This window comes from Ambystoma mexicanum, chromosome 2p, assembly GCF_040938575.1.
Source record: "Ambystoma mexicanum isolate Mex_15411 chromosome 2p, UKY_AmexF1_1, whole genome shotgun sequence".
In the NCBI taxonomy this organism is placed as follows: Eukaryota; Metazoa; Chordata; class Amphibia; order Caudata; family Ambystomatidae; genus Ambystoma; species Ambystoma mexicanum.
Window position 1 is genome coordinate 43195057 of NC_090923.1, and position 144179 is coordinate 43339235.

Genomic DNA, 144179 nt, shown 5'->3' on the forward strand with positions numbered 1-144179 from the left:
ATACACGCCTCTCTGCTCTCAATTACAGTGGAGTCCAGAATAGTCAAAACCAGAGGTCCTCCCATGCACGCCTCTCTGCTTTCAATTACAGTGGAGTCCAGAACAGTCAAGAACGGAGGTTCTCCCATGCAAGCATCTCTGCTCTCAATTACAGTGGAGTCCAGAACAGTCAAGACCGCAGGTCCTCCCATGCACGCCTCTCTGCTCTCAATTACAGTGGAGTCCAGAATAGTCAAAACCAGAGGTCCTCCCATGCACGCCTCTCTGCTTTCAATTACAGTGGAGTCCAGAACAGTCAAGAACGGAGGTTCTCCCATGCAAGCATCTCTGCTCTCAATTACAGTGGAGTCCAGAACAGTCAAGACCGCAGGTCCTCCCATGCACGCCTCTCTGCCGTCAAATACAGCACAGTTTTGTGTTTTGCTACTTCTTTTAGTTTCAGCGACCCTTTCATGTGATAAGTTTATGATCATGTTTGTGTCGTTGATACTCTGATGGCCATCTAAATTTTAAAACGAAGTCTCCGTTATAGTCCCAAGAGTATTGATACATTTGTGAAAGCTAAACTAGTCAAAGCATTTGTATAAAATTGGCGAATTGCAAGCATGCAAATCATATTATGAACAGAAAATATGTGGTTGGGCTACTTTTGGGCTACTTCCCAACTCCATTTGGGCTATATAAGTTTCCTTTTCTGGCAAGCAACCCTGTTCACTGTACAGACACTGCTTCACTGCACAGGCGCATTGTGTGATGTCTGCCTTCTGACCAGTCTCCCTGGACAGACACCACTTGCAGAAAAGGAGGCCCCTCCTGGGTGCAGTGCAGGCCCAGGGGGCTGAGCATAGCTGCTCCAAATGAACCGGAAGTGCTACATCAGGCGGCTGCACGGACACAGGGCCTGTCTGCACCTGCTCCCCGGAGACCCGGAAGAGCTTCCCCCTTACACTTCCGGTCTCTAGGATTCAGAGCTTGCTATCCCTGCAGGATCAGGAGTGGCTGGACAGGGGGCACGCACGCCATTGCATGAGTGGATCGGAAGGGTCTTGTGAAGAGACCACACGGCACCAGGTAGGGAGTTTTATATTTTTAAGCCCCCATTTATACCCCCCTCTAAACCTGTGCATTGTTCACTGTTGCAGGCCAGAGCACCCACGCTGCATCCGCCTCCAGCACAGCCATCTGGGGGTTAATACAGGAGCTTCCGGGGAGCGAGGCTTTATGATCGGATTACTTACTGGTAATCATCATTACTCCAGGGCGTACTCTTCCTCGTCCCAGTACTAACCTTTGAGGGCCAGCCTCCTCTTCGTATTGGCCCTGCTCCTTGTGGGAGGTATAGCCTCCCTTCTTCCTATCAGTCTACAGTTTTACATTGTTTAGCTAGGTCATGGGACCCTTCTGCCACATTGGAGGGAGCAGAGGGAGTATGACTAGGAGGAATTAATGTTACTGTAAGTAATCCAATCATTGCCTCAGCATCCCTCTTCCTAATCACAATACCTACCTTTGAGAACTACCTAAGCCAAGCAGATGCTCCATTACTGCTTGGGGGTTGGCCCTCCCTGACCCACAAGGCACCTGCGTTTGCAGACACAACATACAATACCCACCATGCACTCTACTCACCATGCCATAAATGCCAACATTCTGAGGCTCCTAGGAGGGAGATTTCACAATAGAATTAGAGAGAAATGTATTTTCCCATAGGCATGCATTGGGGCTAGAATTATTTTAGGTGGGAGTACGTGAAAAATAGCAATATTTTGCTATACTATTCATTTCAAAATCGGGAGTCTCCCTCCTAAATTGGGAGGGTTGGCATGTCTGCCATGCATCCTGCTCTCGAGAGTGCCCTGGAAATGTCTAAGAGAAATACGTTATGTCCCTGGGCCAATTGGTGCACCCCATCATGTGCGCAATTGGCCAGGTCCTCCTCCCCAATCATCCTGTGTCTGATGAAACCCACCCCTTTTCCACTGCTTTGCCCAACCCGGCACCTTGGTATTCCTTCCTGGGGATTATCTCAGACCATTCTTTTTCTGATCCTACCAACATTTCATCGCGGGATGTTTTTTTGCTGGGTCTTTCACTGCAAATTTTTTGCCGAAAAAACTCATTGAATTTTTTCGGGTGGGGTTAGAAAAATATATGAATTGGGTGTGGGTGTGCGGGAATATAAAAAAAATTAAAGGGATGGGGGTTTGGAGGGGTAACCCCCCAAAAATAATAAAATAAAAATTCAATTCGTTTTTTCGTTAAAAAATCTGTGGAAAACCCCCCCACGAAAAAACATCCCACAACGAAATGACATGGAACTGTATGTGACGCAGGAGTAAACGCCTTCCCAGCAACGTTCGACCATTACCCCCCCCAGGTGAATTACTAAGACACCTGCAGCCGCACCCAACCTCAGCTGTTTCTTAACTGTGGGCAGCAGGGTGGCCAATCGCATCCCTGAGACACTGGGCTAAACCAGATGTTTTCTGTAAACCAACTTTGCCCCCTGTCCCTGGAGCCACTGTAGTGCCCTTCTCTCTGCATGCGCCACAAACGAATGCCGAATGACCTACACCTTTGCATCTGCTGGAGATAATCACAGGGAATTGGCATATGCACTCATAAATCACTGCAAACGTCATCTTCGTTTATGCTTCCTTGCAAAGAAAAGAACAAACAACATTCTATTCTAAAGAATTTGTATATTTATTTATTTTTGCCATTTGTATATCGCAACCTCCCTACATCCAGGTTTCCATCCCTAATTACCGTCCAGCCAGAACCCTTCGGTCCTCTGGCTCCATTTCTCTGAAGGACAGACGTTTTTCCAAGCAGTGAGTGGGCGGTAGAACCCTCTCTTCGGCTCACGCCTCCCTCTGGTACAGCGTCTCTCTCCCCATCAGACTTGAGCCTGATCTATTAAAGATCTGGAAACTTCTCAAGACATTCCTCTTCTCTTCTGCCTTCCATCTCCCGCTCCCTTGCTACGTTCTCCACCTGCCACTGTGACTAGGGCCTGCTCCCTTCTGAGTAATACAGGGACCAGCCCACACCCCACCAGTCTCTATCCTTCGCCAGCACTTGCCCTTGGGCTCCCTTCCCTAGACTATCCCCCAGTGCTCCAGATAAGATTTTGAAGTGGGAGTATTTTACTCCCTTTTTTTTCTTTACTCCCTAAAAATGATTTTTAGGGAGTAAACATTTAAGTCCAATTCCCAATGGGAGTATTTTATAAGCGAGTAAAAATGTTTTAACTGGAAACATTTTTTTAGTTTTTGTAATAATTATTTCTTTGCACCTAGTTATTCATACACTTTAAAAGATACATGTTTACGTCTTCCCATCAGGCTGTAATAGCAATTTCTTCCTGTGGTACTAGGTTGCATTGCTGGTCCAATCATATCCATTGTCCTAGTTGTCTGTTTCCCATTTTTTGTTGGGAGTATTTTTACTCCCTAGTTTTATTTTTTGGGAGTATTCACCTATTTTTAGGGAGTAAAAGTGGCCGAAACACTTCTGTATAGGTGCCATACAAATGTCTAATAAAATATAAATCAATAAACTTTAGATAGGATATATCGGAGTTGGAAGCCGAGTTGCAGTCTGCTGCACTCCACCCTCTTTGCTGCTGGTAGTCTGTTTGGCTACCTCTACTGTTTTACTGGGAGGAGATTATCATAAAAACCCTTTCCAACCGCAGAGCAGCCGCATAGTTGGAAGCTGAGTTGCCATCTGCTACAGTCCGCGGCATCCTGGCCTGCTGGTCGGCTGAAGATTTTACTTCTAAAACAATGGAGGATGAAGGAAGACACCTCTGGAGCCAGAGGCCCAGACGTGAGGATCTGGGCATGGAGATGAGGAGCCCTTTGAAAAACCCCTCTCGCTCGAAGAGACTGTCGTCTACACCGATACATACCAAAACAACACTCAGAGCAAATGTGGAACCAGGTATGCAAATGTACGAACCTGCTAAGTTTAGTGACTGACAAAACCTCTGCATACAACCCATTCGCCTCCTGAGGAAAAGAGCTCAGAAAATCCTGAAAACCCTTCTACAAGCACCCATACTCTCCCCCAACCTTACCACGCCAGACTTACCGGGCAGGAGCCTGATCAGCGGGTTGGGGGGGTGGAGTATGGACGCAGAGATGTTTGGTTGGGTGGAAGTGGAGCGCTGGACGGGCGGCTGTAGATACTTCTGGCATGGACCTGTTGTGATCGGAGGCGAGCGGTGGAGCTTTCCCGGAGCCTTTGCATGACCCGGAAGAGGGCGGGCTCTCGGGCAGGCTCTTGGCTTGGCGGGTGCTCAACGGACTGGGGAGCTCCCCGGTGGGGCTGGCAGTGCCCATCCCTGAGCCCTCGAGTGCGGTGGGGGCTGCTCCCCCCCAGTAAGTTAAAAAAACGGACTATGTTACAGATACCAGTTCCCACGGCATCCCTGCTACATTATTGTGTTTGGATGAGCACGAACAAACACTTGGTGCGAAAAGGAATTTTACCATAGAAGTCCACCCTATAATAGAAAAGGAAGATCTGAGGAGCCCGGTGGAAACTGCACCACCCTTGAAGTTAAACAAACAGCAAGACATGGATACCCTAGGAATAGAACATAGCTTCCAGGAAAACCCGACGTTGCCATACAAAGTTGCACTTTACACGATCTCAAATTGCAAAGACAGCACGCAAACAGCACCAGGAAAACACATGGAAGATGACGAGGACTCACCCCTGCCCAACCACTTACCTAAAACACAGAGGAGAGAATTAGAGAACCAAGTCAGACTAAATGAATATGCACCATCTCAGAAAAGACCACCAAATCCTGGCCACAAACCAAGGGCTACTGTGCATCTAAAAAGAAAAAGATTTAACGACAGTAAGACTGTGCGCAAATTTGTAATGAATCGGAAAGCACTGAAAACACTGGGCCCTCCCAGTAAATCCATTAACAGAGATCTCTTGGATAAATTCTTTATGAAAAAAGACACCGGCACAGAGATATCAGCAAATGAAATCTTGGATGCTGACATACTGGAGAGTATCAATAGCCATGTGGATAGTAACAGCACGGATAAAAAAGGGATTGAGAGAAGTCTGACTCTCTCTCTCCCTCTCTGACAACAAATGGTGTGTCTATTGGGCACACAACGTCAACACCACTTAGATGGCATTTTGGCCAAAAACCAACAAAACAGAAATTCACCAGCACTGACCAATCACGTCATGTTACTACTGTGGATACCGTGATGCCGTCACAAACCCAAAGAGGGACTTCTCTAAATAACGCTTCACAGAAAGATTTGGATGTTACCACGCGAATACCGACTAGTGAAGTACTAACACTAGGCCCTGGGACCATCAAAATAATTAACTTGACAGCTCCAAAACTAAATATTCAAGTGATGGAGCAGCCTAAGATTACAAATAACTACCAGGAAGAAGAACAAAAGGCCCCAACTGCTACAACGCCTCGACGAAGATCATCAAGGAGAACTGAACAGATGCATTTGTCTAAAAACCTTGCCCCAAGTACGCAGCAAAACTCGCGATGCTCAAAGTGACATCTCGCAAATAAAAGAGACACCAGCGAAAAAACACCACCTCTTGAACATCGTGGCTACGGTTACAATAGCCCTAGCGCCGTTCAGTAAGCTTTACGAAGCCCTAAATGATACGCTTAAAGATCAAACATCATTAATTGCACCTATGCACACATGGTTGAACTACTTGGAGGGCTTCATAATGGCAAACACGTGGGGCGAGGTCCATTATACATTGACAGACCGGACTTTGCTGGAACTGCTTTAGGTTAATATAAGAACTAACCAGTCGTAGAAAAAAACATGCAACGCCTCTGAGATTGCCATACAAACTGAGGCTCAAAAGATCCAAGACCTAACCTACCATGCCCTAGATATGCAAGCTGGAAGACATAAGCTTACAGACTCAGCCGATGGAAAAATCGACAACATGTCAAAGATTTCCTTTTTTCTCGCCTGTTTTTGCTGCCTTGCCGGATCCTTCGCCGGGGTTTTCTTCCGTGCTGTTCGGGTCTTGTATAAGCCCGCTCGGCCGTCGTCGGATTCAAGGATTCGTTCAGCTTCTTCATCCGGGATCAAGGAAAATCCAGGAAGACCAGGAAGGAAGGCCGCACAAGGGGCGGTCTGCGCGGAACGCGGATGGATACAGGTACAAGGGAAAGGGAAGGAGAAGGAGTGGGTCCGGGAATCCGAGCAGCAACTCAGTTCCAGGAGTACAACTGCGACGCACGTCTAGCCTCAGCTAACGATAGCGTTGAGACACGTGGAGCCGCAGGGGCGTGGTTAATTTATGGAACGTGCTGCATGGACGTAAAGGTCGATAGACCGTGTTCTGTGAATACGGTCATGTTGGGTGTACTACAGCGAGTAACCCCCGACGTGCCAGGGACTAGGAGGACCAAAAGGGGCGTGATCGATGGATCATGACTGCATGCCCCCTTCTAAAACTCATTCCACCGGGTTTGCCTGGATGTATTAGATGGAACTTTCTGAGCAATCTGGGGGAGTTTAGGTTTGAGACTGGTTCCCAGGTGCGTTCACTGGGTGGATAGCTCTTCCATTCCACCAGGTATTGAAGTTGTCCTCGTCTATATCTGGAGTCACATATTCGAGACACTTCATATTCTAGCTGGTCATTGACAATCACAGGACTGGGTCTAAGATTAGTCCGGGTGGTTTGGATGTAAGGCTTCAATAGAGATTTGTGAAAAACTGGATGGATTTTCTTCCAGGAGTCTGGTAGTTTAAGTCGAAAGGCCACAGGGTTAATGACTTCTTTTATAGGAAAAGGCCCATAATATTGAGGAGCCAACTTATTCGGTCTGAGATGTCGGGGCAGTAGCTTCGAGGATAGCCATACTTTATCCCCAATGGTGTAAGAAGGCCCTGGTCTTCTTCTCGAATCTGCATAGTGCTTAGTTTGGATCTGTGCCCTTTCTAGATGTTCCTTGGCTTCTCTCTGTACATTGATGAGTGTTTCAATCCAGGAATCGACTGTTGGAACTGGTGTAGGGTGCGGAAGGACTGAAGGTAATACCGCAGGGTGGAATCCATGGCTGCAAAAAAAAGGGGCTGGTTTTAACAGTCGAATGGTCCGAATTGTTGTAGGCGAATTCTGCCACTGGTATTAGAAGCGACCAATCATCCTGGACCTTAGTAGTGAAACAACAAAGGTATTGTTAAAGGGTTTGATTCACTCGTTCTGTGACTCTATTGGTTTGGGGATGATAGCCTGAGGAGAGGGCTCGTTGGATTCCTAGTATCCTGCAGAGGTGTTTCCAAAATTGAGCGATATACTGTGGTCCACTGTCCGATATAATCTTGGAAGGAAGTCCATGCAGTCGGAAGATGTGTTCCAGGAAGATTCCAGCAAGTTCTGACGAGGATGGTAACTTATACAGAGGTGTAAAATGAGCTATATGAGTGAACGAGTCAATGGTGACCATGATAGTGGTGTACCCTCTGGATGGCTGTAATTCTACAATAAAGTCTGTAGCGATGACTTCCCAAGGTCTTGTTGGTGGTGTAGGCTGTAATAAGAGTCCTGCTGGTTTCTGGTTGTCATGTTTGTTTTGATTACAGACGGAACAAGATTGAACGTACAGTTGAACGTCAGCCTTCATTCTGGGCCACCAAAATTGTCTTTGTATTAGACGGAGGGTGTTGGAAATGCCACGATGACCGGAGTGAAGGGTATCATGGCAGAGGTTTATTATCTTTTGTTGTAGTTTCTGTGTGGGAATGACCAGGTTGTTATTTTTAAACAGGTATCCGTCCTGGGTTCTCAGATCCCATTGAGTCCTTTTCGAAAGATCCTTCCAGAGGTCCGAAGTCTGAGTTTGCATGCAAATGTCTTCCAGGAGATTGTTTGCTTGAGCTACAAATATTGTATGGGGAAACCTCTTGGGATATGCCCGATCTCCCGGAGGTTCGTAGTCTGGACGTCGAGAGAGGGCGTCAGCTATTAGATTTTGTGTTCCGGGAACGTGGTGAATCTGGAACTGGTATTGGGCAAAGAAGAAGGCCCACCGAGCTTGACGGCTGTTCCTACATTCCAAGGCCTGCAGTACTTGTAGGTTTCGATGGTCCATGCGGACATGGACAGGATGTTTCCCTCCGAGGAGTAGATGACGCCACTCGGTGAAGGCTTGACGGATGGCTAGCAGTTCCTTTTCCAAGACTGAGTAATGGGCTTCACTGGGAGTTAATGTCCGTGAAAGGTAAGCAATGGGGTGCTCCATCCTGTCCCCGAATAGCTGTTTGAGGACGGCTCCAATAGCGTAGCTGGAGGCATCTGTCTCCACTATGAATGGTCGGTTGACATCAGGTTGAGCCAGGATGGGAGCTTGTGTAAACTCAGACTTCAACCGTTGAAAGGCTTCCTCTTGAGCTGTGGTCCAAAGGAAGGGAATGTCTTTCTTTAACAAGGCAATGATTGGTTGGACTATCTCGGAAAAGGAAGGTATGAATTTCCTGTAGAAATGAGCTAAGCCCAGGAAAGACTGGATTTGTTTCACAGAGGTGGGTCTTGGCCAGGATAATATAGCCTTAACCTTGGATTGATCCATTCCGATGCCTTCTGGACTAAGGACAAATCCTAGGTAGTGTATAGTAGAAGCATGGAAGATGCATTTCTCGGGCTTTGCCAGGAGCTTGTTTTCGCGTAGTCGTTTTAACACTGCCTTTACATGTTCTTCGTGCTTGGAAATGTCCTTCGAGATTATTAGGATATCGTCCAGATAGACAATCACGTAAAGGAATGGCATGTCTGAGAACATCCTATCCATGAAGCGTTGGAAGACCGCCGGGGCATTAGCAAGTCCAAAGGGCATGACCAAGTATTCATAATGACCAAAGGGTGTTCTAAAGGCCGTTTTCCACTCGTCTCCTGCCCTAATGCGAATCAGATGGTAGGCACTCCTGAGATCCAACTTGGTGAAAACCACTGCGCCCCTTACTGCCTCCAGAATGTCCGAGATCAAGGGTAACGGATAGCGATCCTTAAGGGTGCATTGATTTAGACCTCGATAGTCCAGACACGGTCTGAGTTCCTTGGTGTCTTTCTTGGGAACAAAAAACAGTGAGGCCCCTGCTGGGGATTTAGAGGGTCGTATGGTGCCATTTGCAAGATTAGTATCCAGGTATTCTCGAAGGGCTTTCTTTTCAGGTTCGGATAAGATGAACATCCTTCCAAAGGGAATTACAGCGGAAGGTTCCGTTTCTATAGCACAGTCTTCTCGTCTATGGGGAGGTAACGCCTGGACAATGGCAGAGGAGAAGACATCAGAATATTCCTGGTATTTCTCTGGAACCCGGATAATGTTTGAGACAGAGATTGTACCTTGGTGATTCGTAGGAGGTCCTTCTGATGGTGTCGCAGCAAGGTCTGACATTATGCAGTGGGACATACAAAATTCTGAGCCCAGGAACAAGGAACCCACTGCCCAATTGATGTACGGATTGTGTTTTTGAAGCCAGGGCATTCCCAAAACCATTGGGTAATGGGCCGACTTGATGTCAAATTTTATCCTTTCTCGATGGTGGTTTTTGGCAAGTTCGATGTGCTTGGTCTGAAGGGTTATGGGTCCTGAAGAAAGGGGTCTTCCATCAATTGCTTCTACAGGTTGCATGATAGTCCGGGATTCGCAAGGAATATGGTGTTTAAGAACCCATTCTTGGTCTATGAAAATCCCCATAGCTCCACAGTCCACCAGTGCCAGGATGGGATGCGTTTCCTTCTTGGATGGTGATAAGAAGGCCTGTAAAATCACCAAAGAATTTTGTCCAGGAGAGTTCAAGGATGGAATTGATGTGGAGCAGGCATCTCTCTCCCGAACCTGTGCTCCATTTAGGATCGGGAGCTGGCGTTTCCCGAGCACCGTGGGGGTGCTATTGGGCACTCTCTCACTAAATGTTTGTCTGATGCACAATACATACACAACCCGGTATGGATCCTACGCATTCTTTCTTGGGAGGATATGGGTCCACGGAATGCAGCTAGCTGCATAGGTTCAGGCTTGTTACTCGAAGTGGAAATACCTTCGGGGTTCTTCTGGAGTGGTGACTTGCTTTTCTTTTTCTCTGCCTTTCCCTCCTGAATGCGAAAGTCAATCTGCAGGGCAAGATCCATCAGGGCCTGATAAGAACTTGGGTGCGCCACTCTGGCTAGTTCAACCTTGATGTCTTCCTTTAGCCCTCTTCGAAATAGGGTAAAACAAGCTTCAGAGGACCAATCCACTTCTTTAGCCAGCTGTTTGAAGCGTGTGACATACGTAAGCATATCCTGGGTACCTTGTTGAAAGTCGAGTAGAAGTTCCTGGGCACTGTAGACCTGCTCTGGGCGGTCAAACATCGTCTTAAGGGCCTGTATGAAGCCATCGTAATCATCCAGGAGAGAATCCCCAGGGTTAACCAGTGGGGTGGCCCAGGTCAAGGCATTGCCGGAAAGATGCGAAATAATAAAGCCCACCTTAGCCCTGGGTGTAGAAAAATGATAAGGCTTGAAAGTAAAGTGGACCAAACATGAGTCAAGGAATCCACGAAGGCTCTTTATTTTATTTTATATATTTATATAGCGCCGACTGCCCACGGGCATCGGGGCGCTTACAAAAAGACATGTACAAGCTCAAGATAGAGCCAGAAGAGGCGACGGGGCGGCAGACAGACTTATACCGGTTAGCTGATTCAGAGAGGCCTAGACGAGGGATTACTTGAAGAGCTCTGTTTTGAGTTGTTTGCGAAAGACCAGAAGGTTGGACTCCAATCTAAGGTGCTTAGGTAATTTGTTCCAGTCTTTGCGGAACCATCATATTTATCAACAACGCCGCCCAGTATTACACTCTCTTTTTTAGCGAATTCACGGGACAACACCAATTGCTTTAAGGCGGCGTTCTCTTCCTTTAAATTTTGCACTTCGGTCGTCAGCTCTTGCATGCCACGCATAAGTTCCTGGATGGCCGCTTCCATGTCTGTGTCGAATTCAATCAGGTGGCGTCTCAATCTGTCACAGGTTTCCTTTTTTCTCACCTGTTTTTGCTGCCTTGTGGGATCCTTCGCCGGGGTTTTCTTCCGTGCTGTTCGGGTCTTGTATAAGCCCGCTCAGCCGTCGTCCGATTCCAGGATTCGTTCAGCTTCTTCGTCTGGGATCAAGGAAACTCCAGGAAGACCAGGAAGGAAGGCCACACGCGGGGGCGGTCTGCACGGAAAGCAGATGGATACAGGTACAAGGGAAAGGGAAGGAGAAGGAGTGGGTCCGGGAATTCGAGCAGCAACTCAGTTCCAGGAGAACGACTGCGACGCACGTCTAGCCTCAGCTAACGATAGCGTTGAGACGCGCGTAGCCGCAGGGGCGTGGTTAATTTATGGAACGTGCTGCATGGGCGTAAAGGTCGATAGACCGCGTTCTGTGAATACGGCCTTGTTGGGTGTACTACAGCGAGTAACCCCCGACGTGCCAGGGACCAGGAGGACCAAAAGGGGCGTGATCGATGGATCATGACACAACATCTACATATCAAATATTGATACAGAGATATCAAATCCTTCAACGACAAATCAGGGAAAGAAAACGAGAAAACAAAGAGAAAACGGCTGCATTGTTACTGAGCCCGAGATCATCTTAAGTGCCACAAACCCTATATTAGATACGGTGAAAAAGGCGATGGGCACAAAAGGAAAAAAGCTATTCAGCTTTGGGATATTCAGCCAATCAATCTTGACGAAGGAGAGTGCCTTTCGACCTAAAACAATTCCACAAACACAATTGTCGGAGAACCGACAAGAGTTATCAGCAAAGGCCCAAGAAATTGCTTTGACTGATAAAAGTCAAGATAAAGGACCTTCATTTGAATTGGAAAGAAAGAAGGCGACCTGGAAATGCCTCGAAATGGAAAGACACCAGTAGTAATGTACCAAATGCCCTCTCGGAGGGTGGCGAAGACTACCCAGTCGATCTGATGAACATGAGTACGTATACGATTGAGGACTCAGAGTCTGAAATCAACAATCCTATAAGAAAAAAAAAGGAAAGCAGACTCCGGGGACAATAACAACTCTAAAAATGAACCAAAGAAAAAGGTCTTTATAATTGAACCAGCCCCCTCAAACCCCCTCGTAATTGTTGAGTCCAGGAGTGAAAAGCAACAGACTAATCAGACAGGGTCTGGGCGAGTCAAGGCAAGAAAGAGAAAAAAATTCTGTTTATATACGAACATCAAGCGGGAACCAGAGAAAAGACCTGCTAAACTGGATGTCACTTACTTAACAGATCATTGGGACACAGTGATAAGGAAAGTATTTCAAGCCCAGTATTGAACAGAAAGCAGGCCCGGAGCCATAGTAAAGAAAGAACTTACTCAACCGAAGGAATACGTTTGCCCCTGGATACAAAAGGGAGAAAACCAAAGTTACTGACGAGAAAAATTTGCAGCCCATGCATTTTCAGACTAGAGCGTACACAAGAGCACAGAGATAATCTGACTTTGAATAGAACCACTATACTGAGACTACTCAAACCAATCCCGAGCTTACGCCAACTACAAAACGAGATTTGGATAGAGGAACCTTGCCCAACTGGACGGAGAGACCGCTCCTTCCTTCATATCCATTCGAAACTAATAAAATAACTACTTCTAAAGGAAGAAGACAGTTTTACGATTTTTGGGATATGATCTGAAAGAACTCAACCAGACCATGAAAACTATGAGGAGGAAAGCAGAGACAGACCAAATCCAAGAGAAAGCAGATCGAGGGGTGCCAACATCCAGAGAAGGGATGTGGGCCGGAACAACGAGTCTTTGTACCATCAACCTAGCACCAGAGCCCAAGAAAGAAGATCGAGGTGCTACAGTGATGAAAACAGTTATACTCACAACTCTAAGGAGCAAACTACACAAAATTCCAAATTCACTTACTATAAAAGATCAGTACCCAATCCATGAGATAATGCTCAAGCTGAAGAGAAGAGAGACTGACAGGAGGCCATCAGGTCCACCAAAAAAACTAAAACCTACCTTCGACCACAACCTCGCGAATGGGAAGCATTCAAAAACGGCAACTAGCAAAGTCAAAACTAACAGCGCTATAGACCCGAAACAGTGGGTCTGGTCCGCACCAACCTCAACAACGCTTAACAGAAATTAGCCATTAGAAACAGGAGTGGGGGAGTTACAACTTGGCATCATAACTACAACATCCAAGGGACAAAATAACTATATTAAAATGGCCTCTTGGAACACGCGAGGCTTTGGCCATTTAACATTTTTTACAGGCAACATTAATCACCTGGAAACGTCTGCCATGTTCAAATAAAGCTGGTGCAGTGGAAACTATCTTAATAATAAATACATACTGGAACCCGGATGCCCTTACAAATGACTCGTATATGAGTTCTATGGCAAAGATTTTGGAAGAGGCATCCACGAGTAACTACTGCAACCATGTGATGATCAACAATGACTTTAACGCAATATGTACAGTTATTGGAAATCAAAAAACACATCTACCAAGATCAGCGCCAATTCTTGAAAGAGGCAGACTACTGGAGAGTTTAATGTCCGAAAGAGACCTTCATAACCTACATTGGATGAGGCATAGCTCTAACTCAAACATACCAACATTGGAACGCGCCACTCAACAAGGCACAATAGACCACACGTATGTCTCAAAGGAGATGCTGGTCTTAATAGACACCTTTTCCGTTGTCTGAACCGCAAATAGCGATCGCGACATCTTAAAAACTACCTCAGCCGCCCCAAAAACACTTGCAAAAGTGGATACCCTTTGAACTATAACCAGACCAGAGGGGAAACCAACTTAAATTATCAGAAAAAGCTATTAGATACATTACCAAGCGGCTAAGCCCGACGGCAACTTTACTTAGAGACAACAACCGTACAAAGTAGACTACACACCTTTGCTACTAACGTATATAAAGAAAAGATTTAAAACTGCCAATGGGGGCACTCAACATCTACATACATACAACACCCAAGTGGTAGCAAGAAGGAAAACACTACGACAACGAGTGCGCATAGCAAAAAAATCTAACATACTGGAAAACCTAGAACGCTTGAAGCGTGAGAAAACAAATTACAGGCATTGGTTGGCACAACATCAACATAATCTATACCAAGCTGATGCCGAAGTAATGTTACGTTCAGTATGTGGTAAGAACACAAAATAATTATGGCCACTGATAAAGGGTACCAATGGGAGTAACAACGATCTCCTGCAAAACAATGTGGGAGAAGCCCAGTGGGTGAACCCTTTCACTAGGTTGTATGAACCTCTGATGACTGAAACCTATTCAGCACCAATCGACAAGCCAACAAGTTGGGATATCCCGGACGACTAAGAGTCAATTCTGAGAAAAATCAAAAAATTAACCAACTCAAGGGCCCCTGGCCCGGACGGGATATCGAACCCAGACTTGAAAAAATACGCAGAGCCATCGTCGTCCCAATCTTTAAGAGGGGACCAAGAGACGACCCCATCAATATCACCCTATAGCTCTCCATGACGTCATTGGAAAGGTGTTTGGTTCCCTCGCTTTAGAAGCCTTTCAGTCCTGGCTAAAAACCACTGATCACCTAGACCCATTTCAATCTGGCTTCATAAAAAACACAGGGACAACGACAAATATACTCTTGCTGAGTACCATCAAAGCAAAGATCTTGCAAGGAGGACTGCTGGTTTATATGGCCTTCGTTGACCTGGTCCAAGCATTCGACCAGGTCAACGGGGACCACCTGTGGAAGAAATTATACAGCAAGAATTGTCCAGAGTCAGTATTGGGTCCCATTCGATCCCTCTATCAAGAGACATCTATGAGAGTCAGACTTAATAAATTAGGACAACTGTCAAAGGAAATTACCACAAATGGGGGCGTTAAGCAGGGGTGTCCATTGGCCCCTGCCTTATACAACACCTACATAGCAGACTATTCCAACACCGAAAATGCAATACAAATTTTTCCACCGACAATAGGGGGCACGAAGGTCTCAAGGATATCATACGCAGACGACATCATTCTCCTAGACCTAACCCCAGTCGGCCTACAAAGACAGATTAATAACCTGATTTCTTATTTAAAAACTAACAACCTTGAATTGAACAAAGCCAAAACCAAGGTTATGGTCATGGAAAAAAGAGAAAAAACTGGATAAGGCAAAATGGTATGCTGAAGGATTACAATTGGAGAAAGTAAAGTCCTTCAAATATCTGGGAGTGATGATCAGTAGCATCCTAGTGGAGTCTTTGCAAAACTAAAAGCCTTGACATGTCAAGCCATGGCAATAGATAGGAAATACGGCAGATTTTCGCTAATCCCTATCATAAATTTCTTCTAAGCTAAAGTGACACTGAGTCTAACATATGGCACTGATGCCATGCCCCTAGTTCCAGCAAAACTTTGGTCAAAACTTGAGGGCTACTTCTGGAGAAGAGTTTTAGGATTAGCACAAACTACGCCAATGTCCCTAATTAGACAAGAAACATGCTTGTCATCAATGTCTGCAATAGCCGCTAGAAATACACTGATGTTTTACCGAAAGGTCATCTCGGAGCCTAGATCAACAATACTCAATATTGTTAAAACAGAAATGGAAAGTGGTAAGAACCAGATAATGACAAGCTGGGAATTGACTAACTTGACTAACAATAAACTGTTGGTTGATCTAGACTTTACTAAGGACGATCTTCTAACAAACCCAAACAAAGTTGCAGAGCAGCTGATAGAAAGGGACTGGATTAAAACCCTTGAGAGTGCCTACATTTACAAATTGACTAAATCCATCCCTGCAACCCCAATGAAAGTAAACACAGTACTAAGTTATTTAGAGAAATTCCCGGATAAAACCTTGGATTATTTTTAAGATTCAGGCTCAATCTGATAAACACCAACGAAGTAAGGGCCGTAAGGAAGCAATCCAACTCTAATAATTGTCGATATTGTGAGGAAAAGGACACTGTAGAAACAATTCGCCATCTTTTACTAACTTGTGCTGGAACCCAACTTGAACATTTGATGAGGAGACTTGGTGGAACGATCTGGCCAGCAGGTCAAACACACGTTGGGTGATTGGAGTAGCCTCTTTCTTTAAACACATTAATGTAGATCACCGTAAGGAATGATGGGAAGTGACAGAGGAATAGTGGACTTTGCGACGCAAGTCGTTTGGATACCTTCTTTTTGTAAAAAGTGTTGTAAAATAAATAAAACATATATATATATATATCTATCATTGTTCCTCAGCATCACATAAATGGGGTAGGATGCGAGTGTCGGCTTCTTCGAGTGAACATGTAGCTAGTCCCAAGATCTATTGATTTACAGAAAGAACATTTATACTGTTTGTAGTAATTACCTGCTTGTTATTGTCAATAGCTGTTAAGCTTTTTGACAAAAAAGAGAATAATCTAGTCTTATTTTCATCAAATCGGAGAAACTCCTGCCAATTTTTAGGAAGGGCATTTCTTGGTTCTACACGTTTCCGAAAACCATTTTCCCCTTTTACTGCATGTGTCACGGTTCAAGCTGTCGGGCCTGTACACATCCCCAATGAAATCTATTCTTGTTAGATATTGAGGCTGAGATTTGATTTAGGTTATGAACACAGTAATGGCAGAATCTTCTATTTTTGCAAATCCTGGTCAATGCATGTTGGCAATTGCAGCACTGTCAAGGATGATCCTTTGGACCGCCGGGGAAAGGGCGCTGCAGTCTGCACTGTGAGCTGCAAGCCAGGTACCGTTGAACGCGGTTGAAGTTGTCCACACCCCCCAGGGGAGGAAGGAGGAAGCAACCCCTTCACCTTCAAAACCTGAGCGGGCTCGCCCTTGCGGCGTAAGCCTGCTGGGGAAAGGGCGCTGCTGTCTGAAAGTTAGCGGCAGCAGTGCTGTTCCGTAGAAGAACAACATCGGCCATGATGCGGCAAGACAGGAACAGACCAGTGACGGACTTGCTTCTGACTCGGTAAGCATTATAACCAACTCTAATCGAAGGAGCCCATACTGAACTGAAAGGACTAGCGTATGGCCCTGTCTGCATAGAAACTGCTTTTCGCTTCCCACCCTTGTCATTCCCAGCGAACCTTGAGTTATGCTTTACATCAGTTTTTAGGAAGCGATTTTAAAGCAACTATCTGCGCCGCCCACTTATTCATCATAGACAGGTGTGCGGCACAGCTTTCTTTTTTTATATCCTGCTTCTTTTGCCTGTGAAAAAGACTACACCGTCCTCGTTAAATTTTGCATAGCTTTGTACAGGCTTAGGTATTTGTATTGCTAGATCTGCCTTTTTGCACAAACACTACTTTATTTTTACAGACTTGCAGTGTATTGCATTTTTCAGACTTGTCGAACTTAGCACAAATATTACTGGATTTGCACAGACCTGCAGCATTTTGCATAAATATTGCTGGACTCGTATAGATCTGTGTAGGACATCCCTGAACAGTTTTGTATTGACATTGCTGACTGCACAGCCTTGTATTAATCCTGCCAGACTTGCCCAGACAATTTGTATAGATTTTGTTTGATTTGCATAGTCAGTACTAATTTGTGTATATATGTGATTGTGTTTATACTGTTGGCTAGTTTTATATTGATATCACTCTGCATCACCCGCACTAGATATGGGAAAAAGGTAAGCAGCCAATCCATTATCCCCGGTAAATGTCCTGATAACCGAGATAAAGGATCTTCTGGGTGATATAGAACTAATCGATACCAATGATGCTGTTAATACAGCGGGGCCAATTACAAGCTGCCCTTTGACCACTAATTGCAGTGAGAATGCCACCTCATTCCCCCTCCCAGTTAACATCTACAACCGCCCCCGAGAAGGGTTACGAGTCAACAGCGGCATTGCCCCTTTGCAAAAAGATCAGGAGTGGGAGGTGTTGGGGGTGCAAGGGATTCACAAAGCAGGAGACGGCACAGATATTTTACAGTGAATGGCCTCTGATCACGTGGAGCGTCCACATTGTCCTATCCTAACTGTTTGCAATCAACCTGCCTGTGTACCTCCTTCTGAGGAGCGACACGCTAAATGTCTAGCCAATCATATTGCTTGTGACCATGCTGCTGCATTGCCTGTGCCTATTGACCCATGTATCCCTAATCATGCTGCTGCACTGCCTGTGCCTATTGACCCATGTATGCCTAATCATGCTGCTGCACTGCTTGTGCCCATTGGCCCATGTATGCCTAATCATGCTGCTGCACTGCCTGTGCCCATTGACCCATGTATGCCTAATCATCTTGATTGCACTTACCCTGCCCCTACAGAAACTATTACTGAGCCACATAATATATCTGTGCCCTCACCTACCACTCCCCAGCCTTTACCACACACCCCCACACAGCATTCTGACCTTACTTTAAGATGCACACTGGTTAATGCACGTTCCATACCTGCACATCACGACCTTATCATCAAAGACAACCTCGACATCCTTGTAGTCACCGTGACTTGGCTAAATGAAAGCTCAGGCCCTGCCCTCTCTCTAGCCATCCCCGCAGACTACACTATCTTTAGGAAAGACCGTACCAACCAGAGAGGTGGGGGTGTCGCCCTCATAGCCAGGGAATCCCTCAGCATCAGGGAAGCACCTGTACAGCTTGGCCACAACTGTGACTACCTCCCACTCAAAATCAACCTATCCCACAACTGCACCATCAGCATGCACATTGTATATCGACCCCCTGGCCCATGTACCGACTTCCAAGACTCTCTCATCCACTCATCCACTCCCTGTCAGATAATATCAAAAAGACCTCCCAAATCATTCTCCTGGGCGATCTTAACCTAGGCTTGAACGACCCCAAGGATCACCATGCCAAAGCCCTCAAGAAAGCTCTTACCACCCTAGGTTTCGCACCGACCATCTCTGAGCCTACTCACATTAAATAACGCACTCTGGATTGGATCAACCAGCACAGCTGCTCCATCTTAATCACCGGCAACACCCCTATTCCCTGGTCCGACCACCACTATATCCAATTCAATCTCACCGCTAAGAAAAAGCAATCGATCCCCATCACCCCATGCCCAGCAGCACTCGCCAGGAGCTCGCACAAACTTAGAGTGGAAAATCTGGCACCATTTCTAATGGTGCCCGCACTTATGGCGCCCTCCTCCAATAACCCAGATACTCTAGCCAGCACCTTCAAACACATCATCACCAAAGCAGTTGACGCCATCGCCCCTCTGGCCCCTAAGAAAGCCAAGAAAATCAAACAATCCAATACCTGGTTTTCCAATGAGCTGCTTAAACTACGCTCAGAAAAACGATCCGCCCTCTCTACCTGCAAAGCCAACCCCTCAGAATCAAATAGGGAGGCCTTCAAGGCCATCTCCAAGTCATACAAAAATAATGTCATCAAAGCCAAAGCCTTGTCATTTAACTCCAGGATAAATGACTCCAAATCAAATTATATCTATCTTCAGAGAGCTGGAAAAACCTTCCACCTCTCCACCCACCCTCCTCAAGAATGATAGCTGGTGTAACAGCATTCAGTCTGCAATATTAGACAAGCTCAACACCCTGCAGACCAAAATCATTGGCCACCAAAAAGCTCTTGAAACACTAATAGCCAGCCAGCACAGCCGAGTGCCCACCTCACCTGAACCTAACCCCTCTCCCACTTTCGACTTCAAAGATATTACAGAATCGGAGGTCATCACCCTGCTCAATTCAACTAAACCCTCTAATTGCAAAGGTGATGCCTGCCCAGCCCAACTCATTAAAGACTCTGCTCCCACCCTTGCACCTTTCCTCACAGCCTTCATTAATGCATCCTTCAGGTCAGGTCTTGTTCCCAAAGATCTCAAAGAACCCTGGGTACGCCCACTCTTAAAAAAGCCATCACTTGACCCTACCATCCCTGGGAACTGTAGGCCCATCACAACGGTCCCATTCCGTCCACAACATGGCACTGAATCGGCCCTCCTTGACTTAAAGAACCAAATGGACGACCTTAGAGACATAGGCAAACCGGCACTCCTCCTGCTCCTTGACTTATCAGCCGCGTTCGACTTGGTCGATCACAACACCCTTTGTCGCCATATCGCCTCTGCTGCTAACTTCTCCCCCAAAGCCTGTGACTGGATTACCTCCTTTCTCCAAGATAGGGCTATGAAAGTCTTCTCTGACTCAGCCTCCGCCATCCCCAACCTCATCAAATGTGGAGTCCCACAAGGGTCCTGCATAGCGCCAACGCTATATAACCTCTTCACTAGGCCTCTGTTTAGCATCCTGGACTCCCTGGGCATCTCATACACCAACTATGCGGATGACACACAGGTGCTAATCCCACTCACAGGGGACTATAAAACAGACATGTCTAATCTCACTGCCATCTACTCGACCATCCAATCCTGGATGGCGGACAACTGGCTGTGCCTTTTAATAGCGAAAAAACGGAAATCCTACTTATCGGTTCACCCACTACCCTGGGTAACCTCAGTCAGGAATACTCCTCTTTTACTATTGACAACACACCTATCAAGGTTTCCAACAATGTTAAAACACTGGGCGTCTACCTAGACTCAAACCTCACCATGGACAGACAAGTGAATTCTATTGCCACCTCATCAGCCTACTTCGCTAAAATTATTAACGCAGCCAGACCATTCCTATCACCACAGAACTGTCTCACCATTGCCAGAGCCATTATTGGCTCCAGACTCGACTATTGCAACGCCCTTCTATCTGGGACCTCTTGCAAAAACCTTGCTAAACTACAATTGGCTCAAAACCATGCCCTCAGGGCAGCCACTCGGACCTCAAGGAAAGACCACATCTTTGAAATCAGGAGCCAGGTCCACTGGCTCCCTGTCAAACAGAGCATTATCTTCAAAACACTCTCCTTGGCACACAAATGCCTCCATGATCCTGCTCCTCCATACCTTGTCCAGAGAATTGTCAAACACACCGCAACAAGACCTCTCAGAGAGGGGTACTCCAACCTTATTCTTGTGCAGAAAACCAAAAAGGCCCGTGCAGGCGGATCCAGCTTTCCCACGATAGCCGCTACACATTGGAATGCCCTTCCACCCAAGCTAAGAATGATTGAGTCTCACCAAGCCTTCCGCAAAGCAATCAAAACAAAACTCTTCATCTAATACAACCCGATTGCTTTATTATGTCTGACTAAACTCCGTGTATGTATATTGTTGATTTATGTGCCTGCAACTAAGAGACCTCACAGTCACATGTAACCTTCCTACTGCAAAATGTTTTATAGACCTCATGTAACAGCGCCACGATGCCTCTGGGCTGCAGGTGCGCTATACAAATGCAAATAAATAAATAAAAATAAAGATGTCGACGTTACCTACAACTTCTGATGATGTACCTCTGGTAACTGATATTCCTTTATCAAACCGTTTTCATAGTTTGAGAAAGGTGGTTGGATCACAGGATGACTCCATCAACTGAACAAAGGGGGGGGAGATCAAGGGCAAGAAGATGGGGGTGGGGGAAAGCCATTCAACAATTGAAGGCACAGTCAACTAGCCTAATTACTAGAGGAGTTGTAGCAATGACCAAGCAGAAGCCTTTGGGCAGATCACTTGGCAGTAAGACTACATCAACTGACTGTACGTGCCATCAAGAAATACTGGCCTCGCTAGCCAACATTATTAAAGAAGTAAACCTACTGAAGAGCGTTGTAAACCGACTGTCCACAACTATTGAGATTGGGGTGATGCAGGTGGCAGCGCCAGCCTCGGCAAGCAGTAAACAGGATCTGCCTGCCACTGCAACCAGTGAGCCGGAGAAAAATAAGCCTCCTCATAATCAGCAACTTAACAAAAGTATGCCTAGAGCTCCTTTGGCCAAAGGAAGAGGCAACCTGGGGTGCCTCCTAGGGGCATTTGTTTTGCTAGCTGTAAGCAAGCGGGTCCTGTAGGCTGTGATAGAGTAAGTGGTACCCTGTTACAGCTGTTGGCTATCCCCCCCGACCTAATATATAGGATCAAAGGCATGGTTGACCAACCTAACATTTTTAATGGCCCTCTTAACTGCAATCGACTGGTCCTGGGTTTTGTTGGGAATTTTGCTATAAACGGGGGGAACCCACTAAGAAGGAGGAAAGGTTGGATGTTTACCTGTTTGGGATTCCAAGATTGAGGGGACCTATTTACGAAGCGCAATCTTCACTGGCGAATAAGTGCATCCACTGGATACGACATGTGAGGGGATGTAAATCTGTAATCCGTGAAGGCATTTTGTACTGTACACGGGGCAGGATGCCGAAGGGTGATACAGATTTTATTCAAATCACACTGAAGGATCAAGACCTGCTTGAGGGCCTCTTATCAATAGAGTTTCGATCTATTTTATCTACCTTTATGTACTTCAGTTTCTATACACCTCAGTGCACCCCTGTCAAACTGCACTGTAACAAGTCCAATAAATACTACCATCTGCGCCTGCTGCACTGAGCAAAGAAGCGGTAGATTGACTCGATGGTGTTGATAGCAAGCCTTCTTCTCCCCTGGACAATGAAAACCACCAAGCAGATGCGGACTCTGTAAAGGTAGATTTAAAAGTGCTTTCCCGGAATGTGACTGGGGCTAATAGCTTGTTGGACGTGGCATATGGCTCCTGGACAGCCATCTGGGGGTGAATGCAGGAGCGAGGCTTCATGATCGGATTACTTATCGGTAATCCTCATTACGCCCACGCCTACTCGTCCTTGTCCCAGTACTAACCTTTGCAGGCCAGCTTCCTCTTCTTATTGGCCTTACTCCTTCTGGGAGGTATAACCTCCCTGTTTCCCATGAGCCTACAGTTTTAGATTATTTTTAGCTCAGTCATGGGATCTTTCCAGCACAAGGGAGGGAACAGACGCAGTATGACTGGGAGGAAGGAATGTTCCTGTAACTAATCCAATCATTGCCTCACCATCCCTGTTCCTTATCCGAATACTTACTTTTGAGAACTACCTAAGCCAAGCGGATACTCCACTACTCCATGGGGGGTGCCCCCCATGACCCACAAGGCCCCTGAATCTACATTTGCAGACACCATGCGCTCCCCTCACCATGCATCCCGGTCTCGAGAGTTCCCCAAAAATATCTCAAGAGGAATACGACATGTTCCTCAACCAATTGGTGTACCCCATCAGGTGCATTATTGGTCAGGTCCTTCTCCCCAAGAATTATTTCCATTGTCCTGGTTATCATTTGCCAAGAGCTTTCCACTGCTTTGCCCGACCCGGCACCTCACCATTCCTGCCTGGGGATTATCTCCGACCATACTATTTCCATTCCTACCACCAACCGAGTCAAGGCCCTTATGGTGTCCTGCTTTTGATGCATGAGTAAATGCCTTCCCAGAAATGCTCTATCATTACCCCCTCAGAGGGAACACTAGGACACGTAGAGCTGCGCCAATCCTCAGGTGTTTCTCAACTGTGGGGGCAGCATCCATCATTACCCGCAGGTGGATCACTAGGGCACCTGGAGCCGCGCCCAACCTCAGTGTTTCTCAATTGAGGGGGCAGCATCTATCATTACCCGCAGGCGGATCACTAGGACACCTGTAGCCGCACACAACGTCAGGTGTTTCTCAACTGAGGGGGCAGCATCCATCATTACCCGCAGGTGGATCACTAGGACACCTGGAGCCACACACAACCTCAGGTGTTTCTCAACTGAGGGGGCAGCATCTATCATTACCCGCAGGTAGATCACTAGGACACCTGGAGCCGCGCCCAACCTCAGGTGTTTCTCAACTGAGGGGGCAGCATCTATCATTACCCGCAGGCGGATCACTAGGACACCTGGAGCCGCACACAACGTCAGGTGTTTCTCAACTGAGGGGGCAGCATCTATCATTACCCGCAGGCGGATCACTAAGCTACATGGAGCCGCACCCAACCTCAGGTGTTTCTCAACTGAAGGGGCAGCATCTATCATTACCCGCAGGTGGATCACTAAGCTACATGGAGCCGCACCCACCCTCAGGTGTTTCTCAACTGAAGGGGCAGCATCTATCATTACCCGCAGGTGGATCACTAAGCTACATGGAGCCGCACCCACCCTCAGGTGTTTCTCAACTGTGGGCAGCAGGGTGGCCTATAGCATACCTGAGACAACAAGGCACACCAATTTTGCTTTCTGTAAACCAACTTCTCCCCTCACCCCCAGTGCCCTCCTCTCTGCATGCACCACGAACGAATGCCTGGTGACCCACATTTTTGCATCTGTTGGTGATAATCAAAAAGAATTGGCATATACACTGATAATCGCTGCAAACGCCCTGTATCAACTACCAGCCCAAAACCCTTTGACTGCGCCACTTTGGGCTGTAGAGCTTGGCTGTAGTCCTTTTCTTCCCCAGTGCTCTCCCCACCATGTACTACCACGAAGGGCTTTCTAGCCCACAGCACCTTGAAGCTGTAACAATGGCAGTAGGCACTATACAAATATCAAATAACAGAACATTATTGCTGGAAAATATGCCAGAAATCATCCTTCAACGCCCATATGTTGCTTTGGGCATTCCGAGCTCAGAAAACAAAACCCCAACCATTGCACTATTGTAATGGCTGAGGAATCTAAGCATAGCCTTCTTCTCCTTAAAGCTGGCTCCCTACGGGTGATGTCACCGGCAGAGCGAGTCCATGTATCCGGGATTAGATCACTTACCGCCCACTTCAAAGGTATCACCCCTAGACCTTAAGTTACTCCGCTTTCTGGGGCTAAACGGGGAATTCATTGTTAGATCTATCCAGGCATTTGCCGGGTGCATCGAGGTGAACCCCAGCTACCAAGCACACATATGTTGCTGCCCCCTTTGACTAAGATGTGCCATGGCCGGGGTACTAACAAAACCAGGCGGCAGGGCATTAAAGAGCCGACTACAGCATCACACACATGCCACATGGCAGGCTCGGCCGTGGAGGTACAACCGGGCAACGCAGGTCCCGGCGAGGTTCTGCATCTAATGTGTCCACCCTCATCTTATCCTCCGAATCCTTGACAAATCATCCTGGCCACCAAACAACAAAGATGAGTACCTCGGTGCGGATGGGTTATACAAGACCCTGTGGGCCGGAAAGGGTTTCTTCCAGCTGTCCGTCCCTAACAGGCTCTGCCCCCGTTTCCAGCCTCCCCTACAGGGGAGTGGAGGCAACCTGAGGGCCAAAGGGACAGCCCACTATGCCAACTCCCCCTCTATTGCCCCCCACTCCCTTAGGGACTGTGTTAGCTGCCAAGTAATCCAAATATTGACAAAATGATTAAATATTGTAGTTACAGATGGAAAGGGAGCAGGTGAGCTTTAAGAGTAGAGCAGAATATGAAAAGAGTTGGGGAAGACCTAATGGCAAGAAGCAAAGTGTTCCAACACAGACAGTCGAAATTGAGGGTAGCTGGGAGCTATTTAGCTCCTGCTTGTCTCCTAGAAGAGCCTGCTTAACTTGTCGGCAATAGCTACTGGGAGCTACTTTTGGCTCCAACTGATGCTGAACATACGCACCTATGTGCATTTAGGACACAGCTATACAAAACTTAAACCATAAAGAGTCATAAGTAATAGACAAAATAATAACTGGGCATCTTATGTGCGGAATGCTATGTACTAGCTCCTTGTTCCTCAGTGGTAGCTCCTGGTCACTGAGGTATCCAGGAGATGCCTTTAGCTCCTGCTTATCCAATCCTAAATTCGACCCCTGCAATGCTTGTGTTTAATTCATGAAAAAGAGTGGAAACCAGGAAGGCATAGGAACTAACAGGAGAATACGTGTTTCACAATGTGAAGTGTGAGCTGGGACATAGATTGAGACAAAAGTAGAAACATCGGATGGAGTCAAGCAATCAAGTCCTTTAAAGACAATGCAGAGAAAATGAAAAATAAGATGCAATTTAAAGGGAAACCAGGAAATGGACTGGAGAGAAGAGGAGACAGAAGTGTGAGAGGAATGACGGAATAGGACAGAATAGGATCGCCCCCCTCGCTCCTGCTGATCTGGTGCACCTACCCACCCTCTGTCCTCCGAGCCCATGTATCTGCTCACCCTGCCACCCTCCCGCACTGCCTCTGGTCCACCCCTTGCACTGGGTTCTGTATCTGTACACATACAGTCCCCCCCCATGCGCCCTTTTATTTTCTTCCTACACTTATCAGACCTACCCTGTCTGCTGCCTTAAACCCAGCACTTGCTGGCTGCGCTACCATTATTTGTTGCCTTTATTATTAATTAATGCATTATTTATCTGTTTCTCCTTTGCTCTGCACGCTCCATCTCTCCCGCTTCCATGCACCCCCCCATGCACTTGCGTGTTTTCAATGTCACTAGGCCTAGTAAGAACGTTGTGTTGTTCTCCCCTGCTCCCCTCCCTTCCCTTCTCGTGCTCTGAAACACTTGTATATGAGCGTGATAGAAATAAAATATCAATTCAATTCAAATAAGCAAAGAACAGTCTTGTGATGTGAAAGAAGCGAAATGTGCAGCATTTGTGAATATTCTAAAGTTAAGTTGGAGAAATCTAGGAGCTGAAAAAGGAAGTTTAGAATAAAAAATGACTCTTAAAATTGCAGGCAGACTTCAAAAAAGGAATATAGTGGGAGATAGGTAGGAATAGTAGAGAGGGAAAACAAGATGGCAGAGGGAGGGTGAGAGGTAGGAATACTAGAGAGGGAAAAGGAGATGGCAGCGGGAGGGAGAGAGGTAGGAATAGTAGATGGGGAAAGGAGATGGCAGAGGAAGGGGGAGAGCTAGGAATAGTAGAGAAGGGGAAGGAGATGACAGGGAGGGAGAGGGGAATAGTGGAGAGGGGAAAGACGATGGCAGAGGGAGAGAGGAATAGTGAAGAGGGGAAAAGGTGGCAGAGGGAGAGAGGAATAGTATAGAGGGGAAAGGAGATGGCAGAGAGAGAGGAATAGTGGAGAGGGGAAGGGAGATGGCAGAGGGAGGGAGGGAGAGAGGTAGGAATAGTAGAGGGGAAAGGAGATAACAGGAAGGGAGAGAGATAGGAATACTAGAGAGGGGAAAGGAGATGGCTGAGGGAGGGAGGGAGGTAGAAATAGTAGAGAGGGAATGCAGATTGCAGAGTGAGGGAGTGAGGTAGGATTATGAGAGGGTAAAAGAGATGAGGGAGGGAGAGAAGTAGGAATACTAGAGCGGGGAAAAGAGATGGCAGAGGGAGGGTGAAGAGCAGCAATAGTGGAGATGGGAAAGGAGATTGCAAAGGGAGGGAGCGATGTAGGAATACTAGAGAGGGGAAAGGAGATGGCAGGGGGTGGGAGGGAGAGAGGTAGGGATAGTAGAGCGGGGAAAGGAGATGGCAGAGGGAGGGAGGTAGGAATACTAGAGAGGGAAAAGGAGATGGCAGCGGGAGGGAGAGAGGTAGGAATAGTAGAGAAGGGGAAGGAGATGACAGGGAGGGAGAGGGGAATAGTGGAGAGGGGAAAAGAGATGGCAGAGGGAGAGAGGAATAGCGGAGAGGGGAAAGGAGATGGCAGCAGGAGGTTGAGGGGTTGCAATAGTGGAGAGGGGAAAGGAGATTGCAGAGGGAGAGAGAAATAGTAGCGAGGGGAAAGGAGAAGGCAGAGGGAGAGAGGTAGGAATAGTAGATAGGGGAAAGGAGATGGGAGAGGGGAATAGTGGAGAGGGGAAATGAGATGGCAGAGGGAGAGAGGAATAGTGGAGAGTGGAAAGGCGATGGCAAGGATGGAGTGAGCGAGGTAGGAATACTAGAGAGGGGAAAGGAGATGGCAGAGGGAGAGGGGTAGGAATACTAGAGAGGGGAAGGAGATGGCAGAGAGAGGGAGGTAGGAATAGTAGAGGGGGAAAGGAGATGACAGGGAGGGAGAGAGGTAGGAATAGTAGAGAGGCGAAAGGAGATGGCAGAGGGAGGGTGTGGAGTAGCATTAGTGGAGATGGGAAATGAGATTGCAGAGGGAGGGAGCGATGTAGGAATACTAGAGAGGGGAAAGGAGATGGCAGAGGGTGGGAGGGAGAGAGGTAGGGATAGTAGAGCGGGTAAAGGAGATGGCACAGAGAGGGAGAGAGGTAGGAATACTAGAAAGGGGAAAGGAGATGGCAGAGGGAGGGAAAGGTAGGAATAGTAGTGAAGGGAAAGGAGATGGCAGAGGGGAGGGTGAGAGGTAAGAATACTAGAAGGGAAAGGAGATGGGAGGGAGAGAGGTAGGAATAGAGAGGGGAAAGTAGATGAGAGAGGGTGAGAAGTAGCAGTAGTGAAGATGGGAAAGGAGATTGCAGAGGGAGGGAGAGGTAGGAATGGTAGAGAGGGGACAGAAGATGGAAGTGGGAGGGAGAGAGGTAAGAATACTAGAGGGGAAAGGACATTGCAGAGGGAGAGAGGAATAGTGGAGTGGGGTAAGGAGATGGCAGATGGAGCGTGAGGGGTAGCAATAGTGGAGAGGGGAAAGGAGATTGCAGAGGGAGAGAGGAATAGTGGAGAGGGGAAAGACAATGGCAAAGGGAGAGAGGAATAGTGGAGAGGGGAAAAAAGATGGCAGAGAGAGAGAGAGAGAGGAATAGTGGAGAGGGGAAGGGAGATGGCAGAGGGAGGGAGAGGTAGGAGTACTAGAAAGGGGAAAGGACATGGCAGAGGGAGGGAGAGAGGTAGGAATAGTAAAGGGGAAAGGTGATAACAGGGAGAGAGATAGGAATACTAGAGAGGGGAAAGGAGATGGCTGAGGGAGGGAGAGAGGTAGGTTTACGAGAGGGTAAACGAGATGAGGGAGGGAGAGAAGTAGGAATACTAGAGAGGGGAAAGGAGATGGCAAAGGGAGGGATAGGTAGGAATAGTAGAGAGGGGAAAGAAGATGGCAGAGGAAGGGAGAGGTAGGAATAGTAGAGAGTGGAAAGGAGTTGGCAGAGGGAGTGTGAGGAGTAGCAATAGTGGAGATGGGAAAGGAGATGGCAGAGGGAGGGAGCGGTAGGAATAGCAGAGAGGGGAAAGGAGATGGCAGAGGGAGCGGTAGGGATAGTAGAGAGGGGAAAGGAGATGGCAGAGGGGGGGAGAGAGGTAGGAATAGTTGGGAAGGGAAAGGAGATGGCAGAGGGAGAGAGTAATATTAGAAAGGGGAAATGAGGTGGCAGAGGGAGAGAGGTAGAAATACTAGAGAGGGGTAAGGAGATGGCAGAGTGAGAGGAATCGTGGAGAGGGCAAAGGAGATGGCAGAGGGAGAGAGGTAGGCATACTAGAGAGGGGAAAGGAGATGGCGGAGGGAGAGAGGGATAGTAGACTGGGGGAAAGGAGATGGCAGAGGGAGGGAGAGAGGTAGGAATAGTAGAGAAGGGAAAGGAGATGACTGGGAGGGAGAGAGGAATAGTGGAGAGGGGAAAGGAGATGCAGTGGGAGAGAGGAATAGTGGAGAGGGGAAGGAGATGGCAGAGGGAGGGTGAGGGGTAGCAATAGTGGAGAGGGGAAAGGAGATTGCAGAGGGAGAGATGAATAGTAGAGAGGGAAAAGGAGATGGTGGGAGGGAGAGAGGTAGGGATAGTAGAGCGGGGAAAGGAGATGGCACAGAGAGGGAGAGAGGTAGGAATACTAGAAAGGGGAAAGGAGATGGCAGAGGGAGGGAAAGGTAGGAATAGTAGTGAAGGGAAAGGAGATGGCAGAGGGGAGGGTGAGAGGTAAGAATACTAGAAGGGAAAGGAGATGGGAGGGAGAGAGGTAGGAATAGAGAGGGGAAAGTAGATGAGAGAGGGTGAGAAGTAGCAGTAGTGAAGATGGGAAAGGAGATTGCAGAGGGAGGGAGAGGTAGGAATGGTAGAGAGGGGACAGAAGATGGAAGTGGGAGGGAGAGAGGTAAGAATACTAGAGGGGAAAGGACATTGCAGAGGGAGAGAGGAATAGTGGAGAGGGGTAAGGAGATGGCAGATGGAGCGTGAGGGGTAGCAATAGTGGAGAGGGGAAAGGAGATTGCAGAGGGAGAGAGGAATAGTGGAGAGGGGAAAGACAATGGCAAAGGGAGAGAGGAATAGTGGAGAGGGGAAAAAAGATGGCAGAGAGAGAGAGAGAGAGGAATAGTGGAGAGGGGAAGGGAGATGGCAGAGGGAGGGAGAGGTAGGAGTACTAGAAAGGGGAAAGGACATGGCAGAGGGAGGGAGAGAGGTAGGAATAGTAAAGGGGAAAGGTGATAACAGGGAGTGAGATAGGAATACTAGAGAGGGGAAAGGAGATGGCTGAGGGAGGGAGAGAGGTAGGATTACGAGAGGGTAAACGAGATGAGGGAGGGAGAGAAGTAGGAATACTAGAGAGGGGAAAGGAGATGGCAAAGGGAGGGATAGGTAGGAATAGTAGAGAGGGGAAAGAAGATGGCAGAGGAAGGGAGAGGTAGGAATAGTAGAGAGTGGAAAGGAGTTGGCAGAGGGAGTGTGAGGAGTAGCAATAGTGGAGATGGGAAAGGAGATGGCAGAGGGAGGGAGCGGTAGGAATAGCAGAGAGGGGAAAGGAGATGGCAGAGGGAGCGGTAGGGATAGTAGAGAGGGGAAAGGAGATGGCAGAGGGGGGAGAGAGGTAGGAATAGTTGGGAAGGGAAAGGAGATGGCAGAGGGAGAGAGTAATATTAGAAAGGGGAAATGAGATGGCGGAGGGAGAGAGGTAGAAATACTAGAGAGGGGTAAGGAGATGGCAGAGTGAGAGGAATCGTGGAGAGGGCAAAGGAGATGGCAGAGGGAGAGAGGTAGGCATACTAGAGAGGGGAAAGGAGATGGCAGAGGGAGAGAGGAATAGTAGACTGGGGGAAAGGAGATGGCAGAGGGAGGGAGAGAGGTAGGAATAGTAGAGAAGGGAAAGGAGATGACTGGGAGGGAGAGAGGAATAGTGGAGAGGGGAAGGAGATGGCAGAGGGAGGGTGAGGGGTAGCAATAGTGGAGAGGGGAAAGGAGATTGCAGAGGGAGAGATGAATAGTAGAGAGGGAAAAGGAGATGGTGGAAGGAGAGAGAGAGGTAGGAATAGTAGAGAAGGGAAAGGAGATGATAGGGAGGGAGAGAGGAATAGTGGAGAGGGTTACCAAGATGCAGAGGGAGAGAGGAATAGTGGAGAGGGGAAAAGATGGCAGAGGGAGAGAGGAATAGCGGAGAGGGGAAAGGAGATGGCAGAGGGAGGTTGAGGGGTAGCAATAGTGGAGAGGGGAAATGAGATTGCAGAGGGAGAGAGGAATAGTAGAGAGGGGAAAGGAGAAGGCAGAGGGAGTGAGGTAGGAATAGTAGATAGGGGAAAGGAGATGGGAGAGGGAGAGGGGAATAGTGGAGAGGGGAAATGAGATGGCAGAGGGGGAGAGGAGGGAGAGAGGAATAGTGGAGAGTGAAAAGGCGATGGCAAGGATGAAGTGAGAAAGGTAGGAATACTAGAGAAGGGATAGGAGATGGCGGAGGGAGGGAGGTAGGAATAGTAGAGGGGGGGAGATGGCAGAGGGAGGGTGTGGAGTAGCATTAGTGGACAGGGGAAATGAGATTGCAGAGGGAGGGAGCGATGTAGGAATACTAGAGAGGGGAACGTGGATGGCAGAGGGTAGGAGGGAGAGAGGTAGGAATAGTATAGCGGGGAAAGGAGATGGCAGAGGGAGGGAGGTAGGAATACTAGAGAGGGGAAAGGGGATGGCAGCGGGAGAGAGGAATAGTCGAGAGGGCAAAGGAGATGGCAGAGGGAGAGAGGAATAGTAGACAGGGGAAAGGAGATGGCAGAGGGAGGGAAAGAGGTTTGAATATGAGAGGGGAAAGGAAATGGCATAGGGAGAGAGGAATAGCAGAGAGGCGAAAGGAGATGGCAGAGGGAGAGAGGAATAGTAGAAAGGGGAAAGGAGATGGCAGAGGGAGGGAGAGAGGTAGGAATAGTAGATAAGGGAAAGGAGATGACGGGGAGGGAGATGGGAATAGTGGAGAGGGGAAAGGAGATGCAGTGGGAGAGAGGAATAGTGGAGAGAGGAAGGAGATGGCAGAGGGAGGGTGAGGGGTAGAAATAGTGGAGCAGGGAAAGGAGATTGCAGAGGGAGAGAGGAATAGTAGAGAGGGGAAAGGAGATGGTGGAGGGAGGGAGAGAGGTAGGAATAGTAGAGAAGGGAAAGGAGCTGATGGGGAGGGAGAGAGGAATAGTGGAGAGGGGTACCAAGATGCAGAGAGAGAGAGGAATAGTGGAGAGGGGAAAAGAGATGGCAGAGGGAGAGAGGAATAGCGGAGAGGGGAAAGGAGATGGCAGCGGGAGGTTGAGGGGTTGCAATAGTGGAGAGGGGAAAGGAGATTGCAGAGGGAGAGAGAAATAGAGAGGGGAAATGAGATGGCAGAGGGAGAGAGGAATAGCGGAGAGGGGAAAGGAGATGGCAGCGGGAGGTTGAGGGGTTGCAATAGTGGAGAGGGGAAAGGAGATTGCAGAGGGAGAGAGAAATAGAGAGGGGAAATGAGATGGCAGAGGGAGAGAGGAATAGTGGAGTGTGGAAAAGCGATGGCAAGGATGGAGTGAGCGAGGTAGGAATACTAGAGAGGGGAAAGGAAATGGCAGAGGGAGGGTATGGAGTAGCATTAGTGGAGAGGGGAAATGAGATTGCAGAGGGAGGGAGCGATGTAGGAATACTAGAGAGGGGAAAGGAGATGGCAGGGGGTGGGAGGGAGAGAGGTAGGGATAGTAGAGCGGGGAAAGGAGATGGCAGAGGGAGGGAGGTAGGAATACTAGAGAGGGGAAAGGAGATGGCACAGGGAGGGAGAGAGGTAGGAATACTAGAAAGGGGAAAGGAGATGGCAGAGGGAAGGAAAGGTAGGAATAGTAGTGAAGGGAAAGGAGATGGCAGAGGGGGAGGGTGAGAGGTAGGAATACTAGAAGGGAAAGGAGATGGGAGGGAGAGAGGTAGGAATAGTAGAGAGGGGAAAGTAGATGAGAGAGGGTGAGAAGTAGCAGTAGTGAAGACGGGAAAGGAGATTGCAGAGGGAGGGAGAGGTAGGAATGGTTGAGAGGGGACAGAAGATGGAAGTGGGAGGGAGAGAGGTAAGAATACTAGAGGGGAAAGGAGATTGCAGAGGGAGAGAGGAATAGTGGAGAGGGGTAAGGAGATTGCAGATGGAGCGTGAGGGGTAGCAATAGTGGAGAGGGGAAAGGAGATTGCAGAGGGAGAGAGGAATAGTGGAGAGGGGAAAGACAATGGCAAAGGGAGAGAGGAATAGTGGAGAGGGGAAAAAAGATGGCAGAGAGAGAGAGGAATAGTGGAGAGGGGAAGGGAGATGGCAGAGGGAGGGAGAGGTAGGAGTACTAGAAAGGGGAAAGGACATGGCAGAGGGAGGGAGAGAGGTAGGAATAGTAGAGGGGAAAGGTGATAACAGGGAGGGAGAGAGAAAGGAATACTAGAGAGGGGAAAGGAGATGGCAGAGGGAGGGAGAGAGGTAGGATTACGAGAGGGTAAAAGAGATGAGGGAGGGAGAGAAGTAGGAATACTAGAGAGGGGAAAGGAGATGGCAAAGGGAGGGATAGGTAGGAATACTAGAGAGGGGAAAGAAGATGGCAGAGGAAGGGAGAGGTAGGAATAGTAGAGAGTGGAAAGTAGTTGGCAGAGGGAGTGTGAGGAGTAGCAATAGTGGAGATGGGAAAGGAGATGGCAGAGGGAGGGAGCGGTAGGAATAGCAGAGAGGGGAAAGGAGTTGGCAGAGGGAGCGGTAGGGATAGTAGAGAGGGGAAAGGAGATGGCAGTGGGAAGTAGGAATAGTAGAGAGGGGAAAGGAGATGGCAGAGGGGGGAGAGACGTAGGAATAGTAGGGAAGGGAAAGGAGTTGGCAGAGAGAGAGAGTAATAGTAGAAAGGGGAAATGAGGTGGCGGAGGGAGAGAGGTAGGAATACTAGAGAGGGGAAAGGAGATGGCAGAGGGAGAGAGGACTAGTAGACGGGGAATGGAGATGGCAGAGGGAGGGAGAGAGGTAGGAATAGTAGAGAAGGGAAAGGAGATGACTGGGAGGGAGAGAGGAATAGTGGAGAGGGGAAAGGAGATGGCAGAGGGAGAGAGGAATAGTAGACAGGGAAAGGAGATGGCAGAGGGAGGGAGAGAGGTAGGAATAGTAGAGAAGGGAAAGGAGATGACTGGGAGGGAGAGAGGAATAGTGGAGAGGGGAAAGGAGATGCAGTGGGAGAGAGGAATAGGGAGAGGGGAAGGAGGTGGCAGAGGGAGGGTGAGGGGTAGCAATAGTGGAGAGGGGAAAGGAGATTGCAGAGGGAGAGAGGAATAGTAGAGAGGGAAAAGGAGATGGTGGAGGGAGAGAGAGAGGTAGGAATAGTAGAGAAGGGAAAGGAGATGATGGGGAGGGAGAGAGGAATAGTGGAGAGGGGTACCAAGATGCAGAGGGAGAGGAATAGTGGAGAGGGGAAAAGATGGCAGAGGGAGAGAGGAATAGCGGAGAGGGGAAAGGAGATGGCAGAGGGAGGTTGAGGGGTAGCAATAGTGGAGAGGGGAAAGGAGATTGCAGAGGGAGAGAGGAATAGTAGAGAGGGGAAAGGAGAAGGCAGAGGGAGTGAGGTAGGAATAGTAGATATGGGGAAAGGAGATGGGAGAGGGAGAGGGGAATAGTGGAGAGGGGAAATGAGATGGCAGAGGGGGAGACGAGGGAGAGAGGAATAGTGGAGAGTGGAAAGGCGATGGCAAGGATGAAGTGAGCGAGGTAGGAATACTATAGAGGGGATAGGAGATGGCAGAGGGAGGGAGGGAGGTAGGAATAGTAGAGGGGGGAGATGGTAGAGGGAGGGTGTGGAGTAGCATTAGTGGAGAGGGGAAATGAGATTGCAGAGGGAGGGAGCGATGTAGGAATACTAGAGAGGGGAAAGTGGATGGCAGAGGGTAGGAGGGAGAGAGGTAGGAATAGTATAGCGGGGAAAGGAGATGGCAGAGGGAGGGAGGTAGGAATACTAGAGAGGGGAAAGGAGATGGCGCAGGGAGGGAAAGAGGTAGGAATACTAGAAAGGGGAAAGGAGATGGCAGAGGGAGGGAAAGGTAGGAATAGTAGTGTGGGGAAAGGAGATGGCAGAGGGGGAGGGGGAGAGGTAGGAATACTAGAAGGGAAAGGAGATGGGAGGGAGAGAGGTAGGAATAGAGAGGGGAAAGTAGATGAGAGAGGGTGAGGAGTAGCAGTAGTGGAGATGGGAAAGGAGATTGCAGAGGGAGGGAGAGGTAGGAATGGTAGAGAGGGGACAGAAGATGGAAGTGGGTGGGAAAGAGGTAGGAATACTAGAGAGGGGAAAGGAGATTGCAGAGGGAGAGAGGATAGTGGAGAGGGGAAAGGAGATGGCAGAGGGAGAAAGGAATAATGGAGAGAGGAAATGAGATTGCAGAGGGAGAGAGGAATACTAGAGGGGGAAAAGGATGGCAGAGGTAGGGAGAGAGGTAGGAATACTAGAGAGAGGAAAGAAGATGGCAGAGGGAGGGAGAGAGGTAGGAATAGTGCAATCAGGGAAAAGCGAACCTCTGTTTTGGAGGTGTAAAAGTGGAAACAATGAGAATGCGTCCATGACTGAACAGCCAGCAGACATGCAGTGAGAGTACTGCGAAGAGAGTCAGAGAAAGAGACACAAACTCGGAGGTCAAGAAGAATTAATTTTACGAGTGTTGTGAAGGGTGAGAAATGAGAGGCGGACACACAGTGGTAGTGTTTTCAACATCAGACATCTTTATTGAAGGTAAGGTGTTGGATCAAGGCCTTTCTGCTCCTATCCTAAAGAGAGTTTCAGTACCTAGGAATCTAAAACTAAAGATCAGTCTATGTCTCGGCATCAAAATTATATAAACTATCCTTGTGTGCAAAACCTATCTGACCCTCACACTAGAGATAAACAACTAAAAAGTGTAATGAAAGGTGTCTTTGATTTAGGTTCAGCCCAAAAAGGGTTCAAATGGAGAAAAGTCTAACAAAAAGAGTTTCTTCCAAGGAAACATCCTTGGATCCAGAGGGCAGTTCCCTTCCCCTGGATTATTTCAAGAAAGACGATGAAAAATGGTGTTTTCCAAACAATGATTCCTTAAGAAGGGCAAGAATGTTTCTCCTGCCTGCAAAAGTGGCTATTTCACAAAACTGTATCACAGATGGCAAAGTGGCTCTTTTAGACACTGCTTCACGGATGGAAAAGTGTCTCTTTTACACTGTTTCAAGGATGGCAAAGTGTCTCTTTTACACAACGGCTTCAAAGATGGCAGAGTGTCTCTTTTTACACAACTGCTTCACGGATAGCAAAGTCTCTCTTTTACACAACTGCTTCACAGATGGAAAGGTGTCTCTTTTATACACTGCTTCACAGATGGAAAAGTGTCTCTTTTACACACTGTTTCAAGGATGGCAAAGTGGCTCTTTTGCACAACTGCTTCACGGATGGCAGTATCTCTTTTACACACTGCTTCACGCGTGGCAAAGTGTCTTTTACACAACTGCTTCACAGATGGAAAAGTGTCTCTTTTACACAACTGCTTCACAGATCGAAAAGGGTCTCTTTTACACATTGTTTCAAGGATGGCAAAGTGTCTCTTTTACACAACGGCTTCAAAGATGGCAAAGTGTCTCTTTTACACAACTGCTTCACAGATGGAAAAGTGTCTCTTTTACACAACTGCTTCACAGATGGAAAAGTGTCTCTTTTACACAACTGCTTCAAGGATAGCAAAGTGTCTCTTTTACACAACTGCTTCACGGTTGAAAAGGAGCTCGTTTACACAACTGCTTCACAGATGGCAAAGTGTCTCTTTTACACAACTGCTTCACAGATGGAAAGGTGTCTCTTTTATACACTGCTTCACAGATGGAAAAGTGTCTCTTTTACACACTGTTTCAAGGATGGCAAAGTGGCTCTTTTACACAACTGCTTCACGGATGGAAAAGTGTCTCTTTTACACAACTGCTTCAAGGATAGCAAAGTGTCTCTTTTACACACTGCTTCACGGATATGATATGGCATTTATAACGTGCCTATACACAAGTGTTTCAGGGCGCAATGAGGCAAGGGAGGGGGAACAGAGGGAGGACAGGGACAACGATCTTAATAGGCCAAGTGACATTGAGATCGTGCAAGTGCATGGGAGAGGGGAGGGGAAAAGTGCCGGGGAGGGAGGGCAGTGCTGTACATGGGATCAAACGATAACAAGAAGTGCGGCCAGCAGGTGGCAAGTGCAAGGGTAAGTTCAGACAGCGGGTGTCCAATAAGTGCAGGTAATGGGACTGTAGGGTTACAGATACAGACCCAAGTGCAAGGGATGCCAGGAGGCAGTGCAGGTGTGCAACTGGACGGGCAGGGACCTGGGCCCGAAATCAGAGGGTAGCCAGGTGACCAGTGCAGTATCAGACAGGAGATGAGCAGGGGAGAGGAAGAGATAAGGTAGAAGCAAAGAGGAAGGTCTTGAGGTGCTTCCGGAACCGGAGATGGTTCTCAAGTTTCAGTGAGGCAGGGAGGTTGTTCCAGAGGGAGGCCCCAGCCGAAAAAAAGAGATCTACCACCAACTCGTTGCTTGGAGAAGCGACTGACACTGGGGGAGTTGAATGTGGAGGAGCAAAGAGCTAGAGTAGGAAGGTATTTACGAAGAGAGAGCTGGAGGTATTGATCCAGGCTCCAGAAGACCTTGTGGACAAGGCAGAAGGTCTTGAACTTAATCCTTGCAGGCACAGGGAGCCAATGAAGAGATTTCAGTGCTGGAGAGATACAATCCCTGTGCTTAAGGCCAAGGACAAGTCACCCAGTCCTGTTCTGGATGAGTTGCAGAAGGCAGAGAGTAGAAGCAGGCAGATTTAGAAAGAGGCTGTTGCCGTATTCCAGCCTAGAGAGAACCAGAGACCTAGAGACAATGAGCATCTGGCGGAAGGAAAGGAAGAATACATCCTGAGGAGCTGCAGTTGGTAGTTTGACTTCTTAGAGATGGCAGAGCTGTGAGGAGAAAAGGAGAGTGGCATCAAAGATGACCCTGAGGTTCTTAGCCTCACAGGTGGGAGCAGGAAGAGGGCCAAGGCAGGCTGGCCAGAGAGTGACAGGAAAGGAGGGTGCAGGTGTGCCGAAGGGTAGAATCTCAATCTTACTAGCATTAAGGCAGAGATCATTGGCGGCATACCACTCCTGGATAGCAGACACAGTCGGAGATGAGAGAAGGAGAAAAGGTGGTAGAGGGGAGCCTGAAATCGTGCTGAGTGTCATCCGGATAGCACTGAAAGTTGGAGCAGAGAGCGGCAATCCAGTGGGCGAGAGGTGCCAGGTATTGGTTGAAAGCCAGGGAGAGAGGTTAGACCACTAGGGAACACCACAGGTAGAGAGTGAGATAGAGGAATGGAGGGACCCAAGTTGGACCTGGGAGGGTCCGTCAGAGAGGAACGTGGTCTGCCAGGCCAGGGCCTGATTAGTGATACCCAGGTTATCAGAGAGACAGTTTAGCAGGATGGCATGGTTGGCCGTGTCAAAGGCAGACGAGAGATCTAGTTAGATAAGGACAGAGGGGAGATTGGAATCAAGTTTGGAGAGCAGGTCTTCACAGATTTTCAGGAGAGCAGTTTCCATGCTTCTGGCTGCTTTGAAGCCAGACTGATGGTCATGGAGACAGCTAACAGATTCAGTGTGAAGATTAAGCTGGGAGATGGCCAGCTTTTCCAGGAGTTTGCACAGGAAAGGAATGATGGAGATCGTGCGATGGTTAGCCGGGCAGGAGGGGTCGGCTGAGGGTTTCGTGAGAAGAGGGTGCACAAGAGTGCTTCAGGGGGGAAGGGAAGGTTCCAGTGGCAAAGTGGCTCTTGTACACAACTGCTTCAAGGATGATAGTGAATTCATGGAGCACAGGACTGTATGGAATGGGGCAGAGGATTGTGAATGCCTGGGGCAGAGGACTGTATGAGAACAAATAGGGTGAGATGATGGTGAATGCATGGGGCAGAGGACTATGAGAATAAAGAGGGCAAAATGATGGTGGATGCATGGGGAAGAGGACTGTATGAGAATAAAGAGGGGAAGGTGATAGTGAATGCTTGGAGCGGAGGACTATGAGAATAAGAGGGCAAGATGATGGTGGATGCATGGGGCAGAGGACTGTATGAGAACAAATAGGGTGAGATGATGGTGAATGCATGGGCAGAGAACTATAGGAGAATAAAGAGGGCAGATAGTGAATGCATGGGGCATAGGAGTGTATGAGAACAAAGAGGGCAAGATGATAGTGAATGAATTGGGCAGAGAACTGTATGAGATGAAGAGGGCAAGATGATGGTGAATGCATGGAGCAGAGGGACTGTATTAGAATAAAGAGGGGAAGATGATAATGAATGCATGAGGCAGATGACTGTATGAGAACCAAGAGGGCGAGATGATGGTGAATGCATGGGGAAGAGTCAGAGGAACTCTCCTTAGGTTAGGGATAGAGAGGTGTTCATCCAGCCCATTTCTGTTTAATAAACACTTCTGATAATGAGAGAATGACAACTTTGCGTCCGCCTCTCATTCCTGACCCCTCACAATAGCGAATAATTATTTGGCATTTGAGCTTGCGTTGGAGATTCTGGTGTCGTAGGAGGAAGCTCTATGAATGATTACATCTTTTGTGTATGACTTAGTGGTGTTACAAGATTGGGTTGCTTCCTGCAGAGATGCTCTAGCACTCTTGTGCCTCTGTGGCGTGTGACAAGCTCTTCTGTGAACCAAATGTTACAGGGTTTAAGAGTTCTAGGTTTTAAGGCGGGCATGCTGGTCCATGGTATGGAAGAGGCTCTGGTGGTCGAGGTTTGTTAAATCATCAGGTCTGTTATTGACTGGTGGCATGTGGGGGAGTAGGCTCTGGAGCGTGTGCTTGAGGATCTGATGTGTGAGTTTGTGGGTGTTACGTACCAGAATGGAGTTGGGTTGAGTAGAGGGGTACGGCACATGTGTGTCATGAGAGAGATCAAATTCTATTAGGCGATGATCCATACCAGGGGACTGGACTGATGGAGGAGATGTCGATAGTGGTATTGGTTGTAGGAATCCAATCTAGTATCCACCCTTTAGCATGAGTAGGGGATGAGACTAATTGTGTGAAGTTCATGTAGCGAATGGATAAATGAGGCTGCTTAAGCGTCAGTGGGGTCATTGAAGCCCAAGTTGAAGTCGCGTAGAACAATGGATTTAGTGACTGGCTTGATGAGAGGAGTACTCGGGAGTGCCGAGGGAATTAGGTTGCTAGTAGAGGAGCAGGAGATTGTACGTGGGCTGCTGGTTGATCGTTATGAGCAGAGTTTTGTAACCTGGCAAGGGTGGTAGCAGTGGTTTTAATGAGGAGGGATGATTTAGCAATAAGGGTGATAAGTGAGGGGCGGGAGAGGCTTGCAGTGTCATCGTGACGTGAGTGGTTCCTATTATGAGTAGTGCAAGCTGCAGAGGGGATGGGAGGGTACAAGGAGCTGGGTGGTGTGGTAGTGGTACTAGTAGTCATTACTCTGAGGGTGCATAACTTAGATGTGTCATTACGTTTGGGAAGGAAGGGAGTGGATTTGGGTAGGCCCAATGAGTAAGTAAAGGGAGGTGGAGACCAGCCTGCTGAGTAGAATGGAATACATTTTGCTGGGGTGGGTAGTGGCTGACGTGAAATTAATGCATTAGCCAAAGGTTGCATAGGTCACGCTGGGGGTAGAAATGGGGTAGGGAATGGTAAAGGATAGTGGCTATTGTGAGAAACCTCAGGGTGTTCTCCCCAAGAATCCAGCCTTAGCCTTAACCTAACAGATCACTGCGAGACCCTCAGAGGACACAGCACGCAACCGGGAACGGATGCTATACAGCCGACCATCTACCAACATTTATATCCAGAGACCTGCACGCAAATTCCAAATACAAACTACTGCCTTGAGAAAAACCATTGGTTGAAACACGTGTCAGCACTTCAAAATCCTAAGCATTAAGCTTCATGACTTGCATTGAGAACAATGTACGCATCAGGATGTATGTCACACAAGTGACAACCAATATAACCAACGAACGTGTATGAAACAACTGACCCAATAAAACTCAATGGCCCTCATTACAACCCCGGCGCTAAACCATGGTGCTATTAGCACCATGGTTGGTGCCGGTGTTGTAACGAGTCCGCCATGGTGGAATGGGGAAATACCGCCCCATTCCAAGGTTGGCGGGGCGGTATTTCCCCATTTCACCATGGCCCTTCCCCATTCCTATTTTTGACCCATATGGCTCAATGGGACTGGGGAAGGCGCTAAGTACGGTACCGCAAATTGCGGTACCGTAATTAGCACCGAGGTCCCTTTGCGGCACCCTACTTTAACGCTGGTAAAACCAGCCGTTAACGTCGGGTCCAGCAAAAGGGACCTCATAATCAGGCGTTAAGGGTTTAACGGCGCCGACACCTTTTACGGCGCCGTTAAACCCTTAATGCCAGGGTCGTAATGACCCCCAATACCTTCTCGAAAACCTAAAACAATTTTATTTGAAGTAGAAACTAACATACTGTCAATAAGAGAAGGATCAGAGCCCGGCTGAAGGGGATCCAAAGGTGAATCATAATCGCCAGATGTGAAGATAAACAGAAGAAACTTTTGTTTTGTTATATTTTTGGCATATCAGGCCCTCTGAAGCAAGACTTTGCATGAGAAGAGACTTGGGCACAAAAGGCCCTGGTATGATATAGAGAAAAGGAACTGTTAACTCGTACCAGAGAATCCCAGGACTGTGCTGTGCTCCAGAATTCCACCTTGTTCGATGCTAAAAACGTGGGGAAAGGAGAGCCCGGCCATAACATCCTGACTTATTTTGTGAAACCACGATACCGGAGGAGACAATTCAAATAACTAACGAACATATTGATTTTACCAATATGCAATCTAGCTCAAGTAGAACTCCCACCAGCTCAGCCTTCCGTCCTCTCGAAAGGACTCTCATTTGTGCCAATGACGAAAACCGACTGGTATAACACTGAGTTGGAAATCCGTTGGTTTCTGCACACAGTCAGGCTACGTACGTTCTTCAAAGAACAGGAGGAAAGAGAAATAGAACTAGACACCGGGCTGCACCCTAAGTCCTCCTTCTCTCCCCTTGACAACCAAATTCCTAGCGATCTACTGACTTTTGAGAAATTATCTTAAATGATTTATAAACTAAAGACCAGGACTAAACTTAAGACCAGGAGAGTCCATCTACATCACAATATCGCCATGGAGGAAAGAGAAGCTTTGAAGCAACTCTACCAATCAATACAAGGACATTGGCTGCCCGATTCATGGAATAAATTGCGCGTAAAAAGGGGGACTTATGTGCGAAAACGCGTGTAAGCGCCCGTTTGCCGATTCATGGAACACAATATGCGGGGCTTAACGGAGACTTGCGAGGAATCCGTGCGGGGTCCAACATGTCACTGCGACATTACGAACGCCTTGCGCGAGACTCCCAGCAAAGGGGTGTACCGTCTTGCGCAGTCACCTAAAAAGGGGGCGGAACTCGTGGAATGGGGAACAAGCGTAAATGTGGGTGTTACGTGGCCCATATGCGCGGTAACAACACATATTCATGGAATCAAACAGGGTTCACCGGCGCACAGGAAAAGACACGCTAATCCGGAAAAACGTCCGACAAGCGAAAGCTGGCATAAGCACCACAGCGCACAGGTACAATGCATAAATAGACACGCAAAACACAAACACGCATATACAGCTATGATGAATGTGCCATTTATTGCAGCAGTGATCGTGGGACACCGCAGGAGGAGGAGGATTGCCAGGATGTGTATTTTTGTTTTACCCAGGACCAGCCTTTTTGGGATGCCTGATGACCAGGTCTATGGCCAGGTATAGGTTCCCACCTCATATCATCCTAGATCTGGTCAGGGAGTGGGAAGATGACCTCACATCACCTACCCTGTGCTCTCAAGCACTGAGCCCCTTGGAAAAGGTGCTCAATGTACTCCGTTTTTTGGCCAGTGGGTCATTGCAGCGGACAACTGCCATAGTTGGGGGTGTTTCACAGGCCACTCGGTCACGCTGCCTTCACAAGGTGTTGGCAATCATGACTGCACACCCCTCAGTCTGCAAGCACATATAAATGCCCAGAACACCCGCAGAAAGGCAGGCTGTGGTCCAGGACTTTTACGGGGTGGCGCACTTTCCTAAAGTGATTGGTGCCATTGATTGCACATATGTGGCCCTACGTCCACTTAGGGCCACTGAGCACATCTATCGGAATCGCAAGCACTGGCATTCCATCAATGTGCAGGTTATATGTGATGCCAAGGGAATCGTTACCTCTGTATATGCAAACTATCCAGTGTCCACCCATGATAGTTTCATATTCAGAATGTCACCCCTACACCGGGCCCTGGAAGCTGGGAGGCATGGCAACACATGGCCCGTTGGTGAGTACAAATGACCCTGAAAATGCATGCATGCCTCACACAGACTAAACCACACCACTGACAAATCATCTCACCTCCACAGGGGACAGTGCCTACCCACTGAGCCCCTACATGATGACGCCAATACGGAACCCCACCACACCACCCCAGGTAAGATACAACACAGCACATATTGCAACTAGGGGCATAGTGGAGCGTACATTTGGAGTGCTAAAGTCACGATTTCGCTCCCTTGACCACTCTGGTGGAGTGCTCCTATATGCACCGCCAGTAGTGTGCAGGTTCATTGTGGCAGCATGTGTCCTGCACAACGTTGCAACACTGTGGGGCGTACTGGTGGACAAGGTGGTGCCCCCACATCCCCAACCACATGCACACCCGCTGCGCATGGGAGTGTAAACGGCATGTGGTGAGGCTGCCCGTACCCAGCTTGTGGCACAATTTTTCACCTAAAATCCAACCCCTGTGGAGTGCACACAGGTCTGGCACATTCCAGGTGACAATCGATGATGCCAAAGGGGCAATCGTCTGCCCCAACCTTACCACCCTGAGAAACTGTCCTTGGAAGTGCTACATTGTGTGCATTCCTTAGAACTTAAACTAACTCAATCTGGTGTGCACAAAAGGCACACATGGAAGATGCAGTATGCCACCAACCCCATGAAAAAATACATATCCAAATGCCGGTATGTCACCCAAACCCTCCCAAAATCCATGTCACCCGGTTGCCACAACATGCCATGCTAAGCAACGTCAGAAGTGACACATAAATGGCCAACACACAACAGTGCTATCAGAAAGCGCTCAACGAAAAACGGAACTAGTACTGAAATAACTCGCTCTCACACATCAAAACAATTATGTACACAGGAACATCCATTGGCCAGTATAACATAACAGAAACACCAGACCCAACAGTGAATATGTCTGAGAGTCACCAATCGGAACACCAGAAGTGCCTCAATGTGCCCTAACAACCCCATTGCACCCTTCTATTGGTAGTGTACTAAAGGGGGCAGGGAAGCGCATACAGCAGGAAGGCCAACAACAACAATGGAGACTGGCAAGCGAATACATTAATATGTAACATGAAAACATGATGGATCCCAATGTCAAAACAAAAAGGGATGGGAACCATGCACTAGACAATCATGAATCCCAGTAGGGGTGTATACACAGATTGGACTTGAGACTGCCCACAGGTTAAAACAGTACCTCAATGCCTCTGTGTAAGTTACTTTCACATGCTGCACTCCTTGCAAGCCCATGGAAAGCAGGAGTCGCATATGTGTCTGGACCCTGAGGCACAAACAAGGAGTGAACCAACATGAGACAAGCCTGTATGGGCCCAGCTGGAACCTACAGCGGATGCCCTCAGATGCCACACAAACCAACACACTCACATAAATGCACAATAAAAAGATGATTTTTTTAAAATGAAAAATGGCCATAGTAGACCAGGGGGGAGGGTGCACCCAGAAGGGTGGAGGGACAGGGTGCACCTCAACACCAACATGTGTTGATGTTGAGAATAAAAAAGAAAAAAAACCCTCCATGGGTTCGTTTCCGCATGGCTACAATGTATCATGGAGAGCTGTTGCTGCTGTCGCCACCATCTGGTATAGCAATAGAAGGCGTCAGTGGTAATGGAGGTAGACCACATATAGCCCTGGTCTGGTCCTCCATGGCAGCGGCCATGCGGGACTGAGATGTTCGCATCTGCAACATGATGGCACGGATGTCTGCATGCAACACCTCACTGGATGCACGCAGTTCCGTTTGCTCCACGTCACGGGATGCACGCGGTTCTGCTTGCAACACCTCACAGTTGGCTCGCTGTTCCACAGATCTGGTGTGTGTCAACTGTTGCATCTGCTCTTCTGAGCGTCTACTGCGTGCTGCCTCGAGTGCAGCCAGTGCAACTCGCAATGAACTAGACTCTTCCTTCAGGGCAGCCCTGCCTGCCCGACCCTCTGCAGCCATGGCTTTGCGCAGAGACCACAGTTCTGCCCGTCGGCACCTGTTGCTGGCCTGCATGTGGAGCATGTGTGAGTAGCATGTGGACCACACTGCTTGCTGCTGGAGCTCAATCTGTCTTTCTGGATGGGAGAATGGAATTGGCCACCCTATCCATGCCCTGAGCCAACATCTCATATGAAGCCCCCTGTTGTTGTGCAACAGAATACATGGATTGCTCCCACACATTATAACTGTTGGCACACGGCCACCGGGTTGGCGGGCCCCACGCCTGCTGGGCCCAAGGAAACCTGGCTATTGATGTGCTGGCGCTGTCAGTGGCTGCAGGACTGTATCCCTCCCTTGAACAGCTGTCCCAGGAACAGGAGCCAATACTGTGGAGCATGGCCTTGCACCCGTAACCACCACAGACTGATGTTCCAACACTGACTGGCCTTGTGAGGGGTCTTCCCACCCATCTCGCCCCCCCCCCCCCTTACAGATGTTTGGGATATGCCAGCACCCACAGTTGATTCACTCACCTGTGAAAGTTCCAAGGAATCCATGTCCGATTCACCACCAGAGCCATAGGTTTCCTCAGAGGCGGAGTCACAGTGAGTAATGGCCAGGATGGACTGTAGCACCAGTGGATCGTCATGGGCTACCACACCAAGTCCTCCACTGGTGCCTGGTTGCGGCCCACTCTCCTGCATCTCCTCCACCTCATCCTCTGCATCCAGTGCCTTATCACCTGCACATGGACAGAAAAATACATGAAGACACTTGTAAATAACATAGCCCACACACATAGGTATCACAATGTAGTCATGCAACACATCAACCCGCTATGTCAGTGAGGTCACAAACTCTGCCATGTACGCATTGTGAATGGGAGTCAAGGGTATCATGAAAGCAGACATGGATGTGTGTCAAAGGGCATGACACCACATGTAGTGCATGGCGCATAGCACCTGCTTCACACACAAGCACCAGACAGGCATAGTTGAGTTAACAGCATCAGTGATGCAAATACACAGAAGCCAGTTGCATGGCCATGCCTGAACTGTCAAACAGCATGAAATGTAAGTTGGTGCCTACTTTCCCTGATCCATGTACAAAGCTTGTGACATGACATGATATGGAAATAACAATTACCAAAAACACAACTGTCACACGGTGCTACAATGCTAGGGTGGTGGAACAGAGTGAAGGCAGGCACACCGATTCCATGAGTCCAGGTCACATTGACATAACGCAAGTGAATAGGCATGTAGAAGTGGAGACCTGGGTTTGGAAGTCGGAGGGGGCCATTGCAGTACATGGGAATGTGCTCAATGTACACTCGAACAACATAACCTGGAAATGCAAAGTTGCGGGCTGACGGCAGTGTAAGGGCAAGTGCATGAATCAGGTGTAAAGTGTTGTCAGTGGGTTGGAGGGATATAGTAAATACCCCCCATGTGCGGGTGGTACCTGGGAGCCAGTGCTAGGGAGATACCTGGCCCCAAAACAAAATGACCATTCACACAGTCCCGTCCTGGGTGAGTTGCAGAGGTAAAAGAGTAGAAGCACAGACCTTTCTGTATAGTCTGTCGATATAGCCCAGCATAGGAATGACCAGTCCCCTGGAGACAGTGGGCCTCATTACACGGTAGGCGGTAACCATGGCGCTGTTAGCGCCATGGTTGCCACCTGTATTTTACCCTGTCCGCCTTGGTGGATGGCGGAATTACCGCTCTACTCCAAGGTGAGCGGGGGCGGTAATTCCCCATTCACCAAGGCACTTCCCCATTCCCATTTTTGCCCCCATAGGGCTCAATGGGAATGGGGAAGGCGCTAATTACGGTACCGCAAATTGCGGTACCGTAATTAGCACCAGGGTCCCTTTGCGGGCCCGTTCCTTAACGGCTGGTAAAACCAGCCGTTAAGGTCGGGTCCCGCAAAGGGACCTCGTAGTAAGGCGGTAAGGGTTTACCGGTACCGGTGCCCTTACCGGTACCGGTAAACCCTTACCGCCTACCGTGTAATGAGGCCCAGTGAGCTGCTAGGGGAAGGAGCTTAGGGAGAATACCTCCTGAAGAGGTACATCTGGCAGGGTAACCTATCAGAGACGTCAAAAGATGTGAGGAGAGAATGCGAGTGGGCATAGGAAGATCATCACAGACAATATGCCATAACCGGTTGTAGCTGGAAGAGGGCCAAGAGAGGCTGGACAGAGTGTGACATGGAATGAGTGAGCAGGAGTGGTAATGAGTATTGGCTCGGTGTGCAGCACATCGTCTGTATGCAGCCTGCATGACAACAAGGACATAACAGTCCACCATGACACGGTCAACCAATGGCAGACATGTAAATGTAGGCATAACTGCAAAACAATCATGACACTTCATCCAAGCATCATACACATGTCCTGAACACACACGCATCACCACTCACTGGACATTTTATCCTAAATTGGAAGGTCTCCCACGCCTTGGATCTGCTCCATATCAATGAGATCACTGACAATCTCTTCATATGGAGGGAGTTCCTCCTCCTCCTCTGGCTGTGTCCCACCTCCAGTCACCAGAGTAGCAGCGTAGGCGGCACCCAATTTATCCTTGGCTCTGCATCGGAGGTCATTCCAACGCTTGAATACCTCCTGAGGAGTGCGCCTCTCATGGCCCATGGCGTTTATACGATCCGTGACGGGCTGCCAGTGGCCCCACGCTGAGCAGGCATGTGTGTGCTCCCTGCCTGCACAAGCATGCCACGTTCATGCTCCAACACGTAGTCCACAAGGATGTCGAGTTCCTCATTACAGAAGCTCTTCTTCCTCGACGTGTGGGGCTCCTGTGCCGTGCCTTGTTAGGGAGAATTCTCATTCTATGGCTAATTTCGCTCACCTAGTGAGTCCCCCAGCAGCTTTGCTGGATTTCTGGAGTTTATTTTTTCACTTGTTAAGAGTGTGAACCTTTTTCCCACTCTTACATTTGTTTTGCCATGTGTATTTCTACTGCTTGTTTGATCTTGGGCTCTGGAGCACACCACTCCATGAGCCTCAATTGTTGTGTGTGTTACACAGCACCCTCAGTGCAGTAACACAGGGTTGTCTCTAAGACATTCCAATGACTCCATTTTTCTGGGGCTGACTACTGACCCCCAGAAACAGGTAAAGTTGCCATTAACTTTATGTAGCCACTTTAAATTACAGACCCAGTACACCCCATCTTACATGGAGTACTGGAAAGGGTTAATTCCTACCCCTTTCTGTCTGTTCCTCTTTGAGCTTTGTTTTGCTCTCTTAACATTTAGACTTGGCTGGTGGCAGTGGTATCTACCCTAACTTTTCTACCGCGATTATACTATATAAACGTGGTACTGTTTTAGGCTATTATATTAGCCCCAACATAAACCCACTTGACCAAATACTTTTTATTTAGGCTCCTGTCGGGTTTAGTCGCCATTTCTTTTTGTTAATGTCCTTCTTGTGTTTTACTTTGCACGGCAAACCAAGTTTGCCTTCTTTGTTCGCCGAACTTTGGCGGGCTTCTGTCCAGAAGCCCTCCTTTGGCGTCTGGGTGTCTAGGGGGCCTGAATGTGAGGGAGGGGTCGCACTTTGTGTCCATTGGCTAGAGGAGGTGTCTGGGCTGGACAACCCCCCTGCTGTGTGATTGACAGCCAGGCTGTGTGAATGGGGGATTTTCGCATAAAAGGCAGGACTCTTGGGCTGGAAGTCAGAGTCACCACTGGAACTACAAGAACTGAAGAAGAAGCGGAGAAGACGACGGCTGCTGCAACTCCCAAGTCCTGGTGAAGCCCTGCTGCAGTCCTGAGCTATCTACCCTTCAACAACAGAGAAGATCCAGTCCGGAGTCTTCTTCCCTTGAGCCTGATGGGACCAATCAGCTCACCTCCAACAGCCAGAGGATCCTCTTCTTGGTCGAAATCGCTGCACATAGCTGTAGTTGTCCGGATAGCCATCTGAAGAGCCCCTTCTGTTTTAAAGGAGCGCACCTTATATTCACTGTCGCTTTGCTGCTGCTGGCTTCATCCCTGGGTAGTGCAGATCGCTCCAGACGTCGTCCTTCTTGTCCCCACGACTGAAGCTCCACGAACTGTGAGTCTGTAGGAACTACCAGGAACAACTGCCGTAGCACCAGCTTTTCTTCATACGAATAAGGTACTGTTTCCAGCTTCGAGGAAATAGGGGTGAACCCTTTTCTCCTCACCTAAGGCTTGCCCTCATCTTCCTTCCCTCTTATTTTTTTTTTTTTCAAAGTATTTTATTGGTTTTATGATAAAAGTGAGATAATACAAACTTATGGATTAAAGTAAACAAAAGGAAAAACAACTTAAACAACAGTAGTCTTCATGTGATGTAGCATGTGGGGTTCGAGATGGTGGTTCAGTCCAGGGTATGACTTCTCAGAGAGTGGAGGGGAACAGTTTCAGGGGACATCTGCATAGTGTTGATAGGAACCTGTTACTACAAGACACTGCAAGTGTTCAGGGGGGCTTATGGTCCGCGTCGAAGTGCATGTCCATCAGAAGAGCCTTCCAGGCGACCAGGGTGCCGCTTGTGGCGTCCCCATTGGATGTAGTTCCTTCCTGCCAGGCTCTGGTTTCTGCAGCTGTCCATCTCGCCATTTCGTTTAACCAACGTTCGTGCCTGGGGCCTGCGGGTGTCTTCCAGGCCATCGCTATGGTCCTTTTAACGAGTATACATGAAATGTCCATTAGCTTCACAAGGTGTTTGAATTTGCTTGGTCTGGGGTATGTACCCAGTAGGCATTCTCTGGGTGACCATTCATATCTCTCCATTCCGGCGTCTCTACAGGACTGCTTGGCTTTTGACCAGAGTGTCATCGCTTTAGTGCAGGTCCAGAACATGTGAATCATGTCTGCCCTGTCGTTCCCGCACCATGGGCACACCGGTGGGACCTTCGCGTTGAACAAGGCAACTCTGTGGGGAGTCATGTAGGTTCGGTAAAGGACATTCAGCTGTATTTGGCCAAATCTGGAGTTTCTTGACACTTTCTTGGGGAATATCAATGCTCTTTCCCATTCTTTATCAGTGAGTGGGGCTACGAGGTCCGCTTCCCATTTTGCCCTCAGCGCCGCTCCCTTAGGGTTAGGTTTATCGATGAGCTTGTTGTACAACCTGGAGACCGGTCTCCAGCCATCTGAGAGGTCATACATTTCCTGTAGTAGAGGGTCAGAGGTAGGTTCCTCTGGCCAGGAGTGCCACTGCTTCTTGGCAGTTTGTTTGAGCCTATGGTACCAGAGGAACTGGCCTTTGGGTAGTCCTTCGATATCTTGTATCGATTCAAAGTCCCTGAACACTCCATCTTCAAACACGTCTCCCCATGTATATATTGCAGCTTCCTCCCACCTCCTTGCTATGGTAAGGTCTGCCTCCGTCTTGCACACATCTGCCATCATGGGATGGTCTGGAGAGTACGGGTGTTGCACCTTCCTAATGTAGCAAGTCCTGGCCCATATCTGTCTGCCAAGCTCCACAACTAAAGGGGTTTCCGGGGAGCGGCAAAGGGGGCTCCATAGGGTTTCCTTGGGAATTAAGTTGATGTGAGATTGCTTCAGTAGCCCCAGTTCAGCTGAAGGTTCGTCCGACAGCCACCTGGTGATGTGACTGAGCTGGGCAGCCAGGTAATAGAGCTGGAGATCTGGAAGTTTGTAGCTAGTGACAGTTTGTGCCTGTGGGGTCCCCACAAAAAGTCCTTGATGATGGCCTCCAATTTCTTGAAGAAGGGAGGCCGTACGTAGTGGCAAATGTTCACAAAGAAATACAAGAAGCGGGGGAGGATTATCATCTTGACAATCGCTGCTCTCCCCACCATTGCCAGTGGGAGTTTGGACCAGAATTTTATAGATCGCCGGAGGTTGGTGACAGCGACTTCTGTGTTGTGCTCATGTGTGAGCTGTGGGGTGTGGCTGACTTCAATCCCCAAGTACCTGAACTTCTCGGGTTGCCATTTTATCCCTATACTTGGGAGGTCTTCTGCTAAAACGTCTCTCAATCTGGCCAGGGGGAATGCCGAGGATTTGTGTCTGCTAAATTGGATTCCAGAGTATCTCGCGTAGTTGTCGAGTACCTCCAGTGTTGTCGGTGCATTGATCTCGGGGTCTTTTAAATACAGGAGAACGTCATCTGCGTACAATGATATTATGTTATAAACGTTGCCCACCTTGATGCCGGCGTCGAAAAGCTGTTGACGGAAGTATATGGCAATCGGTTCCAGTCCCAATATGTACAGCATGGGCGAAAGTGGGCATCCTTGTCTCGTGCCCCTCTGTATTTCCCAAGGTTCTGAGACTATTCCGCCTGTCTTGACCCTGGCCACTGGGGAGTTGTAGAGAACCTGGACCCATCTGATGAAGCCATTTCCGAAGCCAAAAGCCCGCAAGGCCTCCACCAGCCACTCCCAGTAGATGGAGTCGAAGGCCTTAATGGCGTCAAGCGACAATATCGCTAGGTCTTCCTCAGAATCGTGAGTTTCGGCCATGATGTGTTGAAGCCTCCTCAAATTAGCTGTGGTGTTGCGCCCTGGAACAAATCCGTTCTGATCTTCGTGAATTATAGACCCCACCACTCTAGCAAGTCTGCTGGCCAGTATTGAGGTGAGGATCTTGCTATCGTAGTTGAGCATGGCCAGGGGTCGATATGAGTCGCAATCAGTGGGCGGTTTGTGGGGCTTGAGCATGGGGATGATTATAGTTTCTCTCATGGTGTTGGGGAGGATCCCGTTTGCGTAAGCTTCTTGGTAGACTTCGTGTAGGATGGGAGTGAGGATGGGCTCGTATGCTTTATAAAATTCCGGTGTGAGTCCGTCGCTGCCAGGGGTTTTGCAGGTAGCGAGCGACCTGATGGCCCATCTTACATCGTCGAGAGTGATTTCCATGTCCAGTTCAGTCCTCCGTTCGCTGGATATTTGGGGTAGGCCAATCCCTTCCAGGGTATCTAATATTTCTGTGGTGGGGATCTGGGCTTCATGAGCGTATAGTTTTGAGTAGAACTCAGCAAATGCTTTGTTGATCCCCATCTGTGTCCTGTGGGATGCACCTTCCGTGTCTATTATTTCCGTTGGTAGGTGTTTAGGGTGCTCTCTTCTGCACAGCCAGGCCAACAGCCTACCAGGTTTGTCTGATTCCCTGTGGGATCGAGCGATGTACGTGGCAAAGTCGAATTTTTCCAGCCTGTCCCAGGAGAGCTGACATTTTTCTCGGGCTGCTTTCAGTTTCGTTTCGACCTCTGGGGAGGCGTCAGGAGTGGACTCTAGACGAGTGATCTCTGATTCCTGGGCCTCAAGTGACGTCTTTAGTTGCCTGCGGGTGCCACCAGCTCTTGATATGATTTCTCCTCTGGTAACCACCTTCATGGCTTCCCACAGTGTGCTCCAGGTGGACACGGATCCTTTGGTGATCTCGACGTACTCCTCTAGTCTCTCGGCAAGGTCCTCTCTGAACTGTGAGTCCTCTAATGTCGCGGAAGGCATTCTCCACATGGGGATCGGGGGTCTGGGTCCCCTCTGCCGCCATTGCATGGTTAACGGAGAGTGATCGGAGATAGATCTCCCCAGGTACTCTGTGGCTATCGCCAGCGGGACCTGGTCCCGATCAATTAACAAATAATCTATTCTTGTGTAGACGCTGTGTGGGGCTGAGTAATGCAAGTAGATCCTGTCAGCTGGGTGTTGTATCCTCCAGATGTCCACTAGATTGAGTTGGTCCAGTGTCTCCGCCATGGTACGGGTTGCGGGATTGCTTGATTGGGGGGGAGGGAGTGATCTGTCCATAGTTGTATCCATGACACAATTAAAATCTCCTCCCCATATGAAGGTTCTGTCTCGGTGATGTGCCAGCTTGGGACTCAGTGTACTGAGGTAAGACGGGATTCCATGTTGTGGGAAGTATGTGTTAGCCAAGCAGATCGGGGTCTGTTCTATAGTTCCCCACATTATTACGTATCTTCCGTCCTTATCAGATTCACATCCGTGTAACTGGAAAGGCACATTCGGGTTTATCCATATTAGCACACCCCTTGCGTATTTGGAGTATGGGGATCCCCTCACTGTCCCTTCCCATCGGTCTGCCAATTTGGACAGAGCGTCCTCGGTGAGGTGCGTCTCCTGTAACATCGCAATCGAGACTTTCTTCCTCCTCAGATAAGACTGTATGCGGTTCCTCCTGAGGTACGAGCCCATTCCCCTTACGTTCCATGTCATCACATTGAGTTGTGATGCCATTGGTTCAGTGTTCTGGGTTTGTCGTGCGGGACAACTACGGTGGCCTGGCGCGGCATCAAAGCGTGGTTGGTAGGCTGTAGGCGATGGACCTCTGATTCGTCAATTCCTGGAGCATATCTTGTGACCATCTCGATATTTTCAAGCATCAATGGGACGAAGACTACGAAACTAACTAAACTAATAACATAACTCAAACTGGTGCGCCCAGCGACTACAACTCTGTCGCGGTGCTCAGGCGCTCCCGCGCCGTCTAAACCCATCCGGGAATCGAGCGCGAGTTGGGTCGGGCAAAAAAGATCGAACTAGCCCGGTTGGATCTTCCGCTGGGGGTGGGGCTGCTGTAGGCGGCGAGGCCGAACGAGGGTCGTTTCCATACGATATACTGTTAATTGGATTACCTTCTTGGGTCCGGCTGTTTATGCTTCATGTGTGGGTGGTGCGGAGGGTCCCTGGGGTCCAGTTTTCCTCCCCCGGGGTTCAGTCTTCCTCTCCTGGGTTATCCCCACCGTCGGCAAGGTCGTTGTCCTCTAGCCACATATTGGCTGCTTCCGGGTTTTCGAGAAATATTGCTCGCCCTTTGTGGATGACTTTCAGGCGGGACGGGTACAGCAACCTGTATTTAAGGTTCAGTTGGCGAAGCCTTGCTTTAATCGGAACAAACGAGTTCCTCGCCCTCTGCACTTTCTGGGTATAGTCAGGGTATATGGAAATCTTAGAGTCGCCCTGTACGATAGGGCCTGTTTCCCTGGAGTATCTTAATATAGTTTCTCTGTCTTGGAAATTTAGTATCTTGGCTATTATTGGCCGTGGATGTGAGCCGGGGGGAGGTCGTTTCTGGAGGGACCTATGCGCCCTCTCCACCGCAAATCCCTGGGTCAACTTGCCGGCCCCAATCTCCTGTAGCAGCAGGGTTTCAACATAGGACGTAGTATTCAGGCCTTCATTCCCCTCTGGGATACCCAGGATCCTGATGTTCCCCCGTCTAGCCCGACCTTCGGCTTCCTCTGCCCTTTCTTCTAGGAATGCGACCTTCCTTTTCAGGTTCGAGACTTCGGATTGTAGGGCCGCTGTGGCCCCGGACTTTTCCTCTGTAGATTTCTCCATGGCCGTCACCCTCTCCGTTAAGTTGCGGGCATCCTGGCGAATGAGTTGTATGTCTATTTTGAACTCATCTATCTTGGAGTCTATATGAGTCTTTAATGAGGCAATAGCGTCCATTATCTGGGAGTGATTATCATTGGGCTCCGTCTCGTGCGAGCAAATGATTTCGGTGGAGCTGCCCTGGCTTGGGTGGGAGTCTTTGCCCGGGCTGAGACAAAGGAGTCCATGGTGGCAGCTCTGGTTTTGTTTTTAGCGGCCATGTTAAAGGAGCAATAGCGGTTGCCCTGGAGCCCTGAAACTGGTGGGGTAGGAGTCAGGGCCACTCGCTTATGTGGCCTGGAATGGAGTTCTAGAGTGGGCTGTGCCCTGAAAGATTATTATTGTCAGTGGTTAGGAGCTGTCCGGGGCGCAGCGCTCTGGAGTAATGTATTCCACTGTGCGTTCAGATGCTTTATCCGCTACCTTGGCGCCTATGTCGCTGCCCCTGGACTCGGGGGTGATAGTGTTGGAGCGCTTAGGGCAGGAGTTGTCACCTCTTGGTGTGTGAGTCCAATTGGGTGGCCCAGCCGCGGAGATAATGCAGGCTGTGGTTGGGGAGAGCAACAGGGGCCGAACTCACAGTTGTTCCGTGGCTTGACTCACCTCGTTTCCCAGGGCTCGTCCCCGGTTTCTGAGCGGAATCCGATCCTCTGGGTAAGGTGGCGTATCACAGCGACCCAGCAGCCGCTGCTCCTCCGGGTCCGCCTCGTTGTAGATGGATGTGGGCCCGGGGGGCAGAGGCCGGTGATGCCCCCGCGTGATCCCGTCCTCGTGTGCTTATTTTGGTAGGTCGCCGGCGGGGAGGAGGAAGTTGCGTGGAGACCCTCACCGCCGTCTCCGGGATGTGGATTGTGCCGCGGTGGAGCTCCGGGGATACAGCGGCTCTCGCTGTGCTAGACTCCGGCACGTAGTGTCGACCGGAGCCTTCCGGCGTGGTGAGGGGGGAGAAGGGCGAGGGTCTGGTGCCGACCACAGTCGGATATTGCAAGGAGGCCAGCTCCGCTGCGGTACTCCTCCTCAGTGTTCCCAGCCGAATGTGCTGGCGGGGTACTCCGCGCGGAGGCCCCGCTAAGCCGTGTGGGGCGCCATCTTGGATCCAGGCGCGGCAGGGGGAGGGAGCGCGTTCCAAGACCTGCGCTGCCGTCCAGGGGGCCGGAGATTCCGACCTCTCGAGCAGGTTTTGTGCGGGATCGCTTCACGCACCGCTGCGTACTTCTCAGCGGGCTGCTGTCCCACTTAAGCCGGAGAAAAAAGATTCGGAAACGGCATCTCGGCCGGAGCTCGGCGAATCAGCCTCCGCTCGCCATCGGCTCAGGCCACGCCCCCCTTCCTTCCCTCTTATAACATTCGCTTCCCTTTTGACAATATCGAAGTACTCCTGGCAATCTCTAATCGTGAACTGTTCTAACCTTGTGATCCTCGACAACAGAACCCCTGTCCCATTGACACTGGCGCAGGCCTATTGACTTTTATATACGTTTTAGAAAGTGTTTTTGATTCTATCTGCCTTGACAAAAGTATTGCCTATGATTTTTATCCCCAATTTTCTTGTGTTAATTCATGTGCTAAGTGTGTTTGACTACGGTAAGATTTCTTCTCGCGAGTACGCTTTTCTTTCGTAAGACCGAACTGTCATTACTGTCAAAAAGTGATTGCGTAACAACCCCCGGTAACGTCTTTGTTTCACAACACCGGTCTGTCAAATCCAAAGGTACTTACCTTGAATTGTTCTGCACAAGGGGAATTGGTTGTGTGTAGTATATTTGAAGTGTGGTTTTATTCTAATAGAAGTGAAGTGTTTTGTGAACAGATGGTTTAAAAATAAATGTACTTGTATTTTTTAACCATAAACCTTAGTCAGTGTTTGCTTGAGTCACAGTAATTGTAGTCCTTTGTGTAATCTCTACTACTGCTCATTTGCTCTTGAGATAAGACTGGCAGCTCTGCTACTGCTACCACTTTAACACAGTGTACAGGCTTGTACCAAAATTGAACTTGTATTACCACTTGTAGTCTTAATTGTGTGTAGTGGTCTCTAAGGGCACTGCAGAGGATTCTGCCTAACACTGGTGTACAGCGGTGGGATTTTTAAGTATAGTGATTACACTTGAGTGCTGCTATTACCTTGGCTCAACTAACCACAAGGCTAAACACCACTATATCTGTTAACTGAAAAATCATGTCAAGTATGGAAAACTACAGTGAAGAGAGTCTCTTAAACTACACTGCTGAGGTTTTGGAAACCATATGTAGGGGAAAAAAGTCTCTCTGGTAAAGGAAAGAAATCTGAACTGGTTGCTAGGTTATTGGGAAAACAAAGTCTGGAAAGTGGGTCAGATGGGGCCACCCCTCCAGCAAATGTGGATAATGATGTGTCTGATTCTGAGAGTGTTGGACTAGAAGAAGTAGATGAGTCCTTGTTAGGAAACCCTACAACTCCCTTGCCTGCTCAGAAACCACAACCACTGTACACAGGAACCCCCACAGGTCATACACTTACTCCTGAATTTATTACCCTTGAGAAAATGAGACTTGAATTGGAAGTGAAACGTATTGATGCACAAACTGCCATGAAACATCAAGAATTAAGGCTCAGAAAAATGGAGATGGCTCATGCTTTAGAGATGAAGAAATTGTCTGTAGAATATGCTTCTCTCACAGGATCTTCTAGGTCTTCCAGCCCTAAGAGACCCTGTATGCCAAAGGAAATGGTTGGTATGTATGAGACTAAACTTGATGTTTTGGATTGGTTAGCAATGTTTGAATACAATCATGGGATTCAGGGTATCACAGGGAATCAGTTGATTCCTTGGCTTTTCTCTAGACTTTCTTCTGTTGCAAGTGATGCTGTAATGGAGTTGGGGGAGGAGGATAAGCAGGATTATGAGTGTGTGAAGCTAGCTTTTGATAGCTAGATTTGGGAAGACCCCTTCCCAGTACCCTAAGAGGTTTAGGACCCTCAAAAAGCATAATGGTACCCCTTGGGCTACCTGGGTGTGTGAATGTTTGAAGAACTTAGATTGGGTTAAGGATTACAAAGTGAACACTTATGAAGGTTTGAGGAATCTTGCTATGTTGGAGTCAATTTATGATGCCTGCTCTCCTGAGCTTAGACAGCACTTGGCTGATTCAAGTTAGCTAAGGGTGCTGACTTGTGGGTTGCCAACAGGGCCACTCACAAGGATTCTGGGGCCACTCAGAAGAAGGATGAGGGAAAGCAGCCAAAGAAAGATAACAAGGAGAATTTCAATAATTCCAATCCAAAAGAGGGCCACAAACATAACCAGGGTAAGCCACAAGGGAAACTGAATCAGGCTAGTGTACCATCTGGGACCAAACCAGATGGAGGTCAGAACAAACCCCCATTCATTAAAGCATTTGGGAAATGTTTTGCTTGTGGGTCAACTGACCATGTGAAAGGGGATCCCAGATGTAAGGGTAAACCTTCAGGGGTCCACACTGTCTCCTTAGCCTTCTCCCAGGTGGAAGAAGTACCTATAGCCAGTTGAAACTTTCAGTTACTAGCTGATGAGCCCATGAGAGTCTCAGCTAGTGTTTCTTTAGTGTCCTTGGATCTTTGGGAACAACAGAACTTAGATGTCTATAACTCAATCCCAGATAATACTAAAGAGTATTATAAAGATAGTGTTCTTGTGAATGGTCAGGAGACCTCTGCCAGCAGAGACACTGGAGCCAGCATAACTGTGGTTGATGAATGTTTTTTCAAGGTAGAGGATGTTGCTAAGAGTGCGCACAGCCAATTCCCCCACCAAAACAAGAAGTACGCACTGTCACTGTCACAGTGGTGAACAATTTGCGTGGAAACCCTTACCGCCTACCGTGTAATGAGGCCCAGTGAGCTGCTAGGGGAAGGAGCTTAGGGAGAATACCTCCTGAAGAGGTACATCTGGCAGGGTAACCTATCAGAGACGTCAAAAGATGTGATGAGAGAATGCGAGTGGGCATAGGAAGATCATCACAGACAATATGCCATAACCGGTTGTAGCTGGAAGAGGGCCAAGAGAGGCTGGACAGAGTGTGACATGGAATGAGTGAGCAGGAGTGGTAATGAGTATTGGCTCGGTGTGCAGCACATCGTCTGTATGCAGCCTGCATGACAACAAGGACATAACAGTCCACCATGACACGGTCAACCAATGGCAGACATGTAAATGTAGGCATAACTGCAAAACAATCATGACACTTCATCCAAGCATCATACACATGTCCTGAACACACACGCATCACCACTCACTGGACATTTTATCATAAATTGGAAGGTCTCCCACGCCTTGGATCTGCTCCATATCAATGAGATCACTGACAATCTCTTCATATGGAGGGAGTTCCTCCTCCTCCTCTGGCTGTGTCCCACCTCCAGTCACCAGAGTAGCAGCGTAGGCGGCACCCAATTTATCCTTGGCTCTGCATCGGAGGTCATTCCAACGCTTGAATACCTCCTGAGGAGTGCGCCTCTCATGGCCCATGGCGTTTATACGATCCGTGAAGGGCTGCCAGTGGGCCATACGCTGAGCAGGCATGTGTGTGCTCCCTGCCCGCACAAGCATGCCACGTTCATGCTCCAACACGTAGTCCACAAGGATGTCGAGTTCCTCATTACAGAAGCTCTTCTTCCTCGACGTGTGGGGCTCCTGTGCCGTGCCTTGTTAGGGAGAATTCTCATTCTATGGCTAATTTCGCTCACCTAGTGAGTCCCCCAGCAGCTTTGCTGGATTTCTGGAGTTTATTTTTTCACTTGTTAAAGAGTGTGAACCTTTTTCCCACTCTTACATTTGTTTTGCCATGTGTATTTCTACTGCTTGTTTGATCTTGGGCTCTGGAGCACACCACTCCATGAGCCTCAATTGTTGTGTGTGTTACACAGCACCCTCAGTGCAGTAACACAGGGTTGTCTCTAAGACATTCCAATGACTCCATTTTTCTGGGGCTGACTACTGACCCCCAGAAACAGGTAAAGTTGCCATTAACTTTATGTAGCCACTTTAAATTACAGACCCAGTACACCCCATCTTACATGGAGTACTGGAAAGGGTTAATTCCTACCCCTTTCTGTCTGTTCCTCTTTGAGCTTTGTTTTGCTCTCTTAACATTTAGACTTGGCTGGTGGCAGTGGTATCTACCCTAACTTTTCTACCGCGATTATACTATATAAACGTGGTACTGTTTTAGGCTATTATATTAGCCCCAACATAAACCCACTTGACCAAATACTTTTTATTTAGGCTCCTGTCGGGTTTAGTCGCCATTTCTTTTTGTTAATGTCCTTCTTGTGTTTTACTTTGCACGGCAAACCAAGTTTGCCTTCTTTGTTCGCCGACCTTTGGCGGGCTTCTGTCCAGAAGCCCTCCTTTGGCGTCTGGGTGTCTAGGGGGCCTGAATGTGAGGGAGGGGTCGCACTTTGTGTCCATTGGCTAGAGGAGGTGTCTGGGCTGGACAACCCCCCTGCTGTGTGATTGACAGCCAGGCTGTGTGAATGGGGGATTTTCGCATAAAAGGCAGGACTCTTGGGCTGGAAGTCAGAGTCACCACTGGAACTACAAGAACTGAAGAAGAAGCGGAGAAGACGACGGCTGCTGCAACTCCCAAGTCCTGGTGAAGCCCTGCTGCAGTCCTGAGCTATCTACCCTTCAACAACAGAGAAGATCCAGTCCGGAGTCTTCTTCCCTTGAGCCTGATGGGACCAATCAGCTCACCTCCAACAGCCAGAGGATCCTCTTCTTGGTCGAAATCGCTGCACATAGCTGTAGTTGTCCGGATAGCCATCTGAAGAGCCCCTTCTGTTTTAAAGGAGCGCACCTTATATTCACTGTCGCTTTGCTGCTGCTGGCTTCATCCCTGGGTAGTGCAGATCGCTCCAGACGTCGTCCTTCTTGTCCCCACGACTGAAGCTCCACGAACTGTGAGTCTGTAGGAACTACCAGGAACAACTGCCGTAGCACCAGCTTTTCTTCATACAAATAAGGTACTGTTTCCAGCTTCGAGGAAATAGGGGTGAACCCTTTTCTCCTCACCTAAGGCTTGCCCTCATCTTCCTTCCCTCTTATTTTTTTTTTTTTTCAAAGTATTTTATTGGTTTTATGATAAAAGTGAGATAATACAAACTTATGGATTAAAGTAAACAAAAGGAAAAACAACTTAAACAACAGTAGTCTTCGTGTGATGTAGCATGTGGGGTTCGAGATGGTGGTTCAGTCCAGGGTATGACTTCTCAGAGAGTGGAGGGGAACAGTTTCAGGGGACATCTGCATAGTGTTGATAGGAACCTGTTACTACAAGACACTGCAAGTGTTCAGGGGGGCTTATGGTCCGCGTCGAAGTGCATGTCCATCAGAAGAGCCTTCCAGGCGACCAGGGTGCCGCTTGTGGCGTCCCCATTGGATGTAGTTCCTTCCTGCCAGGCTCTGGTTTCTGCAGCTGTCCATCTCGCCATTTCGTTTAACCAACGTTCGTGCCTGGGGCCTGCGGGTGTCTTCCAGGCCATCGCTATGGTCCTTTTAACGAGTATACATGAAATGTCCATTAGCTTCACAAGGTGTTTGAATTTGCTTGGTCTGGGGTATGTACCCAGTAGGCATTCTCTGGGTGACCATTCATATCTCTCCATTCCGGCGTCTCTACAGGACTGCTTGGCTTTTGACCAGAGTGTCATCGCTTTAGTGCAGGTCCAGAACATGTGAATCATGTCTGCCCTGTCGTTCCCGCACCATGGGCACACCGGTGGGACCTTCGCGTTGAACAAGGCAACTCTGTGGGGAGTCATGTAGGTTCGGTAAAGGACATTCAGCTGTATTTGGCCAAATCTGGAGTTTCTTGACACTTTCTTGGGGAATATCAATGCTCTTTCCCATTCTTTATCAGTGAGTGGGGCTACGAGGTCCGCTTCCCATTTTGCCCTCAGCGCCGCTCCCTTAGGGTTAGGTTTATCGATGAGCTTGTTGTACAACCTGGAGACCGGTCTCCAGCCATCTGAGAGGTCATACATTTCCTGTAGTAGAGGGTCAGAGGTAGGTTCCTCTGGCCAGGAGTGCCACTGCTTCTTGGCGGTTTGTTTGAGCCTATGGTACCAGAGGAACTGGCCTTTGGGTAGTCCTTCGATATCTTGTATCGATTCAAAGTCCCTGAACACTCCATCTTCAAACACGTCTCCCCATGTATATATTGCAGCTTCCTCCCACCTCCTTGCTATGGTAAGGTCTGCCTCCGTCTTGCACACATCTGCCATCATGGGATGGTCTGGAGAGTACGGGTGTTGCACCTTCCTAATGTAGCAAGTCCTGGCCCATATCTGTCTGCCAAGCTCCACAACTAAAGGGGTTTCCGGGGAGCGGCAAAGGGGGCTCCATAGGGTTTCCTTGGGAATTAAGTTGATGTGAGATTGCTTCAGTAGCCCCAGTTCAGCTGAAGGTTCGTCCGACAGCCACCTGGTGATGTGACTGAGCTGGGCAGCCAGGTAATAGAGCTGGAGATCTGGAAGTTTGTAGCTAGTGACAGTTTGTGCCTGTGGGGTCCCCACAAAAAGTCCTTGATGATGGCCTCCAATTTCTTGAAGAAGGGAGGCCGTACGTAGTGGCAAATGTTCACAAAGAAATACAAGAAGCGGGGGAGGATTATCATCTTGACAATCGCTGCTCTCCCCACCATTGCCAGTGGGAGTTTGGACCAGAATTTTATAGATCGCCGGAGGTTGGTGACAGCGACTTCTGTGTTGTGCTCATGTGTGAGCTGTGGGGTGTGGCTGACTTCAATCCCCAAGTACCTGAACTTCTCGGGTTGCCATTTTATCCCTATACTTGGAAGGTCTTCTGCTAAAACGTCTCTCAATCTGGCCAGGGGGAATGCCGAGGATTTGTGTCTGCTAAATTGGATTCCAGAGTATCTCGCGTAGTTGTCGAGTACCTCCAGTGTTGTCGGTGCATTGATCTCGGGGTCTTTTAAATACAGGAGAACGTCATCTGCTTACAATGATATTATGTTATAAACGTTGCCCACCTTGATGCCGGCGTCGAAAAGCTGTTGACGGAAGTATATGGCAATCGGTTCCAGTCCCAATATGTACAGCATGGGCGAAAGTGGGCATCCTTGTCTCGTGCCCCTCTGTATTTCCCAAGGTTCTGAGACTATTCCGCCTGTCTTGACCCTGGCCACTGGGGAGTTGTAGAGAACCTGGACCCATCTGATGAAGCCATTTCCGAAGCCAAAAGCCCGCAAGGCCTCCACCAGCCACTCCCAGTAGATGGAGTCGAAGGCCTTAATGGCGTCAAGCGACAATATCGCTAGGTCTTCCTCAGAATCGTGAATTTCGGCCATGATGTGTTGAAGCCTCCTCAAATTAGCTGTGGTGTTGCGCCCTGGAACAAATCCGTTCTGATCTTCGTGAATTATAGACCCCACCACTCTAGCAAGTCTGCTGGCCAGTATTGAGGTGAGGATCTTGCTATCGTAGTTGAGCATGGCCAGGGGTCGATATGAGTCGCAATCAGTGGGCGGTTTGTGGGGCTTGAGCATGGGGATGATTATAATTTCTCTCATGGTGTTGGGGAGGATCCCGTTTGCGTAAGCTTCTTGGTAGACTTCGTGTAGGATGGGAGTGAGGATGGGCTCGTATGCTTTATAAAATTCCGGTGTGAGTCCGTCGCTGCCAGGGGTTTTGCAGGTAGCGAGCGACCTGATGGCCCATCTTACATCGTCGAGAGTGATTTCCATGTCCAGTTCAGTCCTCCGTTCGCTGGATATTTGGGGTAGGCCAATCCCTTCCAGGGTATCTAATATTTCTGTGGTGGGGATCTGGGCTTCATGAGCGTATAGTTTTGAGTAGAACTCAGCAAATGCTTTGTTGATCCCCATCTGTGTCCTGTGGGATGCACCTTCCGTGTCTATTATTTCCGTTGGTAGGTGTTTAGGGTGCTCTCTTCTGCACAGCCAGGCCAACAGCCTACCAGGTTTGTCTGATTCCCTGTGGGATCGAGCGATGTACGTGGCAAAGTCGAATTTTTCCAGCCTGTCCCAGGAGAGCTGACATTTTTCTCAGGCTGCTTTCAGTTTCGTTTCGACCTCTGGGGAGGCGTCAGGAGTGGACTCTAGACGAGTGATCTCTGATTCTTGGGCCTCAAGTGACGTCTTTAGTTGCCTGCGGGTGCCACCAGCTCTTGATATGATTTCTCCTCTGGTAACCACCTTCATGGCTTCCCACAGTGTGCTCCAGGTGGACACGGATCCTTTGGTGATCTCGACGTACTCCTCTAGTCTCTCGGCAAGGTCCTCTCTGAACTGTGAGTCCTCTAATGTCGCGGAAGGCATTCTCCACATGGGGATCGGGGGTCTGGGTCCCCTCTGCCGCCATTGCATGGTTAACGGAGAGTGATCGGAGATAGATCTCCCCAGGTACTCTGTGGCTATCGCCAGCGGGACCTGGTCCCGATCAATTAACAAATAATCTATTCATGTGTAGACGCTGTGTGGGGCTGAGTAATGCAAGTAGATCCTGTCAGCTGGGTGTTGTATCCTCCAGATGTCCACTAGATTGAGTTGGTCCAGTGTCTCCGCCATGGTACGGGTTGCGGGATTGCTTGATTGGGGGGGAGGGAGTGATCTGTCCATAGTTGTATCCATGACACAATTAAAATCTCCTCCCCATATGAAGGTTCTGTCTCGGTGATGTGCCAGCTTGGGACTCAGTGTACTGAGGTAAGACGGGATTCCATGTTGTGGGAAGTATGTGTTAGCCAAGCAGATCGGGGTCTGTTCTATAGTTCCCCACATTATTACGTATCTTCCGTCCTTATCAGATTCACATCCGTGTAACTGGAAAGGCACATTCGGGTTTATCCATATTAGCACACCCCTTGCGTATTTGGAGTATGGGGATCCCCTCACTGTCCCTTCCCATCGGTCTGCCAATTTGGACAGAGCGTCCTCGGTGAGGTGCGTCTCCTGTAACATCGCAATCGAGACTTTCTTCCTCCTCAGATAAGACTGTATGCGGTTCCTCCTGAGGTACGAGCCCATTCCCCTTACGTTCCATGTCATCACATTGAGTTGTGATGCCATTGGTTCAGTGTTCTGGGTTTGTCGTGCGGGACAACTACGGTGGCCTGGCGCGGCATCAAAGCGTGGTTGGTAGGCTGTAGGCGATGGACCTCTGATTCGTCAATTCCTGGAGCATATCTTGTGACCATCTCGATATTTTCAAGCATCAATGGGACGAAGACTACGAAACTAACTAAACTAATAACATAACTCAAACTGGTGCGCCCAGCGACTACAACTCTGTTGCGGTGCTCAGGCGCTCCCGCGCCGTCTAAACCCATCCGGGAATCGAGCGCGAGTTGGGTCGGGCAAAAAAGATCGAACTAGCCCGGTTGGATCTTCCGCTGGGGGTGGGGCTGCTGTAGGCGGCGAGGCCGAACGAGGGTCGTTTCCATACGATATACTGTTAATTGGATTACCTTCTTGGGTCCGGCTGTTTATGCTTCATGTGTGGGTGGTGCGGAGGGTCCCTGGGGTCCAGTTTTCCTCCCCCGGGGTTCAGTCTTCCTCTCCTGGGTTATCCCCACCGTCGGCAAGGTCGTTGTCCTCTAGCCACATATTGGCTGCTTCCGGGTTTTCGAGAAATATTGCTCGCCCTTTGTGGATGACTTTCAGGCGGGACGGGTACAGCAACCTGTATTTAAGGTTCAGTTGGCGAAGCCTTGCTTTAATCGGAACAAACGAGTTCCTCTCCCTCTGCACTTTCTGGGTATAGTCAGGGTATATGGAAATCTTAGAGTCGCCCTGTACGATAGGGCCTGTTTCCCTGGAGTATCTTAATATAGTTTCTCTGTCTTGGAAATTTAGTATCTTGGCTATTATTGGCCGTGGATGTGAGCCGGGGGGAGGTCGTTTCTGGAGGGACCTATGGGCCCTCTCCACCGCAAATCCCTGGGTCAACTTGCCGGCCCCAATCTCCTGTAGCAGCAGGGTTTCAACATAGGACGTAGTATTCAGGCCTTCATTCCCCTCCGGGATACCCAGGATCCTGATGTTCCCCCGTCTAGCCCGACCTTCGGCTTCCTCTGCCCTTTCTTCTAGGAATGCGACCTTCCTTTTCAGGTTCGAGACTTCGGATTGTAGGGCCGCTGTGGCCCCGGACTTTTCCTCTGTAGATTTCTCCATGGCCGTCACCCTCTCCGTTAAGTTGCGGGCATCCTGGCGAATGAGTTGTATGTCTATTTTGAACTCATCTATCTTGGAGTCTATATGAGTCTTTAATGAGGCAATAGCGTCCATTATCTGGGAGTGATTATCATTGGGCTCCGTCTCGTGCGAGCGAATGATTTCGGTGGAGCTGCCCTGGCTTGGGTGGGAGTCTTTGCCCGGGCTGAGACAAAGGAGTCCATGGTGGCAGCTCTGGTTTTGTTTTTAGCGGCCATGTTAAAGGAGCAATAGCGGTTGCCCTGGAGCCCTGAAACTGGTGGGGTAGGAGTCAGGGCCACTCGCTTATGTGGCCTGGAATGGAGTTCTAGAGTGGGCTGTGCCCTGAAAGATTATTATTGTCAGTGGTTAGGAGCTGTCCGGGGCGCAGCGCTCTGGAGTAATGTATTCCACTGTGCGTTCAGATGCTTTATCCGCTACCTTGGCGCCTATGTCGCTGCCCCTGGACTCGGGGGTGATAGTGTTGGAGCGCTTAGGGCAGGAGTTGTCACCTCTTGGTGTGTGAGTCCAATTGGGTGGCCCAGCCGCGGAGATAATGCAGGCTGTGGTTGGGGAGAGCAACAGGGGCCGAACTCACAGTTGTTCCGTGGCTTGACTCACCTCGTTTCCCAGGGCTCGTCCCCGGTTTCTGAGCGGAATCCGATCCTCTGGGTAAGGTGGCGTATCACAGCGACCCAGCAGCCGCTGCTCCTCCGGGTCCGCCTCGTTGTAGATGGATGTGGGCCCGGGGGGCAGAGGCCGGTGATGCCCCCGCGTGATCCCGTCCTCGTGTGCTTATTTTGGTAGGTCGCCGGCGGGGAGGAGGAAGTTGCGTGGAGACCCTCACCGCCGTCTCCGGGATGTGGATTGTGCCGCGGTGGAGCTCCGGGGATACAGCGGCTCTCGCTGTGCTAGACTCCGGCACGTAGTGTCGACCGGAGCCTTCCGGCGTGGTGAGGGGGGAGAAGGGCGAGGGTCTGGTGCCGACCACAGTCGGATATTGCAAGGAGGCCAGCTCCGCTGCGGTACTCCTCCTCAGTGTTCCCAGCCGAATGTGCTGGCGGGGTACTCCGCGCGGAGGCCCCGCTAAGCCGTGTGGGGCGCCATCTTGGATCCAGGCGCGGCAGGGGGAGGGAGCGCGTTCCAAGACCTGCGCTGCCGTCCAGGGGGCCGGAGATTCCGACCTCTCGAGCAGGTTTTGTGCGGGATCGCCTCACGCACCGCTGCGTACTTCTCAGCGGGCTGCTGTCCCACTTAAGCCGGAGAAAAAAGATTCGGAAACGGCATCTCGGCCGGAGCTCGGCGAATCAGCCTCCGCTCGCCATCGGCTCAGGCCACGCCCCCCTTCCTTCCCTCTTATAACATTCGCTTCCCTTTTGACAATATCGAAGTACTCCTGGCAATCTCTAATCGTGAACTGTTCTAACCTTGTGATCCTCGACAACAGAACCCCTGTCCCATTGACACTGGCGCAGGCCTATTGACTTTTATATACGTTTTAGAAAGTGTTTTTGATTCTATCTGCCTTGACAAAAGTATTGCCTATGATTTTTATCCCCAATTTTCTTGTGTTAATTCATGTGCTAAGTGTGTTTGACTACGGTAAGATTTCTTCTCGCGAGTACGCTTTTCTTTCGTAAGACCGAACTGTCATTACTGTCAAAAAGTGATTGCGTAACAACCCCCGGTAACGTCTTTGTTTCACAACACCGGTCTGTCAAATCCAAAGGTACTTACCTTGAATTGTTCTGCACAAGGGGAATTGGTTGTGTGTAGTATATTTGAAGTGTGGTTTTATTCTAATAGAAGTGAAGTGTTTTGTGAACAGATGGTTTAAAAATAAATGTACTTGTATTTTTTAACCATAAACCTTGAGTCAGTGTTTGCTTGAGTCACAGTAATTGTAGTCCTTTGTGTAATCTCTACTACTGCTCATTTGCTCTTGAGATAAGACTGGCAGCTCTGCTACTGCTACCACTTTAACACAGTAGTACAGGCTTGTACCAAAATTGAACTTGTATTACCACTTGTAGTCTTAATTGTGTGTAGTGGTCTCTAAGGGCACTGCAGAGGATTCTGCCTAACACTGGTGTACAGCGGTGGGATTTTTAAGTATAGTGATTACACTTGAGTGCTGCTATTACCTTGGCTCAACTAACCACAAGGCTAAACACCACTATATCTGTTAACTGAAAAATCATGTCAAGTATGGAAAACTACAGTGAAGAGAGTCTCTTAAACTACACTGCTGAGGTTTTGAGAACCATATGTAGGGGAAAAAAGTCTCTCTGGTAAAGGAAAGAAATCTGAACTGGTTGCTAGGTTATTGGGAAAACAAAGTCTGGAAAGTGGGTCAGATGGGGCCACCCCTCCAGCAAATGTGGATAATGATGTGTCTGATTCTGAGAGTGTTGGACTAGAAGAAGTAGATGAGTCCTTGTTAGGAAACCCTACAACTCCCTTGCCTGCTCAGAAACCACAACCACTGTACACAGGAACCCCCACAGGTCATACACTTACTCCTGAATTTATTACCCTTGAGAAAATGAGACTTGAATTGGAAGTGAAACGTATTGATGCACAAACTGCCATGAAACATCAAGAATTAAGGCTCAGAAAAATGGAGATGGCTCATGCTTTAGAGATGAAGAAATTGTCTGTAGAATATGCTTCTCTCACAGGATCTTCTAGGTCTTCCAGCCCTAAGAGACCCTGTATGCCAAAGGAAATGGTTGGTATGTATGAGACTAAACTTGATGTTTTGGATTGGTTAGCAATGTTTGAATACAATCATGGGATTCAGGGTATCACAGGGAATCAGTTGATTCCTTGGCTTTTCTCTAGACTTTCTTCTGTTGCAAGTGATGCTGTAATGGAGTTGGGGGAGGAGGATAAGCAGGATTATGAGTGTGTGAAGCTAGCTTTTGATAGCTAGATTTGGGAAGACCCCTTCCCAGTACCCTAAGAGGTTTAGGACCCTCAAAAAGCATAATGGTACCCCTTGGGCTACCTGGGTGTGTGAATGTTTGAAGAACTTAGATTGGGTTAAGGGTTACAAAGTGAACACTTATGAAGGTTTGAGGAATCTTGCTATGTTGGAGTCAATTTATGATGCCTGCTCTCCTGAGCTTAGACAGCACTTGGCTGATTCAAGTTAGCTAAGGGTGCTGACTTGTGGGTTGCCAACAGGGCCACTCACAAGGATTCTGGGGCCACTCAGAAGAAGGATGAGGGAAAGCAGCCAAAGAAAGATAACAAGGAGAATTACAATAATTCCAATCCAAAAGAGGGCCACAAACATAACCAGGGTAAGCCACAAGGGAAACTGAATCAGGCTAGTGTACCATCTGGGACCAAACCAGATGGAGGTCAGAACAAACCCCCATTCATTAAAGCATTTGGGAAATGTTTTGCTTGTGGGTCAACTGACCATGTGAAAGGGGATCCCAGATGTAAGGGTAAACCTTCAGGGGTCCACACTGTCTCCTTAGCCTTCTCCCAGGTGGAAGAAGTACCTATAGCCAGTTGAAACTTTCAGTTACTAGCTGATGAGCCCATGAGAGTCTCAGCTAGTGTTTCTTTAGTGTCCTTGGGTCTTTGGGAACAACAGAACTTAGATGTCTATAACTCAATCCCAGATAATACTAAAGAGTATTATAAAGATAGTGTTCTTGTGAATGGTCAGGAGACCTCTGCCAGCAGAGACACTGGAGCCAGCATAACTGTGGTTGATGAATGTTTTTTCAAGGTAGAGGATGTTGCTAAGAGTGCGCACAGGCAATTCCCCCACCAAAACAAGAAGTACGCACTGTCACTGTCACAGTGGTGAACAATTTGCGTGGAACCTGCGTCCGTTCGCCGCGAAATGCACGTACATTGTAATGTTGTGCTATGCACACCTTTTAACCCGATGCTGAACTCCAACGCCCAACGTTCGGCGCGTGTCACGTAACTTATGTGCTTAGGGCCTTTCCTCTGATTACACGATAACGTGCTGTTTCCGCACGTACAGAGTCACTGTTTCCGGCTGGCCACGCGAGCAACACGGAAGACCCACGCTCCTGCCTACCAGCCAATTTACCTGCCTCCAACTGCCCCGAGCTGCCTCCTACGAGCCATCTGCTGCTGCCGGCCCACTCTATGTGCCTGCTGCCCATGTGCCCTTCATTTTTGTGCCTGTAAATCAGCTATTGCCAGTGATCCTGTCGTCGTGACCACCTCTGCTGATCCAGAAGACTCCCGACTGCCATACCACCGCTCCACAGCCCAGCCCCAGGACCACCTTGTCCACCCACACCTGCCTCGGGGGTTGCCATGTCTGACACACCATCTGAGGCAAGTGGCAACCCCATGGCAGTGAGGCAGAGGGCTGTCAGCTTCTCATCCAGGGAAGTTGGCATCCTGGTGGAGCAAGTCTTGGGGCATTATGATGCCCTCTTCCCCGGACTATCGCAAGTAAGCAATAAAGGACAGAAGAAGATCTGGGCGGACATCGTGGGTGCCTTCAACACGGAGTGGGTGGCACCCCGCGACTACCAACATGTCCATAAGCGCTGGGAAGACTTCAAGTCCGGGGCTCACAACAAGGCCCAGTGCCTCTTCACGGCTGATGATGACCGAAGGGGGCGCCGGGGCCGGTTGACCACCGACAAAATGCAGGACCTGGAGCACCTCTACCCAGCGCTGCACACCCAGGTCATGGAGTTGGTGCTCTGGAGTCGACTGTCCATGTGATCTTGTCTACCATAGTGCATGTGTATGTTGACATGAGATTGGAGTGTGCACCCTGGCCTTATGTCTGGCATGCCTCCTGTACAGATGTCTGTGTGTATATCCCAGACAGTGCTGCATGTGAGTCCATTCAAGCGCATGCAACATCAATGGTGTCTGTGTTGCAATGCGTGATGCGCGCCAGGATGTAACGACGTGCACATGTTTGCATCCCTCTGTCTGGACTGGGGCATGCGAGAGGTGTGACACATGGGTGCTTTAGGCAACATCATGGACATGCATGGTGTGCATGTGCATGTGTCTGAGTAGTGAGTGTGTGACTGGCCAACACTCCTGGATGTATGTTACTTCAGCTTTTGATTGTGTGATTGCTCCACACTGCCAATTTGACCTCAAAAGCACTGTGACGTGATGACTCCAAGGCCTGCTTTAGGACTGTCAGGTGATGTGTGCGATTGAGATGTGTATGTCCCATGATGTGTGTGAGCTGGATGCACAATTTTGAGGTGCTGCCAGTGCCTTGTCCAGGGATGCGAATGTCTGTTGTGAATGACAGACATAATTGTGCTTGTGTGTGAATAGCACTTCCCTGTGTGTTGTGGACAGTGATGATGGTTGTGACCTCTACAGTGCCACTGATGTACATTTGCATTGTGCCAAACACACATGTTCGGTAGCCTGATGTTTGTGTTCACGGGTTCCCTATCCTATGTTTCCCTATCCACAGCGACAATGGAAGAAGAGGGCGGAGAAGGTGCTGTGGAGTACGGCAGCAGGGATGCCTCCACCAGGCACAGACGCATGGCCCAGTCATCCTCCCAGGTACTGTCATCTTCCGGGAGCGAGGAGACTGGTGCTGCATCCCCGACAACGGCCGCAGTTGCTGAGGGTAGGTCCAAGAGGGAGAAGGTGGTGGATGACTCCTCAGCAGTGGGAGGGACAGGTGAGCCTGCACAGGGCCAAGACACTGCAGAAGACAGTGGGGAGGCATCCAGGTTGGTGGGGGAGGGAGAGGAGGAGGCCACACGTAGGGCTGGCAACTTATGTGATCCCCCTCCTCGTCTGCCTCCTCTGTGCGCCAGTCGTCCTCCCTGCCGTTTTCCGGCCCAGATACCACCAGGACCCCCTGCAAACCTGTCCCAAACCCGGCGGCTAGTCTGGTGGAGATCACATCCCTGCCAGAGTCGGGAGTCGAAGGAGGATCAGCAGAGGTGGTCACCATGGAGATCCAGCCGGCGACAGGAAATGTGGCAATGGAGGAAGAGCAGGCACCAAGCAGCAGGGCACATCCACGACAGCCCCGGGGGTTGTCATCATCCCGGAGGCTGTCCTTGAGGTGCAGGCACCAGGCTATTCGGTGCAGCAGGCTCCGCGTAGGAGGCGACAGGACTTGGGGCTTCCAATCGAAGTGAGGCAGGTCTCGGCCATCAGGCAGAAGTCAAAAGTGGATCTCACCCAGAGGATTTCTTCCGTGTTGGAGCGACTTGGCCAGCAGATCGGAGCAGAGCAGCAACGGGCATGGGAGGCTAGACTTACCATCGCCATGGCGGAGAATACACTGTGTCGGGCAGAGAGGTGGCCCGAGGTTCTCGAGGAGACTTGCAGGCAGTTTCGGAGTAGCATGTTGGAGTCCCTGCAAGCGCTCGAGGGGAGAGCTAAGGCCCGCCTAGAGGAAATTGACACAGTGTTCGATGATGCCCTGGCCGAGACTTTGAGGGGAAGTGGTGAGTCAAAGTACTAGCACGCTGCCATTGTACATAGTTCTTTAGGTGTCGGTTGCCTTTTGTTTTTTCTTTCTTTGGAGTTCTTGGACTTTTCTCCACGTTTTGTATATAGTTATTTTTTATGAAGTTTTTTATGGATATCACAGCATGTTTTTTTGATAAGTTTGGGACATTGGACCTATCATGTTTGTAAATAGTTTGCACTTTGTAAGATGGATTTGTGTTCTCCATGACGTAATCGTTTTCTTTTCATTTCTGTTTTCATTTGGTTATTCATTTAAGTTTTTTTCAGTTGGATTTCTTTTTAGACAAACACTTTTTTCTGTTTGGACATTCTATTATTTATTTATTTATTCATTTAGTGAACATTTTATTTATTTTGGAAGAACAGTATGAGTTGAATACTGATTTTTAAGATATATCTCTTTTTCATACTAAAGATGGTGTTTGGTCTCTATGGTTTCCTGCAGGTTTCCTAACTCTTACTAACTCTGTTCTGGGTCCCTGATGATGTACAATGTTGCTCATGTATGTGCACACATGTATGCATGTGTCATGTTTGACATCTATTTGCATGGGGCATGTTCTGGTGTGCTTGACCAATGGATGGATCTTAAGGTGCACTTGGAGTGTGCAGTGTGTGCTGGCATTTCATTTCACATGTGCTGCATGAATATGGATTTGTCCTCGATGTGTTGAGTGATGGGAGCATGACATTATTTCTATTTGTCACAGGATTACCTTGATGTAGTATAAGGTGCTTTGCAGGCATGTTTTTGTGGTAATTTCGTTGTCTCTCATGCACTTTGACATCCTGCTTTGCAATTCATATGTTGACATTGCTACGTTTTGACATACGGACTGTCCAATGCTGCTCCATTTGTTATTTGTGAACGGTATGATTGCCATGTACACAATCAGGACATGAGTCATTCCTATGTGCTTGTGCTTCTGGTACTCCTCTGCCCTAATGAGGTTCGGTGCTATTCTGCTATGGTCAGCTGTGTACCCTGTGGACTTGTAAGGAAGTCCCCTCACATGGCACTTGCACACCTGCACTGGCTCACATGCATGCACCATCTGTTCACTGTGTTTATGTATGCCAACAATCACCTACCAACAGTTTGCTACTACCGTCTGCACTTCGGCTTGGATTTCACAACGGGTGCCCAGATTTCCTTTTTTTAAGTTTTGGGTGTTTTTCTTGATATGTCCTTCACATGTGCAGGACTGCCACCTCTGCAACCACATTTCATCTATCTACGCTTCCCAGGCACGGACAGCGTCTCAATGTCCGCTGACCTGGCAAGTTTTTTGTTTGTCTTCACTCGGTTCCCCATCCCAGGAGACTTTGGCCATTTTCACACTTGGGTACATGTGCATTCAGATTGACATGTGATTTTATTGTATGTCATGTCCTTCACACATGTGAGGGTCACTCGTGTGTTTATGGGGGTGATACGTTGAGGTGATATGTGCTCATTGAGGCTCATGACACAATACACCAGGACAATGTGCCTCATTACACGGAAGGCGGTGAGCCATGGCGCTATTAGCGCCATGGCTCATGCCGGTAAAATACCGGCACCGCCTTGACGGAAAGGGGATTTACTGCCCCATTCCAAGGTTGGAGGGGCGGTAAATCCCCTTTCCGCTATTGCCCTTCCCCATTCCCATTTCTGCCCCATAGGGCTCTATGGGAATGGGGAAGGCGCTAATTACTGCAGCGCAATTTTGCGGTGCCGTAATTAGCTCGGAGGTCCCTTAGCGGGTTGGATTTTAACGCCTGCAAAAAGCAGGCGTTAAATCCCCCAACCCGCAAAGGGACCTCGTAGTAAGGCGGTAGGGATTTACCGGTATTTTACCGGTACCGGTAAATCCCTAACGTCATCCGTGTAATGAGGCCCAATGTCTCTTTATGTGTCACGTATCGATAGTGGTTTTCATTCTGGCACAGTGTGGGTATTTGTCAATATGGTATTTTGACATCACTTTGTCATGTGCCACGGAGGGCCTATCCTTGCCATATGCTGTTGGGATGTGGATGCAGTCAGCAATTGCATGGGATCAGCTATGACACTAGCTTGTGTTCCAGGTGTATGGTTTTTCTGTTGGTTGATGTGTGTTTTGTGTGCATGGGGTTAAGGGTGGTGTCAATACACTGCATGCAAGGTCCTGAGCATGCCATCAATGCAGTGAACATGTCACTATGTCATCATCTGGCCTGAATGTGGTGTCCAGTATGGGGTGCCTGCCTGCAGGTTGCTCTGACGGGTGATGGGGGGGGGGGGTGGGAGTGTCCCTTGAGACGGGGCCTGCCTGCAGGTTGCTCTAACGGGTGATGGGGGGGGTGGGAGTGTCCCATGAGACGGGGCCTGCCTGCAGGTTGTCATCACAGGCGGGGGGGCATGAGGCGGGACATGCCTGCGGGATATGGTTACGGGATATGGTCACGGGTGCTGGGGCTCCCATGTGGTGTGGGCTGCCTGCGGGGTATGGTCACGGGTGATGGGGCGGGGGCCATGTGGCGTGGGCTGCCTGTGGGCTATGGTCACGGGTGATGGGGGGGGGACATGTGGTGGGGGCTGCCTGCGGGATATGGTCACGGGTGATGGGGGGGCCAAGTGGTGTTGGCTGCCTGCGGGGTGTGGTCACGGGTGATGGGGGGGTCCCATGTGGTGTGTGCTACCTGCGGGGTATGGTCACGGGTGATGGGGTGGAGGGTCCCATGTCGTGCGGGCTGCCTGCAGGGTATGGTCACGGGTGATGGGGGCCATGTGGTGTAGGCTTCCTGCGGGGTATGGTCACGGGGGATGTGGGTCATATGTGGTGTGGGCTACCTGCAGGGTTTGGTCACGGGTGATGGGGGGGGGTGCCATGTGGTGTGGGCTGCCTTCGAAGTATGGTCACAGGTGATGTGGGTCCCATATGTTGTGGGTTGCCTGCGGGGAATGGTCACAGGTGATGGTGGGGGGGCCATGTGGTGTGGGCTACCTGTTGGGTGTGGTCATGGGTGATTGGGGGGGGTCCCATGTGGAGTGGGCTGCCTGCAGGGTATGGCCACAGGTGATGGTGGGGGGCCATGTGGTGTGGGCTGCCTGTGGGGTATGGTCACAGGAGATTGGGGGGCATGTGGTGTGGGCTACCTGTGCGGTATGGTCATGGGTGATGATGATCCCATGTGGTGTGGGCTGCCTGCGGGGTATGGTCACGGGTGATGGGGGCCATGTGGTGTGGGCTGCCTGTGGGGTATGGTGACGGATGATGGGGGGCTGCCTGTGGGGGTATGGTCCCGGGTGATGGGGGGCCATGTGGTGTGGGCTGCCTGCGGGGTATGGTCACAGGTGAAGGGGGGCCATGTGGTGTGGGCTGCCTGCGGGGTATGGTTATGGGTGATGGGGGGGGGCATGTGGTGTGGGCTGACTGTGGGGTATGGTCACAGATGCTGTGGGTCCCATTGTTTGTGTGGTGCCTGCGGGGTATGGTCACGGGTGATGTGGGTCCCATGTGTTGTGGGCTGCCCGTGGGGTGTGGTCACGGGTGATGAAGGGGCCATGTGGTGTGGGCTGCCTGCGGGGTATGGTCGTGGGTGATGGGGGGGGGGGGCATGTGGTGTGGGCTGCCTACCGGGTATGGTCACGGGTGATGGGGGGTCCCATGTGGTGTGGGCTGTCTGTGGGGTATGGTCACGGGTGATGGGGGGGGGGCGGTGGTGGGTATGGTCATGGGTGATGGGGGGGCCATGTAGTGTGGGATGCCTGCGGGGTATGACCACAGGTGATGTGGGTCCCATGTGTTGTGGGCTGCCTGCGGGGTATGGTCACGGGTGATGTGGGTCCCATGTGGTGTGTGCTGTCTGCGTGGTGTGTTTGCAGCTGATGGCTGCTGGGGTGTGGCTGTCCCATGAGGAGGCGTCTGCTTCCAGGGGAGTTGTGCGTGTGTGTGTATCACGGGGTACGCGTGGGGCCTTTCCACGTGATTTGGCTGGACCAACCTGGGTACGCGATTATGCCGGGGTGCGAATGGGGTATGCGCGGTCTTTTACATGCGATTTGGCTGGTGCGACCGGGGCCCGCAGTTGCACTGGGGTGCGAATGGGGTATGTGCAGCCTTTTACATGCGATTTGGCTGGTGCAACCGGGGTATGCGATTTCGCTGGGGTACGGACGGGGTACGCGCAGGACTTTCCACGTGATTTGGCTGGTGCGACCGGGGTATGCTCAGATTTTTCACGCAATTAGATGGGGTAAGGGGGGCTGTGTGCTGGGCCACAGATGGCACAGGGACTTGTGCCGTATTAGGCATTTCACTAGCTTTGTCCTGCGCATGGGGGCGTGTTGGGGGCATTACTGGCGCTGCTTGATGTTCATTGCACCACGGCTACTGATGCCTCGGAAAATCCATGAAAACGCGTGCCGCGCAATTGCTGGTTTGCGCCACAGCTGGCGCTCGCGTGGTACTTCTGCTACTTCTGAGCTGGATTCTATGAATTGGGCCCTGGGCCTCATTACAAGTTTGACGGTAGACTTGCCGGTAAAACCGGAAGGCTGCCGCCAAACTTGTGAATTTTTCCGGCACCTGGCAACGGGGAAATACAGGGCCATTACAACCCTGGCGGACCCTGTATTTCCCCATTGCCGGGTGCCGGAATGCATTACTCTCAATCGGAATGGGGAGGTTGGATGCACCGGCACCATTTGCGAATGGTGCCGGTGTATCCGACAACCGCCAGGTCAGACCTGGCAGGCGGGAAGGCACCCGCGATGTGACGAGACGCACAACGCCGGCCACTTCCCAGCGGCGCCATACCTGTGGCAGTGGCCCTTCCCGGGCGCGCCCCTTCAGAGTCCGTAGTGCCGGGGTCCCCGCATGGGGTAGGCGGCGTGCGGCGTCGTGGAAAAAGTGGCCCCGGTGGCGCTGGGGAGGATCGGTCTCCACTGACCCGGCTTCCTGGTCACGTGTGCAACGCTCACGTGATACTAAAGGGCGGCCCGCCCAGCCAATCCTGTTGCTGCTTCCCGGTTGCGAGGGTCACGTGACACGCAACACCACTCACGTGGCCCAATGAGAAAGCGATCACGTGACCCAAGCACCGGCTCAAAAGCACACTGAAGCCGGTCTTCCGCGCTTCTAAGCTGTTCTCAGCATCTCAAGTGGCGTTGTGTTTTTTGAATCCTGATATTCCGGCTTTTTGGACCTTGGTTTCTGGTGATTGTGGATTGCCTTGCCTGCTCCTTGGATTTGTTGCTCGAACTCAGTTTCTCAGACTTTGGACTTTTGGCTTGCACCTTTGGACTTGCTCCCTACGGATTTCGGACTTTTTGCTTCTTGAACTTTTGGGTTTTGCCTTCCTCGGATCTTGGACATTTCCTGCTTTGGACATTTTGGAACTGCTTCTGGAAACTCCTTTTGGCTCAAGTTTGTTTTGGACCTCAGCTGTGTATCACGTCCAGTACCTAGTAAGGGGGGTCTGGCTCCAGTGCCCCCTGATACCTCCCCATCCTGGTTCATCTCCCATGCTAGGTAGGTCCCACTCCATTTTCTTGATTGTTGGTCATCTCCAGGTTCTTGTCTTGCACTCAAACTTACCCGCTTTTCCTTACAGCACCTGGTACCCGTGTTCCTGACCCTTCGCACCTGTTGCCTCAATAATTGGTGCAGGAGTATACTATATCTCTCCTTCACTGGTGCTTGGGGACGGAGGTACCCATAGACATCACAGAGGTTTTCGGCGTGACACGCGAGCAGAACTCGTAGTTTACCAGTCCGGTAACTCCGGTACCGGCAAGCTTAACAGTACCGTAGTTACCAGACCGGCAAACTTGTGAGGCCCATGGTCATGTCTTTGCTTGATGACAGGGAGAGTTATAGCCCCCTCAGGAAGGACCCCACCAAGGAGTTGGAACAGGAAATCTCAGAAGTAGTTTCTTTTGCTCATGAGCGGCGGTGGATTTCTGACAAAGAAGCTGTTTTCCTCAAGACATCCCAAGGCAGGACACCATGTATGTACGCGCTGCCCAAGATACACAAAGATCCTTAAAATCCTCCAGGACGGCCGATTGTGTCAATGTGTGGCTCAATATTGGCGTCCATTTACAAATTTGTAGATCCCTTTTTAAAGCCCATGAGTATCATGACTGACTCAAACCTGCGGAATAGAAACCATACCATCGAAATATTTGAGAATCTAGATTTTAATCCCATGACTCAATGGGCCTCATTACGACCCTGGCGGAACGGGTTAAACGGCGCTGTAAAAGGCTGCGGCGCCGTTCAACCCGTTCCGCCACATTGCGAGGTCCCCTCGCGGGACACGTTAAGCACGCCTGGGAAAACCAGGCGTGCATACCGGGTCCCGCGAGGGGAAGAGGGAGCAAACAACGGGCCATCTCGTAATCGCCCGTTGTTTACTCCCTCTCCCATTCCCATTCAGCCCTATAGGGGCTGAAATGGGAATGGGGATGAACCGTGTCCTCGAGTGAGGAATTACCGGGCCATCCGAACTCGGAATGGTCCGGTAAGTCCTCATTCCGAGGACACGGACACTGATGCGGTTTTGCCGGCAGCCATGCCGCAAATTGCGGCATGGCTACCGGCATAACTTGTAATGAGGGCCAATATCTGGTAACTTTGGATATAAAATCCCTTTACACCAGCATTCCGCAACTGGCAGCTATTGAATACATCCATGAGCAAATAACTGAAACAAATCTCCAGTTCTGCGATCCTCCTACCTTTTATAGTCGAGCTCATGACATTAGCTCTTTGCAAAAACGTCTTCGTGTTCGATAACCAATTTTATCTTCAGACATAGGGAACTGCCTTGGGGGCAGCTTTTGCGCCCAGCCTGGCCATCCATTAATTGGCAACATATGAGGAAAATTACATCTTCAACATACAGAACCCTTGGCTGCCACATGTGAAATGTTGGCGTAGGTATATTAATTACATTATTTGCATCTAGGGAAGGTAGCAAAGAGGATATCATTGCCTTTTTTTACCTGGTTAAACGCGTGTAACAACATCATCCAGTTCACCATACAATATGACAACCAAACCATCCACTTTCCGGATCTGAAGATCAGCCAGCAGGACGGCAAACCACAATAGAGTTTGTATCGGAAGCCTACAGACTGGAACACCCTTCTACATTTCTCCAGCAATCACCCCACTCGTATCAAAGAAAATTTACCCCACAGGCAATTTCTGAGATTGCGCAGGTACTGTACATCGCTTGATGACTTCTACGAACATGCCTCCTCCTTAGATAAGAGACTCCGTTAATCAGGATACCTGAAAAAATGACTGGCTAATTCTAGCAAAAGAGCCAGATTTACAGACAGGGGAACACTTCTCAATCCACAAGATATGAGGAAAAGGACGGTCTGTTTTCACACATGGTCCCCAGACTTTTGAAATTAAGACGATTGTACGCAAATACTGGCCGTTGGCACGGCTTTACCAGATCCAATTATTATTGGATCCAATCATTCCTTAACAATAGGACTATGCGCGTCTTCTCTTCCTCATGATCTGCTGACCCCATTCCCATCACCTGCGGGGTGCCTTAGGGCTCATGTTTCCCCCACTCTGTACAACATTTTCACGTAGCCCCTTTTCCATGATCTCGATGGTCTTGGTATCACCTACACCAACTATGCTGATGATACCCAGATCATCATACCGCTGACGGGAGATTATGACAAGGATTTGGCCTTGGTGAATAGGGTGTACCTCATCTCACTCAAAGTAGCTTCTCTCACGCACAAATGCCTTAACAACGCTGCCCCAAGATACCTCATTGACAGATTTAAGAGACATTCATCCAACCGCCCGACCAGAACCACCAATTCCAACCTCCTCACGGTGCCCAGATTCAAACGTTCCAAAACCGGAGGAAACAGTTTCCCAGCGAAAGCAACCCAACTTTGGAACTCCCTGCCTCCCACCTTAAGGGTAGACCAAACCTATCCACACTTCAGGCGCAACTACATTCACTTGATCAAGGAAAATGACTGCTAACCCACAGTCCGCCCTCTACTAGCGTCACTTCCCTCCCATTCTGCATCATCTCTGTCTGTATTGGCTCACCACCCTCTTATATCCCTACTCACCCGCTTCCCAACCCTAGTCTATCTATCCTTCCTTACCTACCTAGTTTCTTCTTTCTTTTAAGCTCCATCCCTGCTATGTACATTTTGTAAACTGCTGATTACTGTATATATCTTGCATCCTATATTTCTTATTCTGTGTTCTGTGTATATATATATATATATATATATATATGTATATTAATGTACAGCAATGTAACCAAGCTGAAAACCTCTTTACTGCCCTCTGTGCCCTGATACCATCGGGTTTGGCGCGCATTATAAATAATAAAATGAACAAATGAGCCGGTACCTCGCTTTGCATTCAAACGGTCACGCAATTTACGGGAGTATCTGGTCCACTCACAGTACATCAAGAAGGCTCCTAGAGCGGGCCTCTGGAATTTATGCACGATAAAAGGTCAATATCCTTGTTGGCCGTGTGTGACATGCAAATTTACTAGAAAAATGCAAACATTCCAAATTGGCACCAGAACGTGGACCCTCAAAGACATGACTAACTGTAAATTCAACCAGGTGGTCTATTCCATTTAATGCCCACGAGTCAACACACAGATATCGGAACACAGATCTAGAATCTGTTGCGAAAACCTGACTGCCCTATTAGTGGAGCACTATATGGAAGCCCACCACACACCAGATGATCTGGTGTGGTGGGTATCGCAAAAAGTGAAGGGGGGTCCCAACATACAGGGACACGTTCTAGACTTGGAATGCAGGTGGATTCACAGACTTGAAGCGGTCAGCTGCGGTCTCAACAAATAATTTCTACCCCCTCCTACATAGGAAAATTTACCACACGTTGAGAACGGTCTTCATATTTGGCCCTCCATACTACTCCCCCATTTTTCTGACCTTTCATCTGAGTAGGCCCATTTAATTTACTCCGACTTCACCATGGCATTTTCAAGCCTCGGCTGTAGGTCAGGACACTGCCTCGTACCCTTCACTTGAGCAATGGCAGCATTCCTACATTTACTTAGACACAGGGATTTATACTGACATTACACTGGCGTCTGCTCCCAGCCCGCCCGCCTGACTCTACTTGCATTTATACACCAGGATTCTCCTTTCACTCTGGCCTCCCGCTAGCATTTTTACTTAGTGGCGACAAATGTTCCTACCCATAGCCGCCCCAGTACGATCATTGCAAGGGCAAACTAACGCCTTCCGTATGTTTTTTTTGCACTTATCATTTTGCTTTCACAGACTGCAGACTCACACCAGCTGTCCTCTGCTTTCTCAGCTTCCCATTGGCCTATAGTGCCACACCCACGTCCAGTGAGCTTCTGCGTCCCTGTTGCCCAGCAACAACGGGCCCAAGGCACGGGTTGCCACATCAACGCCTGCATGACGTACCAGATTGCTGCTGTGCATTGAGAATTCTTCTCCTCACCCTTTTTTACATATTCGGGCATTTCGCCACACTCGGCTCTGTAACCCGATCGAACATGCGACCGGGACCCGCAGGACCTAGCTATTCCAGATGAGCTCTTCACTGCATGCCGTCACTGTGATCCATTGATCCTGTAAACATGGCATTTGCTGATAAGCGTTCCACACTGCCCCTTTTTAAACATCTCCTCCAGTCACACACAGGCACTCAGTGGGCATTATCTGCAATTATGGACAGTGCTCATTTGCCCTCTTTCTCGCCTTCTCTCGATCCAGTACTCCCCACAAGTGACATATGTACTCCACGACACCGCCGGTTTCCTGGGCGATGCTCACCTGTGTGCTTCCATGTCACCACGTCACCGGTCTCCTACAGAAGTCCTACCCGCTTGTACTTCTTGATCACCTCACATTTGGTACCAGGGGTAAGCACACTGAGGTACTCTTAGCTCTCTCTGTCCCTCTCTGCAGGACCGCACCAGTGCACCATTTTACTTCGCTTGCTGCTTGGAGCTGCCTGCCACCAACACGCAGCACACTATAATTGACCTGCCATGCCTGCCTGAGCCTCGCACCACTAGCTGGGCCTCGCCTCTGCCCACCACTTAAGAATTGGAGCATATGTATTCTATGGTAAGCTTTCCCCATGGAGTGCCATGTTTTTTGCCATTATCCCCCTTTTTAATAGCTTTTAAGATTAGATTGATCCCCAATATTGTCTACAACCACATACAGACATAACTGCATCCTCATATACATTCAACAGGCTCTTCACAGCTATGCCCTGATGAAGGCAGCCTCTAACACGTACATGCCGCCGAAACGTGATTTGAACTGGGGATCCGACCAAGTTTAACTTCTATGATCAACATCTCTCTTCTGGACTTTAGCTTGCCCGGGTCGCGTAGGCAGACCCCTTTGGTGTCCCTTTCCAAATTCTCTTTAATACCGAGGAAGGACATGTATTTAAAAAAGAAAATAGAAGCAACTTAGCTTTCAACACTCTGAATACTATTGCAACATTTGTGATTTATCATTTTTGTTTCATCTCTCGCTCCTACAGAGGCAGTATTATTAGACTTAATTGCCTAGTCAGCCATAACTGTCGATTTATTTGCAGAAATTAAAGACATTGGGCCTCATTACAAGCCCGGCAGGCTGCCACCAGACTTGTGCATTTTTCCGGCACCTGGCTTCACGGTAACACCGGGGCATTACAGCCCCGGCGGTCCGTGAAGTCAGCGCCGGAAAAATGTTAATCCCCATTCCCATTGAGTCCTATGAGGACTCAATGGGAATGGGGATGATGGAAGAACCGGAACCGTTAATAATGTTAATAACGGTGCTGGTGCTTCCAAAAATGTCTGCAAGCGGGTGCCGTCCCGCCCGTCAGGTCTTACCTGGTGGGAGGGATTGCACCCAACCGCAGACTTGTAGTGTGCCAGTCCGGTAACAACAGGGCCGGTAGGCTCACCGGCACCGTTGTTACCAGACCGGCACACTTGTAATGAGGCCCATTGTTTCCAAAATTAAGGGAACACCCGGAGAATCTTTTGATCAATCAACTTTGTGTAACAACATTATATTGACTTTTGTATATTTAGAATATTTCTCTCCACTCCCAATTCTCAGTAACCTTTATCTTTAGCTTTGGATTCACACACCATTATCACTGGGTCTCTCCCACTGTCTTGTTCTTTCAAAATGATCTCTACGTTTACACTGTAATTATGCCCACCATACATAAGTAATTTGTATTGTAGTTGTACCTTTTATGTTTATTTATACCAATGAGCCACAATCAACAATTGTCTGTCTTTAAAATGTTAATACATTAATGTTTATGTTCCACTGAGCACAATCTAGTGGTCTGTATGATTTTTCATGAACACAATTACTATTACATTGAATTATAGTTTTATTGCATGTTGATGCGACATGGTTCTAAATTAATAACCACATTGGTAACAACATTGGCAGCAGTACCTTTATGTGTTTGTTACAGTACTTTAGCCCAATCTGCTGCCTGTCCAGCAGGGCTCCCATGTGAACACTTCTTACTTTTCGATTGGCAATAGATATTTTTAGTATAAGCCCTTTTTATTTGACTAGACTCCACTAGGAGGGTATTATTATTATTATTATTATTTGATGGTCGTAGCTTGCTCCCATCTTAGATTTAGGTTTAGATTAGGCGTTTTTCTCACCCATTTTACAATTTATAAACACCCTTGAACTGTGATCACTTGTGTCTGTGTCTTACTTTGATACCATGCCTTCCTTACACTATACGCTGTGGCTGTGGGTTCGGGCATGCTGGCTTGTAACGGTGGTCTATACCGTCTGGGACTGTAGTGGGACAACAATGGCGTATTAAGCGGAGGATCCGTTGATCTCTGTGCTGGTGGGAGATGAGATGCAGAGATTCTGCAATGGTGAGGGCCCCGACCCTACATGATAGCTTGGTTTTCTGCACAGGGGCCACTTGCTGGGAGCACAGAAACTCACCCGGTGGATGAGGTGTGGGAGAGGGCAGTGGGTAGGAGCCATTGACCATATGGTCAGTAGAGGGAGTGAGAGGATCATGGGTGGCAAAGATGGCTTCATCTAGAGAGACGACGCGGGGGTAGGGTACAGTAAGAGCAGTAGTGGGTTTGTCATTTACTGCGCTAGGAGAGCGTGCGCAAGCTGGAGCATCGGCCTTGGCCAGACAGGGGGCAACGGCCCTAGTAGTCAGCCTTTGCAGGGGGGCAGCTTCGCCTGTCGTCTCCCAAGGCTTGTGTTAAAATAAAATGCTGGGGCGACTTCCATTCCGTATCTAGCAGCAGCGAGGCTGAGGGGAGACATCCCTGGTGTGGTGTGGTGTGGTGTGGTTGTCGTAGAACCGGCAGCCATGTTCAAATGGATCTGGCACTCTGTACAATGAAACAAAATCCGGGGCTTTCCTGAAGCACAGTATCATTGGCAGAGCAGCATCTAGCAGGTGGGCACTGCGGCAGATGTTCTTTAGTGTTACTTAGTTTAACTCTGTGTCCGCTATACACTTCAATAGTATGCCAGGATTCAAAGAAAGCTATTTTATAAAGTTGAAACCTGCCATCGTGCTTTTCAAATATGCTTTTAAAAACAAGAGATATATTTTTGTTGCTTATGGAACACTAATCCTGGTTTTCTTTTTCCTCAAACAGGGCAAAACAAGCAAGAAACATGGAAAACAGTGAATGTTTATAAAAACAGAACTGGGTCTCGGGAGAGATTTCTTGCTCATTGTCACTCCCAATTTAGAGCCTCTTACAGTGGGGAAAATATATTCCAGACTCTGAAGACAATTCACTAAAAAGGACTGCAATTATTAATGATTTTGGAAGAAACATCTGATTTGTATGACCAATCACTACCAATCAATAAGGATGCCATCTGTCTCCCACCCATATAATACTGTCCCACTAGAGGGGAATTGGGGGGGCTTGACCCAATGCATAATGTGAATATGCAGCATTCTGTGCTGTGGCGATAAGTAACTGCATATGGGAATATTCACACAGGAGGTACTAACTCCAAGAGAGTCTATATAAATGTACTGCATGGGACACAACCTCCTCCGTAAAGGGTAACACACGCCTTAATGAGAGGCTAGCAACCTTCAATACTAATGGCCCTCTAATGGTAGAGCACTGACTCTATACTGGAGAGAGGAGAGAAGGTTAACAGACCGAGGAGAGGAAAATGGCTTCCACTCTAAGGTAGAGACTGAACCTCTCCATGCATTGGGATTTGTAGAACCAATTTATCAAATATTGTCAAAGGCACTGATCTGCCACATGAATGATGAAAAAGGTGCTCGACACCAGCTTTGGACTTAATGCTTCAGAATCAATAGCACACCTGCTGTGATGCTAGTCATCCGCTGTTGATGTTCCAGTGGCAGCTGCCATTGATTAAAGCCCGGAACACGAAAGTCACAAGACTAGAAACCGTACCCTGGACATAGAAAGGTTACAAGCACAAACGTTCTTCTATTTTCAGGCTTGCCTGCTCTGACTGAGGATGAAGGTACATTTTTGTCATTCACGCGTTTAAAAATGTAGCTGACCTGGTGAGCCTAATCGAGGCATTCAGACCATCATATACATATTTTGAATTTGACAAGTTCCTTACAAAGAAATCACTATTTAAAAATAACATCCTCACAATGGAGGAACTTTTGGAATTTTCTGAATGTGAAGCTACTTTCAGTGAAACAGATCATATGTGGCAACAACAGAGATTTCACACCAAAGAGAAAGAACATACTGGTTCTGAATGTGACAAGACTTTTAAAGAAGCAAGTAATCCATTGGAACATCAGAGAAATCATACTGGAGAGAAAGCATATGCATGCTCTGAATGTGACAAGTCTTTCCCTGTGAAGACTAATCTACTGGTACATCAGCGAAATCACACTGGGGTGAAACCATATGCATGTTCTGAATGCGATAAGGCTTTCAAGCAAAAGAGTAAACTTGTCATACATCAGAGGAATCACACTAATGAGAAACCATATGCATGTTCTGAATGTGATATGGCTTTCAAGCAAAGGGGAGTTCTAATTGGACATCAGAGAATACACACTGGGGAGAAACCATATGCATGTTCTGAATGTTATAAGGCTTTCAAACAAAAAGATCAACTCGTGATGCATCAGAGGAATCACTCTGGGGAGAAACCATATACATGTTCTGAATGTGCTAAGGCTTTCAAGCAAAGGGGAGCTCTAATTCTACATCAGAGGAATCACACTGGGGTGAAACCATATGCATGTTCGGAATGTGGCAAGGCTTTCAAAGGAAAGGGTGATCTTTTGAAACATCAGAGAATTCATACTGGAGAGAAACCATATGCATGTTCTGAATGTGACAAGTCTTTCACAGTGAAGAGCAGTCTACTGCTACATCAGAGAAATCACACTGGTGAGAAACCATATGCATGTTCTGAATGTGATAAGGCTTTCAAGCAAACGGGAGATTTGATTAAACATCGGCGAAATCACACTGGAGAGAGACCGTATGCATGTTCTGAATGTGAAAAGGCTTTCAAGCGAAAGGCAGAGCTAATTATACATCAGCGAAATCATACTGGGGTGAAACCATATGCATGTCCTGAATGTGATAAGGCTTTCAAGGAAAAGAGATGTCTAATTATACATCATCGAAATCACACTGGAGAGAGACCGTATGCATGTTCTGAATGTGATAAGACTTTCAAGCGAAAGGAAGATCTAATTATACATCAGCGAAATCACACTGGGGTGAAACCATATGCATGTCCTGAATGTGATAAGGCTTTCAAGCGAAAGGGAGATCTAATTAAACATCAGAGAATTCATACTGGGGAGAAACCATATGCATGTCCTGAATGTGATAAGGCGTACAAGGAAAAGAGAGGTCTAATTATGCATCGGAGAATTCATACTGGGGGGAAACCAGATGCATGTCCTTAATGTGATGAGGATTTCAAGGTGAAGAGTAGTATGGTTACATCAGAGAAATCACAATGTGGAAAAACCATATGCATGTTCTAAATGTGATCAGTCTTTCCAAGCAAGAGTGAACAATTGCCACACCAGAGAAATGACACTGGAGGGAAAACGTATACACATTCTGAATGTGATCAGGCTTACATGTGAAAGGTTGAAATAGTGCTATACCAGAGAAATTACACTGAGGGAAACTATATACATGTCCTCAACGTAATAAGGCTTTCAAGTAAAGTGATCAACTTGTGATACACTAGAGAAATCAGTCTGGGGAGATGCCATATGCCTGCTCTGAATGTGATGGGGCTATCAAGCAAAGGCGTGACCTAATAGAACATCGCAAAAATCACACATAGGAGAGGCCTTATAAAATGTCATACATTTGTGCCATGGGAAGCACCAGAGGTGCAAAACCTGTGCATGTGTAGGCTTGGTTCTGTTTTAGTCGGTCACCAATCATGAATTGTTTGTAATAAGCTATAAACTGTAGGATCATAGTTTCTTAATAAACATTTTGAAAAACACATGATCAAATACATTATTGAGCTTGTACCATATGTAATATAGAGACCAGGACTTTACAACAGCACAGACCAAATAACACACTTTGAACTTACTTAGCATCCTTCTCTACTTGACCTGGCCATTTATGGACCAGATTCTGGGGAATGTATTATATCTCACTCACTGCCAATGGAGTATGTTTATGATCCCTAGTATTCCTGGTTCAGAGACTACAACACTATTGTTTTCCTGCTAACAAAGACCTCAACATAGAAATCCCCTCTCGCTGGTTCTCCATTTTCTCCATGTGCCGCTGTTAGATAAGGAAAGTACTTCTTGTGATCTGTCATCCTTCCCCCTAACGCTGTCCTACCATTCCTGAGAAATATGGTAACCCACTATTTTCCTCACTAGCAACATTAGTTCCCATTCTGCCTGGTTCATGGTCACCCCATGTCACATATGCAGTAGAGTGGATGGAAGAGCCTTCTCCTTGCAGGCCCCATTGCTCTGGAATTCAGTCAGTCAATTGGAACAATTAGTGAAAGCACATTGGCCCGGACGGCAAAATGAATGTATTCTAAAGCCCAAGTACATCTAACCTATTGAGACATGTGTAACGGCGTAAACGACAATATAAATTCAAGGTTTCATTAAATGTCTGCCAATTAATGAAACCATGTTAGCAACATTCGTTTAAATTGCCTGTCACGATTAATAACCATCAAATATGTAAAGTGTCTAGTGCTTTTAGCCAAGATAATGTTCCAACCAGGAATTCCTAAAACAACATTGGAATAATAATGTTGAAACATAAAAACAGGATGCTGTTAGGATGAAGGAGTCTATTAGTGAATACTATAGGCCTCATTACGAGGTCGGCCGTAACCTGCTGTTGCTACCGGCGAGTTGCCGCTGACCTAGTAACACCGTGCCACTGGGATATTACAAGCGGCAGCGGACCGGGATGTCGGGCAGCGGAAATAGTAAGTCCATTTGTTTGATAGCGCTCATGTGACCTGGCGATCACATGATTCATTGTCACAACAATTGAAAAGTTCCCTTCACCTGGAACCGCGGTTAGTTGACATCCGGTGCAGAACAGACGCAGTGACACTGTTATTTTATGCACCCCAGAGTCCATTACATAAAGTAAATACTCCAACCAACACCGAAAGAAATATGTGTACCGGCGGACAGTAGGCTTTAAGATCATAGAACTATCCTTAGTTTGTCTGTCATTCCGCATTGCATAAGGATCTAGCTTTACACAGGACGCAGACGCTAAGTACATACTTGCACAGCGGATGCTGTCCCGTCCTCGTTACGATGCAGATTACTCCCACCGATTGATTTACACAGAAGTATGAATGACCGACACAGAAGTGTGAGGAGTACCCACAGTCACAATATATATCTCAGGACCTGCATGCCCATATAGAGAGTAATCTGTTTACGCCTTTATCAACACACTACGTGCATGCCAAGAGAGGACGGGTAACTGCATGCTCACGCAAACCGGATCGTGAAGCACGTTAGCGTGTTGAAAAACTAGCAGAGCCATAGAATAACTATACACCCAGCCACCCACTCTGCTAAATAGTGAGTGATCACTGACACCATAAATTCACCTCCAGTGCTAATACCTTGTAGAATCCTTCACGACGATGTTGATGTTCATTACCAACTCAGTTACACTCCATCTCTCTGCAGATCCCAGACAAATTTGATCCTAAACTCTGGCAACAAAAAGACCGGGACTGAGCAAAGTCAAATGCTGAAACCCATATAGCAGTGTAATTCGGAATAATGGACCGTTTATTTAATGTAAGTGGTTACATGTACCCCACTGTGTTGGGACTTTGCATTTAATTTCCCGACGACTAATCAAAGTAAAACTCGAATATATGAGTCCTCTTACAATACTCATGACTGGTCTTTCTCTATATACCCCCTTACGGCATAACTGGAGAGGTGGAATGAGACCCCTTCAGACACATTGCCAAGAATAAATCACATCTTACCGGTAAGGTTCACATAAGCACAAGAGAGCTATTAATCAGCCCAGCCTCAGGCGAAGAATGATTTATAGCTGCGGAAGCAACAATTAATTTGTTGCTTCGAGCCTTTCTACAGACCTTCACAAAAGAGTGACAACACACCGTACAGAATCTTTCTTTTTCTCATACGGAACAAGAATTGTAAAGACACAACTACCAATATTTGCACCCATGAAGAATTTCCCTCGAATGAACTACAATCATTGTGTAACATGGTAAAGAAACATGTTGGGTCAGAAATGAGCACTAGAACACTGCTTATCTTAAACGGTACATTCTATATTTGCCATATGTTTCAGTTTGCGTTTATATGTTTGTAGTAATTTGTGTTTTTCATGTTCCACTCTCCACTTGAGTATGATCAACTGTGTGGTTATTAGATAGTCTTAATTTAGAATGGTGATTTCGATGTTGTCCGTGTCTCTTGAGTTGTTAAGAAATGTGTGTTTTGACTTGCACTTTGCATTTTAGCACCGTTTTTAATATAACAACCAATTGTTTATTTATAAAGAATCTTTTTGATTAATAAATTCATCACAAGATTAGAATTAGAATTTTAGAGTCATTATTGAATCATTAGTCACTTGATCCTAGTGTTTTTCCCTTGCGTGGTAGCCCTGTCGATTGGACCATTCTTCAAGCAACCAGACTATTAGTTTGTTTTGTACTTTCTTTAAGGTTCCAGGGAGGACCGGTTAGCTTTGTTTCACCCTGGTGTTAGCCCCGCAGTCCTTTGATCCTTCTCTACTTGACCTGGCCATTTATGGACCAGATTCTGGGGGGATTTATTATATCTCACTCGCTGCCAATGTAGTATATTTAAGATCCCTGGTATTTCTAGTTCAGAGACTACAACACTGTTGTCTGCCTGTAACAAAGACCTCAACATAGACATCCCCTCTTGCTGGTTTTCCATTTTCTCCAGGTGCCGCTGTTAGATAAGAAAAGTACTTCTTGTGATCTGTCATCCTTCCCCCTAACACTGTTCTACCATTCCTGAGAAATATGTTAACCCACCATTTTCCTCACTAGCAATATTAGTTCCCATTCTGCCTGGTTCATGGTCACGCCATGTCTCACATGCAGTACAGTGGATGGAAGAGCCTTCTCCTTGCAGGCCCCAATGCTCTGGAATTCAGTCAGCCAATTGAACAATTAGTGAAAGCGCATTGGCCCGGACGGCAAAATGAATGCATTCTAAAGCCCAAGTACATCTTACCTATTGAGACATGGGTAACAGCGTAAGCGACAATATAAAATTCAAAGTTTTGTGGTCTGGCGATTAATTAAACCATGTTAGAAACATTCTTTTAAATTGCCTGTCAGGATTAATAACCATCAAATATGAAAAGTGTCTAGTGTTTTTAGCCAGGATAATGTTCCATCCAGGAATTCCTAAAACAACATTGGAATAATAATGTTCAAACATAAAAATCATAGGAAGCTGTTAGGAAGGAGGAGTCTATTAGAGAATACTATAGGCCTCATTACGAGGTTGGCGGTAATCTGCCATTGCTACTGGCGGGTCGCCGCTTACCTCGTAACACTGTGCTACTGGGATATTAAAAGTGGCAGCGGACCGGGATGTCGGGCGGTGGAAACAGTAAGTCCATATTCCTGTGGAGTACCATTGGACTCCTTGGGAATGGGCACACTGAACCACTGGCACTGTTGTTAACTGTGCCGGTGCTTCAGTGAAGGCAATGCCCGTAGGGGCCAGAATTACCGGCAAATCAGACCTGCCAGGGGATCCATGGCCCCTACCAGCATTGTCAGAGCATGGCGGTCCAGAGAGGGTGCCGGTACGTTGCTACCCACACCATTGTTTCTGGACTGCCGTACTCGTAATGAGGCCCCATGTATTGTTGCATCTTGTTACTCCGCCCTTTTCCTAATTAATCAAGATCTAAATATATAATTTATCATGGCAAAATTAAAAGCCACATTTTCAGTTTTTGTAAACTGCTAAAATGTGCTACCAATGTTAGACGCGATAAAAAAGGGTCTTATCAATTGTCTCCTATACCTCAACAAAGTAACATAGTGAATCTCAGTCTCTCTAAAATACAGTGGGGACATTGATCTGTCGATGTCAAACCCCAATAGTGAATTAGCGAAGCCAAGTGTAGCTTTCCACATCTGAATCTGACAAATGGTGCCCTCGCTAGTCCAGAATAAACCAGGTAGTGCTCATAGCCAATGAAAGATTTACAATCCCTATACAGGCCTAGCAAAGGAGCGCTCTGTGCCAGGGTAATAGCATCATCCTGCCTCTTCTGTTGGATTGCATGCGTTAGGGTGTGTCTATCCTTTAAGGAGATGTTGTGTGGGTTTGTCCAAAATTAGTTACAACATAGATCCATTAGAAGATTTCTCACATGCTTGCACCAAGGCAGGCCCTTTCCCCCCTCCCCCCCTGTCCCGAAACATCCTGCAGATCCTCTCTGCACTTCCCCATGGAAGGAGAACTCCAAATTGTGATCCAATGGAACAGAGGTCTGGAAGCTACCAACGTTTCAATGTATCCGATTCCTGTCCCTTCTAGCTTGATTCATGGTGTACCCTCTGGAAGTTTGAGAATGTTTTTTAGCAACGAATTGTCAGTCATTTCTATTGTTTAGCCCTGACGTGCCCCCATATGTCATGCTTGGGGCTTATAAATGTGAAATACAAGCCTAAGGAGTCCCACCCCCCATGTGCTCTCAAGACCATTATGATGGTCGATCTAGATCTGCCTAATGTGAGGTTGGCTTTCTCAACCTTCGACAGCCAATTCCCTGGGTCCGTAAGCCTAAAGCCCAGGTAGTCAATAGATGTGACCGGATCGATGAAGGTTTCCTCAATCTGAATCTTCACGTGCTTACTTGTAGGTGGCATAAAGATCATGGACTTTGAGTTGGAACTATTTAGGGTGAATCCATTGGCATCACAAAAGTTCAGGAATATATCTACTTCTTTGCGCAATCCAGATGGAGTCAGGGAATGGGGAATTACAATTTACTAGCGCCTGTGTTGGTAAATCATTCTGAGTCCGGCAGGGTTACGGCCGGACTTGGAATGAGGCCCATAGTCTATTCAGGTGTGTATGCCGTGGGGCGCCGAAAAGTGGGAGTATCCATGCTCCCCTCCGTGCTTCTCTCCCCAGACGTCTGCTAATTACAAATCACTCAAGAGGGCTAATATTTTGGCCGGTGGTGCAGGTTTCCTATGATTCTCCTCTGACCTATCCAGCCTGGGGTTAAGCGTGCAATTAAAGTCACCTCCCCACACCCATGCTCGCTTCCTGTATACAGCCAACTTGGGGTATAGTGACCTAAAGAATGCAGTTGCATCGTGGTTCGGGGCATACGTGTTTATCAGGAATATTCCCCTGTTTTCTAGCAAGCCGTGTATCGGAACCATCCTACCTTCGTCATCCTTCTTGAATTACAGTAGCTGGAAGGGAACTGAGGGGCCTATGCAAGCTAAGAACCCCCCTTGCAATTGCCGAAAATGGTGAGCTATACAGCTTCCCTCCCCATTTTCTGGCTACCATGGCCTGTTTGCTGTGAGGGGGGTTTCCTACAATAACGCGCTTGTATTCCCCCTGTTTTCAGATATGCATGTACGTGTAATCTCTTAATATAATTGTTTAGTCCTCTGACATTCCAGGTAACTACTCTCAGGCCATTAATTCCCATCTTGTGTCACCTTCCAGGGTTGTCATTCCCATCATCCTGTCGTTCTGTTTCACTCGTTCCCCTACCTGCTGCTTGCCCATCCAATAATGAGGATCCATCCACCTCCTGCCTGTAGCTCCCACAAGGTGGGACATCTATGTTTACTCCCCCATTTCGGCGATCAGACATTCTCTCGCTGCTCCTGCATCCAACCCCTCCTTTGACATCACACATCACAGTTCAGTCCACTCTTGTATCTAATAATCCCCTTTAGCCAACCACTTAACCTGATGGTTAGCTTCCCCGCAACTCAAGACACACAACAACTAATAACCATTTGTGAACTTTGGATAACTGCCTAGCCGGGTACTGCATGCTCTGGCTCAGCTGCTTCTCCTGCAACCTCCACCACCTATCTTTCCTTGGGTAAAGTGCAGCAATACCCTCTAACAGACATCTGGCTCCTTGGTGGGGGAATTCGGTAGCTGCCTATGGATGCAGCCGTCTAGGCACTAGTGTCTTAATCCAGAGTTGCTGTTGTAGGGCTCCCGCCTACCATATGTTAACGTTCGTCTTTTATGTCTGTCCTCACGGTCTCACAGATGGAATCTGGGTCTTGTCTGCCAGGCTGTAACGGTTATGCTTTAGAGTACATCAGTGTTCCTGCCTGGCAATTATAGGATGCCCTGTTAGTGATATGATATGATATGGCATTTGTAACGCGCCTATACACAAGTGTTTCAAGGCGCGACGAGGCAGGGAGGGGGGAACAAGGGGAGACAGACAACGATCCTACTAGGCCAGGTGTCATTCAGATCGCGCAAGTGCATGGGTAGGGGGAAAGGGAGAGGGGAAAGTGCAGTACAGGGTTAGTAGCGCACAAGATAAATAATAAGGGCCAGCTGGTGGCAAGTGCAAGATAAGTGCAGACAAGTTCAGGGAAGGGGGGCTGTAGGGATACAGAGACAGTCCTGCAGTGCAGGGATTGCCAGGAAGACAGTGCAGGGGAGAGTGGCTGGGCCAAGGACCGAGATTGGTGAGTGGCCCAGTTGCTGATTCAGTACAGTTTCAGTGATTTAGCAGGGGAGAGGGGGAGAGAATGCAGAAGCAAAGAGGAAGGTTTTGAGGTGCTTCCGGAACCGGAGATGGTTCTCCTCAAGTTTCAGGGAGGCAGGAAGGCTGTTCCAGAGGGAGGCCCCTGCCGCGGAGAGAGATCTCCCCCCAACTCGTTGCTTGGAGAAGCGGCTGACCCTGAGGGAGTTGGAGGCGGATGAGCGAAGTGCTCGAGAAGGAAGATATTTAGGAAGGGAGAGTTGAAGGTATTTTGGCCCCAGGCCCCAGAAGGCCTTGTGGACAATGCAGAGGGTTTTGAACTTAATCCTCGCAGCCACAGGGAGCCAGTGTAGCGATTTCAGTCCTGGAGAGATCCGATCCCTGGGCTTGAGGCCAAGGACAAGTCTCGCAGTCCTGTTCTGGATGAGTTGCAGAGGGCGGAGAGTAGAGGCAGGAAGATTTAGATAGAGGCTGTTACAATAGTCCAGCTTCGAGAGAACCAGGGCTCTGGAGACAGTGAGCTTCTGGGGGAAGGAGAGGAAAGGAAGGATACCTCTGAGGAGGTGCAGCTGGTAGTGTGACTTCTTAGAAACGTCAGAAATGTGAGGAGAGAAGGAGAGTGTGGAGTCGAAGATGACCCTAAGGTTTTTTGCCTTGCAGGTAGGAGCAGGAAGAGGGCCAAGAGAGGCCGGCCAGAGAGCTGCAGGGAAGGAGGGAGTGGGTGTGCCGATGAGTAGAATCTCGGTCTTACTGGCATTAAGGCAGAGATCGTTGGCGGCACACCATTTCTGGATAGCAGAAAGACAGTCAGAGATGAGGGAAGGAGAAGAGGAGGCCGAGGGTAGCCTGAAAATAAGCTGGGTATCATCCGCATAGCACTGAAAGTTGGGGCAGAGAGCAGCGATGCGGTGGGCGAGAAGTGCCGGATACTGGTTGAACAGCCAGGGAGAGAGGTTAGCACCCTGGGGGACACCACAGGTAGAGAAAAAGATGTCAGACAGGAAAGACCCCAGTTGGACCTGGGAGGGTCGATTTGAGAGGAAAGAGGTCAGCCAAGCGAGAGCCTGACTAGTGATACCCAGGTTATCACGGAGACGGTTGAGCAGGATGGTATGGTTGACAGTATCAAAGGCAGAAGAGATATCAAGCAAAATGAGAACACATGGAATGTTAGAGTCAAGGTTCGAGAGCAGGTCCTCACGGATGTTCAGGAGAGGCACCTCTGTCGTGTTGTCAAACAAATATGATCTGCTCTCCTTAGCTTCTCCTTAGTCCTCCCGAACACTGCCCTCTGTTTTTGGGCCAGGGCTGTATAGTCCGGGAAGATAGCCAATTTGGAGGAGTTTCTTATGATTGTGCCTCTCTCTCTCTCTCGAAGGCTAAGACCTTCTCTCTGTCTTTGAAGGTCAATATGTTCGCTATCACGAAAATGGGGACACTCTGGAGCAGTGGTCGTTTAGTGAGAGATCTGTGTGCTCTTTCAAATGTGCAAGCCTGTGTCAGTGCACCTGGTCCTATTTCTTGCAGCAGACCCCCGCGCAAACCGAAGCTTTGCGGGCTTCTGCATGCCTTGTGTGTGTGTTCTCCCAGGATGTGGGCTGTAGCTGTCTAGTTCCAATACACATCCTGGGTGCCAGGATTTCTGGTGTGCTGGGAATGACTGGGACCACCATGGTCCGTGATTGGTCCACGTCTAGGATGGCTGAATGTGAGCAGATCTCCTATTGGTATCTCTGTTGTTGGCACAAAGGAGATTCTAGATAAGAGGAGGCACCTTTCACCCATTCTAGGTCGATCTTCTTAGTTCACACCAAACTTAGTAAAGGAGTCAAGTATCCTGAACCGCTGAAGCAGAACCGTGGAACCGCTGGTGACCCGCTGTTGTCCGGCAACCCCTGTTTCGCATCGATCATAGAAGGCCTGCAAGGGCGCTTCGACCGGTTGGAGTAGTGGGACTAACTACACTTGGCACCTCCTGCTTCAACTGCAAACAAGCCTTTTCGGAAGTGTTCCTGGACTGCCCAGTGAACTGACCAGCTCATACAGGACGTTTGCCCTGGAACCGCCTCTGTCTCGAGTTCCGACTTGAGCCTTTGGAGACTGTAAGCTCTGGGTATAAGGCACTCTCTCACCAAGTTTCATACACCTAGCATTCCTATGTCTGGAATTAGGAGAGTCCGTCTGAACCCGAGTATACGCGGTCACAGTGTCGCCCAGCTGTGGTGACGAACTTCATGAGTACCTTGCTGCTGTGCCCCTCTATCACATTTTTGTTGTGGGAATACGACTGCACCTACACAGATTATTTTAAATCAACATTTTATTAATTAAACTTCTGTAAAGGATACAACTTCTTGCTTGAATATCTTCAGAGAAGAGTGTTTCCCTTCTTCTCTTGTCTCTCATGGAGTAGCAATAAAAGTCAGTACTTTTCTTTCTTTCTTGGTAAATGGGGCCCAATATTAGCGTATTTCTGGATAATTCGACAAGACTTTGTTCATTAGAAGGTTATTTGTTTTGATCATTTCACTACAAAGTGTCTTCTGTTAGGAAAGTTTGTATTATCAGGACTCTCAGTAGTTCTGTCACGAATATTCTTATGAACAGAAGTATATCCACTTTACTGGTTTAAAACTGTGCCATTTAATGTTTCTGCATTTACTTTGGAATCAGTTTCACTTCTTACTTGTCTGCCATTTGTAGCAATGAATTACTGGCACTGTAAACGGTCCAACGTATCAAATACCTTCCATTAGCCAGGCCTCCATAGAACACTCCTCTCGCCGTCAACTGCTATCTTCGGGTCACGATTCCTCCTCGATCACAGCTGAAAGTGTGGGCTGTTTGCTTACAGCTGATCGAGGTGTCTACTCGCCTACCGCTGATCGAGCAGACTATTTATTTCTGCTCGGCACGACTCTTCAACAGCGCCACTGCTCACTGGACTGGGATCACGTCTGTTTCGTTCTCACAGCTGAGACAACACTGGCGAGCGGCTTCAGTTTCTTTGTTATGAAAACTTCATTTAACAACTTTGGCGCAATGCTACTTATTCAATCTCACTAACACAGTGGAACGTTGCTGTAAGAAGGGTTTCTCAGATTTCTCCTTCTTTATCTCCGTTACAGTGGGCTGTCCTTAATAAGCCCACTCGTAACTGACGTTTTCTTCCCCTTCTCCCTCAACCATCTCCTGGCAACCAAAAACTAAGAGGTTTAAATAAAAGGACCACGGCTCAGAGTCTCGTACTGTTACAGGTCGTATTGCAGCATGAAGTTGTCAATCCACACTAAGCACTGCCCACACATCATCCTTTCACTGTTTCCCTGTCATTCAGCCTGTTATTGTTGGAGACCTCCTCTTTATAATCCAAACCATGTGGATTAACTCTTTCACACCCCCTGTGCCCTAAGACGAGCTGCAGTGGACCTGGCCCGATCCCTCAACCAGAAGCAGAAAAATCATCACTGTCCTGCCAACGGTCCTCTCAGCCCTCTTGTAGAGACCCTCCTTAAATAGTGGTTTCTTCATCACCTCACCCACCTTCCTGAGCCAGTACTGCCCCCTGAAGAAGACCCGCACGATCGAGTGCTCCAGCACTGAATGTACTTTTGAGCGCAAGGCTCCACACTTCTTAGGGTCTGAACTGCCTATTATTTAGGGCTTGATTTGTTGAAGGACTGCTTAAAATAGATTTGCACTGTGTGACCCCTTTCTTTGCAGGTTGTGGATCTCTACTTGTGTAATATTCCTTTAGGCCACTAGTTACTGCATATATGTTTCCTAGTTAGTGTTGTGTTAGTTTTGTTAATACTGTTGAATTTTACCTTGTGTTTGAGTTAAAAGGCCTTTAATAAATGTATATGTATTTTTGATATATACACCTGACAGAGTAATTTGTGGTGTTGTTTACTGTGTGTGCTCATTGTGGGCTTTCGATCACCCTCACATCGCCTGAGACCTAGTCTTGACCGCCTCCAATGCTACCTTGATTGGTCTGGCTTGTCCAGAAAGTTACCCTGTCCAAGAAACTTGACTGGCCTTCTGAACCTCTGCCCACCAGGTTAGAGTTCAGAAATTCATCTTAACAGCAAGCACCGCATGGGTGCTCAATTGAAGGTCTCTGTAAGGTGTCCAGAAGTGGCAGAAGTGAAAGTTAAAAAGGCACATATTAAGAAGAGAACAAAGAATTGTGAATCGAAGTGGTCCTGCAACGGGTCAAGCAAAATCCAGCGCACAGTGGAAAGTCTTCGATTTTGATATAGTTAAGAAAGTTTAGAAAATGCGATTAAATTTGATCCGAGCCCGGTGGAGGGAGACCAATTGAATGTTTTGTGTTGAAGTGGGTCTGAGCCTGACGGAGTGTTACTCACCAGTTACAGGACTGTTCGGGGCGTTGCTCAACCTTGGGATAACTGAAGAGGGAGCAGCTCCGGTAGGTTTTCAGTCTAAGCTGGAATGTACAATGGTACGATCCAGAGCCAGACCTCCTCAACTCGAGGACCTCTTTAAGGCAACATACCCCTTTGCTGTATAACAACAACAGTCAGAGGAATCAATTACCCAAAAAAGCGGGGAGAACCACACCGCCAAACCCAGGCTGTAGGAAATAAACAAAAGCGCTATTATACGTTGCTGAATTTGGACATCACTGCATAAATTCAAGATCAGATCAACAATAGTACCTGAAGAAATGTTTTGATAGGGCTCTAAGGAAACTACAGGTGGTATACTGGGATCAAGAATACTGGAAACAAAGAAAAGATAGGTAAGAATGATAACTTGGGGATTTCCAAGAAAACAAACACCAACAAATGCAGGCTTACCCAATAGGTGTTTTAGGGAAGAATGTACTAATCAACGGGAGGAAAAAATAACAAACAGGAAGGTTAGTATAGGAAGTCTAACCCGAACGGAACGAGTTTCGCAAACTAGATCCGGGATGGTGCACTACAGGAGAGCGTTCGGAAAGTGCACGGTTGCTGGAGAAAAGTGTCCCAAACACAGAAGTTCACATGATGATTCCTCGGGTAGTTCTGATAACTTCCAAATACAGTGATTCGGTAAGAGTTAGTTGAGAAGTACTGAGGCTTAACAGCCGGAGAGATGGGTAGGCAGGCAGGCTTACCTTAGGGAACAAAGGTAGTGTGGAGGCTCAGCAGGTAGACAGAATCGCTTCTAAGGAAGCCGCTGCAAGGTGCAGCGTGCTGGCAGGTTGGCTGGCTGAAAGGAACTGGGGCAGCGTGGAGGTTCGTCAAGCAGCCGGAACTACTGCCGAGGAGCCACTGCAAATGCAGCAAGCCGAAGGAACGGCTAGCCACGGTCCAACTTGGTATCCAAGGGTAATCCGATAGACAGGCCGAGAAACGTTCCGAGTTCAAAAAGTGGAAGAATTCTGGATCAAAGTAATGGTAAGACGAACGCTAATTAGAAGCAGCGTTAAACCTTTGGCAATCGTATTTAAAGGAGGAGGCGTTATCTTACGCGTATTGCACATAATCGCCGTGTCATGTGACTACCCGGAACACGGGCAGCGGTAGCAGAGAAACCACGTCTCCATGGTAACCTCCAGCGTTGCCAAACTGGAGATGCTTGAAAACAGGGAATGCGGCGGCGATTCATAACACGGAGGGGGACACAGTGTGAAAAGTGAATCGAGAAGTTGTGCATAGGAGAATCCTGAAGAGAAAGCAACTTTGTTTGTCGCATCAGGCCCTCTGAAATAGGAGACTTTGAATGGCAAAGAAACTTTGGCACAGAGGTTCCTGATAATGAGATTTTGAAGTGCGTCCTTATGCAAGAAAAGCCAGAGTATGTGCTAAGCCCGAATGTGCCGCCTTTTCCCGTGCTGAAAACTCGGGGAAGGGACACTAACGGCTCAACTATCCTAACATATAATTTCTTGAACACTTTTCTTTTGTATAACATTGTTTCCCACGCCATTTGTATTTAGGACTGCGTCATTATTATTTGATGGTCGTAGCTTGCTCCCATCTTTAGATTTAGGATTAGATGGGCATTTTTCAAACCCAATTGAAGTTCAATAAACAACCTTGAACTGTGATCACTTGTGTATCTCATCCCTTTTTGATACCATGCCTTCCTTACACAGTCGTATTCTGGATTAGTTGAAGGGGGCAAAGGGAGGATTTAGTCAGATTGAGGAAGAGGCTGTTGCAGTAGTGCAGCCTAGAGAGGACATGTGCTCTGGATTTATTGAGTTTCTGGGGAAGGAGATGAAAGGCGGAATATCTCTGAGGAGGGCAGCTGAAAGTGTGCCTTCTCTTCTTGGCTAGGTCCGTGATGTGAGGAGAGAGAGGTGATGAAGATGACACCCAGGTTTTTTGCCTCACAGTCAGGAATGAGAGAGGAAGAAGAGGAGGCAGTGGAGGGAAGTATATTTACATATAAGATGAAATTGCTCGACAAAAGAGGACTTAAAAAAACACAATTTGGTCATTCAACACACAACTTAAAAGCGAGAGGATACCCGTCACATACCATCCGTCAAGCATACAAAAGAGCCAATACTCCGAGAAGCGAGTGCTTAAGTAAACGCCCAAAAACTATTCTTGATAAAATTACTTGTGTCTCTACATTCTCGCCGATCAGTAACGATCTCAGAAGAACTATTTTAAAGAATTAGACCATGATTAACACAGAAACCTTTAAAATTGCTACTCCACGGTTTGCGTTTAAACGGATGTCAAACTTACAAGACAGACTTGTCCACACCTATCCGATACCCAAGAATAATGTTCAAACTCAACGTACACTGTGGAACCTATCCCCAGTGACGGGTCACTATAAATGTGGCACCTTTTCGGTTTGTGAATTAACACAGAATCTAAAAATGATTGATCTATATGGGAATAAATGGCATCTAAATTCTTTTACAAAATGTGGGACTAAATGGGCCATTTACTGTATAAAATGTCCATGTAACCTCGTGTACATTGGAAAAACAAAAAGACCCATAAGACAAAGAATTGGAGAACATAGATCATGTGTTAAAAATGAAATCCAAGCAAACCTTTGGTTGAACATTTAAAAAAAGCTAAGCATACACACAAAGATATTTTTTGCTGTATCTTGCAAACTATAAATGCACACCCAAGAGGTGGAGACCGAGATCTGAAACTCCGTAAACTGGAACAAAAGTGGATTTACAAATTGGACTCTGTCAATCATGGTCTAAATCTATACATTGAGTGGAATCTGTTTATGCATAGATAGTTATTTATGCAAATATGGCCAAACTCTCTTGTTTTTGTTCCTCACAAAAGCTCAACCATGGATAAGAAACTTTTTCTCTTCTCTGCTAATTTATTTGACAAACATGCATTTAGCATATACAAAATCACTCTGATTCAAGATGGCGACTGATGATTTACAACTGTCGCTGTTTCCTTCCAATTTTCTTAAAAATGTTAAAACACTCACTATGTGCTTGTAAAGAAAATACCAACATCAAGCGCTCAATAATATTGGTTGAACATGGGTTCCCCGTGTCTGATACATACATTCTGTCACAACCGATAAACACACATGAGATGGTCCCATCTCAAGATGGCAACCGTGACGCGTGACGCTGTCAATGACACCCACCATGCCATAAATAGATCACATGATCAACAGTACGTTGTAACGATTACAACGCTGCAGACTCCTTTTGAAATAACCATAGAACACCAGCTATCTCATAAGTAAGTGTATGTATGCGAGCCGCTCTATATGCCACCGATTACACATGAAAAGTCAGCCCTAACAGAAGGAACTTTTGCTCTTTTTGTGTCTCTACTGTAGCTTAACTGACAGACGCAAATAGTACCAGGGCTCTCCATTTACGCCATCCGCTCGCCGCAGCATTTGTTGCATGAGCTAGAAGACTGAACAAGCAAATAAGAACAGAGGTAGGACCAATACCCCTCCTTACTATAAACAACAAAGACATGATGGGAACACTAAATGAATACATATTTCACCTATAGACGCTGTATGACAATTACGACACTGAAAAAGAAAAACAAAACGCGACTGGGTTACAGAATAGAATTTCAAAGCTCCCATGAAAAACCAGCGTTTTCTGACGGTAATTGGACCTTACATTGAGTAAATATTTCGTATACATGTGTTTTCTTTCTCGTGTGTGCTTTTTATATATGGCAAAACAAAATAAGTAAATTCCTGTGTAATAACGAACCATATCGAATGAATTAACTAGCAAATAGTAAAAAGAGATGCTAGAAATAATGTCCTTTGGAAAACAATGATGAAACTAAGAAGGATGCACAATCAAATGACATGTTGGGTGAATTTGTGAACTCGTAATGTGAATAGATATTGTTTGAAATAAGTATTTGACTGGAAATATAGTGGATTTTAATTGTTTTTTTATGTATATTTTTTATGTACTTTGTTGTAGAGAAATATATGCGGTCTGATGAAAATCGAGATTGAATATTGCCCCGACATCGGGGCCCGTGTGTGTCCTGAAAATAGCCTTGCACCAAGCTCTATCTAGCGATTTGACAACTTGAAGGCTTTTCCACAACAAAGTAGCAAGGCTGGAAACAGTCTAAAACCTGTCGACACTTTTGTATATGTGGGATTTGACAAAAATTGGACTGTCATCCACTAACTGTGAATAGTACTGTATGATATGATCAACTGTACAAAAATGAAAATAATGGATGTGTCCCTTGTATATTTGATTACACATGAAATATTTGTTTGATTTTCTTCGATTGATCCTTTTTTGAAGACCACTATTTGGTGGCGTTTTACATTGCTTCTTAATAAATTGTATTTTTCTATATTTCTGGTTTCTACCGTCTTTGATATATGTTTAGAAAGATGGTTTTCCCCAATTACTGGTTTGATTACAAGTCCCCAACTATTGCTACATACAAGGGTAGCCAACTGGGTCTCTGCCTTGTACCTGGAGAGAACATACATAAGCAGACACTCAGTAATTCATCGAGTGGGCAATTCTGCGCCCTATCAACCAGCCTCGTAATGTGTGCCCTATGTTGGTATATCGTTTGGCTTAGCTTACACCTGCCCTCTCTACCCTTTTGGTGATTGCACTGGTGGGATAATACTTCACCTCCATGTCTTTAATAGAATTATGACTTTCTTATATGTTAGTATGGAAAATCTGAATTATATGTCCAGACCCGGAGGCTTGTAGTATGCTTGTTTAAAGCTTGCTCACCACCAAGGAGGCTACCTGATCAAATAAAAAGGTCTTGAAAGGCAATCCAATTGACCAATCCGGGACTCTCATGATCTCTTGGAACTGCGCTACGTAAGCGGAAGCCTTCATAGCTATGGTTGTCCGGTTTGGCTAGTACTTCCGGGTATTCACTTAGTTCAATATCACCCTCCTCCTCCTCACCTGTGTCTTCAGATGAAGTATACCGTCGTCTTCCCTTCTTCTGTTTATCCTTTCGTTTCTTACGGAAGAGATACGGCCGTCCTCTAGTGGAAGCCACCCTGTCATCTTTTTAGTGAAGGCGGGTAGGTGACCCCCTCCCGGGAACGCCAGAGAGAGAGAACAAAGCCAAAAAGGCAGAAAACAACCTCTCAAAGGATGCAGGTCATATGAGGCGCTTCAGAGGAAGGGTTTGTCTTAGTAATCCTGCTGTCTGCTGGGAGTACTTGTTCGTACAGGATGGATGGAGTTCTGGCAGACAAAGAGCAAGATGAAGAGCACCTTCCTAATAGAGTTCAATACAGGTGGTAGCCCAAAGCAGGCAAACAAAGTAATGGCCACAAGGCGGAGGGCAGCTGTGTACGGAGGAGACCGTGTAGAGGCCGACAGAGGAAAGGAGCGGAGAAGAGAAAAGAGAAAGCTAGCCAACGGCAAAAAGGTAGGAAATGCAAGTTGGGCAAAGGAAAGAAAGAAATAGAAGCTTAAGGCAGCAAGAAGGGAGAGGGCAACAGAAAGGAAACAGGATGGGAACCGTAAGAAAGAACAGCTGCTCTGCGGCAGCAAGAAAGAGCTGAGGCTCGTAGCTACCGCGGTGCGGAAACCGAGACGGAAAGAGAAACAAAGAGGAAAATCAAGCAGTCTAAAGAGACGAGAGGAGGTCACAGAGAGAAGAGCTAATGACAGAAAGCAGACCGAGGATAAGCGAGAGGAAAAAAGCGTGTAGACCCAAAAGCGAGAGCGAAAGGGTTGCAACGCAGCGTTGTTAGGGAGAGGCGTGGCTAAATAGGAAACAATAGAGGGAGACAGAAAACAACTAGGCCTGTACCGTGAGAACAGAAGAAAACGTGATGGTGTACACTAATGGCGTCTTGCTGTCCATGTGGTCGACAAGCGCCAGGATGGAAGATGCGTGACAGTATAGCCCCTCCTTAGGGGAGGACAGCCCGGTTTACTGGGGTGGTACCTGAGGAACCTCCGGACAAGTCTGGGAGCATGAAGATAGGATTGTGGCTCCCAGGAGTCTTCTGAATGAGGATAACCTTTCCAGTGGATCAGGTACTCAAGACGACCCCTATTGTACCTAGAGTCCATTACCATGGCAACCTCGTATTCTTCAGGAGGTAAGACAGTAGGGCCCGGCACGGTGGGAATTGACCGTTGGTAGGAATCGATGTGATGTTCTTTGAGCAAAGAGGAGTGGAAAACAGGGTGTATGCACCTCATATGCTTGGGTAACTGCACACGATATACCACAGTGTTAATGCATTCCATGATGGTGAAAGGCCCCGAAACCGTAACCGTGATGATAGCTTTGAGGCCCGCAGCCAACGAGGCAGGTATTTAGTCGAGAGCCATACTTTGGTGCCCTTGTCCCAACAGGAGATGGCTGTCTATGTGGGTTAGTTTGGGTACAGCAGCGGAGTCTGGCGTCAGCAAGACTCTTCTTGCCAATGTCATGGGCTTCAGTGATGTTAGAGAGAGACATCCTCTGTTGGTATCGGAGATGGCTGTTTGCTCTCAGGTAGGAGGGCACGGGGGTGGAAACCATAGGAACAGTAAAACGGACTGAGTGTGTTGGCACTATGCCTTGAGTTATTATAAGAGAACTCTGCAGTTGGAAGCAAACTCACCCAATTGTCTTGCTGATTAAAGATGTAGCAACGAAGATACTGTTCCAAAGATGCATCGAGTCTCTCCGTCTGCCCATTGGTTTGGGAATGGAACCCAGATGATAATGCCCTATCTATCCCCAATCAGGCAATCCGTGAAGACAGAATATGTCTTTAGCAAAGACAGCGGCCATTTCTGCAACAGAAGGTAAACCACATAAGGGCGAGAAATGGACCATCTTATTGAAAGCGTCAATAGTGTCCATTATGCATGTGCAGCCTTCTGAAGAAAGCGGTTCCACAATGAAGTCTGTGGATATGATACTCCATGGTCTAGATGGTATGGCGTGATGTTGCAGCAGACCTATGGGCTTTTGAGTGTTGTGTTTGGCACGAATGCAGATCGGGCAGGTTCCAACGTATTTGAGTACATTGGACGACAAACCAGGCCACCAGAACTGTCTCTTGAGAAGCTCTGTGGTGCTAGTGATACCACGATGGCCTGCAGCAAGGTTATCATGGCACCATCTTGGGGCACATCGTCTGGTCCCTTCATCAGGTAGGAAAAGACGCTGGTTGACAAAAAGCAGACCGTCTTGCCTGCGAATGTTGTCTTGTGGAGAGGTAGTAGGTTCCGTTGTAACCAGTCTGGTGGCATCCTTAACTTTCTGGAGGAAGGTAGTAACGTGACTAACAACCTTACTCGTAGGAAGAACTAACTCCGGAAGATGGTCATGGGTGACGCCAGGTATGGGAAACCGTGTGAGAGCGTCGGCCAGTGCGTTACTGGTTCCTGGGATGTAGGAGATGATAAAATCGTACTGAGCGAAGAATTGCGCCCATCTAGCCTGGCGGTAGTTGACACACTCCATCTGCTGTATGACTTTTAGGTTTTTGTGATCAGTCCTCAAAAGAAAAGGCTGAGCTGCCCCTTGGAGGAGGTGACACCAATGCCATAGGAGGTAGTTCAGTACGCTGTTGATCACGAATGGTCATCATCTGTCTAAGGGTGGTGGTCTTATGGGCCTGAACTTCTTGAGATAGTCCTTGGACGGCACTTACTAACTCTTGTAGCTGTTCCGCCGTAGCCATGGTAGGGAGACTTTGGCGTTGCAAACTGTCAGGTTTGGCTAGTACTTCCAGGTATTCACTTAGTTAGATATCACCTTCCTCCTCCTTCTCACCTGTGTCTTCAGATGAAGTGTACCGTCGTCTTCCCTTCTTCTGTTTATCCTTTAGTTTCTTACGAAAGAGATACAGTCGTCCTCGAGTGGAAGCCACTCTGTCACCTTTTTAGTGAAGGCGGGTAGGGGACCCCTCCTCCTGAGAATGCCAGAGAGAGAGGAAAAAGACAAAAAGGCAGAAAAAACCTCTCAAAGGATGCAGTTCATATGAGGCACTTCAGAGGAACGGTTTGTCTTAGTAATCCTGCTGTCTACTGGGAGTACTTGTTCGTAGAGGACAGGATGGATGGAGTTCTGGTAGACGAAGAGCAAGATGAAGAGCACCTTCCCAATAAAGTTCAATACAGGTGGGGACCCCAAAGCAGGCAAACAAAGTAATGGCACAAGGCGGAGGGCGGCTGTGTATGGAGGAGACCGGGCAGAGGCAGACAGAGGAAAGGACCGGATCAGAGAAGAGAAAAGGGAAAGCTAGCCAATGGCAAAAAGGTAGGAAATGCAAGTCGGGCAAAGGAAAGAAAGAAATAGAAGCTTAAGGCAGCAAGAAGGCGAGGGCAACGGAAAGGAAATGGGATGGGCCCCGTAAGAAAGAACAGCTGCACTGCAGCAGCAAGAAAGAGCCAAGACTTGTAGCTACCGCAGCACGGAAACCGAGACAGAAAGAGAAACAAATTGGAAAATCAAGCAGTCTGAAGGTACGAGAGGAGGTCAAAACAGACCGAGGATAAGCGAGAGGAAAATAGCCTGGAGACCCAAAAGCGAGAGCGAAAGGGTTGCAATGCAGCGTTGTTAGGGAGAGGTGTGGCTAAATAGTAAAACATAGAGAGAGACAGAAAACAACTAGCCCTGTACCGTGAGAACGGAAGAAAACGTGATGGAGTACACTAATGGTGTCTTGCTGTCCATGTGTTCCACAAGCGCCAGGATGGCAGGCACGTGACAATGGTGCCATGTGTCGAAAGTGCTCCAAAGCATTCCACACCTATGCCAGCTTGAAGCATGAACCACTTGACCCAGCCAGCCTGGGTGGCCACCGATACTACCTTAAAAGGTTTGCGAAGCGCCGTAAATACTCTGCTCTTCCCTGCTGGCCTGAGCGGTGTATTGTCATGCCGTTTCACCCCTGGTCTTTGTGGGCTGCCTGGAGACACTGTACGAGAGTCGCTTGCACCATTTATTCTTCCAACATGGCGCCTGGCGTTTACTACTGGAAGCGGGTGGAACGGTCTTGTCGCCTAGCACCTTCAATGGAGCCCGCAAATTCATAATCACGTGATGCTAGAGATCAGCGCATCTCAACTATTGGTATCCAGGTACCCAGCTCAGCGCTTCTGATCCCTGTTCCTCGTTTTCCTTCCCTCCTCGTTCCTTTTCTTTGCCCTTCTGGTTTCCTTGCTCTCACGTTCCTTCTGAGGCCATCATTCTACCTATTCGCTCCTTCGATCAGCTGATACCCTACGGTGCTGCCGGGTCACGATTACAGGTTTTTCCCTCTTTGAGGTTTTCCTGTTTTGGGCAGTCTTCCAGGAGTCCCCTTGCAAGGATGATTTTCCCTCCGGTAGGGTGGCGTCTGGGAGGCTCGCTCCTTTCGTCATGACACCTGCGCCAAACAGAAACCATGCAAGGATAAAGACCTAAGTAAAGCAACGCGAAAGAAAACACAAGTGAGCCACACATCTGAATGTACAGATCATGTCATGTAGTTCTTGCCTCATACTTCTTAAGGTTCCTGACCAGAAACAGCTACGGTTGTCCCGTGAACGCGGGAAAGGATACCGGGCTAATAGCTGTCCTGGTTTCCTCACGTGAAAGGTCACTCCTTCTAGTGATAGTACCTACTGTCCATCTCAAATTCTCCCACGTTTGAGACTCTCTTGCACGCTAGCTTCGCAATAGAACCAGAGGACTATGTCAATGTCCCACAAGCACAAATATTTTGGTTTAGGCGGCTGGATGGTCTTCACTTTCTTGACCAGCCTGGATATCAGCGCGTGCTCACCTATTGGAGCACCCAACACCTGCTCGTGCCCTGCCGAAATGGCCGACCTCTAGGTGTTCACCATTCTATAGGCTTTGCCCTTGACTGCCAGGGCCGCTAGAAAATTGACAACGTGGATCACATCCGCAGAAGCGGGATGGACGCTCCTCACCAGACACCAACTGTGCTACTTAGCCCAGGTTTCCCTGTAAGATTTCGTCGTCTTGGGTTCTCAGGACTCGCAAATGAATCGATCAGCTTCTCCTGAAAGGCCTGGCTGTCTCCAGGTACTCCTGAAATCACTCAGGCCATCAGCCAGAGAGTGCTGTGATGTGTGGGATGTATTTACCCATGCATCCGGGCCCTACCTCAAAACTGTGCAGTACTGGCATTGAAAACCTCATGATGGCCAGAGCTTCCCAGAAAATGCACAGGGAAATGCATGAAGAATAGGCTGCCACCCACCAGTGCGAGAACGAAAGGCCGGGTTGCCATGAGGGAAATGGGTTGCCAAAGGAAAAACAGTAGCGCCGGTTAGCTTCAAAGCGCTTTAAAATCACCATTGGACTACCCGCACAGTAGTCTGAAACCATTGGGAATGGCAATGCTGATTGCCAAAAGCAAACCCATAACTGTTGGGAATTCATTTTCTTAAATCCCAAAAATGGGTGCAGTACCAGTACTCACCACTATCCAAAAGCCGGCAGTTTAAAACCACCCTGTGTTTCTCTGAAGGCAAGCCAAAGTGCCTATTTCAAACATTGCAATATGTGCAAAATATTCACTGAACACCAGCAGACATTTGGTAGAATGGAGTTTTGTGTGCCTACAAAATCTGGGAAATGAAGAGCCCAGAACAATGCTTATAACAAAACTGGCTGAGCTATGGAGTCAGCAGTTTAAGTTGCATTGGATTTAAAGACACTAAAATCGAAAATGTTAGATTAAATGAGTGACCTATGTTTGGTGTCACATGCCTTTGTAACTGTTGAAATGTCATAGTTTTGCACTTAGAATCAGCATTCTAGCTGCATGTGTAAAATTGCAAGTTAAGTTAAAAAGCAACAAAAAACCTGCCAGTTAGCTGAAGGTCTGGCTTAAGGAACTTGATTTGCCTGGCAGCTACCCCCATCAGGAGTGAAACTTGAGTCACCACTGTGTTCCCAGGCCAACCTTCCTTTTGCTGCCCACACTAAGGATATGCCATCTATCTGATAATTGAATTACCTGTGCTCTGCAGGAGAGTGAACAAAGCCCTCTTCACTCAGGCAAAGGTTTTTATTATCGCAGTCGTAAAATGTAGCTTCCTCTTGGCAGGAGCTGGGAGGGGCACTGCCTGTGAGAGCAAGCTGGCTTGGCAGAACTGGATTAACCAGTATTTCAATCTTGTGCTGAGGGTAAACCACACCCCTTTGGAGCCAGAACATAACTTTAAAAAGATGGATCATTCATAGAGCAGACATGTGAAAATTTTATAAATGATACCATAATTCTTGTGATTTTTCTGCCCACATTTTAAGAGGTTTTTCGACCCGGTGGTATGTTCAGGGGGGTTTTAGCGGAAAAGTGGATATTACTCTAAATGTATGCATGTTAAAAGTCTGAAACTTCATCAGTTAATGTCCTTACTCCCTGCGCACATGTATGTAAAGTTGGGTCAATGTCAGAAAGTGAAAAATCAGTTAAAAAGTCAATTATGTGCCATTCCTGAATGCAAGCTCTTAGAAACAGCAGATTTGGACAGAGACATGGCTAAATTCAGCCACACCATGTATATGTAATTTCAAACAACTGTGTAACTCTGAAATATGTCTTTTATTATCAAATATAGAATGTGTGCAATCTGACAGAGGAGTGTCCTATCTGCAAGCCATAAAATGACATCCCTCTGACTCACAGTTCATTCCCCAATCAAATGATAAATGGAAGTTTGACCAATTAGAAGCTGAGAGAGAGGTAGGGTCAGTGATGCTAGAACACACCCACATTCTAAACACATAAAAGCAGACAGACAGGACAGATAGGGACCTTCAAAATCCATCTGCCGCTGGAAGCTCTGCCGGAAAAATCCATACTTTACCTCCATCAACCTCCAGAGAGCCAAACTAGAGACTTCAATCTATCCAGAACTAAGAGACCAGACCAGAGAGAAAGCAGTGCTGTACCCAGAGAGACCCAGACCAGCAGAGAGAGCTGACCCAGATCACTGTGAAGTGCAGAGACCAGAGGCGAGTTTAAAACCTGACCAGATCCATGGCGAGGCCCATTTCACTCAAGAATATAGTGTGAGTACCTAGAAACTGTGCAGAACCAATCTCCTAGTTAAAATAATATAATTCAATCTATTTAATCTAAGTAGAACTGCCTCCTAACTGTCACCTGTCATTTGTAAAGCTGTCACTTGTCATTTCCTAGTTGCCAGCTGCACTTGTCTTTTTGAGCTTTAAAATTTCAAATCTGAAAAACGACCTTTATTTAATCGCTCATATCTCCGCGACCGTTTGTGCTAGAGACTCGCAGTAACTTTCATTTTGAAGCTGAGATCCTAGGCTTTCCTAGGACCCCAAAACGATAGAGATAGTCCTTGTGGTTCCTCTGTAATAGCGCTCGGCGCATCCGCGAATTTTGCCGCGATTTGCAAATTTCTTCACGTGTAAAAAGCTGCTGCTGCTTGCCTTCCATTGCCAGAAATTCGTTTAACCTGCTAACTATCCCTGCATCATTGCTAGTGTGAGCCTGGACTAATATTAACTAGATACCACTCACCCTGAACCTCTGAAAGGGAATTAAAAGTATTTTAGCATATTTTTCAATTCATTGCCAGCACATATCAAAGCAATTTGGGCCTGTGTTTTCAAAACTCCTATCTGTTTTCTTTAAGCTTGCTGGGGTGAACTGAATTACAGTTGATTGCATTTCTGAGAACTGTGTGCTTCCTTCCATTTCCTTGCATTGCATCAAGGGGGGGAGTGAATAGCCAGAGAAAAGTGATTACATTGTTTGGTTGAAATCATATTGAGTATTTTCTGTACTGCATTCATTGAATATTGCATCCATCTGAGCTTACATAAATCATCCTCTACCCCATTATACTTTCGTTCCTATTCACCTGTGTGCTACCTTATCCATTTCATGTCAACTCCTTATTGATTATAGAGAAGCGTGTTAGTGCCAGATTCTCCGTTGTTAATCTTTATCATATCAGATTAAGTGTGCTATTCAATTATTAATTTATTATAAGGTGTGATATATACATCTCTTGTTTAAATTATCAAATAAACCTTTTAACTTGCAAAACAGAACTACTTCTTGGCTCAGTGGGGTCAAGGGGATTCCAAGAGAGGGGTGTTATATAGGGGTAGTCATCCAGAACGCATGAACTGGACATAAAGATATATCAATAAGGGTTTCCATTCAGTATCCCAGACTAGGCATTGACTTAGCTGTAGTGTTGAATTGAATCCTCTTACAGATGTAGCCTGTGGAGTCATCACTAAACCCCAACCTAAAGTCTCCTCTCATGTGGCCAGGGGAAGGCAGCCGCTACCTGAGCCTAACACTGCGGTTGGTAACATGAGGGAAGGGAGGAACACAAGGGAGGAGACGGCTGTCAAGGGGAAGTGGTGACTCCTCTAGAACAGACACAGTTTTCTTTTGACGATGAGATGACCATAATACCCAAACGCCTAATGGCATGCTGTCAATGTACAATTCCCTATCCTAGAACTACCTGAAGCAAAGACTATGAAAAGTCTGGTAAACAGGATAAAGTTGGTACTTTGGAGATTCAGGAAGAAATATGATAACCTCAGATAGTTATGATTCTGCCTTATATAGAGGTCCTAAGAACAAGGGTAAATAACTTCTTTTCACAACCTCACATAAACTTGACAACTCTCAGTTCACATATCAGTAAAGTTAATTAAATATAAAAAGACCAAAAACATTATGGACTTCAGAACCCATAATGCCTTTAGTACTGAGACGAGGAAGAGGTACTCCGAGTTGATGAAGATTAAAGAAACTATGAAACATAATGAGCAGTCTAGTTGTTGTAGTGTGAAGCACCTGAGCGGGACATTTACATTTAAGAATGAGATTCAGGTGAGAGAAGGAGACGCTGATGGAGTAGCAGAGGCGTCAGCAGGACTAAATGTGGGATACGCTGTGGAAGCAGAAGAAGCACCAACCAAAGCCAACGTGACAGAAGATGCATGGCAGTGCAGAGAGAGCGCAGCTGGAAGCAGCATTGGAGAAAGCTATGCTGTGTTGGAGATGAGCTACCAGCACGCTGTGAACCGCTCCGGTAAGGAAGCAGAACCGGAGACCTCACTGAGCTGTTAGGGCTCCACCGAAGGACTGTGCTTACTGCGACAATCATAACGGAGCTGGCAGCAGTGCAGACAGACCCAAGGAGATCCGCTACGGTACCCGTGAGTGAGAAGGTGATGCAATGGAAGATCGTTGAGCTGGCCTGAGACGCCAGGTGGCCCCGGGGCTATCCAAATGAGACATTTAACTGGAACTAATTATTTTGAATACCGAACAAGTGAAATAAGCAGCCAGGGCACAATTCCTCTTATATGGGATACCATTTGGGGGATATTTGTAACCTGCATTGCCAGAAGCTAAGATGCTGCTGTGATTAATCAGCCCTTAATCTCCCCCAAAAACTTGGCCTGGGACCCTTCTCATGTGGCCAGGGAAAGGCAGACACTTCCTGATCCTGACCCTGCAGTTGGTGTTCTGCAGGAGGAACACATGGGGGGGAAGCAGAACAGGAGGAGGGGGAAATCCTACGTTCAACTTTCCCCAAAACCCCACACTTTTAATGGCTTATTGTAAGGCAGAAGAATTCAGGAAAATTGACTTTAAAATTAGGGACATTAAGTCCCAAAATTCCCTGGTGACGAAGAGGGCTGAAAAGGTACAACGTTGCAGGATTGGCCAGTTCATTCATTTGAATGATCCACACCTGAGAGAGCAGACCATAGAGAAAGCAGGAAAGCATAGAAGCCGTGATTGAAAACAGCAGAAGCAGAATGGTACTAGCTTGCAGCCCAAGCAGAATCTAGGAGAGAGGGAAGATGCTGGGACCACTGTGCGGCAGTTCGCGGCCGCCGATCCTGAGAGGGTCGGGGACTCTTGAATCCTGAAGTGCAGAGGCTGTGCAGTGGGAAGAGAAGGCAAGGGAAGCTTTTGTTCCCAGGAGACCGTCTCAGGTGGCTGCTGTGCTCCCAAGGGCCCCAAGGCTGTCTCTGGTGGCTGGCGTGCACCAGAGCGTCTCCAGAGCGACAGAGCCTCCCATTGCAGGTATCGTGGGCAAAGGCAAACTCCAAGAAACAGTTTGCCGGGTTGCAGGGAGCCACAGAAGAAGAAGTCCTGTGAGCGGCGAAGGGACAGGAGACGCAAGGTTTACCCGGTGAGTGTACATGCTGGTAGTAGCCCCGAAGTGCTCCTTCCACGTTCGCGTGTCCCAGACAGGCATTCAGTGGAAGAGCAGCACTCGCGTATGAGTGAAAGTCATCCTGAAGATAATTGCGTATATCGAACAACTGGAAAGCAGCGACCGCAACACTCGTGAATGAATGAAAGCGGTCCCCAAAGCAATTTGGATACCGAACCGTTGAGCAGCAGTGAAAATCCTATAAAGCAAAGCCATTCGACTATAACTTAAAACGTGTAATTCTATGGAAAACCCAACCACAAGATGGGGCAATATTGTTGAAAGATAATTCCCACAAGTATTGCCCAAGCCAAACGCTAATGAAATCAAGGCAGATACAAATGAACTAATATTGCCAGCGACAGAAAAAGGAAAACGAAAGATCTGTAAGTGGTGAAATTGGTTGCCCATACTTTATACAACATTGGGTAAATGTCGGTGTAGCCTCACATTGCCAAAGCCAAGAGAGAGGCAGAGAAAGACCCTATTTATTTTTATTTATTTGTTTATTTGCACTTCGCCGAAAGCCCGCAGGCATCGGGGCGCAAAACACATACACATAAGACAAATCCATCAAAGACAGGACAGTGGCCAAGAGGACTCATCGGGGGGGGGGACCTTTTAGGACTTTCTTAAAGGTTCTGAAATTGTCATCCCTTGTGACTGCGGTGGAAAGGCAGTTCCAGAAGTGTTCCGCTTTGACAGGGAAGGATCTTCCCAGGCCATTTCCGCGCTTGCATTTAGGGCATGTGATCTGCTTTTTGACTGCTGACCGCAATACTCTAGTGGGACAGTACTGTGGTATCAGAGTTTTCAGGTAGGATGGTGCAGTTCCATGCACACATTTATGAATAATGGATCCTACTTTAAAATTGATTCGTTCTTGTATAGGTAACCAGTGTAGGTTCCACCTGTGAGATGTGATGTGCTCTCGTCGTTGTGAGTTTGTTAACAATGCGAACTGCATTGTTATGTAGTACCTGACACTTCCTTACATTGTTGGTTGAAGCACCAATCAGTAATCAGTTGCAATAATCCAACTTGGACAAGACAGTGGCTCGGGCAATAGTTGTTGCGTTGTCTCTGGTGATATACGGTTGGATATTTTTCAAAAGGTGGAGGGAGTAGTTGCAGCTTTTTTGTCATCTGATTGACATATGCATCGTAATTAAGGGAGGCCTCCAGTTGAATACCCAGAGTGTTCACCTTGTAAAGGACATAGATGCAGCGTGTGCCTATTTGGAAGCTGGTGTAATCGGTGCTTAGTTAAGCTGTGTGGCTATTGAGCCGAAAATCATCAATTCTGTCTTATCGCCGTGTATACATTACCAATTGGTCGACATCTAGTCTTCAACTAGATAATATATGGTTTATAAGGCTATGGCGTCAGTGGCATACCCTACTGTTCTTTCTATGACTAGCTGGGTGTCGTCAGCGTAGTTAGTAAAGAACACACCCAGACCGTCCATGAGGGAACAAAGGGGTCTAATATACAGGTTGAAAAGTAACGGTGACCGGCTTTCCCCCTGCGTGACACCACACCAAATAGGAGCTGCAGGTGATTGAGCCTGCCCCTATTGGATTCTAGTCTCCCGATCAGATAGGAATGAGAGGAACCAGTCCACCGCTTTGTCTGAGCAGTGTCCCAGATGGCCCAGTGTTTGTTTAAGAATTCCATGGTCCACTAGATCAAAGGCTGCAGATAAATCCAATAAGGCCAGGATACACGCTTTGACATCTTCTGTGATATGTAGCATGTGTGACTGGAGGTCTACTAAAGCCATTTCAGTACTAAAATGATGCCAAAAGCCAGACTGCTTGGGATGTAGAATGTTATTCGCTTCAACAAAGCACTGGAACTGTATGCAAGCTGCTTCATCCAAGACCTTGAGAAGTACGTTGCAGTTGGTAATTGGCCTAAGGTTGTTCGGATCTTTGGGACCGAGGTTGTTTTTTTATTTGGAAGTGGTGTGACTTCAACTGCTAATGGACATGGGTACCCTTCTTACCCTAATGGATGCATTTACGAAGCTATTGAGAAAAGGAGCGAAAATGTTCTGATGTTTTAGATGGAATAGTATTTTCTGAACACGCTGTAGGTCTCATTGACTTAAGTAATTTTTTCCATGTCGTATGTGTCAATTTCACAGAACGAGAAGGAGGGCTGGCTTGGGACTTTGTTGCCTTTATGCGGAAAGATGTTGACTAGCATTGGCCCTGGACTGTATTTTTGTCTTTGATTTTCTTTTGTGCCTAGATTGTCTCCACAAAGGCAGCCTGCACTGTCAATGAATCTTGGGCAGTGGGTAAAAAAGGAGTTTGGAGGGTATTAGGTTTCTCTGGTAATTTTATTTTGTATTTGTATTTGTATTTTATTTATTTGTAAAGCACAGCCGAGCCATGAGGCATCTGGGCGCTAATCTTACAGGTTACACAGGCATTAATATACTAGCAATTTTACAAGTTACACAGGTGTGAATATACAAGCAATACATGTAGACATAGATATGGTGCAGAAATACAGAGATTATAATACAGGCAAATATACAATTTAATACATATATACACAGGCATGGCAATTGAATAGCGAGCTAATTATTGGTGCAGTGGGCCTCATTACACGGACGGCGGTAACCATGGCGCTATTAGTGCCATGGTTGACGCCGGTATTTTACTGAGTCCGCCATGGTGAATGGTGGAATTACCGCAATATTTCAAGGTGTGTGGGGGCGGTAATTCCCCATTCACCATGGAACTTCTCCATTCCCATAGGGCTCAATGGGAAAGGGGAAGGCGGTAATTACGGTACCGCAAATTGCGGTACCGTAATAACCTCCAAGGTCCCTTTGCGGGACCCGTCCTTAACGGCTGGTAAAACCAGCCGTTAAGGTAGGGTCCCACAAAGGGACCTCGTAGTAAGGCGGTAAGGGTTTACCGGCACTGGTACCCTTTCCGGTACCGGTAAACCCTTACCGCCATCCGTGTAATGAGGCCCAGTTTGTTTTATGGTGCGGATGGGTTGAGGTCCTGCTCATAGAACCAAGTTTTAACTTTGCTACGGAAAAGTGAGAAGGAAGGTTCCTCTCTTATGGAGATAGGTAGAGCATTCAATTTCTTTGCAGTATCCTTTATTTAATCAATGAAGAGGACATAGTGTGATTTTTTAAAAACGCACTTACCCATGAATTGGTAAGAGGATGAAGTAATAATAACGTGGGCTCCACTGCCAGTGACTCTCCAGTCTCGGGTACCGTATAATGTCTTTTTACTGACATTGACTAACTGCATGGCCAACATTGCTTCTAAATGATAATGTCTTTATTTCTGTCTTTTCCTACCCTCTTCTTTCCCTTCCACCTCTGGAAATGTCCGAATTGGATTAACTCAAACCATATGGGTCGTATAATTTTTGTTTCTAAAAATTGTCTCACTTGTCACAGTGCACTTATTTGCACGACTTCGTTGACAACCTATGCATTGAATGACTATCTATATTGGTTGGCTTTGACCACCTAACTGTGTTGCTTTGTGTTTGGGTCTCCCACATGTATTCTGTTTATTTTATTTGTACCTTTTTACTTTAATGTACAATTAATTTCAGTAGAAGTGCCAGTCGCTCGAAACACGTGACGGGCTACGTTTTCTGATTAAACCATTTGCATTTCAAATTGTTGTTGTGCGCAGTGTGTTTGCCAAACAACCCTTCCTTGTAATTGAATGAGGCTGCAGTAAAGTTGTCCTTGTTCGACTCTGAAGGGGAGTTTTTCCATGCGGATTCCACTGTTTTTTTCACTTTCCTAAGAGTTTTAAGGTGGGGAGTGTACATTTAGTGTTTCAAAATGTTTTCTAGAGCTGTTGGCGTCCTGTGGAATTTCGGAGTTATAGAAATTCCTCTTGCTCTCTACCACTTTGTTTTTATGGTTTTATCGACTTGTTTCCAAGCATCTTTAGTTTCTTTGGGTTGGCATTTAAGCCAGATAGATTCTAGCTTTCACTTCTCTTTTTTCAATGCATCCAGTTCAGGACTAAACCATTTTTGGTGATCAGGATTGTCTCAGACAAGTCCGTTTTTAAGGGGTGCTACCTTATGAATCGGAGTGGTAAGCCTTTTATGAAATTTGTTAAGATGATGTTCGGGTGAATCATTGTTGGAAGTTTCCTTCATAATGATGTTAAGGAAAGATGAAGAATCCGAGGGTTGCAGGTTATTAAAATTCCTACTGGAGATGGATTTGGCTGCATTTGGCCGTTTTGTGTGTTCCTTGGGAAGTTGGATGTGTAATTCAATGGAATGATGATCAGACCAAATGCATGGTAATGTTTGATCGATCTGGGCAGTTAAGTTTCTAGTGCACACCCAATCTAAAATGTGATTGTTATTGTTAGTACGTGCATTGTTAATAACTTGGAATTGTGTATTGTTTAAAGCTCTTTCTAATTCTATGGCTTCTTTATCAGACTTGTCCCCTTTCCAGCGATTGAAGTCGCCGAGGAGAAGCTTAGCACGGTTTGCGCCTTCTAGTGAGTTCAGGATGTGTGTCATATCCTCATTAAAATTGGGCATTGTGGTAGGTGGGCTGTAGATCAGGAAAATGTTTATACAACTGTTAGGATTAGGAGTCATTTTAGCTAGCAGTATTCACAGTCCTGACGATGGGGGATGTAAACGGACCCAGCTCAGTTTTTGCTATTATTGCCACCCCACCTCCTACTCCGGATTCCCTATTTTTGCAGAGCATGGAGTATCCTACGGGTACTGCTAGATTGATGGAAGGGCCACTGGTATTTTTTATCCATGTTTCGATTAGGCACAAGATGTCTAAGTTTCTATCAACAATCATGTCATGGATATTGGTTGTGTGGCTGTTTAGGGATCCAGTATTAAGAAGAGCTATTTTCAGGGAAACTCCAGACATGTGTTCATGAGGAGAATGGCCCATATTAGTTGTATTTAACTTGGGGGTTTTCATTTTATTGTGGCACTACCTAATACTGCATTCATATCTTGCAAGTGTTTTGAGATGCCGGGAGTGGGATTGGGATTGGCTTGCTTCTCTATATTAGGTATGGTCTGTTTGTCAGGGAGCGAAAAGGGGGGGTATATCAGTCAAGTCACTAGACGCATTGGTTGTGCATGCCAGTGTAGGAGGGCATTAGTCACTGGCGACCTGTGTGTTCTTATGGCCTAAGGCAGAGTCAGTGTGGGTGGCCTCCATGGCGTCTGACCTGGTAAGTTTCAGCTCGTTAATGAGTGCGATACGATTTGCTCGCACTGTGGCCAGAGACAGTGATTCTCCCTCAATGTCTCCCATCTTGTAATCTTGGGGTGGCTTCGCAACAGATTTTGAGGAAGAAAGGAGTTTAATTTTACCTGGAGCGGTGTAAATGCAAGGGCGCCGAGAAGCTGAGTTCGTAGATGACCTTCGAAGACTGGCTTGTCACAGAAGCGCCAGCACTGAAGTGCCTGACGTTTCCTCAAATGTCACAGAGGAGGTTATGGGGAGTGTAGTTCCCACACGGAGCTTGGCTCCGTTGCTTCCTATGAGAGTGCTTTTCTATCTGAGCATGTAAAACTAGTACAATGACAAAATAGTATACACCAATCAATGCAGAAAAACGCAATCCACTCTACAAGCACACGGCACTCAGTTTGTAGATTAAAAAGGTAACAAAGGCGTGCTTCTATGGGGAAGGGCAACAGACAAAGTTAGCAGCGTGTCTGGTAGAATCCAGATACTATGAAAGAAATGCCTGAGAAAAGATGGTATTGCAGCAGGTTAAGAAGTCGGCAAAGATCGGCTTGTCACAGAAGCGCCTGATGTTTCCTCAAATATGACAGAGGGTTATGGGGAGTGTAGTTCTCACAGAGTTCGGCTCTGTTGTTTCCTATGAGAGTGCTTTTCTCTCTGCGCATGTAAAACTAGTACACTTACAAAATGCCTATTTCCGTCGTAAATTGGATTCTGTCAGCTATGCCATTCAGGTATGTATAAAACTCTAGTAGTTCATCTTTCAAACGATTCCACACTCCAAAAATGTTGCTAATACTTTCATGTACCGCTTCGAGATCATGCATGCACTTGAACATCCTATATGGAACAGATACATCAAGAACTGGCATAGATATATATTGACGACATTTTTGGAGTGTGGAATGGTTCCAAAGATGCGCTACTAGAAATGTTTACATACCTGAATGGCATAGATGGCAGAATGCAATTTACGATGGAAATAGGTATTTTGTCAGTGTACTAAAGAGTAACTAGAAGGACGAGATTCAACATGTATTATGATACGGCACAAGCATTAAGTATGGGAGAGCATGGGAATTACCAGGCTGCTATTTTCCATGTTCAACTATAAGTGGACACACACATCTCCCCACACACACACACACACACACATGAACATTCGATTCAGAGTGACCTGCGAGGTAGCACTGTGTTGAATAATTTTGAAGGATTGTTCTAATTATCCTGTTTTCTTAAATTTCCGCTATTTTCTATGACCAATCTACACTCTATGTTAACCTATTTGACCTATTTTAGTAATCTTACCCACTCAATAGTGGGACTGCACTGACGCATGTTCTAGAACAACTTTGCGTACAATGGATGATTCATTGTGACGTAGCACTGTGTCATATAACTTTGAAGGACTGTCCGAATAACCCTCCTTCTCTAAATGTCTGCCTATGTCCATATACAACTATCTTACTGGGTAACAAGTTACAATTTTTGGACTATTCTACAGCGCAGATAAATTGATCTATGTCAGTGACTTCACCCACACACGGACGCACTCTCTAGAGTTATTTTGCACAGAATCAAAGACTTTTCACTACCTTTTACTACATTTCCCATCACACCCCACATTCATATCCTGTTTCTCTCTATGCATAGTTTGCGCTAGTTGTGACTTAATATGTCTAACTCTGGCTCTACCTGCCAATTTCCATTTCGTAACGGTAAAATCGGTCCTCCGTCTCAGTGGCCGTTTTAGTTTGTGGAGTTCCTTTTTAAAACCTTTTTGTGGTGTTCCACAGGCCCTTCCCGATCCACGATGGGAGCTACTACTTAGGTGGAACGTTGCCATGACACGCCTTAGTTTACTTCTGCAGCGGTGCGCGTTCCGAAGTGAGTTTGTTCGCAGAGGACACACGTCACAGCAGATAAGGCTTAGGGACCCTCTGTGAGTTACCATCTCGCACGTTTATGGATACGTCTATTAGATGCTGACAGAGGCTTGGGCACTTTTGCAATACATATTGATAGCCTTTACCCATATGCTGAACCAACAGCTTATATATTTATACTAACAAGAGAGTTTACCATCGTTTTGGCATACACCTATGACTTTTGGTGATCGTTTTGCGGCAGAGTTAGCATAAAGGGGAACTATCTATGTGAATCTAACAATACTAGAGACATACTGGGACCAGCGCAACATTAGTCATAAAGTCGTAATGATAGTATATGTCACGGAAGATAACCACGGATAGCCCACTGATTTTTCCTTTGGTACTCAGCAGCTGGCATTCTGTACGCGGCGCCTGAACTAGACGCCACATCATTATTCAGCACATTTTGTACGCCTCAGCATCTATATAGGTAAGACTTATTAATCTCTTTACAGATTATATACGCAGTCGTCTTTACAGCTTCCTACATTAAGTATTCTATCATTATACATGATGTTAGGCGCAAGATAAGAATTTTCGCATCAAGATCTTCATTCACTCTATGTCTCCAGGTCAGTTGCATTTGTAGAACTATCCCTTTCGTTTCAAGGATTGCCACAATTATACTTTGTTTACTTTTCTCTCTTTTTTTCTACTTTCTCCATGTCCCTGTGCTGCTGACACGTATGTATCAATTGCATTTTCCTTCAGTGATGTATGGTTTGAACATGTAAATGCTTTGGTGATCTCCATTTCTTTTTGTGATTGTGTATGGTACATATGAATCCGTGCTTTTACTAACAACAATGATTTGGATCCTTGACATTTCCTTAACTATGATGGCTGCATGTTTTGGCACTTTTATACTTTGATGTGTCCTTACAACGATCATAACACTTTGTGATTGACTTTGATAACAAATTGACCAGGCCCTGATGAAGGACCTTGCCTTCCGAAATGCATTGGCCAAAGTGAATACATCTGCTAAAGAAATCTAAATAGATAAATATATGAAGAATAAATCATTTACCATGAACATACTTAACTTAATTGAACTTTATTGAACTGGATTAAAATTAAGAAAGCCATTGTTGGGTTTTTTGGGAGTGCAGCCCACACCGCTGGCTCATAGCCAAGGTTCTCTCCTGCAAAACCTATACTTTCCCTCACAACTAATCTATACAATGTGTAGGGATGTCCGCATCCAAAATAAATAGTGTCCAACATAAAGTTCTTAGCTTCTTCCAGCTCGCAGCTTCCTTTCAGCTCCCTTTCCCAAGTATAAAACAGTTCAGCAAAAAAGTCTCAAAATGACCTCTCATGTTCAGGATTATACAGTTTTAACCAATACTCGGCGTTCCCTTCCCCCGAGTTCCAAGTAATACAGTTCCAAACCCAAACGTTTTGGAACTCAAGTCAGTAAATGTTTCAAGTCTCAGGGTTCCCTTCCCCAAGACTTAATTTCAGTATCACAAAAATATCCTTTGTCTTCTTGGGGATCTTTACCACAATTGCACCCTCTTTGAATGGTTCGTTTTCATGTGAATATCTTGGCTGTGTTGGATTAAACTTCTGGGTTTCAGTTAATTCTGCTTTCAATGTAATTTTCGGTTATATGTATTTTTCACTCAATTTGGTTTTCAATATGCCTCTCTCTGATTCAATGTTAAAGTTCCATTTACTTTAGAATATAGAATATAATGTTTTGTCTTAGATTTAAAGATTCATTCATTTTAGAGTTCAGCATACAGTAGTTTTATTTGAATTTAAAGTTCTGTTTAACAGTTCTGCTTTTTTGTAAAGTGTCCATTCATTTTGTTATTAAATAGACATGGGTTGTACTCATAAAACACTTTCAATTCAATACACTGTTTAATATTCCTTCAGTTTGCTTTAAACAAAATGCCTAGCATTCAGAGACTTTCGAAAACGTGTTTCCTGAAACTCCTGACCACTCCGATACAAAGTATTCCTGATATTTCAATAGTTGACAATAGATTAAATCGAAGACCTTGAAAACATGTTTCCTTAAACACGTGACCCCTCTGATACAAAGTATTCCTCGAATAGAAAAGTTCAAATGTTTCTGCACAGGGTTTCTCATTTGCTAGAAACTCACTGGTCGCATTCACAGCCTTCCCAGCAGTGCAAATCACACTGGCTTCTGCTTTTCATGTCCGGGGTCCAACTCCTGCCCCTCAGGCACTCCTGTGTCGACCTCTCAGCACAGGGCAACAAGCATCTTGAACACAAGTGAAAGGGACAGCCTCGCCACACGGTTCCCTTCACAATGTTAGTCTGATCCACGGAGCCACAGCTCCCACGCCATGCTTCCATAGACCTGCAGAGGAGCAGACGTAAAAATCTGCATGAGATCCTACCCCCCTATCTCCCCTGTATTGGAGCCATGAGGCCGTGCCCTGTGTAACACCAGCTATTGTACCAATATCGCAGCAAGTATATGGAAGACAGTATCCATTAAGACGACCATATCGAATGCAACCTCGAGTTGATGACAGCCTGCAGGAGGAACTCCCTGAAGGAATATGATAAAGAGCTAAGAAAATGAACTGATGATGTCATAAGAAAGTGTGCACAAAGTCCTGAAATACTGAATGAAGACAATGTATGGACCCTAGAGGAGAAATGATGAAGTAAAGAATCAATTGTACCTTAAAAGTGTAAAAGAAGAAGATTACATGTTAGAAAGTTCTGCAGAAATCATAGGTTTAATGAATGTAAATGTGCTGAAACGCAAGATAGATCAAGTCATTGGGCCTCATTACAAGTTTGCCGGTCCGGTAACAACGGTACTGGTAAGCTTGCTGGTACCGTTGTTACCGGACCGGCAAACTACTAGTCCATTGAGCGGGTGCCTATCAGCCCGCCAGGTTTGACCTGGCGGGCCGACCGGCAACCGCTCGCAGACACTGACAGTAGCACTGCAACCATTCTGAATGGTGCTGGTGCTACCGTCCTCCCCCTTCCCATTGAGTCCTATTAGACTCAAATGGGAATGGGGAGTAATACATTCCGGCGCCTGGCAAAGGGGAAATGCAGGGTCCGCCAGGGCTGTAATGGCCCTGTATTTCCCCATTACCAGGTGCCGGAAAAATGTGCATGTTTGGTGGCAGCCTGCCGGTTTTACCGGCAAAGCTACCGCTGAACCTGTAATGAAGCCCATTGTATAGGCTAGCTACAAGTATTGAATAGAATGCAGGCGGTGCCACGATTGTACAGAAACTGGACATTGTTATCATAAAATAATTAAGCCAAAGAATCATGGATAGAAAATGGAAGGCTGTGACGCAGTAGAATAGCAGGTTGATGGAGCTGCATTGAGAGGCTGTCTGGCCTGAAGTCAAGGTCAGCTATCTATGCTGAAGAGGAACGTGTGTGTGGAGGATGAATCTTCTCATGTTAAGGTGCAAGGAAGAACACAAAGGATGCCAAGTCTTAATTCATTTAAAACATTTAAAAGCTTGGAGAATGAACAGAATCGTGGTCTCTTGTCACGTGAGTCGAGGATGGAAATAGGGCTTGAACTTGGAGTTCCAGACACGATAGTGAGTGTCCTCACTCCCGTTGCATTCCTAGGACAAGAATACTCTGCAAGGCCAAGAGAATTTCATGGCCGAAATGCATGGGTGATGAGAGATGTTGGGCTAATTGGGTGGTAGGGCAGCTTCATGTCCTATCTACTTGCATCTCGGTCTTGGCTTATGTGCTGCTAATTGTACCGAATGTGCTAGACATGTCAAACGAGTGCCAAACCAAATGTATTAGTCCATATAACAAAGAACATTACAGCTTGAGAAACAAATGAACGGCTGTGTAACAGAATTTGTTTTTAAATTACATGTTTGAAGAGGTTGTTATGAGTAGTTCACCTATCAGGGAACCAATAACAAACCTAGCTCCTCTATAATTGTATATCTAGATGTTTCCCTAAATCAATCCTAACCCTTGATAGGGTTTTCACTCTTGCTATGCAGTATTACGTCATTCTGATGCATATAGAAGTATATAATTGTATTTTTTGTGGAAACCGCAGAGAGAATGAGCGTACGTCCGTTTATGTTTGTTGTAAACCCCCTATTTTAGATAATTGCTAATAAAACAGTAACTTGCTATCTTCTTGAGTTTGTCCGGTTATTTGGACTCACAATTATTCTGGTGTAATTCCATCCAGTAACAGATGCACGTTCCAAGTGCCATAAGCTCATGTGGTAGCTGTGCGGATGTTTTCGATCTAAACTAGTTTGGCTTCAGAGTTTGGGATGATCGGGCATCCTCTGCCATTAGCTCGAAGATTTCCTGTGCAGAGCGGCTGATAGAAATAAACTTGCAAGAGAAATCGAGTTGGTGGGCAGGTCCCTCTTTGAAGAAATCCCTGCTCGGTTTCCACAGTCGCTCCGCCGACAGAAGGCGAAGTGGTCGGATTGGAGAGAGTTGATACTGAAGGCCTCGTGTCGATTAAACGGATGTAAGTAGACTAAGGGAAATGGCTGTATAAAGGGGCGGAATTGTGATATATTATGTAAATAAGTTGGGTAACAGGAGGTTTTGTATGGATAAAGGAACGTCTAGGTAATACTATTTCAAGGGAGATAGAGGAAGACGTCTCAAATTCCAGCCGGAATATTAAGAGAGAGAATACACATGGTCAGGACTGTGGAAGGTGATGTCTTAAACTCTGTACGGGGTAATATAATTGGAGACGAGGAAATAATACCTCTTACTATAAATGATTATAGAGAAAAGGGAAGGTGATCCCTGAGGTTATTAATGTGTGTTGTGGTGTTATTTTGATTATTATTTGATGTATGAAGTTCTGAAAAGTGATGAAGTTGTTTTGAGTTAAGTGTAGTAAATGATTAGCGCCAGTTAGAAGACAGATAGGCTTTTTGAGACAAAAGGATTGGGTGGCGATTGATGGTGCTTGCTCATATTTATTGTTTTTTACTTTAAAGGTATTGAGATAAGTAGAGTTTTATTAAATATAACAAGGTAATGACCTGGTAAGTATCGACAGTTAATTGCGACTTGTCATTATGGAGCACACTCCTCTTATGCACCTTTGTAAAACATTACCACGACATGTACCCAAGCTCAAAAAGTACAGTGCAGAAAGGGTAAAGGGCACAGCTGATAAAATGTTCATGCCATGGCCGCAAACGGGATCATTGGCAAAGGCAGTATTACAACACATGACCAAATATGTGCACGCTGCATATACGGGAATTAAAATGGACAAAAGACTGTCAGTTTTAGTACTTTGGAAAATGTATAAAAAGGAGAGAGGCCCTATTACTGGAGGAGTGGATGCTTAATCAGCATAAATGGGAGGGTATCGAGCCCTTGGCACCTCATACTGTGCCTGAAACTAAGAATCTAGATGCTGAGGAGACAGGATGTTATCCTTTAAAAGAATTAAAAGAAAGCAGTGGGGTATAGTAACCCGACATATGCACCCCCCGCTTATAGTAGGGATAACAGTCCAGAAGAGAGTAAAAAGAGGGAAGACAAGTGTAAGTTTATACGAGATAAAGAGGAACAAGGTGAGAGATGAAATATATCAACAGATATAGGCAAGGAAATTAAGAGATGGAAAGGAGAGAAGGATAGGGCCAATGAGGGAACGCTTGTACAGAATGAATGGATGGGAGGACAGATATTACTCAAGTTAGATGGGAAAAGCATCGAGGAGGTTAGATAAAAGGAAGACAAAGACATGCAATAAAGTAGGATGGGGAATGAGAAAGTGATTGAGGGAGGATGAGCAAGGAAGGAAAGCAGGGAATGACAGGAAAAGATCTATAGAGAACAGGAGAAAGACGAAAAGCTGGCAGAGGAACAAAGGAAGTATGACAGTCGGAAGAAAGAAATAGAAAAAAGGGAGAGGAAGAGGCACAATGAGTGAAGGAAAAAAGATTACAGAGAAGAAGAGAAGAAGAAGAATGAAGAGAAGAAGTAAGAAGGGAAGCGCAGAAGCAAGAAGAGAGGGAAAGAAGAGATGCGAGACAGCAAAGTGAAGTGGAAGAAGGAATAAAACAGAATAGAAGGCAGCGAGGTCTTGACACCAGTCTCGTTTTTAAGGAATGAAAAAGACTGAGCGACAAAATACAGGGGCGATTAGAAACAATACGCAAAGTTTTCCCAATGAGGGAAATGACTCAAGAAATACCTAAAGTAGCACAAGAAGAGGAAAGATATAATGCAGAAAGTATTGGAGGGAGGATTGATAAGATATATTAGCAAATAAGGCAGAAAAGCGAGTATGGGACTCGGAGCGGGAGACGATCCCCGATACCAAAAACACAGGATGAGGAGGATCACATGTTCAGTGATTAACATAGAGCATTGTTATTGAGTAGATTAAATTAAGATGGAGAAGAGGAGGATGATAGTCACACCAGTTGGGGTGTAGCAATGTCAGACGAAGAAAGGGAGTCAGGTCGTGAGATAGAAGGGGAGGGTAAATGTCTTCCCTTGGGAATTCAAAATCTGGACAAAGAGGTAAGATGGTCAGATCTGAAACACCCTAAGGAAAGAACACCAGATCCTATACCATATCCCGAACTTTCCCAAAGACGATCGTGTAGTGTGGGAGGAGAATACCCACCCTATGTGAGTAGGTTAAGGTCGTTACCAGCATGAAGACGAACCGGGGCGATTACCCCTGGATTGAATAAACAAATAATGGGATCCAGTAATGGGATGGGGTTCACATAGTTCCCCTTGCTACAGAAAGGGGGGAGACAGCATTATATTCCATGGCCTCAGATAGGTAAGGATAACTTAAAATGGAAGTTACCTAGTTTGACTTGGGGGACTGGAAAATAGAGATATGAATTAGAGAAAATGACAAGGGGAAATACGTTGGCAATAGGGGACATAAAAGGTCTATTGGCAGCTATTCTTGGAGCGAGAGCTGACAACATTTGGAGACAAGTAGGATATGCAAGTGTGACAGCACAAAACACGGTGCATGATCAAGCGCCTTTTAATAATTGTAGGGCGGATGTTTGGAGGTCTCTCAGTACAGTATCCCGATATGTCAGATATAGGTGCAATTATGACACATGAAATGAAAGAAGATGAAGACCCTATTGCTTAAATTCAGGATATTTCAGAGAGATGGCAGCTTGAGACACGTGAGCCTTGGCTAAAAACAGTGGCATTATTCTATCACATTTTATGTCAGGGATTACTAGAAAAAGTACAGAGACAAATGAAAAAACAAGTAGGAATGGAGGCAAAAACGTGGGCTGAGATACAGTTGACTATTGTGCATCATTGTCGATTGTTACAAGAGAAGAATAGAAAGAAAGATGAGAACAGAAAGGTTGAGGAAGCCAAGTTAGTTCAGAAGAAATTGTCAAAATATGCTATAGAAGGGGCAATAATGACAGGTGGAGAAGGAGTAGGAATGCAAGAAACAACATGTGCACCGCAGGTGAATAATGTACACCAATTGGATCAAAGTGTGTATGGGTGTTTGCCACGAGGTAGAGGTGGAGGATTTAGAGGAAGAGCAGGTGGTTTTCAGAACACCCAAGGTGGATTGTAAAATGGCCAGGGTGGAAGTCAGAACACCCAGGGAGGATATATTGGTGGGTTTGCCAGAGGGCCACCCCCATTGTGTTGGAATTGTGGGATAGTAGGGCATATTGCGCATGTATGTAGAAGCAGAGGAAACATGCAACAAAATGGACAAAATTCAAGAGTGGGGGCAGGTTATCCACCCCCATACAGCACACAAACACAAGCGGGTTGTGCCCAGGATCACACAGCCTATCAAACACGGGTGCCACAAGCCCTGCAGGCAGAACAGCAGGTTCCAGTGCAAATGCACCCACCACAAGGGTGATTGCCACACGCACCTATGCAGACACAATGAAATGTGAACATAGGGCAAGCACAAACACCTAGGATAGGGGGTGTCACTGTGGTAGGAGGGAATCCTTTTACGGGGACAGGGATGAATTTGTACCCTCTATAGGACAGGTCACAGGGTGACTAGATGTGTTCAGTACTATCAGTAACACCAGACCCCCAAGAGGAACAAAGGGTTGTTGTGACAATAGGAGGCAAATCCTTTTCTTTTCTGGGAGACACTGGGGCGACCACTCTTGTATAAGGGAGGGAAAATACCCAATGACCGGTATTGCCATGAATGCTCAAAGCTTTACTGGAGCTACAAATTGAGTTCCTTTTACTGATAAATTACCTGTTCCTATAGGGGAATGTGACATGTCTGTCCCCTTGTTATATTCGCGACAAATGCCAGTTAACATTTTGGGTAGAGATTTGATGATGAAACCTAGCATGGCGATTTCACGGATCAAGGAATAGTGTGCTCCACTCCAGGAATGCACTATTTAAATGTAGGACAGTTTATATTGGCATTTACAGGACAAGTGGCTCTACAAGGGATTCTGGTAGATCCAGAAGTCTTCATGTATGGGGTGAGCATTTTAGTAACATGGCTACCTGGATTAGTAGGCAAAATTGTGAGTATACCAGATTCATTTTTATTAAGACCACATGTAGCTATGGATGAAGAAGAAGGGCCGACTATTCCTATAGAAATGGAAGCAGCTATAGTACGAGGGGAAATAGCAATGCTTGCAGGAGTAGATTACGAAGTCAGAGCATGGAGAACAGTGACAGCTCAGGAGGAGGGATACAGATTGACTGATATAACAGATGACAATATGTTTAGAGATGAACGTATTGAAGATGAGCTAGTGTTTTTCATAAGCATAACATATTGGATAAAGATTGAGAAAAGGGAAGTCCCACAGCGAATGGCACTGATGCGACAAAGACCCGTGTTCTTTTAGGAAGACATAGAAAAGGTTCCAAGTGTCCTTTGGACTACAAGCCCCTATAACGTAGGCCTATTGAAGGGAATCGGGCTGGTTAAAATAAAACTCAAGCCAGGAGCAATTTTACCCTGAGGAAAACAGTGCCCCATGTCTCAAGAAGCTGATGAAGGCATATTTGAGACTATTTTAGCGTTGATGAAACATGGAATCCTAGTGCCATCGGAGACCCTGCACAATACTGCAGTGTATCCAATTAAAAAATCTAAAAGGAGGGTCGTGGAGATTTATCCAGGACTTGCGCCCTCTTAATCAGATTGTAGAAGCAGAATTTCCATTAGTTCCAAATCCTTTGACAATATTGCTTATCATTCCAGTTGAAGCTAAGTATTTCACGGTGATCGATTTGAAAAATGTGTTTTTCTTGATCGCGTTGCACAAAGACTCACAAGACCTTACTTCCTTCATGTTCAGACAAAAGAGACTAAAACATACTCGATTGTCTAAGGGGTACTGTGAGTCCCCGTCAACTTTGAATAGGGTCCTATAGATGGATTTGGGTAACATTCAACTCAAAAGTGCAGTAATTCAGTACATAGATGACATATTAATGTGTAGTGAAACAGAGGATGAATGTAGGTAGTTCAGTTAATGGGCCTCATTACGAGTCCGGCGGTAGCCATGCTGGAAAAACCGTCGGCGTTACTACCGCCAGGTCAGACTTGGCAGGAGTGACACCTCGCTTTCCATGTGACCAATTTTTGGCTGCTGCCGCATTTGCAATTGAGAATTCCACAAGTATTACTATGGGCTGCGCAGTGACACTATATGTGGACCATACTTATTTGCCATTTTAGAGAAACCCAATGGTACGTTGACGCCACAAAGAGCTTCTGATAATACATATAGTGGAATCTGTAGCAGCGCTAGTGCCATCGGTGATTATGCTAAGAATAATGGCTTAAAAATCAATCTTATTAAAACTCAATTTATGGTGGTGGGCCGAAACTGTTGTAAAAAGTCGGGTATTATGTGCCCGTTAGACTTGATAAAGAAAGTAAACTGCTGTAAGTATTTGGGCTATGAGGTATGTGGGGAGAGAGGGAAAATTAATAAAATGGTTCAACAGAGCAAAAGATCTAAAGTTATGGCCACGCTAACAGCAGTCATGTCCTTCTCCAAAAAGACGGCAGGCTTCAGCCTGCTGGGAATAACCAATACATATAAGCAGAAGCTGGTGGTCATGTGCCCTGGAGACCTCATTTTCTGACTGGGCTTATGTGATGGAAGGTATAATACCGTGCAGATTGCTTGGCCTTACTAATTATATCCCGGTTCAGGCGACACGGCTCGAAATGGGGATTATCTCTTTGTCCACCCAAATTGACCATAATAGAGCTAATTTGCCCGCCCGGGAACTCTGTAGCACATCCTTCAGGAAGGCTTGGAGGGCGGCAGGATGGACACCCTGAATAAATTTAAGGAGAAAAATATGCAAATTTTTGATAAAATCGGTTGGTCACCCAAATGGGATCATGGTGAAAGGGCGGTACTAAAATCTCTGAAGGATGTCATAGAGAAGTGGGATTGGGCTGCCAGTCATGATAAGGTCTCCCCCATGAGTTCACAATGCACATTTGCAAAGATGCCTTTTATATTTAAAGAGACCCAAAGCTATTTGAAACTCATGCCCTCTCCAGGCTAACCAAAGAATATTTCTAGATATTAGACTCAATCATCTTAATGCATTGGGGGTTCGGTGATCTTGGATCAATCTACCTGCTGAAAGAAGGATATCTAGAATATGTGCTGACGACTCTATGGTGGAAACAGTTAGACATGTTCTCACCTGCTGCCAGAAGATGAGATCATCTTATGATAAATACTTTGCCAAATTCGATTATGTTCAGATGTATATTGAAAGTGAAATCTTCTGGTCGAGGTGCCTCACAGGGAGGAGTAATAGGCTGGTCATTGCTATCACCCAGATTTGGAAGGTGGCAAAAGAACGTCTATGTAAATTTGAAGAGGATGTTAAAATGTTGATGGACCTTGATAGTGGACCTAAACTAGGTTCTGCTATGAGTAACTAATGAATAGGTTTGCGGTGCAACTAGCATTTTATATTTGTGTGCCATGATGATCTTATGTGCTTTTGTATTATTATATTAAGTATGTGCTTTTTTTCTGTTTTTTATTTCTGAATTTGCTGTAGCCTTTAGGAAGTGCTGTTATCTAATTTTGTATGATATGTTTAGATATAAATCTGTGAAAAGTTCTACGAATTATAACACAATAAAAAATAAAATAAAGTAAATATTTCTAATCCAGCAAATAAAATTGTGAGATGTAAAATAGTGTACCCAGCCGCGTTTGTAGCGGAACCTATAGAAGAAGGTAATCATGTACACCATTGCACTAATTGTGTTGAATTTTATGATGATATACCCCATGTGAAAGAAAAAGCTTTAGCGGGTGGGGAGATTCTCTTTATTTATGGTTCTTCAAAAATCAATCAAACTAGTGGGGCGAGGCACTCAGGATCCGCAGTTGTAAGATACAGATTAAATGGTGAATTTGAGGCAGTGGTGAGTGCAAGAATCCCATCCCATTTTTCAGCACACACAGCAGAATTGGTAGCACTTATTGTTGTGCTCAGGAATCACAAAGATCAGGAAGTAACGGGGTACAGTGACTCCGCCTATGTGACGTCAACCGTACATGGAGGGCTCTCATGATGGAAAAGGATGGGTTATGTCCGCGCAGACAACACTCCAGTGCAACATGCGTCTTTATTGGACAGGCTCATTAAGGCATTACAACACCCAGTAGCCATAGCGGTCATAAAATGTACAGCACAAACTAAACAAACAGACTTTATTTCTTGCGGAAAACAAAGTCACAGATTTAGAAGCCAAAAGGGTTGCATATTCCTTGAAACTGAAAATGTTAAAGAAGTATTAAATAGAAGCATGTTAGTACGAGAGGGGTTTAATATGCTGTCAATTATGCAACTAATAGAGATACAGGGTAGACTCCCACAAGAAGCAGGAGCTAGGGAGACATAGTGGGTGTTCTTTATATCTCATAGAAGCACTTTCGAGACAGGAAAGCACTGGATAGCCAGTTATGCCAGCGGCGTTACTAAAAGTCGCACACGAGCAGCTGCATTACCCCGCGCATGTAACTCGAGAAAGTCTTGCTGCCGCTATTTCAGAAGACTGGTTTATTCCCAATCTATTAGAACACATTGCACAGTACATTGTGAATTGCATCATGTGTCAGAAGATTACAGCTTGCCATACACTAAGAACAATCAGCGGAGTAATATCCCGTCCAAATGGCCCGTTTCAGCATTTGCATATTGATTATGCATTATGTCGATATGCTGCAGACATGTAATGGATATAGGTATCTATTAGTGGTGGTGTGTCCCTTTTCTCGATGGATTGAAGCAGGTCCTTGTACACATCCTGATGCCACCTGCACAGCAAAGTTCTTAGTGCGTGAGGTATTTCCAAGATGGGGTGTGTGCGAAGTATTAAGGTCAGATAATGGGACACACTTTGTCAATAAGCTATTTGAACAAATAGGGCTTTTTCTTCTGCTTATCACCCACAAGCAAACGGACTTTGTGAAAGTCTCAACGGCCTCCTTAAGGAAAGAATAGTAAAGATCAGATTAACTTTCAAAAAGGGATGACTATATTGCCTACCCATAGCCTTGTATGACCTTCGAAATCAGCCAGGTTCAGATCATCACCTTACACCCCATGAATTAGTAACAGGGTGCCGCATGAGGACAGCCCTTACACCCCAATCTAGAGTCAGAAGAGATGCCCAGAGTGTAGCGCAGACTCTAGGTGATGAGATGCACGATTATTTGACATGTATGACTACCAGTGTTTCTTTCATTTTAGATCAAGTCAAGCATCGGAGGGAGGGATTGAGGAACACTACCCAGTAACCAATCCAAGTGAATTATTGCCACCACCAATTGTCATGATCTCTGCTTCCAAAAGGTCAGGGTTCTCCCAACTCCCTTGGAAGCAGATCCATAACCGAGGTTCCGAGTGCCAACCAGTCCTAATTGGGACCTTTTGGACCCAGTCCTGGCGCCAGTGGCACCAGGCTCATAAATATGCCCAGTCCCAGCGCTGGAAGCGCCGGGCTCATAATGCTTGGGTGGACTTACCTGCAGCAGACCATGCTGCTTACTTGCCTGCCAGTTGAGCCTCTGATCCTCTTCTGTTTGGAACTACTTTTCCTGTTGGGTGGGGCAGGAGCCACTCCCTAGATTCAGAACACTGGAACTCTTCTGGAAAGCAGGAACTCTTTTCTTACCTAGGCGTGGCTGTGGAAGGAGACACCTAAGCACTACAGGAGGCTATTTAAACCACACCCGATGGATGAATCTTGCTTTGCGTTATTCTGCATCCTCTGCAGCAGAACGCTCATCGTGTCTTCTGCATCTGATCCTGGGCCTAAGGAAAAAGGCTTACCTTCCTGAATCCAGTCTTCAGCAACACCTATAAAGACAAGAAAGAACAGGTTAGCATTACGGTCTTCAGTGACAGCTCTTCACTTACCTGGTCCATCGGCTGTCACCAACGCCTCGCGCTGCATTCCGGCATCTGAAAGACAAAGGCTTACCTACTCTTTGTGCGCTCCGGAGGTCTTCACTCTGCATTCCGGCATCTGAAAGACAAAAGCTTACCAACTCTTCGCACGAACCGGAGGCCTTCGGCGCTGCATCCCGCATCTGAAAGACAAAACAAGGTGCGTTTAAAGACATTGGGGAACTTTAATACTCACGTGCCATTACTCCTTTCCACATCTAACCCAGTGGGTATTCCGGCACCCTGCAGCCGCTCCGAACTTGTACCTGCAAAATAAAAAGACAGTTAGAGCGCATCGTGAAGCAGGCAACAAGCGCTTACTTACGTGCTTCCAGGCGCTTCTATTCATCACACGGGCTCCATCTTCAACTCACTTCAGCCCGTCATCCGCCATCGCTGGAACCCTGCAAAACAAGAGACATCATTACTAAAGACTTTAAAGACATTAGAATTACTCGGAACTTACCGTTCGTGCATTGAACGATGGACAGCAGTCCTCTGAAGTCAAGAGGCCTGCTCCGCTTCTCCAGTGAAGAAACTGGTTACAGCACCCTGCCCCGAGGCAGATGGAGAGCACGGCGTTCACTTACCTAAGGTGAGAGCGTTAACCTTTGGGGTTCTACAGGAGAGGAGAAAGGGAAGAAGAGAGAGACATTCAATAACCCAGTTCATTAATCCCATATTTTCTATCTGCAGACATCTTACCCTTCGAGTCAGACATACAGTGCACAGAGGTCCAGCCCAAAGAGCCAGCCGTGTGTTACACATCACCTTTGAAGATACGGTATACGCCCAGTCAAGACCGGCGCCTCTACGGGAATCAGGTGAGCGTTACACCAATGTTGGTCACATTTGGCCGACGTAAAGATCTACAAAGGGAAAACCCTCCCTCTAGTACCCGCTGAATGGGAAGTACGACAAGAAGAATTTCCGCATGTGCAGACTCGATCGATGACCAAGTAGAAGGACGAAAAAGCATTGTGATTAAAAACAATTCTTTTGGACTAGAATTCATTGGACTCATTAAAATATTAGCAGGAAGTGCATGGACTTGCAGAGAATTCCAGAGCTTAAACGTACTTTCTAGAGATTCTTTGAAAAAGTAACATCATATCGACACTATGCCCAAGCGCTAATTCCTTATTAAAAATTGGAAGAGATAGCAATACCCAGATTCATTTTTGGGAAACTATATATTAAAATAACACATGACACCAGTCGATAGGGACACACATAGGTTTGTGGTTGCAGTTTTTGTGTTTATGCTTCAGTCAAACCATATCCTCGTTAGGAGAGATGTTAACATTCTCACTTTTCTTCACAATCCAAAGAACGGCCCAGTTATAAGAAGGCTTTTCATTGCAACAATCGAGCAGATTGTGCAACTGCAAATGTGATTTGAGTACATGTATTATAAATGATTCAGGACGAAGAAATTGCAGTTGCAGGAAGACTAGCAATTCAACAAGAAATGGTGTGGCATACAAAATGTTTTTCTAGACTTTTGTGCCTGATATACAGATGCATGTGCTTTCTCTTTTTCTTTCTGTATCTTACATTTCAAAGTCTTTATCATTCTGATGGTTAAATCGAAAACACGACACGTGATTTATCCCAGTATAAATATTTGGGCATGTCAAACGACATAAGATGGATGCAGAAGAAGATAACCAGGGATAAATATGTGGTATCAACATATGAAAAAGGTGGGGAAGAGCGCATCTGATGAGAACTTCTTTGTATGCTCTCCCATCCCCTATGCCATGAGTACAGTAAGAACATTCATTTCAAAAGAGATGCCAGCACATTATGCAAAGTGCCTTAGCCATCTAGCAGTTCCAAGCATTTGATTAGAAACCACTGCTGCTACTGCTGCAGGCTACTGAAGCCAGGGCTGGGCTTAATTGAACACAGCTGCCAGAGTCTGTAATCAGCTCCACCCAGCTGGCCTGCTGGCTGGGAGGGCCTTTATAAGCTCACTTTGAACAGAAGCAGTTGTCAGTCAACTGCTTCCACTGGGAGTTTGTGCTGGTGCTCCTGTTAGCAGTTTTTGACCTTTCCTAGAAATCCTCTTTTGGCATTTGATTCCTGTTGCTATTGATGCTTGCAGCTCCCTCTCCAGTCTGCTGCAGCCTTCTGCCCTGCTCCTTTGGGCTTCCACCTGATGGCTCTGCCACACTCCCCTGCCTTCTGCCCTGCTCCTCTGGGCTCCCACCTGGCGGCTCTGCCACACTCCGCTGCCTTCTGCCCTGCTCCTCTGGGCTCCCACCTGATGGTTCTGCCACACTCCGCTGCCTTCTGCCCTGTTCCTCTGCTGGGCTCCTTGCTTTGCAACCTGCCTGTTCTAGCTTCCGATATCCTGTCCTGTCCTGTACCTGGTTATTTCTTTCAGTGATGCTTTCTACTTGTATACATCTTGGTACACTGTGGTGCCTCCACTTGAATCCGTTTTACAGTGTGACCCTGGGTTGGTCTCCATTCAGATCAGATAAGGGAAGACTTCAGTTGCCTTCACCTAGCCCATTGAAGTCGTACCTGCCTCGGTATATGGTCTTTCAGTTTTACCCTTGCACTGAGTACAACAGTTTCCTCGGCACGCCTAAGTCATGGCGTTGCTGTATGTCTGTTGTTAAGAGTAATCTGCTGGTACCTATCCCAAGGGCTTTCCTTAATCCCTGGAGACCCCTTATCATATTCTAGTACACCCTTATTTCTGATCAATCCATGTTGCCCAGCGTACTTGCTTGTCTTTGCCTTTTCTCTGTTTCTTGGTTTACAGCCTGCTCCTGCAGTTCCTGTGAATACCTGTTTCAACTAACAGCTTGGTATGTACATTTAATCTGTTATATACTAGCATTGTCTCTAGAATCTCCCTTAATCTACTTGCATACAGTGAGAGATAGCCTCTGCCCTGTGCTCTCTGCCTAGACTTGTGACAACTGGGGAGGAGTGTGTTCTATTGTACACATCCATGTTCCAGCCTTGGTGATTCCCGAGAGTGACCTGAATATTGAGGGATTTCCAAAAGTGGATGAGCACTTCAGAAAAAGAAGGTCACTTGCACTCCAGTCGATGAAAAGAGAGAATTATTTCTCATTGAAATCAATAAAGGCTTATGAAGACATTCCTGATGAACACAAGTTGTTCAGCAAGACTGCTATGATAATGACTTGTATATTTATGCCTGGACTCTAAGCAGCAGTGAATGCCAAATGGTTACAAATCACCAGATGGGAGCTGTTACAGACAATCAATGCCACTATAGATGGATTTAACGCCATAAAAGAAGAGTTGGGGGCCATAAGGTTAATGACCCTCCAGAACAGGCATGTCCTTTACATTGTTACAGCAATGGAAGGAGGTGCTTGTGCCAAGGTTGGGCCTTCTTGATGTACTTTCATACCATCTCATGATGGTGAGAACGGGCCTCTGACGGATGCTATAACCATGTTATCAGAACTGCACACAAGGGCTTTTGGAGATGACGATTGGTTCTCTTTTCTGTTTGCATGGATTCCCGACTGGATGGCAAATGTGTTCAAGTTCCTTGGAGCAATATTGGTGATGATAATGTTTAGATTCTGTGTGAAAGAGCATCGATTCCCACAGACTTAATTCTTGTTCCTCCTCTGGGTGCTTATGTCTGCCTTGCCTCTAAGTCAGGTCTCGCCTGGCACTATGACTTTGATGTATTGGCAGAAGTAATTGATCCGGACTATAGAGGAGATGTTAAAGTATTAATGCAAAATAGTAAGCCTACCAATTATTGCCTAAGTTATATTAGAAAAGGCCATGTTTCCAAGCTAAAAGAAATTAAAAATAGTGACCAAAAAAGAAGAGGCAGCACTCAAGGTTTTGGGGAGTGTGAGACAGGCGTAGTCACAAGAGAGACATAGACTCAGAAAGTAAGATTTTAAAACCTTTATTTTCAGTTTCAGGGTTGTGTTGGTGTAATACCTAATTGGCCTTGACTCTAAAGGGATGTTTCCCTGAAATGATGCTTCTAAGGGCCGTCGATGTCTGAAAGTACAAATAAAATGTCTGTCTGTGTCTAAACCTTTGCTTGTCCTAACTCTATAAAAATCATGTGTTAGGGGGTCATTTGTCAAAAATGAAAAGTAGAGGTTCAACAGAAATATAGGAAACCAGGGTTGCTTTCTGGGGGCTCTCATGCCAGGCATGGTTTTAAGCTCACCAAAATAAAGTTCATTCAAACAGGGTTGTCTGCAAGACGTTTGCCACAGGGACCTTGCAGTCAATCCAAATACTTTCAATGTCTTTGGGATCCTTGGGGTTCCCTTCCCCAAGCTTCAACTTATTCAAGTTTCAAACACCACAATAGAAATTATCACAGTTCCTTTTGAAGCTTCTCTGGGTTCCCTTCCCCACACTACAGTCCTTTCAAAACTATAAAAGAAACCAATAAGTCTCCAACTTGGTTGGACCTCTTAGGGATCCCTTCTACAAGTTTAGGCCTCGTCAAGCTTTCTAGACAAAACAAAATATATAAATCACAGTTATTCAGTTGGCCAGGATATGCCTTCTCTTTATTTACAGCTGTTCCTACAAACAATCCTCTCATGGAGTAGAATCAAAGGCTTTCAAAAATGCGAAGCTCTTTGCTTTGCTGTTCCTCAGCGTGACCACTCTGTCCTTGCTTTATTTTTTACACATGTTTTCCTTGGCACCTTTTATCTTCAGGTGATTATGGAGCACCCTTGCATTGTCGTTTATTCCTTTCATTTTATTGTGCACACCTGCGCTGTTCTTTTACACTCTGTACTTTTTCTGTGCCTCTTGCACCTTCCTGCTTTATTGTGCTTCTTTCACTCTTCTCTTTCACTGACTTCTGTTCTTGGTTGTGCACACTTGCACTTTCTTTCCTTTGCCGTGTGTCCTTGCACCTTTCAACTGTCACTTTCATTCACTGTGCCCACTCGCACCTTTTCCTTACTTTCCATTCGGGTCGCTTGCACTCTCTTGACTTTTTTGTGTGCCCTTGCACTTTCCTCTTGCTTTTCTTCTGTCTGCTTTAACTTTACATTCAGGCCACTGCCCTTCTTTCAAATCTATTTGCTTTCTGTCTTTTGTTTCTGCACCTTTTGCAGGCACCGTTTCTTTTCTGTCTTACCCACTAGTCCCGGGGATCTGTCATCCAGGTGGCCAGGATACGGCCATCACTTTTGGATCCAGTTCCTGGGGTGGACCAGTGCATGAGGATCACCTGGATGGGGGTCTTCGGGGAGTGGGAGTGGGACACCGGATGGTGAGACGCTGTATGCCCTTCCCTGTAACACTTTTACCCCATCCTACCAGGTAAGATATTTAGGAACTCAACACCCACTTTACAACACAAACACTTTCTCACTGATAGCGCGCTATAAGTGAAAGCAGACTAACACCGGAGATGTGTACCTGACATGTCCCAATATTATGGTCAGGTGAAGTCATGCAATTATTGACAATCACACACACCTTACTTCCATTACACTTCCCCACACGGATAAAAGGCGGAGCACGAGAGCACTCTCTGAGCAAGGCAAAGCACACGAGATAACAGCAGTTTCGAGATGGCAGCAGAGCAAGAGAGGAAAGGCGACAAAACCGAAGGGGGTCGGAAGGCAGGAAATTCCCTTGACCTATTCGACAAGGAACTGTTATTTTCCCGAAACCTCGAGAGAAAGTGTAAGACTAGGAAACCAGGCTGGAGAATCCTGCATTGTGTATCGGAGATACCCGGGGCCCTCCCTCGTCAATAATCGAGGCGGGGAGAATCACCAGCCACTGTGGTACCACCATTGGCTCCAACAACAAAGCCATTTCAGTGAAAGCAACAAAGCCAGTGAGTTGGGGAGACCAATACAAGACCGGTCTGTGTTGAATCCAAGGTTGCAAGCAGCAACATTGTATGGTGAGCGCTGGAACGAACATTGTTAAAATGTGTGTGATAAGAGATGCAAGTGAAGTGAACTGCTGATGAGTGATTGAACTTTAAAGAAACTACAATACCTTTGACGGAGTGGTCCGGCACCGCATGGGTGCTCAATCAAAGGTTTTGCTAAGGTATCCAGCTGAGGAGTGATGAAAGTAGATAAGTTTGATCTGAGCACGATGGAGTGAGATCATTTGAAAGTGAACAAATAAATATGAATCAAAGTGGTCCTGCGACTGGTCAAGCAAAATCCTGTGCACAGTCGAAAGTCTTTGATTTTGATGAAGTAGAGAACGTTTGGAAAAGTACGTGAATTTGGTCCGAGCCTGCCATAGGGAGACCGATTGAAGATTTTGTATTAAAGTGGGTCTCATCCCCAGCGGAGGTGGACCCGGGCTGAACAGAAAATCAGGCCCTCGAAATAAGAGACTTTGAATCACAAAGAGACTTTGGCACAGAAGTTCCTGATGTTGAGGTCTTGAACTGTATCCTCGTGCTAGAGAAGCCAGAGAGTGTCCTAAGCTTTAGTGTGTCACCTTCTCCCGTACTGAAAACATGGGCAAGGGAAGCCATGGGCTTAAATATCCTGATATATGATTTCTTGAACACTTTTCTTTTGCATAACATTGTTTCCCACACTATTTGTATTTAGAAGTAAGGATTGTCAATAGTTTTATTAGTATAGGCCCTTTTATTTTGACAGACTCGACTAGGACTGCTTTATTATTATTTTATGGTCGTAGCTTGCTCCCATCTTTAGACTTAGGATTAGATAGGTGTTTTTCAAACCCAATAGAAGTTCAATAAACACCCTTGAACTGTTATCACTTGTGTCTGTCTTACTGTTTGATACCATGCCTTCCTTACGTTTCTTTCAGTCGCTTTCTCTCTTTCTACTTTCTGTTTCTTAAAACTGTCCTTTCTTGCTTTCTGCTTTGTGCCGTTTTACCAATCTTGCTTTTTCCTACCTTTCCCGCACCAGCCACCCGCTTGCTCTTGAGTTTCTCTGTCTGTCATGCAAAACTCACCAGGTAGCGTAGCGCTGGTGAACGGTCTCTACGGGATGCTTTGGGTTGAGGTCAGGGTCTCACAACCTGCCCCTCAGACACTCTTGGGCCCGGCACATGGCCCAAGGGAATGGGCAAGTGCACAGACTGTGCCCACCCAGCCATCCTTGCACACCGAGCCAGCACAGCGTCGCAGCATGCCGCTCTCCTCTGGATCCTCCTTCCTGCAGCTCCTAGCTTTGTGGCTTCTCTGGTCCAAAATGCCTCTCCAGCTCGCTTGCCCATCTGTGTAAAGTCACACCTACATCATAATACAATAAACTACCCAAACATCTGCTCAGTGGCCACAGCCCAAACACATAAAGCATCCACCTAAGTCTTTGTCCACTTCTGTACACATAGTATTCCAAAACTTCACCCAGTGGGCACACTCCTGAACTGTTGACTCCATCACCTCCACCCATGCACCCAAGACTGTAGTAGCTGGTCACAATCACCACAACATAACACACCCATGCACCCAACAATCTGTACACTGATCACAAACCACACACATAAGCCAGCCACCTGAGGCCCTGTCCACTTCTATACATACAGTATTCCAGTACGTACAACCAGTCACCACACTCTTCACTCCATTAAGCCAGCCACTTCAGGCCCTGTCCACTTTTCTACACATACCATTAAAATACTTCAACCAGTTGGCACATTCCATAACTGTAGAGCGGTACCAGATATCACACATTTTTTGGGACCTACATTTACCTGTTTTTAAAAAAACTACTGTACGGATTTTCACCAAATTTACAAAGGCATGCTTTTGGGTCCAAGCCGCAGCTCCTGCCGCAAATTTGGTGTAAATACGTCCAGTAGTTTTTAAAAAAATGACAAAAATGTAAGTGAAAAAAGTTTGTGATATCTGTGTTCGCTTCGTGGACACACTTCCCTGTTAGCTCCGCGGACAGGACGGTGATTGGGCAAGCAGCTTGCGTGATGTCCGCGGACATCTGACGTGCTCTCTCACTGGATGCGGTGAAAGCGTGCAGTGCGTCTGGCTTCAGAGACGCCCGCCATCTTTGTTCCTCGCCACCTGCACAGTAAGTCTTGTCTGTCTCCTGTTCCTCCCACCCCCGCTCATGCCCCGTGTGTCCTTCTTGTCCCCCCCACCCCCACTCATGCTCCGTGTCTCCCCTGTTCCTCCAGCCCCCCGCTCACGCCATCGGCACACGGTGGCCAGCGGAGTGCCGAGGAGCGGGATCTAACGCCTGCACACGAACGCTGTGTGTCTCTCTACCTCCCCCCCACCCCCCGCTCATGCCCCGTGTGTCTCTCTCCCCTTCCCCCACCCCCGCTCATGCCCCGTGTGTCTCTCTCCCTCCCCCCACCCCCGCTCATGCCCCGTGTGTCTCTCTCCCTCCCCCCCACCCCCGCTCATGCCCCGTGTGTCTCTCTCCCCCCCTCACCCCCCGCTCATGCCCCGTGTGTCTCTCTCCCCTTCCCCCACCCCCCGCTCATGCCCCGTGTGTCTCTCTCCCTCCCCCCACCCCTGCTCATGCCCCGTGTGTCTCTCTCCCTCCCCCAACCCCCGCTCTTGCCCCGTGTGTCTCTCTCCCTCCCCCCACCCCTGCTCATGCCCGTGTCTCTCTCCCTCCCCCCACCCCCGCTCATGCCCTGTGTGTCTCTCAGGCTCCTCCCCACCCCCGTTCATGCCCCGTGTGTCTCTCTCCCTCCCCTCCACCCCTGCTCATGCCCCGTGTGTCTCTCTCCCTCCCCCCCACCCCCGCTCATGCCCCGTGTGTCCCTCTACCTTCCCCCCCACCCCCACTCATGCCCCATGTGTCTCCCTCCCCCCACCCCCGCTCATGCCCCGTGTGTCTCTCCCCCTCCCGCCCACCCCCCGCTCATGTGCCGTGTCTATACCTCCCTCCCACCCACCCCCCGCTCATGCCCCGTGTGTCTCTCTCCCTTCCCCCACCCCCGCTCATGCCCCGTGTGTCTCTCTCCCTCCCCCCACCCCCGCTCATGCCCCGTGTCTCTCTCCCCTTCCCCCACCCCCCGCTCATGCCTCGTGTGTCTCTCTCCCTCCCCGTGTGTCTTTCCCCCTCCCGCCCACCTCCGCTCATGCACCATGTCTCTTTCGCCCTCCCGCGCCCACCCCCGCTCATGCCCCATGTGTCTTTCGCCCTCCCACCCACCCCCGCTCATGCCCCGTGTGTCTTTCCCCCTCCCGCCCACCCCCGCTCATGGCCCGTGTGTCTCTCCCCCTCCCGCCCACCCCCCGCTCATGCCCCGTGTGTCTCTTCCCCTCCCGCCCACCCCCCGCTCATGCC

General features: G+C 47.3%; 1 protein-coding gene and 1 long non-coding RNA gene across 2 annotated transcripts; one reads left to right on the top strand and one right to left on the bottom strand.

Moving 5' to 3' along the window:
- The first annotated feature begins 958 nt into the window (after positions 1 to 958).
- Positions 959 to 90466, top strand: LOC138566175 (zinc finger protein 84-like). The gene is made up of 2 exons (XM_069643211.1): positions 959 to 1071; positions 85028 to 90466. Exon 2 carries the CDS (start codon positions 86032 to 86034, stop codon positions 87316 to 87318), a length of 1287 nt encoding a protein of 428 aa, XP_069499312.1. The 5' UTR covers positions 959 to 1071; positions 85028 to 86031; the 3' UTR covers positions 87319 to 90466.
- LOC138566176 (uncharacterized) lies at positions 45845 to 119730 on the bottom strand. The gene is made up of 2 exons (XR_011301858.1): positions 119653 to 119730; positions 45845 to 46053 (listed from the first exon to the last, which is right to left on the bottom strand). It is a non-coding gene; the product is annotated as an uncharacterized lncRNA (long non-coding RNA).
- Positions 119731 to 144179: the final 24449 nt, after the last annotated feature.

What these genes read in the sequence shown, in the direction of transcription:
- LOC138566175 (XM_069643211.1), top strand. Translation starts at nt 86,032, where the DNA reads ATGGAGGAACTTTTGGAATTTTCTGAATGTGAAGCTACTTTCAGTGAA.